Source organism: Seriola dumerili, unplaced genomic scaffold (genome assembly GCF_002260705.1).
Source record: "Seriola dumerili isolate Sdu_G_001 unplaced genomic scaffold, Sdu_1.0 BDQW01000044.1, whole genome shotgun sequence".
In the NCBI taxonomy this organism is placed as follows: domain Eukaryota; kingdom Metazoa; phylum Chordata; class Actinopteri; order Carangiformes; family Carangidae; genus Seriola; species Seriola dumerili.
Genome location: NW_019174299.1, coordinates 145,434 through 289,612, shown reverse-complemented (window position 1 = coordinate 289,612; position 144,179 = coordinate 145,434). Strand labels below are relative to the sequence as shown.

General features: G+C 41.9%; 5 protein-coding genes across 8 annotated transcripts; 4 read left to right on the top strand and 1 right to left on the bottom strand.

Moving 5' to 3' along the window:
- Positions 1-261: 261 nt before the first annotated feature.
- Positions 262-15,244, top strand: LOC111217700 (potassium voltage-gated channel subfamily H member 4-like). The gene is made up of 16 exons (XM_022739683.1): positions 262-337; positions 5,661-5,894; positions 7,178-7,309; positions 7,482-7,606; positions 8,243-8,495; positions 9,708-9,865; positions 10,347-10,554; positions 10,946-11,140; positions 11,229-11,428; positions 12,109-12,358; positions 12,456-12,659; positions 13,631-14,033; positions 14,126-14,205; positions 14,302-14,378; positions 14,766-14,912; positions 15,110-15,244. Exons 1-16 carry the CDS (start codon positions 262-264, stop codon positions 15,242-15,244), a joined length of 2,877 nt encoding a protein of 958 aa, XP_022595404.1.
- A 5,709-nt stretch (positions 15,245-20,953) lies between these two features.
- LOC111217499 (angiopoietin-related protein 2-like) lies at positions 20,954-24,392 on the top strand. The gene is made up of 6 exons (XM_022739396.1): positions 20,954-21,424; positions 21,539-21,679; positions 21,776-21,983; positions 22,968-23,161; positions 23,843-24,113; positions 24,208-24,392. Exons 1-6 carry the CDS (start codon positions 20,954-20,956, stop codon positions 24,390-24,392), a joined length of 1,470 nt encoding a protein of 489 aa, XP_022595117.1.
- A 1,275-nt stretch (positions 24,393-25,667) lies between these two features.
- LOC111217474 (hemicentin-1-like) lies at positions 25,668-30,624 on the top strand. Of its 2 annotated transcripts, none has more exons than XM_022739362.1 (10): positions 25,668-25,937; positions 26,830-27,102; positions 27,201-27,524; positions 27,661-27,966; positions 28,119-28,367; positions 28,606-28,932; positions 29,029-29,265; positions 29,362-29,583; positions 29,723-29,986; positions 30,128-30,624. In XM_022739362.1, exons 1-10 carry the CDS (start codon positions 25,886-25,888, stop codon positions 30,310-30,312), a joined length of 2,439 nt encoding a protein of 812 aa, XP_022595083.1. In that variant the 5' UTR covers positions 25,668-25,885; the 3' UTR covers positions 30,313-30,624. The 2 variants fall into 2 exon arrangements, with proteins under 2 accessions (XP_022595083.1, XP_022595082.1); XM_022739361.1 differs by having other exon boundaries at positions 26,827-27,102.
- A 99-nt stretch (positions 30,625-30,723) lies between these two features.
- On the top strand, positions 30,724-49,364 carry LOC111217475 (cdc42-interacting protein 4 homolog). Of its 2 annotated transcripts, XM_022739364.1 has the most exons (15): positions 30,724-31,625; positions 36,976-37,091; positions 37,659-37,715; positions 39,491-39,638; positions 40,500-40,562; positions 41,045-41,149; positions 41,327-41,455; positions 42,092-42,238; positions 42,363-42,551; positions 45,105-45,269; positions 46,219-46,328; positions 46,594-46,726; positions 47,317-47,405; positions 47,495-47,628; positions 47,788-49,364. In XM_022739364.1, the coding sequence occupies exons 1-15, from the start codon at positions 31,602-31,604 to the stop codon at positions 47,937-47,939; spliced, it is 1,761 nt and encodes a 586-aa protein (XP_022595085.1). In that variant the 5' UTR covers positions 30,724-31,601; the 3' UTR covers positions 47,940-49,364. The 2 variants fall into 2 exon arrangements, with proteins under 2 accessions (XP_022595085.1, XP_022595084.1); XM_022739363.1 differs by lacking the exon at positions 45,105-45,269.
- Positions 49,365-90,054: 40,690 nt separating this feature from the next.
- Positions 90,055-131,978, bottom strand: LOC111217556 (noelin-2-like). Of its 2 annotated transcripts, none has more exons than XM_022739483.1 (6): positions 131,574-131,978; positions 101,072-101,221; positions 95,781-95,936; positions 93,720-93,939; positions 92,518-92,624; positions 90,055-90,771 (listed from the first exon to the last, which is right to left on the bottom strand). In XM_022739483.1, exons 1-6 carry the CDS (start codon positions 131,628-131,630, stop codon positions 90,097-90,099), a joined length of 1,365 nt encoding a protein of 454 aa, XP_022595204.1. In that variant the 5' UTR covers positions 131,631-131,978; the 3' UTR covers positions 90,055-90,096. The 2 variants fall into 2 exon arrangements, with proteins under 2 accessions (XP_022595204.1, XP_022595203.1); XM_022739482.1 differs by lacking the exon at positions 131,574-131,978 and adding an exon at positions 110,813-111,093.
- Positions 131,979-144,179: the final 12,201 nt, after the last annotated feature.

Here is a 144,179-nt window from a genome sequence, read left to right as displayed (position 1 = left end):
GAGAGAAGCTTGAGAGAACTACAACACCTTCGAGCTCTTTTCTCAAGATATAAATTTCTGCATGATGTAAGTCAGTGGTTTCCTCTCAACGACACAGAATAGAAACAACACACACACTCACACTCTGATAGAAGCTTGTAGAGGAGTTACAAACGAGCCCAAGGAGAGGCACAGCGGTTTTCTTTCAGGTTCTCTTTGGGGAATAGTGAGGAACTACTGGAAACTGCTGTCTGAGAGTCTGTAGCCTTCTCTGAGTACAAGATGCCTGTGATGAAGGGCCTCCTAGCGCCACAAAACACCTTCCTGGATACCATTGCAAACCACTTTGATGGCACTCGTGAGTATATTTTTGAGAAATGATTTCTATTGTACTCTATAGTCGGTGTTTTTAACTAAAACAAAAAAAAAAAGCCTGCACAACTTGATTAGATAAACTTCACTAACAATGCTTCTTATTAGTTTGAACAGTGCATTGTTTATGTCATGTACATTCTTGGACTGTGTGTGCGCACTGTGACATCTGTGAAATCAGTGTGAGTCAAACTTTTCTCAAGGGACGTGTTATAAAATGAAAATTGTGTTGCGTGCAAATGGTTTTCTCTCAGTTTTAAGGACGCAACTCCACCAGCTACGCCTAGCTTTTAGGATTTCAGCCTGTGGCGTTTTTGTAACCCAGTTTAGGATTGTGACTGGCACTGACAACCACTGCTGTCGACAAATGTATCCAACTGTGGTGAGATCCAATTATAAGACTGCACGTTATGACAGTAAAGCAGAACTAGAGATGGAGGCGGACAGTGCAGCCTATAGAATGATAAATTGGAACTAAAGAGCCACTTGTTGAGCCGTTGTGTCGCTTGTTAGGATATTTCACTTTTGAGATTCATGCATTATTCAGTCACGGTGCATCTTTAAAACAAGCAAACATAAACATATCAAGGCTGCATAACTAATGCTTGTCATCTTTCCTCTCATTTGAAATCTGCCAAACAAATACCACTGAATCCACACATTTTCCACGGATTATCTCTGTTAATTCTTATCGATATAAAGCTTTAAAACATTCAGGGCTCTATTCTCATGGCAGGGCAGATTACTGCAAGATATATTGGTATTTTTCGGACCTTGATATTTGCTTTGCACATCCTTTTGGTCATCTGGGCCAAGCATTGGTCGAATGGTGTACAGGTGGCAGAAGAGAGAAAGAGAAAATGGGAGCTCCATGCAAATGAGGCAAAAGAGGTGTTAATGTTTTGGTGAAAATTTGCCAATTGACGCTGCTGAAAATAGATGTCAGTCAGGACCAGATCTGTTTCTGCACAGTGTCTTTCATTTAATAATTATCTACCAACAAGTTCATTAAAAAAAAAATACTTGATGCAAATTTGCATCAGCTACACAATTATGCTAATTACTATTCGCCTAAAAGCAATCAGTAGAAACATTATCGCAGAGGAAATATCATTGTACTGAAAAACTGTGGTTGCTTTTTTTCTCTACTTTTTATTATCTTATAATTTAATTCTTTTACAGTTATTGAGTTTGAAATTAAATGTTGAATTGAATCGAAAACATGGCATGATGTGACTTTCAATGTTTTCACAAATGTGAATCCACATTTGCATATTAGTAACGCTCACCTCTGCCACCACTCTGAAACTCCCAGACAGCAACATTATTTTCCTGTTTGGAGAAGCTAGTCTCATTGTGAGCTATTTTTACCTTTCACCACTTTAGTTGGAACAATGAGAACAGTAATGTGACTCGCTAGGGCTGATTTATATGGTATTTCACACTGCAGCTGGATTGACATGAATGAAGTATAGCAGATGCACCTGGATACACCGTCACAAACCTAACTCACATTCAATTTGTTGGTCTTTGCTTATTGCATTATTGAAACATAGCCCTAACAGTCAGACTGTGGGTTTATTTTAATGCTAAGACAATGCAGTTCATCCGCTGTTCATCCATTTGAACTTTTTGTTTTGTTGGTTTTGTGCTTTTGTTCCTGCCTGACTAGTCCCTACCTTAAAATCCATACACATAGAAACTCAGCAGGCGGTAGATAGCTCGTTCCAGAACATAATTAATGGTGTGACTGAGTGTGTATGGGTCAGACTGTCCATCACAACTTCACAACATAACAAATTCTCAATTTCAGTGCGATGACACTATCTCCGTCTGTATCTCCCTATTACACACATGCACACACAAATCTTTGCGTCATCTTGCCCTTGCATTCCGCACACTTAGACTTGCACGTGAAGGCTACACACATCGGCGGAGCACATCTTATAGCCTACCTCTGGTATGTGAAGTGGGAGGATTGACCAAGTAGCTGAGTGGGTGGTGAAGGGCCTCACTGACAAGAGGTGGCTTCAGAGCACAATTCAGTCTGGGAACTGCTTTTGAATCTGTCTCGGCTGAATCGAAAGCTGTTTTGTGTGGAGATGTCTCTTTGAAGACAAGAGGATAACTGCGGAGCTGAAAGTCTATTTGAAGTCATGTCTCTTTGCAGACAAAATAATAAATGACACAAAGCTCCCCAGTGTGAATGTGAACTGAGGCTGCGGGCTCAGGGGAGTGGAGGTGGTATTCACATGAGCCTGATATGTGAGCAGGAAAATGAATTAAAATAAATTATGCAGAGGGCAAGAGCCAATCACATATCAGTGGAGGTCTTGCTCAGTCATCCTCTTGGGAAGCTGAGAAAAATTACTTAAATTATTCATGTAATCAATGACCGCATCCAAATAAAACTAATTAATATCAGCTTTAAAAAATTAATTTGATGGTTCAGCACGTATAATTTCTTGTATAATATTTGTACTTTGTACTGAATTTCAGGGTCAAGAGTATCATGTATCTAGGTATTAAATTGCTTTAGTGATATAATTGCACGGTACCAAGCACGGAAAGCTGTAGCTGCTTTATGTCCCTCATTGTCAACAGTCTCTTCTGCTAATTGTCACGAGTAGGTGTTTGAATTGCATCTTTCTACTCCTCACAAGTGCTGTCATCGATAATTAGTGATAACAATCCTTGCTTTTGAGTGATTGCAATATTAACTGGAAGGAAGCAAATGCATTAAGTGACTGCTCATAAAGTGGTTCATGACTAAGAAATTCAAAAATCTTTTTGTAATGATTCACAATACACACTCATTTTCTGAGCTAAGACTTTGAGCATTTACTGACAAGAGACCGCTGTGAGTAAGTTTCACAGCCAGTCAGACATTTATGACAGTCAGTGTGAACCACAGTGTTCTCTTGAATAACATGAAGCCATAGAAACAGACCGAGGGAGATGAAAGATGTAGAGCAAAGTGGAAGAGTTTGATTTTGAGCCCGAACCAAATAACTGTGGCAAGAGATTCAAGATTTAACATTGTTCATGAAGATTACGGTTGGGTCAGGAATCTGAGACTGAATTGCATTATGAAACTGGTGAAAAAGAAATCAACACAAGGGGCTCAAAGGGCTTCAGTTTTAGCTGAGGAGCTCAGTCTTTACTAAGTCCTCATTCAGACTCAATCAGAGTCATTCAAATCAGTTAAGAATGAATCAGACTGAGGCTAATGTTGCCAGTGCTTTATTGGCTACATCTGTGTTTTCAGAGGGCACAGTTCCTTGGTAACCTCGGAGATGATAACTGCAGCATTGCCATATGTTTTACTTTTTTGCTGCACAAATTGCTATGGCAACTCGTGCGTGGAAAGATCTTAATTTAGTTTCTTGTGAGATTTACTGCACACATTTGAGGAAGAATATCCACACGTTGTTAATTGCACCTCTGGAACAGACACTTTGTTCACACCCCCTCTATTCTGCCCGCTTTTTTTTTTTTTTTGTTTAAATATGATATAAAATACAGACAGTGAATCTATTGCAGCACGCATCAGAATAAACCATGGCATTATCAGTCTGTTTATCTTCCGAGCTCTAGAGGGAACACAAAGCACCATTCATTAAAACTTGCTGCAGAACAGGTGTTCAACATTGTCCCCTCAGCTATATCATCACTCTTGTGTTTTGCAGCATCGTCAAACAAGAGTGTTTGCTGGAAATTAAATTTGCCTTCATTCAAACAGCAACTCAGTGAATTACTGAAAGAAGACACCGTTCAGCGGACTTGGTCTATCTGTCTAAATAGTGAAGGGTCATTTAGCATTATATGTGGATATGAATGAAAGGAGACCTGCATTAGTCAGTGCATAATGGTGACGTCTGGCTGTTATGTCTCTTTACAATAGACCTTGGAGTGCATGATCCTATATCAGTTTTTACAAGTCATTCTGCAGTTTATGAGTGGGTTAAAATGGGAGTGAAGGAAGGCTACTTTATTTTGTTGGTTGGGGTTAGGGTTTTTTTTCATTTTGAAAGTGACTTTTTAAGAGGATACTGTTATTTACAAAACTCACGTATAGTTTTTAAATAGTTTACATGGAAAGAAGACGTACATGAATCTGTCTTTGGTTTGAGTACATTAACCACAGTGTCTTTCTTGACTCACTTTTCTCTGAGATAAGTTCTTCCAATCCGCATGGTCTCTCACAGCCTTCCTAGAGTGAAGAAAGTCTTCTATTTGAGAGAATAGTGTTTTACTGCAAGAAACAACATGTCACAGATTGAATTTAGGGATTTGTTCAAATTCAGTATTCATTATGTTCTTCTGCTTCACCACCTACACTTCCTGCTCTAAAATGACTCTTCATTGTTCCAGCAGTTAGAAATAATTTCACTTGTATTTTTCTCCTCCAACAAGGCTTTCATTAACAACTGTGTGCGATAATTGATTTCACACACAAGATCTTCATCTCCCCCATTTTTTCTCTAGCAGCATTCTCTAGACACAGAGGTATTTGCTTCCTTACGAACATAACATGAAAGCTTTAGTTAAAATATGCTTGTTAGAAAGAAAAATGTTTTCTGCTCCATGTGATTTTTTTAAATTTATTTTTAATTTTTTTTATGGTGGCTGTTGTGTAATTAAGCAATCTTCTGTGTAAGTAACAGCTGCCTAAACCAAATTTCAAGATAAAGGTAGATAGAAAAAGAAAAACTGAACATTATAATATATAAGAGGATTTATTGCAGGGCTGTTGTATTGGACTGCGTCAGTTGTAGCTAGGTGCGCTAGGTTGCAATAAACTGACACCTGAGTTAAGTAATCACCCCCTTATTTATTGCAAATGGAAATAAATTGTCAGGGTGGTGTGTGTGTGTGTGTGTGTGTGTGTGTGTGTGTGTGTGTGTGTGTGTGTGCATGCTAATTAAGGGCTAAAGCCTCACTGAGGAACTGGTCCCCCATGGAGCCAACTGTGGCCCTGCATATACCCTTTAGACTTCATACACGCCATCGGCATACTTCAAAGCCTTCTCTGATGTACACTGGACTATTTCAGGTATCTGAGCTGAAGGCAGAGAGAATGTCTCAGGTAGAGAAAAAGAGAAGTTGTTTTTTTGTTGTTGGTGCATCAACAAGGTGAAGTTCATTGGAAAGGAGAGAGTCTGAATGTGATGCTCACAGAGCTAAAATTACTTTCTCAAGCCGCATCACAGCTGTGCAGTTAAAGACACACAAAATATTGCCTGTTGTTCAATCACACACAGAAGCTTTATACCTCCAACCTTGGTCTTCTTTTATTTTCCTTGCAGACAGTAACTTCCTGCTGGGAAATGCACTGGGTCGCTATGGCTACCCCATCGTGTACTGCTCTGACGGGTTTTGCGAGCTTACCGGTTTTGTTCGGACTGAAGTGATGCAGAAAACTTGTACCTGCAGCTTTCTCCACGGGGCCGAGACCCATGACAGTGTGACCCAACAGGTTGACAAAGCTCTGGAGGGACAGCAGGAGTACCAGGGAGAAGTCTGCTTCTATAGGAAAAATGGTGAGGATTTATCTGTTCACCCACATGTTGAGTTTGCCATGCATTCTGAAACACAACACCGATTTTATGTCTCAAGCCTAAAAAGTATTTTTTTAAATTCTCAAGCCAAAAAATATTTTTAGTCTTCAGAATTTGTTAAAGGCTAATGTTCTGAACCCCAACAGCAGGGCCAGCCCTGTAATGGTGAATGTCACTGACTGACTGACATATGATATTTGTCCACTATTGGTCAGCCAAATGCCACATGACTTGACCATGTATGGGTGCCAACCATGGGCTTAGGGCTACACCTCTTGCTACAGGAAGTCACCCAACAGTTCTGGTTCCTGGCTGCTCTGAAGCTGCAGGGAAGTAAAGTGATGCTTCCAGTTCACCAAGTTCGCCTCCATTATGGCAAATAAACTACTTTAATTACATGTATCATTATTACTAAATGAGGCAGAGGAATAACTAAACATAAGACACAAGACAAAAAGAGTTGGATGGAGAGAGAGTAGCCTTTGGTAACTGCTATGCTAAAGAAACTAGCAAATCTGAATAGCATGTAAACAACGGAAACACCAGCAACTGGAAATGAGACATTACACTTAACGCAGCACAGCAATAAAAGTCCTGTTAAGAAAAAAAGGCTTTCTGTCCACTGAAGCGCTAGGGGGCTTTTAATTTGAATCGATTACAGGAAGTGTTGAGTTTGTATTAACATGGAATGCAGTAACCTTAATGCGACAGATGGGAGCGACTCAAAAGGAGGCTTCCTACTAAAATATGTATATGACCAATTATACATGTCAAAGAGGGGGAATTAGAAATAAAGACCTGCCTCTACTAAAAGTCTGGTTCGATCTGGAGTTGAGGAAAATATAGTCCCCAGTCACTTTTTGAGGGAAAACAGTAGTTGAAAACTATTTTGGATCTCAGACAGAGAGGCTGTGCGTTGTATGAGAGACAAACTAAGAAAGATATTCTGTTGCTTCTAACTTTCTCTCTGAGTGATCATTTTATAAGTAAATATAGCCGAATGACAGCACAGGCTTTGTCTTTAACTTGTGTGTTTGGTGATTTTGTCAGATGAGGTTTTGACCCAGTTTTGTTTAAGGAAAGCAACTCCAGAACACATGCCATGCAGACATACAGCAGACAGTCAGGTGAGGTTAGCTGGAATAAAAACACATTCCTATCCAAGCGTTAATAGAATTCCAATCATAATTTTGCGGTAAAAATTGTCTAGCAGTATATTTGGGTTATCTCTAGTCTCTAGTAATAACTTTTCTTAATATCCTCAGGAAATGCATTTTGGTGCCTCCTGGATATCGTGCCAATAAAAAACGAGAAAGGTGAGGTGGTGATGTTCCTGTTATCCTTTAAAGATATCAGTGAATCTTATGGGAAGAGCCACCACTACGCCCAAGGAGATGGTGAGGCCTGGCTTCATGCTGTTAACAGTCTGAATTTAATTTAGACTTCCTCACCTTCAAAATGTCATGCTGCCACATTTGTTCATATAATTTAAAGCTAAATGGAATATTAATTTACAATACTTTACATTTATTCAGTGGGGTACTTTGATTTTGCCCACAGGTATGTCAGAGGCTGCTCATCAGAGCAGGAAAAGCAACCGATCGCACTTTTCCCAAGCTCGACAGAGGGGGAGGACTATTCTGCACCACCTGACCAACCTGTTCACCAAGAGGGGCAAGAAGAAGCTGACCAATGTGAGTACAGTACAGTATATATATGAGTCTTAATATTTCACTATCCATTTTTACTGAGTCATGTTTGGTTGCTTTTCTCAAAATAAAAGCCTTTGCTCTGGTTTCAAGTACCAGTCTCAAGCATTATTGTTTGGTCTGCTGGTCTTTGACACCAAGGATTAGAAAATGAACCTTACTTCTTATGTACATTTGTGACCATCTTCAAATCACTGCTGTCCATTCAACAAGCCTGAGGGCATAAATTATTTATTCAAGTGTATTGAAAATGTTATGATGATGATGATGATGATGGATGATCACTGGCAGGTTTACTAGCTACTCTGTGTTTCATGCTGAGTTAATTACTGTATGCAAACACTGCATCAGTAGGCACTGAAGAAGAAAAATCCGGCCTTTCTCATTTTCAAATTTGGTTTCATTTATCCAAAGGATTCATTATTTCTCGGGGTTTAAGGTGGCCATAAATATAATACAAGCACTTCAGTTCCTTAAGCCTGAGTAAGTTCATTAAACAAGCTTCCGCTCTCCAACTGTGTCAACTCTTCTCCCACAACACCGGGCTGTCAGAAGGGAGAACACCACCAATTTAAATCCCATGACTTCCAGATATTTCTTGTTTTCTTGTGATGCTTTCAGAGTGTGTTCCAGAAACCGTCTCTACCTGAGTACAAGGTTGCAGCTGTGAAGAAGTCACGATTCATCCTGCTGCACTACAGCATCTCCAAGGCCTTGTGGGACTGGCTAATCCTACTGGCAACCTTCTACGTTGCTGTCACGGTGCCTTATGATGTCTGCTTTGTCAGTCATGATGAGGGCAGTGACCATCACTCGCTTTTCAGTCGCAGCACCATAGGCAGTGACATAGCAGTGGAGATGCTCTTCATACTTGGTATGATGCATTTACATTTGATTAAACCATTGTAATCACGGGTATGTTTGCGGTCATGTAATTTTAGGTTTTAAATTTTATTTATTTAAAATACTTTTCTAAGAAATTTGAACAACTTCTAAGCAACTTCAGCTATAAACATCTTTCTCCTGGTAGTCTAACCTCTTTCAGTAAGATGATTTGTAGCTTGGACCACTATAATTTAAAAGTAATATCTCATACAGTGATTGCATGCTGTGCACCAGCTGACCTATATTTTGAAGCATCTTTAGCAGCATTATGAAGAGACAACAATGTTCTGCTCAAATTAAGAACAACTATATTTCCGAGTGCAGCTGCAGCGGTTTCCCTGGCGATGGCTAACACATCACTAAACCTCCTACCTCTCCCCACCCACTCAGGGTGTCTCTGTTGCCCCAGGTTACGAATCATAATTAGATTTCTCTCACTTTGTCCCACTTTTCCTCCAAAGGAAGTGTGATAGCACATCTGTCATGAGGCTCTCTGACTCCCCCTCTCTCTCTCTCAACAGGTTTGTCTGGGGACCAACTGATATTTGTGCTCAAATATGCTCTCACATGCTCACACTCCATGTTTTTGCTTTTCTGAAAGAAAATCATTTTTTATGGCCTCACTTAAAGACATTTAGTGTCGAGTACTACTGAATGCTTTTCCCTGAGCCATTTTCATGTAATTCATAAACACTGTCCATTCAGCCTTTTCTCAGCATTAATGTAGATTTGGGAATGGCAAAAAAGCAATTCTTTGTGGTGTCCATAGTTTCTTAAAAAATATATCATTTCAATTCCATACAAATAATGAATGATTTATACTGCAGTTCTGAAACTGACTGATATTAATATTATCAGTTACTTTTATTTTGCCTCTAATATCCAAGGAATGATCTAAAAGGTGTGAAATGCCCTCCTATATTCATTTTCGGACTACACCCTACTATACTATACCTATGAACTTTTATTTTAGGTTTGCCTAAATTATGTTAGTTGTATTACAGTCTAAACACTTGATTTGTTAGTGAACTTTAAACAAATCATTTATTTTATATTTTTGCTCATAAATTATTTTTCTATGTACCTGAGCTATAGTCCCAGTAAACTTCCAAACTGCCCATCTTAGACCTAAAATGTTTTATGCAATCATGATTTTTTTTTATGTACAATTATGTGGTTCTGTTTTCCTGCTCCTTTTCAGATATTATCCTGAATTTCCGTACCACTTATGTGAGTCAGTCAGGTCAGGTAGTGTATGACGCCCGATCCATCTACCTCCATTACTGCACCACCTGGTTCTTTGTGGATCTGATCGCAGCTTTGCCCTTCGACCTTCTCTACGCTTTCAACATCACAGTCGTAAGATTGTCATTTTATATAACTGGAAGTACAGTATGCCCCCAGGTTTTACACTTTCCTGTCTCTTTAAAAACACTAACTTTAAGACTGGCCACTAATGTTTTAGTAGTGTTATTCCCTCAGAGCACTGGACTGGAGATGATTATCCCTCTACATTCACCCACTTCACTGAGCACTCACGATTGTCTGCCCGCTTTAGTTTTATCCTCAAGATAAACACTGGTACTTCTTGTGGATTAGTCTTACTTTGCCACAGGCCTCAGCTGACACACACAGACATCTCTCTGACTCTGGTTAAAACACTTTCCTGCTAATAGTAACATTGAATTCAGTGTTTCACAATAGAGACTATTAAAAGACACTGAATCTCAAGGTTAGATGAGACAGGAGGATGTGTCACAGGTTAAAATCAATAAATCTTACCTAACAGAACAGAGTTACAAAAATGATAGCTGATTTTGCTCTCCCTCTCTTTGTCTAGACCTCGCTGGTGCACTTGTTGAAGACAGTTCGTCTTCTGCGTCTGCTGCGCCTGTTACAGAAACTGGATCGCTACTCCCAGTACAGCGCTGTGGTCCTGACCCTGCTCATGTCTGTGTTCGCCCTGCTGGCTCACTGGATGGCTTGTGTCTGGTACGTCATCGGACGCAAGGAGATAGAAAGCAGTGACCCCGTTACCTGGGACATAGGTGAGCTCATTGTATGTGTATGTTTGACAGCTCCCACTCCACTAAATCAAGAGTGTAATGTTCTTAGTGTCTCTCCTGGCAACCGCATCGGGCCAGCTCAGCACATCTCTAGTCATGCTTGAATGACTGAATGCCGCAGCATCATTTCAGCATCTAGCTTGTCTTCTCAGTCCAGAGGAAGTGCAGGTCACAGAGTTTTCCATTTCATTATATCACCAATAATTCATTATATCATTTCCCATTATATCACCTGCCACGCATTATATCACCTACCAAAGGAGAGAGGGTCATCCATTGAAGCAGACTATAAAAAACATTTTTTCACAATTAGTTTAGCCCCCCCCCCCCCCCGCATGAGTTCATCCAGCCATCTACTGACTTCATCCACCAGGGTGGCTTCAGGAGTTGGGAAAGCGTCTGGAGACGCCATACATCAACAGCACCATGGGTGGTCCATCCATGCCTAGCGCCTACATCGCCTCTCTCTACTTCACCCTCAGCAGCCTCACCAGTGTTGGTTTTGGCAATGTGTGTGCCAACACAGATGCCGAGAAAATCTTCTCCATCTGCATTATGCTCATGGGCGGTGAGTTTACTGGTAATCACAGAAAATTCCCAGAACTATGTCAAATGATCTGAGAACATCATAATGTCACTCCCTCTCCCACCTCCAGCCCTGATGCATGCTGTGGTCTTTGGCAACGTGACGGCCATCATCCAGCGCATGTACTCACGGCGCTCACTGTATCACACCCGAATGAAGGATCTTAAGGACTTCATCCGTGTGCATCGGCTACCTCAACAGCTGAAGCAGAGGATGCTGGAGTACTTTCAGGCCACCTGGTCAGTCAACAATGGTATCAATGCCAATGAGGTGGGTGAAATATGACAAACTAGGAGTGTTTGTGTGGTTCTATTTGCCTGTGGTATCTTCAAAAAAATATCTCTCTCGTAAAGTTAGTCACTTTTTAATAAGTAACTGAACTGTATATGAACCATTGACTGTGTGGGCTGTTGTAATGTCTTTTTTTTTTTTTCATGAAGAAAAAGTACATTTTGTGTGGGTGCTAGATTCCAGATTCAGAAATGCCATCCTTAATATGTGGGTCACCTCACATTCTCTGGAGTGTTATTCCATTTCCTTAAGTAGATAGCACTTTGTTACAAATAGAAAGTCAGAAACAATGCCAGAACCGATCTAGGAGAAGTTCTCTGTAATTACAAGGGTAGGAGTTGAAATAGAGAGAATACTCATTAACACCCTCACCATCGCCATCTGTAGATAATTAATTCACTGTTGAAGGTAACAGACACAGGCCCTGGTTTCTGAGAACATGCTGGCTTTAACACCTCATGTCTGTTTTCGCTTAGCAGCTTGACACATCATATGAGCGCATCTACCTTCAAAACCACAATGTGTGCCTTTTTTTTTTTTGTTCTTGTGTTTTACAGTGGTGGAGGAAGTATTCAAGTATTTGTCAGACCTGTTGGACGAAATGAAATGCATAGCAATAGTCAATAAATGCTTAGATTTTTCCCGGTCTTCTGTTTTAGTTGCTGCATGACTTCCCAGATGAACTGCGAGCTGACATTGCCATGCATCTGAACAAAGACATCCTGCAGCTGCCTGTATTTGAGCGAGCCAGCAGAGGGTGTCTGCGCTCCCTCTCCCTGCACATCAAGACCTCCTTCTGTGCACCAGGAGAATACCTTATCCGCCACGGAGATGCCCTACAAGCCAACTATTTCGTCTGTTCCGGTTCCCTGGAGGTTCTGAAAGATGGCATGGTCCTAGCCATCCTGGGTCAGCATGCACCAAGTGTGAAACATTTCCCCTCTTACTCATGTTTGCCTCTTTGCATCTTGTCGTAACCCTTCTGTTTAACTCACAATCCCTACAGGCAAAGGTGACCTTATTGGAGCCGATCTCCCAGAACATGACCAGGTGATCAAGACCAATGCAGATGTGAAGGCACTTACCTACTGTGACTTGCAGTACATCAGCGTGAGGGCTTTGAGGGAGGTCCTCGGGTTGTACCCAGAGTACGGCAGTCGGTTTAGCTCTGACATCCACCACAACCTCACCTACAACTTGAGAGAGGGCAGTGAAGCTGATGTAAGACATTTGCCATCACTTCACAGGCAGTGGAAAACACTTCAGACAGAGGCAGAAATTTCAGTGTACAAGTGTTTAATTTCTTTGTTCCTGCTCATTAATTGAAACATACCTATACTTTGTCACCAAATATAGAATGTGTGTGTAATCGCTTGTTCATTTTGACTTCAATATCTCTAGGGAGTAACAAGGTTTCCATGGACTCCCAGGTCTTCTCAGGTATGTGTGCCTCACTAAGGTACACGCTACAGTACAGTCTGTGTTCACATCTCAAGGCATTACTCTGCTTCTCTGAAATCTTACAATTGTCATAGTAAATATGGAAAACAACACATTGACTGTGTTAATTCATACACATAGATGAGATACAGAAAGCGAAAATGACAGAAACAGCATATATTTGCAAATGGGCCACACAGGCAAGAGATAAAACTTTAAGCTACAAACAAGTGCACAAGCTAACGAAGAGAAGCCTAAAATAACCTATACGTCACAGTCAAAATTAATAAGAGTAATAGGAGTCAGAGAAGGCTTTGCTACATTAATTATTTCAGGTTTGTGTGCACACTTCAATATGCACAAGCCATGAGAAAATTTACTGCAGGCCCCAGAACAATTGTTTTCAGCAACTGGCTAGCTTGCATGCTCACATAAGGAAAGTTGAAATGACAAGAATATCCAAAGTTGACTTACTAATGTATCTAGACTGTAGCTGTTTGTTTTCTATTTTCGGTGTCTGGTCTGTTGCAGGCAAGAAAAAAACTTTTAGATTCTGCTCATAAATTTTTATTCAGCACACTGTACATACAAATATCTGCTATTTTACACCAGAAATCAATTTGTCTTCTTACACTAAATGTGCTGCCACTTTGAGCTAAACCCTAATGCTACAGTGATATGATGGGTATATTACACACACAAAAATAATCATAAATCATTTCCACAATTCAAAGAAAAAAGAAAACACACTGACTTCCCAACCATCTTCTCCTCAGGGTCATGTTTCTATGGACCATAAACTCCCCTTCATCATTGAGGCAGATGATGCAGAACATGGAGAAGACATGAAACACTCTCAGCAGAGGAGAGTGCCTCTGCTACAGAGAATGGGCAGCCCTGTTCATCAGCCCTGCCTCAGCACCCTGTTAGGGGAGGAGCTCCGCCACATCAACGCACTCCGCCTCTGTCGGTCACCTGTTCAAGGTAATAGAGGCCACAGCCCCTCTCCTCAGGTATTCACCGGGGAGGAGCTCTCTTTGTCTCCTTTGCCCTGTCTCACCAGTGACCCGGACTTGAACCATCGGCCTGCCAAGCTACTCATGCCGTCTCTGCCTTGTGTTAGTCCACTGAACCTTAGCCCCAGGTAAGCTATTCATCCTGCTTTACCTGAATATGAATCAGTAATCAGTTTGCATCGATTAAAAATGATGTAACACTGATTTTTGTCTCTGCTAGGGTTGTAGATGGAATTGAGGACAATGGTCACACATTTCAATTCAATGTAGAGCAGAGCGAAGCAGAGACTAACGTCACAGGTAAAGTCTCTGCAAGATGCACAGTGGACAGCAAGTGAACTGATCTCACATTATATGTCCATACTCAGCATTTCTCTATTCTTCATCCTTTTTCAGAGCAGTTACAAGTGAGCGCTAATCTGCTTTTGGAAACGGAGGAAGTGAGACAAAACATAAGCAAACTGAACAAAGAGGTATGGTCAACATTAGAAAAACATAATGACATGAAAATAGAAAGAATTTTATTACCTTGATATATATACATTTTTACACACATGTTTCTGTTACTCTTTCACATTGTCAGTATTTTGCTGCTCCTGAACAGCTGAGCATGTGCATCATGAATATGCCCTGGTTGTTTGACATGTATTTAATGCTAAATGACTTCTTTTTTTTTTTTTACTACACTGTTAAAATGCCCATTAAGAAGTGAATGTACTCCAATTTTAACAATATCTTTTAAACAACTAGACTTTTATCCCTCCAGGTGTATCTGTTTTTGGGTTTTTTTTTTTTAAATCATTGAGGAGTTCTATGAAAATTATAAAAAATATATCGGGTATATTTCTTTTTCTTTTTAGGTGAACAACTTGAACCAAGATGTATCCAACCTTGCCAAGGAGCTCCATGACATAATGCATTACCTGCAGTCTCATATGGCCATGCTCCATTATAACTCTCCTGTTTCCTCGTATTCCTATGGCATACAGATGGTCCCCAGTCCTAATGTGACTGCTTCCAGTGACTGGCAGTCTCATGTCCCTCTAAATATAGCCACTGGGCTGCACCTCCATCATGAAGCGATTAGCCACCCTGCTAGAAATGGGTGGGGCTGCACTGGGATGCCCTCCCAGGGCAGAAGTCCCACGTTGCTGCACTCTTCAAGCCCTATGTCATCCTGTTTACACTTGTGCTGCTCTGACAGAGAAGGGCCCACAGCTCACAGGCTACAGAGCCAGTGTGGCCCCTTCCAAACTACCAGAACAACTCCAAACTCTTCTTACATGACCCACTCTCATGGAGGTCCATCTCTCTTGGGCCTCAGTCCTGCCTTCAGTAGCTTGCCTGTGATTTGTCAGGCCCCACAGGGGATCTACAGTGCCTCTATTCCTACAATGAGCAACTCTCACTCCCTATGTTCCCCAGTAAATTCTGGCTACACCCATCCCTCTCTGAGTGTTCAAACCAACTCTGATCCCACACATAATCATACCAGGTCCCAGACACCCATCCATACATCCGTCACTCCCACTAGCCAGCCACAGTATCACACTGCCTTCAGTTCTCTCAAACCCTTAGGAGTTCACACATCCATATGCACAGGGCACATCCCAGGCCAACAGAGCTCTATCAATAGTCCCACACAAAATGACCCAGTAGGATCCAGCTCTGTGCACCACACACAGGACTTTGCATTTTCTCTGCTGGACCAGGTAACAGACAGAGACACTAGAGCTTCACTGTATCAAGAGAGGACAGACAATATTGAATCTCAGGGAACGGGCAGCAGTACTCCAACCATAGAGGTTGAACCCCCTCTCTTGGACATTGAGGGAATACAAAACCCACAATGATGACATGCAGTATCTTGTTGTGTTACTGTCTGAATATGATGACTTTACTGTACCTTTTAGTGTAAAGTTTCCATTTAATAAAACGCATGAACAACTGTTGAAACCTAACTGTCGCAACTGAATCAAATTTTTTTTAAGGATTGTGTTCATGGTTTTATATGATAATAACATTATTTGTGAATTTTGGTTGAGATTGCTTACTGGTCTACAGGGATCATGACAGGGACTACGCATTAACAGACTCTCCATAGGTGTGCAAACCATGCTCTCTGTCTCAAGCATTGAATCAGGTATCAGGTACACCACAAGACATTATTACAGGATTGATTTGCTGTTGATATTCACCTCAAATCACATAAATTATAGCAGCAAAGTGCACATACACTTGACATTCAAGCTACAAGCTATGGGTATGCAGCACAACTCAGTTGTGACAGGTGGTTACAGCAACAAAATACAAGGCTTAACATTTCATCACACTGAGCAAACCTGACTACCCTGTAGATCTTCTCCACTTACATCTTGATTCAAAATGAGAAACAACTGGACCTGCTCAGCATTTTTATACCTATACCACAGACCACAACTGGATGTTAGCTGCAAAAGTAAAACCTGTTTCAATGTCCAAATGGACACCTGACTATTGTTTTAAGACAGAGTGTAAAAATTGTGTACCTATTTTTTAGGGAACCTTATGAATGATATAAAATGAACCCCTGTAACATGTAATGGAGTGATTGAGTCACATTTATTTCACAGTTTTGTCTATATTTAATAGCCTACAGTAAAATATGTTGTGCAAAGTAAAATATGTGTTTAATAATTCATAATATAAGTCAATAAGACAACCAAGGGTTTACTCAATGTTACATGGTATATCTCTATCTATCTATCTATCTATCTATCTATCTATCTATCTATCTATCTATCTATCTATCTATCTATCTATCTATCTATCTATCTATCTATCTATCTATCTACACACAAAATTGTGATTATGATTATTGCAGTTCCTGATCATGACCAGTAGAGGACAGCAAGCGCACATGATTCAAATTAGACTCTGGTAAGTCTTCATCTCTAACTAGTGTCCAGGAAGGCACAATATAGTACAGACAATTCATGTACCTCACTGTCAGTGAATATGAACTAAAGGCTCAGATAGTACAGGCTCAAATTAGGGTCAAAAAGATTTTCAGCGTGTAAAGTGATGTTCGCAGATAATTCCAAAGAAAATGAACCTTTGTAACCTTTAAAATAAATCTGCATGCAAGATTCAAATTTGTGCATGTGTAGAAGACAGTTCTGACTCTTTGCTCTTGCTCTTCCATCTCGCTCCAGATGACTACATTGATACAGGCTCAAATTTGGGTCAAAATGATTTTCAGCTTGTAAAGTGATAAATAATCCCAAAGTAAGGCATACACCAACATCAAAAGTAAACTATGGAATTATAGAGAGACTCCTTGGTAAAAATACAATAATATATGTTAATTATTGTGAAGATAATTACCTTGGTCATGGGTCTCAAACACTTTAAAACATCTAAAAGCAATCTAATCAAATGGGGGTCTGTGGCTTATTTGTGTCACTTTAGGGGTTCTTAAAGTGAAAAAGTTTGAGAACATACGACAAAACTCCACTGCTGGAATCAAACCATGGATGTTTTGCCTTTATGAGACATGTTAGCCCCCAAAGCACACCATTAATTTTTATTTCAAATATTTACACCACTTAACTATGTCAGTGTCAGTTGTCACTCTGCCACTGTTCAGATGTCACGGAAAAGTGAAAAACAAACAAGTTTGTAAATAAAAACCTGAAAACAACATGTAGTCGACTCTTTCTTTCATACGTTTCTTTTTCATTCACTAAGTGGATTACTAAACTTATGTTTGCTCAATTATGTTAAAACCTGCGTTTGCACAATTATGTTAACATACCACAGTGTGACTCTTGCAATAATAACACAGAGGATTATTAAAGAGAGTATTTTTGTTCCTTTATATTTCAAAATGTGTCAAATCTGCTGCGGCCGAAAAGTCTTTTTTTGTTTAGGAATGTTCCTAACTGAGTGAAATGACCTGGATGTAATTCAGTGTCAGTTTGACGGCCCCATGTCCTGGGTGTGTGTTGTATTGTTGCTGTGTTGTGTTTTGTGTTCACGCAAGTTTCTGGATGGGTTGAGCTGGAGGCCATCAACGAAGTGGAGGCAGCTGGCCATTGTCCTCAACCTAGATTATATAAAACTTCCCCATCCTGTCACCACATCATCTTCTGTTGGAGTTCTGATTTTGCAATTTTGTTATCTTTGTTAAAACACTAATTTCTGTTGCAAAAAAATTCCTTTGTTTTAGTTACATCCGTGTGTGCCTTCCCTTATTTGCTATGGTCTCAGAGCCGGGCCATAACATGAGCCATGTTAAGAGCTGGTCGAATTCTCTAAATGATAAGACAGGAAGCACTGAAGCTCCTTTCCTTATCTCATTTAGCACAGGAAACACTGCACCTTCCTTTACAAAAGGAAAGGAGAAATACTAACCCACAATTCCTTGCCTCAACAACATCTAAAGTGACTTAACATTTCACCACAGCAGACTCATGTAAATGTAGACGCAACAGAGCACCTGTTTTATGTTTATGACACAATCCTTATGTAAATACTTGTATGATTGACCGCACCCCAAATCCATCAATATAGATTTCTTCTCTTTTAAATCTGTCCAGTTAGGAGTCATCATGAAGAACAAGCATATTGAATCTCATCATAATAACAAAATACTACAACTTACATATAAATGTTCCACTAATTCCCCTCCCATTATGGAATGCACTAAAAATGAATTTTCTCTTCGTAAGTCCTTCACATCTTTCCTTGAGCTCATGACGTTTTCCATCGAGGTCAAGGAAAAGTAGTTAGAAAAGGAGATTATTTTGACTTTTTGACTGCAGCCTTGAAAGCAGTTGCTTGGTGCCACAGGCTGCCAGTGCCCTCACCTTTAACTTCTGCTTTCAGTATGATGGTCTGCTAGAGGCATACAAACTCGACCACACACTCAAGTGGAAACATAAATACATTCTGACACACTCATATACCCTCATACTCAAACGAGTTAGTCTTGCATGTACTGTACTATATATAATATAGGCTATATGTATGCATGTATGTACGTGCATGTATGTATAGGAACTGAATGTATATATACTGTATGTATATGCATGACAGTATATATACATGTGCAAGTGAGGTATTCAATATTGGCTACAACTCAGTCACCTTCTGTGAAACCACAAAAAAGGAGTGGTCTGTGAAAAGTGGCACTTCCACCTCATCACGGACGGGCCTTTGACTGGTGTTTACCTCCATCAGTAGCAGATAGGACAACCACTGCAGTACCACAGATAGCCTACTCAGGCACAATGGTATTTGGGTGTGACCATCAGTGCGGCAAAACTCAATTTTTCAACCCACAGCAGTTCATGCACAATTTCTTGTAAGAGCCAGATTGCAATAGTGTCACATGCAGCAGAAAAGCCCTTGCAGCACATTCTGTGGGGTGAAAGGAAAGTACTCTGTGTTTGATCATTCCATGAGTAGTAAAACTAAGGCCTGGTGTCATACTGAAGTTATACTGAAGCTGCAACTTTTGAATTTGCTGCAGACATATGAATTTGAACTACAGTTTTGATTCACGTCCTTTACGTATTTTACTTCTACTTCACTACATTTGAGAGGCAAATATATTTCCTACTCCTTTACAAATTTTACAAATAAAAACAGATTTTTACATGTGAAACACATCAGCTTACAAAATATGATGGATCATTATGGAATAAAGTAGCACGCAGTATATAAAATAATTAAAATTAGCTTCTCCTCAGTCGCATTATTGTATCAATATTAATATTGCAATATCATTTAATACAAAATTCTGAAAGTGGCAGTCCTGCCCAGTGAGTACTTCTGCTTTTGATACTTTTTGGTGATAATGCTTTCACTTCCATTAAAATTTTGATTGCAGTATTTGCAACAGAGAATGTATGAATTATGAATACTACTATTTCAACCACTGCTTTAGTCAGATAAAGCTCTGTAAATGTGATAAAAGGCTGTGGCAGGAGAGCAGGTTGATAGCAGAGGGAGTAGACATCCTGGGACTCCTGCAATGAGCACCCAGATAAACAAGTACTGGGAGGCGGTGCCATTTGGATGGTTTGTAATTAGTGTGTCCTTCTTTAAAGATCCTGGGACAGAATTCCAGGAGAAGAGTAGGTTGTCTAGCTATTGACTAAACTTTGATGTTACTCAGTTTTTTCCTTTTTTTTTTCTTAAAATTAATTTGTGACCCCAATTTCTCTGCCTGCAGCTTCGCTTAAACATTTACAGAACACCACAGACGACTTTTTATTTTTATGTAACTGTGAATGATCTATGAACATGTGATTTTTAAAATGCGTTAGCATTGACTTTACATCTGTGGGTCCTGGAGGCTGCCGCTACACTTTGGAACAGAGCAAAGACGTTCAAAACACCTTTCAGCTGCCACAGTAAGTAGTGAATGGTCTTTTTCAGAAATCTCTACTTTTAGGTAGAGTTAAATGTACTTGCACTGGTTATGGCATCCAAGTTAAATCATTATAATACATATTGTTAATTATTCCTTTTCCTGCAAATAGTAACAGAGCAATTCTGGTTTGTTTAAAGAAAATTTGACATGGATTTCTACTGTTGGTCCTCGTGATGTTTTTCAGTGAGAAAGTTATACAGGAGATTTTTGTGTAAAATGTCAATATTGACTTATTTAGGTTAATACGTTTATGGTGTTGACCATGGTTGTTGTGGTAGGATGTAGCGCTGACCCGTCTGTTGACCGTGAGATAGAGATGTGTTGATTCTGGCTGGTTTGTGTTGACTGTTGTCCCATCAGTGTTGACCTGCTAATAAATTCCAACCAGGGGGGACTGTGTGTACTTTCAATTTGCAAGGAAACATCTGGCGAAAAGTCAAAACCCACAACACACTTTTCCTTGAATACAAAGTGTATGTCTTTGTGTCAACATGTCAGAAATGCTTCTGAATGATTACTTTTAAGTCCAGGATTATCAGGTGATATATACATGTTTTTTTTGCTGTGGTAATTCTAATTATGTCCTCTCCTCCACTACCAGCGTGTCCTCAGAAGTAGAACAAATTCATGGAGAAGAGACTGACAATAGGTCTGACTCTGTTCCTAACACTCTGCCTGGACATACCAGAAGTTGGAGGGCGGAAGGATGGAGCCAATGGAGAAAACACTCAGAAACGTTCATCACGATCTTCAGATACAAAAGGAGGTCGTTGCTCCTACACCTTCATTGTTCCACAGCAAAAACTGACAGGGGCGCTGTGTTTGAACACGCAGTCTGCTAGTACCAACCACTCTGAGGTGGCAGTGCTGCGGGCGGAGCTCAGACGACAGCAGGAACAGCTGGAGAAGCTCCGGGGCCAGATGGATCAGGAGGGGGCCCTTGCCTTGGAGGTAAGAGCCCTGCGCAAAGAGAGTAATAGCATGAATTCTCGCATTGCCCAGCTCTATGCCCAGCTGCTACATGAAGTCATACACAAAAAAGACCAGGCTTTGGAGCAGCGAAGACTGGAGAACCTCCTGCTAAATGCTACGACACAGGTGAGCAGAGAACAGTCCTTGTTGATGTTTGATTCATGTCACCGCAAAGCTACATCTTATCCTAATCATCATCAAATTCATCCTATGTCTGCTATGGGTGGTGGAACATCTCAGGCACTGCAGGTGTCCAGTAATTACAGGGAGCTGGAGAAGAAATATGGAGCCCTTACCTCCATGATGAGCTCCCAGAATCAGTTTATTGCTCGTCTGGAGAAGCAGTGCCAGTGCAGGGACTCCACCCACCAGTCCTCTGCGGTAGGGAACAAACTGCGGTCTGCATGTTACAAATTTATGCTGGATTTGTACAAAGGAACTGAGAATAGTGTGTTATTTTTGTGTTGGTCTGGACAGGTGATGACTGAACCAGCAAAAAGCCACTCTAACGTGCATCCTAATTACAGCTCTGAAGCCAACGAAATGACCAATGACGTTCAAAGGGACCAAAGTGTTCCTCTACAACAGCAGGAAAAAACAGGGGGAGTTCATTCCCTCCCCACCACTACAGCTAACACTCCTACAGAGCCTCCTTTCATTAGTTACCCTGTCACAAAGACTCCAGGTACATCTATGTCAGACATGTCTTTTAGCAGAAGTGCTTGTTTAGACTCAAACCTGTGTGTATAAGTGTGCCAATCTTCTGTCAGGGCTATTTAATTGCTTAGATAAGCAGCAGAAGCTGAGGGAGTCAGTGACCTGATGGTGGGAGCTCTATCTCTCTGGGAATGCCTAAACAATGTCAAAAACAGCTAACAGCTCTTATCAGAACAGAGAGGGCTTTATAATGAAGACACACTTGTAAGCACAGACATATGAACTACAACATTTGTTGAAGCTTTAAATGTCACTGCGGCTGTAAACCTACACAACTGGAATGTCTCAAGTGACAAAATAGAGAATTTGAGCAGTCCTTCCAACAAGTCAGCAGAACCAGAGTGTGTGACTCAACACTTCCCAAAACATCTGATGAAAGACTGCATTGCGTGGTATTCGCACAGTTGCTACATCTAGTTGATGTGAGCGGGGACAACCAGGCATTGTCACTTGATATTTTCCTCTATGTATACATTTTCTATGTGCACATTCCTGTGGTCAGCTTATCACTGTGACATGAGACACTGAACATGTGTTGGGAAAAAATGCTCCAGCTCTAAACAGATAAGCCGCAGTGATGATGAGATCTTCCTGACGCTAAAACAAACAGAATTCCAAAACCCTGTGGCACTTTTTTTTTGTGTCCAATTATCACCACTAAGATAAAGTCTGTGCAGAAGCATACGTTTTACACAAAATAAATTGTCAAGTGCTGGTAACTTAATTTCAAATGTTTACAAGAAAAGAAATATGACAGTTTGCGAAGATCCAGTCTGTCTCAATTTGACTTGGTCAGAACTACAACAGACATTAGCAGCAATGGCTGTTCAATACTACATGATGCATAATAATATGACTTGATAGTAAAATTGTTATATATAATATTACATTTGTGCATATTGATTTTCTTATTATGTCTCTCTTACCCTCACTTGATTGCATATTTTCTCAGGGCCATGGCGGGACTGCCAGCATGTGCTGGAATCAGGTGAGACCACCAGCGGGATCTACCTGCTCCGCCCGCAGAGTGCCAACCGCCTAATGCAGGCTTGGTGTGATCAGAGTCAGGCTCAAGGAGGGTGGACAGTCATCCAGCGAAGACAGGATGGGTCGGTCAACTTCTTCAGGACTTGGGAGCAGTATAAGGTGATTTCATGTACCTTTAAATCTGCAGAACACACTAGTGTTCATTAATTTTTTTATGGTAGAAACAAGACTAAGAGTCTGCAACTGGGCTTCAGCATCTTAGTTTAGCATGTTAGCATGCTAACATTTGCTAATTTGCACTAAACCCAAAGTACAGCTGAGGCTGATGGGAATGTCATAAGTTTTGCACATATTGAAAAGTTGGGGGATCACCAAGGTGATTACAGTTCATCCTGATAGTGCCATGAATGTTTTTACCAAATTTCCTGGCAATCCATACAATAATTGTCAAGACATTTCATGTCAACCGTGAGGAAGAATCAGAGAATCACTTAACATTCAACAAAATTTTGTGCCAATCCATCCAATTGATGTTGATCACTTAAGTAAAGTAACAACAACAACTTAAGTAACAACTTTGACCTGCTGGTTGTGCCAGAGGAAAAGACAGGGAATCACCAACATTGGGATAAATCCTACAGGGACCATGAATGTCAGTACAAAATTTCATGGCAGTCCATCCAGTAGATGTTGAGATATTTCAATCTGGGACAAAGTGCTTCATTGACATTACCAACCTTATAGCCAAACCATCAATATAAAATAGAGACATTGATGCAAATGAGCAACACCAAATAAATAATTTTCCTCAGATTAAACTTGTGTGTTGGTGTCTTACAGCAAGGCTTCGGGAACCTAGATGGGGAGTATTGGCTTGGCTTGGAACATCTCTATTGGCTGACTAAACAGGCCCAATATAAGCTACGGGTTGCTCTGGAGGACTGGCAGGGCCGGCAGGTGTTTGCTGAGTATGATAGCTTCCACCTGGAACCGGAGACTGACTGGTACCGACTGCGGTTAGGACAATACCTAGGCAATGCAGGGGACTCCCTCTCATGGCACAACAACAAGGCCTTCACCACTCTGGATCGAGACAAGGATAGCTATACAGGTTTGCTCTCTCCCCACTCCTGTGTGTCAGCTCTCTGTTGGAATGATGACTCTTTCTGTTTGTAACTTTTACTGTTCTTCTGTTGTGTTATCAGGTAATTGTGCTCATTACCAGAAAGGAGGCTGGTGGTACCACATGTGTGCCCACTCCAATCTGAATGGTGTGTGGTATCGGGGTGGACACTATCGCAGCCGCTACCAGGATGGGGTCTACTGGGCAGAGTTCCATGGAGGGTCCTACTCCCTCAAACGAGTTTCAATGATGATCAAACCTAGATAACATTTGGGTTGAGGAGATGTGAGAAAGAAACATTATGTGAATGATATTAGGATATTAAACAATGTGAAAGTGTCTGTTTAAGAAAATGTGTCTCTACATAGGCTATGTAACTGAGTTTGTATAGCATGTGATTGCACTTGCTATAAATAAACAAACAGTTATGTACTGCAACTCAAGAGAACACATACAAATACACAAACGCGCTGCAAATTCAGAGATTATCTGCATCAGTTTGAAAACACATGCCCTGCAAATTCACTCAACACAACGATAGTGATTCAAGGGGCCACTAAAAAGTGATGAACCTGGCTGGGATTTGTTGTTCAAAGCCCATTTGTGACTTTTGAAGTTTAAACCATTGAATTACAAGTGCATCTTAGCCATGTTCGTCACTTTTTTTCTTTTTGATTTATTTTTTGCCCTAATTCCAGTAAGTCGGGGGGGGGGGGGGGGGTGTTGGAGTCGAACCCGGGGTGCTGCGGTTAGGATTCCGCCTTCATGGGTACCTCTTAATTTGCAGTGCGCTGATCTCACAGGGCCACCGTACATACAGATAACTGCCACTGCCGGCTTTGAGACATTGGCAGTTCATGAGGGATGTGCCGGTGGGGACTTGCTGAGTGTGTTTGTATGTACACGGTATAAACATATATGTACACTGTGATATGTGTAAATGTTAATGAGAAGAGTAGTGGGTCGCTGTACTTTTTAGGTGCTGAAATGTCGAAATAATGGCATATGACCCTCTCTAAGATAGCTAGTTAGCATCTGTGCTAAAAAATAACTTGCGAGAGAGAGAGAGAGACAAAGAGAGACACCTGCAGCGAGCCAGCTGTTTGACTGGCCAGTACATGTTCTTTTCCTGTTCAGACAATAAACGGCAGCATACAAAGATAAGCAAGCCTCCTGCCCCTCATTCTCCACACACAACGCAGAATCCAGGGATTGCCCTGAGCCCGCCGTTACACTGAAGTGCAGACTCACTGTAAACACATGTTTATTACAGGTAATTCAGTAACGTGTATAGACTGGGAATCACTGGATGATGGCTAACAGGAATGAAATTCACTTTCTGTTGTTGGCCTGTTACAATTTCGTGCCAAATTTAGATAATTTCCAATTTGCAACATGCTTTTCAGCAAAATTCTGCCAAATGAGTTCCTGTGTGAAAACTGAGAGACAAAGGCAAACAAATGGGAGGATGTCAACGGTTTCTGCATAAAACGTTGTGGTTGTGGCGTTTCCGTTTTATGCAGCTTCCTGTAAATTAAGGCGTTGAACTTCCCCCTTAGATTCCACACCACACTTTTTCGCTGTCAGCCTCTGCAATTGTAAGTAGTAGGCTAATTCATCATCATCATCATCTTCATTTTCATCAGGGCAAGCTCTGAGCCAGAACTGATCCAAGACCTGGAGCAGGGCATCCTCTGGACCATCCTGAAACACACTTGCCCTCCACCATCCACATCCTTCCTCCCGTATGCTGATCTAGCATGATGCCTCTCAGCATGTTGGGCTTCCTCATGCTCATGCCCTTACTGTGTGGTGAGTGATAATGATGCGCTACAATAATTGTATGTGTGTCTTAAATTTTATATGTAACTTTAGGGAGAGATTAAAACATATTTAAGAGATTAATCATGTTCAATTATTGGGGTAGTTTCTTGCTTGCTAAAGTTTCAGTAGCTCCATGTGTTAACAGTGATGGCGACAACTAAAAATGAACTGAAAAATGTACACTAGATGATTGTACTTAAAAAATAATAATTTCCTTGTGAGGTGCTGTAATTTTTAGGAAATTCGAATTTTTTTGTAGCCTTCGACATTTTAACAGAATAGAAAGAAAGTAACGTTTTTGAATAAAACTTGATCTTCTAACTAGGAGACGTAGGTGTGATAATGTTTGTGGTAAAAAAACATCCGTTGTATCTGTGAGAGTTGAGTAAACTCTAACTGCTAACTGCACAGCGAAATGTGGTGGATAAACGTCTTTCCGTAGCCTCTCTCTTCTTTCAGTGTGTCATTTTGTGTTAAATAACTTTTCCTTTTGGTCAGGTATCCTAAAAAGAGATGTTATTGCAACAGACTATCCCACTACATTCAATATTACAAATGTTTGTCATATCTTTTTTTTAATCATTACTATTATATAGGAGGATTGTATTTATTTTTTAAATTTATTTTATGAAGAACTAGTTGTAAGGACCTACATGTATATTGTGTCAGTATTGATCTTTTCACTGAACTGTGGTGATGTTCACATGGCTAAGACACAGATCTATGATTTAGCACTGTTTTTATAAACATGAAAGCATTCCTTGAGCTACAGAACTCAGCCTTACACAAAGTGATATGCATTGGTGACATGAGCCACCAGAGTGCAGCAAAGTCAACCATTAAAGTTCAAAAAGAGTATTACTGTTTTGTCTATCAGCAGATGCGGACAGCACATGTACAGATGACCTTATCCTGAATCCATCTGAGGTTATAGTAGAATATGGAGGGGAGGTCATAGTAAATTGCACCAACCCAGAAGACAATCATGATGGGATATACTGGACAAATGGGACCACAGATGTTGAGAAAGAGGAATATATGGCTTTTGTCACGTTGACAGTGACACCGTCAGACTGGGATGCAAGGGCCCAGTGCAAATTAATGCAGAATGGCAATGTTCATTGCACGAAAGACCTTGAAATCACTGTGTACAGTAAGTGTAATTTCAAATAGATATTATGTAGTGGAAAAAATATAAAAAAGAAAGAAAAAACAATATAGTAACTCCATTATCTAATTTTGTTTTGATAGAGAATCCAGACGGGATCGACATGTTTCCTATAAAGCATGAAGAAGCCACAGTGGAAGGGATGCAGTACCAGCTGCAGTGTGATATCTCTGAGGTTGCTCCTGTTCAGAACCTCACTGTGAGGTGGTACAAAGACAATGAAATAATCATGAGAGACTCTTTCACAAATACAACCAAACTACCAGTGAGTGAGTCTTCTATTTTGACAGTCAACATCAGCAGAAAAGACAATGGAGCTGAGTTTCGATGTGAGGCTCAGCTGGACTTTGGGCCATTTGGACCGAAACTTCCTACTTTTCTTGCCACACACAGAGTTGCTGTACGCTGTGAGTTAACATTCCGCTTTTTCCAGATTATTTTTACATTTTTATTTTAAAATTAGACTAGACAAGCCAAAGCTAATATGGTTCTCTATCATGTAAATGTTTGATTGATTTAAAAAGACTACATTTGCCTCTTCAGATGCCCCTGTGTTCACCAAAGACATTCCTGAAGTCCACTTTGTCGAAGAGGATAGCAATGTCACCCTGGACTGTGAAGCTAAGGGTCACCCTCTTCCTCACTTTCAATGGACCCATGATGGGGTGAATATGACGGAGTACACAGACAAGCTCATTATTGCTCGAGTAAACACCAACACAAATTACACCTGCATAGCTGCCAATAATCTGGGAAAAATAACTAAGACAATCCATGTTAATGTGATGAGATATCCCACGACGACACCTGCTGCGGCCAGAAACATGCCTGAGGAATCACCACTAGAGGGTATACTTCTGTCCTTTACATTAGTTTAGATATGGAATATGTATCACTAATATCTTCTCTTTTTTATCAACCTGTGGATATTGTTGACAACTTATTATTTATTGTGCTCCAAAATCAAATGCTAATGGAATATATTTACTTTTGAATGACAGATTGCCCCCTAACATTGACGCCTGCTGAACTTGTGGTTAGATTTGGTGATCCGGCTTCAGCTAATTGCACCACATCAGCCACAAACGCTTTAGGAATGGGCTGGGAGACTGCATTTGGAGGCACAGGGTTTGAAAAACCACCTATTGTCACCTGGGCTGTAGAAGAACTAACATACTGGCATTTTGAAGCATATTGCTACGTTACATTGCAGGCCCAGTGTAACGTGTCACTAGCTGTCACTCTTTATAGTGAGTATGAGTCTACACACTACTATACATTATCTTCTGTCTTTATCCTACAAATATTTTGATGATGTAAAGTAATGATGCCTTGCTTACAGAATCTCTTCATAGTTCATACAGTGCCACTTCAAAAGCAAAGTAAATATGGAAAATATAGCCTGAAATAGCATAGATCCAAATGTTTTAATCTGGAAATGAAATGGGCTCAACCATAAAACAAGCTGATGTTTTATGCAATTTACAGAGACTCCAAACACTGTGTCAGTCTCTGAGTTTCGTCCTGGTCCGATGGAAGAGGGCAAAGAGCACCAGCTAAAGTGTGACATCATCAGTGTGGCTCCTGTGCAGAACCTCACAGTGAAGTGGTACAGAGGCAATGAAAGTGTGATGACAGAAAGATTTAATGACACCACTGTGACCCCAGTTAATGTGTCCTCTACCTTAAGAGTGACTCCTAAGAGAGATTACAATGGAATACATTTCAGCTGCAGCGCTGAGCTGCACCTAGGACCGAATGGACCAGAACCTGTCCCTACTGTAACCTCAGAACCTTACATTGCTGATGTGCGCTGTAAGTTTTCCATTCAACTGTTTATCATATACTTTCAATAACTATTGCTAATAACAATTTTGGTCAATTTTAATCCATGCTGATGTTTATTTGTAGATAAACCACTGATACATGATTGTCCAACCCAATACACTGGTGTGGAGCATAACTTCAGCTTGAACATGTTACCCTGTAAAGTTGATGGGAACCCTCCACCTGATGTTAATTGGCTCTCTCAAGGAAAACGCATCAATGTGTCTCAGTCTCTCACCAGGGGCCAGTCGGGACATTACATAATGGAAGCTGTCAATACACTCGGCAAGAGCAATACCTTTGTTGCTATCACAATCGAATGTGAGTACATCGGACCTGCTTGATTGTATATTTCATTACAACACAGATAAACACACTTTTTGCATTATTTATTCACAAAAGTATTTTGATTCACAGATAAGCCTTCATTTGCCTGTGAAGATAGCTATAAAGTTAAAGAGAATGATGACTCCGCTGGTTGTGAACCAAAGGGAAAACCTTTACCCACCGTCACCTGGTATAAAGATGGAGAAATCATTTCCCAACAACCCTGGACAAAGCGTGATAGTGGAAAATATGTACTTCAAGCTAAAAACAAACATGGAACAGCCAATCACACACTCAGTCTTAATGTTCTGTGTAAGTTTTGATATTTGGAATTACAAAAATACTCTTTGTATGTTGTTTTGTTGCTTGTGAAAATAAGTGGTTTGAGGTTATAAATACAATTTGCAACGTATTATTTCTTCCTCTCAAATCTGACCCCTGTTCTGCACAGTTGCCCCTCAGTTCAAGAGAGCAAATGAATCCAAGGAGGTGACCCTGGGTCAGAATGTGACCGTTGACTGCAGTGCTGAGGGAAACCCTGGCCCTGTGATCCAGTGGAATTACACCCATGCAGTGAATGTGAGGGAGACCACTGGGGGGCGCCAGGCGACTATCGTCATCACAGGAGCCACGTCTACCAATGCTGGTGTTTACATCTGTGTTGCCACGAATGAAGTTGGGAGTGTGTCAAGATATGTCACTCTGGCGATGAAAGGTTATTATTATTGACTGAATGAAGTGGTAACTGATATCGATGTTACAATGCATAGGTTGCAATAAAAAGAAAAACATTTATTCATGGAGAAGTGAGAATTACACTTTCAAATGATGTTGCTTTATCTTGTTTGTCTTATAGGTAAAACCGCTGGCTTTCCGTGGATAGTCATTTTGGTGGTGTGCCTTTTCATAATCTTGACCATCTCAGTCATCATTATATACCTGCATTGGAAAAAACATGGACAATATAGCTTTGTTCCTGACAAAGTCATGGATGGTTCAGAGATCCCTATGACTACAAAGTCTGATGGGGTGAAAGCTTAGGATATTTATTACTTGCTGAATAGGTAAGATTAAATTAGCATAAATCATGTTTTCAAAACATAATCAGATATGCCATTTATCTTACATGGAGAGAATGGAATGCAAATATTTATATTAATCTCTGCTTTTGTATGGTACTGTCCTAACTTTATGCCACTAATACTGTAAAATGCCTCTTGTACAAAAGTCTTATGAGGGAGAGATTTTAATTAGGACCACAGGTGCATTGTAACATTGGTTTTTACCTGTAAGGTTTAACCTACCATTGATCTTTTTCTATTCTCAATAAAGTTACGCTGCACACTGTGTCAACCAACGTGCTGTGTTTCTATTTGGAACCTCTTCTTTGCTTACTGCCTAAACTTTTCAATGAGAGCAAAACCAGTTATTTAATTTATGTCATCTTCATGGTTTCCCTTTTTTGCTTTCACAATGTAGCTTAGATTATTTTAAACGTGTATTAGAGTTTACTTTCTACTCCCCTTAAAATGTTGGGTGTGCAAAACAGACAAAAATAAAACAAAAAAATGAAATTTTGGTCACATTGAAAAGTGACCGCAGGGGTGACTAGGATGAGTATTTTTTTTTATGTTTCCTAATTTCAGATAAATAATTCACGGTTTCAGAAGTCAGTTCACATGGATGTTAAAAAAGAAAAAGAAGAAAAGAAACAGGCTTCATGTCTTAATTATTAGTCATTCATGTCCATGACTTGAATAACTCAGTGTGAATTGGTAAATTTGCCAGCATCAGTCAACTTGTTATATGATCAATTGATCCATGCTGGGGAATTTTAAGATGCTCTGTCAGGGCAGCACAAAAGCTCAGTAGCTTGGTCTAGGGCACTTCAGCGGGGTGACAGTATAAACCAGGATGAATATAAATAACGCTGTTTAAACAAACAAAAATCTAATTTGAAAGAACACGGAGAATCAGCATGTGGCACACTTCTCTGGCCAGTTTCGTGTGTGGTTCAGTGCACTGCCCCTTTAAGATTTAGGATTTGGGAGTGACGCGGATATGAAAGCTAGTTTATCCCTCTTTGCTTCGCTATGAAAAATATTTGGACAAACTAGACTAACGACTGCCAGCCTTGGTTAATTAGTTAATTATGATGCTGGTTTACATTATTTGTTGAATGAAGCAAAACCGGAGTGCGTAGTGGTTACGACTGATTTATCACCTCGGGATTATACTTACCAGGGCCGTCCTCCGAGCTGCTGCTGGGATAACTTTGGAGAAGTTCTTTGTATTCGGGGTGGTCAGGCGGCTTGGCCAACAAGCTGAACATGGACTGGGGCACAGAGCTTTGGGTGAGTCCATCATCTGCTTGCTCTTGCTTCGATACTAATATTGTCAGGATGGCAATAATGCAGTTCCTTGAGCAGTGTTCACGGAAGAAGCGGGCAACGCTTAAATCCTGAATGTGTGGAATAAATGTCCGAAAATTAAGCGGTGAAACTTCGGCTCTGCTCGCCGTGTTTGCAAAACGGTGCATTCACGAACACGGTTCTATTTTCGGACAGTTTTCTTGAGCATGAAGGTGTTCAGACAAAGAGTGGATCAGTAGAAGCCCCTTTAGTAACATGTTGCACTTGTGGAGAGTGGAGCACATACATAGTTAATCTGGGATCCATGTTTGCTAGTTGTTGTTTTTTTTACTGTGTTACTCCACAGTTTTTTTTTGTTTTTGTTTTTTTACAGGAACGATGTAACGTTATGTAGTGGGATGTCTGCAGTGCCCCAGGCAAAGCTGCAAAGTTACTTAAATTAAAATATTATGTTTGTATTGTAAAGAAAGGAGTCATTTCCTACCTGTATTTGCCCACTTTTAAGCATATGTCATCTACTGGGTATAATTTACATATAAGCACTTAATAAAAAGCAACTTGAACAAATCCATGTTGTCATGTGTCAGAATACTATCTATTCTGCAAGCCGCCTTAGGTGTGCTGAGGTGTGCTGTATGGAGTGGGCTGTTTCATTGTTTACGGTCTGGCACACCTTGCTTCCATGGAGATGAAATCAGATGCTGTCATTTGCCTTGACAACAAGTTTCATCACTGGTGAAGTGCGTCCTGTCTCCACCTGAGTGGCAGGAGAATTTGTTCAACAAACAGTGCACAATTTCTTTTAGATACTGATTTTGCAAGTAAGTGTGAAGGAGTTGAGTATTGGATTTAGTGCTTATGTTAGGATCCATGATTTTTATTTCATTAGGCTCAGTTGACCTATATTGTACCATGAAAAAGGAACTACTACAGCTGGTAATTGTTAAATATGGGGGCTGTTTACCAGGTAGAAAATACATCAAGGTGCTGCAGTTTGTTAGAAGTAAACTGCTGGACATGCCAGTAACAGTAGTGACACAGTCCAGAACTGAATCCTGTTGAAAACACCCACCATGTAACATACTGCCTTGATGACTGTCCGTGCACTGTACCACGGAGATAAAGCCACACATTTGCAAACACATGCATATTTTCAGGGAACCTGAATATTTAAAATGGAGCATTGCAAAGATCAGGATAGGGAGGTTGTGACCTCATTACAGTAGCTCCCCCTAGGCCTCTTCCCCTGTCCCTTTTCCATCGTACATGCTGGTGCAACAGCCTAATTAGTTTTGCCCTACTTTGATTGAGTCAGAGAAACATCCGTACCCCAGTATTAATCAGAGGCTCTATCTTAGTATACCAGTCTTTCCTGTTCATCACATGAAGTTGCTTCACTCAAACTCTTCACTTCAAAGCCAGTATTCTGTCTTCAGTCTGTGAAATGTAAATGGAATATAAATATAAATGAAGATGGTTTGTTTTCCTTCTATAGCCTCACCTGTCTGGTTAGACAAAGCCCTGCAGACATAATTGGTTCTGGTAATGTTTGGCCAGAGAGTCATTCTGTGGGCCAAGTCAACTCTGTGGCATCTGTCCCCTGATTGTCGTTAATCCAATGGCTATTTTAAGGCACAAGTTTGCGAGTGGAAGATCAGTGTCTAGGCATTAACTGTGATAGTGAGTGCTACCAGGCCACTCCTGTGAACTACTATGGCAGGTCTGGCCAGGCCAGGCCCTTAATTTTCTTGAAGACAGGGTGACTCAGGGCTGAAACATCCACCTAAGCCTTGTAGGTTGGTGACTTTCAGCGTGACTCCTTTACGAGTTATGTGGCATGCAGTTGATGCCAGTTTTCTCTATGGTGCTTCTAGACTTACAGGAAGATGAAAGGACACTTCGGATCCTTGCTAGGTTTAGATAAGACCTTTCATACCCCAGTTTTGAAGCATGATGTTGAAGTTCTATCATTTCCGTGCTAGACCTACAATATTTAGTGCACCCATCAAAAATGGTGAAATGAATGGAGGAGAGAACAACGCTACTGATACTAACAAATTTTCCTGAGGAACATGTTACAATATGTAAAAATGACCCAAAATGTCTAAACTCCATGTGAAGGCATGGGCGGAGGGCTGAAGCTACAGCTAAATAGCTAGGATGCAAGCCATAATTTTACATGAAACAGGGCATTTGCTGTTGAAATAAAAGCGTGACCATTTTACAGCTGTCAGGAGCAGTTTCATGTACAACCATTTATGATTTATGAAAATCAGTTCAGTACAAACCCAGCCTACAGGGACCTATAAAGATTATTTTGACTGTGGCTTTGGATGGTAATAAATTGCAGCAGTCTGACAGCCACTGGTGTTTGACTAGACACTGACTATGTCCTTGAAAGCTATTTTGATGTATTTTAAGATAGTTTTAATGAGGTTGGATTTTCTAATTGGGGCACTCTTGTTTTGAATCAAGCAGTCACAGTTAATTTATAGGGATTATCAGACGCTACTTTTTGTGTCATTTACAAAAGAGCTCACAGTTGGAGTTCACCCAAGGGCCGTCCTTTTAAACTAATTCTGCACTCAACCTGAAAAACATATGATATGCTCTACCTATATAGAGAGAACAGTCAACATAGCCTACATATAACTTTTTTGTCATAATAAGAAGAAATATACAACCCATAATATTTTTTAAATTTTAAACTTGAATTTAGTACATGATGCAAACTCAGTAGATATTTTGTTTGCCAGTGTTTAATCTGCTGCAACCATTTCTCATAGTTTTAGAGTGTGAGAACTGGTGTTGATGCTTTGGGTAAAAAAATAAGTCTTTTTAAAATTATTATAGAGATGATTTGTGTAATAGATACAGTAAAGTGGAGCCTGATCATCTTATACAACATCTTATAAAATTACTCCAGTACTATGAGATAAGATCATGAATGAATGCTATCTTTTTTTAAAGGGGGGATATAGATAGGATGGCTAGACTGTCTTGAAGCTACTTTCATAATTCATAATCCTGTGAAATATTTTTAAAAAGCTATTTCACTATTGGAACAAAAAGCAATAAGAGAAGAATCCAACACACAACAATATGTGAAACACAGTGTTTTGGTATTACAGTGGGAGTCAACTTCCTCGGCAGTGTAATGCTATGTCGTACTATGATAGATATGTCTATTAAAACTGAAATGAAACGTGCCAGGAAACTGATTCACACTCCCAAAAAGATGTCTTTATTAATTGTAATGAATACATTTGAATGATGACAACCTATCAGAGGACAGCTATGATGCAGGGTATTTAACTGAATGCAGAAGTGTTCAATTGTCAAGCATATCTTACCTGCATCTGTTTTGCAAACATGACCAAGTGTGCATAGTGCAGTTATGTTGTTTAATATGTTAGTGTAAATACTAGATTGCAACACAGTGTTGTCCATTACTTACTGGTAGGTTTCTCTTCGAGTGTGAGACAAAATACTGGTTTGGGGATCCGCTGCCCAACCTACACAGAGACTACACTTAACACCTCCCCATCAATCTCCACTGTAGTTGACCTGTTTTGCACACTGCCACAGACTGACCGGCAGGCCAGAACCTGAATATGCAAATATTAGACTTATCTATGCAAAATGCCTGCATCAAGAGCTGAGAAAATATATAACTTTTCATTTCTGTTATCATAGCCTTTCCATAATAGGATGCATAAACTCCTCGTAGTCATGCAATAATTTACAGTCGACAATCAAGGATAATTGAGATATGTCAGCCTTCCCCATTACCCTGATGCAAGGTTTGACCATTGATCTATAACTCTGGGAGTGAATGTGGCTAAAAGTTGATGGCACTGCACCTCCACATGGCTTACCTTGACTCTCCAGCTGTGCTGTGTAACCGTGGCCACTCTTTTAATGTATCTAAAGTTCCCTCTGTCACGTTCCTCATCCATCGTATGTTACGGTGGATTGTATAAAAGCTCCTGAGTGTTTGAAAACAACACTAGGTTAGGCCTCGACCTGCAGGTCATGTATGCTACCAGCTGTGCTCCTTTATGCTTATACACAGTTACTTATTCTTACTAGCTCCTTACCAGTTCAATTCTATTTAGATTCATGCTGCCTTCAATGTTGGGTTACTTTTTGGGTAAGTGGCAGCACATCAGCTTTTCTCTAGTAGTGAATCCAGTGTGTTTTGTGGCCAGTATAGATAACTGCAGCTTCAGTCTTCTGTTCTGTCTGTGTGGTAAGGTTAAACTGGATGTAGGCAGTTACTGCTTTGGTTTAAGTCGTTCGAGGAAACAAGAAGAAAATATTTTCTTAACACAAGCACCTTAGGAAAATTGGAAAATCTGTAGCTTTAGGTTGGCTGTATTGACTATCGATACTTCTGCTTTGTAATTAATGGAACTGAATTAAAACCCCAATGCTGCCTATTGGTTAGGTGTTATTGTGGTGATGGATTGCAGGCTTCTGTTTTAACCTTTTAACTGTGTTCTGTAATTAGGCTAAACGTTGTCATTCATTTGGCTTTTGTCTCTTTTGTTTTACCTGAAGGGCAGGAGGGGTACAGAAGAACATGGCCCAACTTGTCAAGAATTACCCCACCCCCACCCCCACCCCACCCCCCACACCACCCCACCCTCAGTACTTAAGGCAGCAGAAAAGAAAGCTTGTGGGAATTGTTCTGAGTGTAGAACGAGGGAAGATTGGCGTAGATATCATCTCTCACTATTAGCAGACTTGTCTTAGCTTGTAGGTGTCATCATAAAGTGCCTGACCAGAGACGGAGCAAAAGAGGAAGAGAAACATAATATACCTCCTTCACACTGAAAAACGTGAAAAGGAAAAGTCAGCAAATTCAGTTGTACATGAAACAGACATGAAATAGGTCAAACTTCTACACTAATGAGGGCTCTGTAAAGCTCCCTTGAAGTAATTTAATACTTGACACAGTACAATGTATCAGAAGAGCACCACCGTCTTCCTGCCTGAGAATTTTGACCCCTGTTGTGACCCTGTGTCCTTCCACTGTCCTCTGTCTCGGACAACTCAGGTTTCTCATGAGTTAAAGCTGAGCGGAAGTTTAGAGACTGTTGCCAAGATTTTCTGCACATGTGGAGAGCATTTGTGGAATCCAACATGTAGGAACAAACCTTGACGTGTTTAGTTTATTGCCCTCCATTCATGATTCTTCTAGATGACCTCAAACTCAGACCAGAGGAAACATCCAAGTTATTCCGCAGAAGTTAACACATGTTCCGTATCCCACAGTGTGATGCCTTGATATCTTTTCCTTATTTGTCTCTCATGCTCCTTTCCCTAGGACCAATATGACATCATTGAGAGGCACACACAGTCTGGCCTGGAGCTGGTGGAGAAGTATGTGAAATTTGTGAAGGAGAGGACAGAGATTGAGCAAAACTATGCTAAACAACTGAGGTAGGCCTCGCTCTTGTTGTCGTTCTCCTGCGCTATCTGCCTCAAATGCCTCTGTGCAAGTGTGTTGCTCAAAGCAGCTCGCGTCTGTGTGTTTATGTGTGTGTGTGTTTGCTTGTGTTTGCATGGGTGCATGTTAAAAGGATGTGTATGAAATGTTTGTGGGGTCTTATGACTACTTTGGGACAGAATCTAACTTGTCTCTGAAACACTGGCCTCATTCTCCAGCTGCAGTGTGCTCTCTCTCTCTCTCGCTCGTTCTCTCTTCGTCCACGGTGCTCCCTCTCTCAGTTGTCCTCCCAGTCTACAGGGGCCACATCTGTTGTAGTGCTGAGCTTTGCCGGAGAGGAGAGGAAGTGGGAGCAGACTGGCACATGATAGACAGGATGTGGTCAGAGGGAGAGTGAAAGAAGGAAGAACAGCTATTTTAATATGTTCATAAGTTGACTGTTGTTTTTAATTCTATTGTATAAGAACAAGAACAGTCAGTAGATGCACACTACATGAACAGTTTCATTTAGTATTAAGTATTTGCTGACCAATTGTTTGATGCGCTTTTACTGTCCACAGGAACCTTTCAAAGAAATTTAACATAAAACGAAGCAGCAAAGATGAACCAGAGTGCAGGTGAGCCATCATGGGTTTTTGTGCAAAGGGATACATGACTGAAACCATTTGATTTTCACTTTTATTTTTTTCTTTAAAGTGGCTTTAATCAATCAACAAAATAAAATGACATTGTGAAAAACAAAATGAAAGGGGTCGCTCAAAGTAATGATCTTACATAGAATTACCACCTGAATTTGCATCTCCCCTCGTCTTTATGGTTTCGCTTTATAGCGAGCTTCAGTTCATTGTTTAGCTAACTGGCCCACAATTGTATTGCTTTGGTCCACTCTCATAGAGTAGTTTTCAGCTGAAGCAGGCACTTTTCAAAGAAAAGGCCCTTACCCACAAAATACTACCTCCTCACTATGAAACAGCAATTGGTAGAGACCAAAAATGGAGCTACTAGAAATTTAATATTGGACTTGCTCTCATCAGGTGTACACAAACACAACTCACAAATGAATCACAGTGTTGCTTCGTAATTATATTCACAGGTTCACTATATCAGTGTAAAAGGTGATGATATGTTGTGCCCCGAAAATGATGAAAAAAAATCTGTTATTACAGGTTTAAGGATATACACTGACCAAGCACTTTATCAGGAACACCTCACTAATACTGGATTCCACAAGATGTTGGAATATGCTTTGAGATCCGGGTTCACGTTGAAATGAATGCATCACATGATTTCTGCACATTTGTCAGCTGCACATTCATGCTGCAAATCTCCTGTTCTACCACATCCCAGAGGTGTTCTACTGGATTCAGATCTGGTGACGGGGGAGGCCACTGAAATACACTGAACTCATTGTCATGTTCATGAAACCAATTTGAGACGACTTTTACTCTGTGATATGCTGGACTTAGCCATTAGAGGATGATAAATTGTGGCCATAAAGGGATGCACATGGTCGGAACAACACTCGGATAGGCTGGAGCATTCAAATGATGTTTGATTGGAGTTGCCAATAAAACATTCCCCACACCATTACACTACCACCACCAGCCTGGACTGTTGACACAAGGCAGGTTGGGTCCATGGATTCAGGCTGTTGATGCCAGGACCCGATGTGGTCTTCTGCTGTTGTAGGCCATCCACCTCAGTGTCTTGTAAAGAGTGGTTATCTGAGTAACCATAGCCTTTCTATCAGCTTGAACCAATTCGGCCATTGTCATCTGACTTGTGATCTGTGCTGCAGAGATCACAGAATATCAGAAAATCTCAAACCAGCCCACCTGGCACCAACAATTATGCCACAGTAAAAGTCACTTAATCACATTTCTTTGTGATGTTTTGAGGTGAACATTAACTGAAGCTCCTGACCTGTATCTGCATGGGTTTTATGTGTTGCACTGCTGCCACATGATTGGCTGATTGGATAATTGCATGGAAAGGCAGTTGTAGTGGTGTTCCTAATAAAGTGCTTGATCAATATACATTGAGCCGCAAAGCAATGTCAGGTAAAATTGTAAAAACATGGTCCATTTGGATTACCACCTATCCCTAATAGTTTGTGAAGCACTCACTGAGGGAACTAACAAAACTCAGAGCTACAAATAATATCATGCTTCAAACAGATAGGTATCGTTGTGTCATTAGTGTGGTCCATGCTGTGGTGTGGTGTTGCTGTTGGAGCCATTTAAATGGCCCTAGAAGGAAGCAGGAATCAAACAGCTTCTTATCTTGACTTGGCCCAGTGTTGACATCTTTTGGAGCCTGTGTATTTATCACCTTATCAGTGCCCCAATCACTTATCTCTCCACCCTTTCCTCTCTCCTCCTCTGGATGGCAGATTTTCCAGCTACCAGTCTTTTTTGGACATCCTGAATGAGATGAACGACTACGCCGGGCAGAGGGAGCTAATTGCTGAGAACATGATGATGAACATTTGCATTGATCTCACCAAGTACCTGCAGGAGCTCAAGCAGGAACGAAAGACGGTGAGTTTGATTTGGAGAAGACCAGGAGTGTACTGGGTTAAGCTGGTTAAGGTCCATCTCTGCAGCAACCAGTACACTCCAATTGAATTGAATTTGGTGCGTTTCAACATGTATAGTGGTGTTTAAGACTAAATATTTAGTGTCATACAATGTTCAGGCTCCTTAGAGGAAGTTTTCCCACAGCCTCGTTGTTCGCCCTTTAATGCAGCTTCAACTGTATGTTGTTAACTATGTTGTATTGTAGAGTTTGGGCCATTTTTGCTTTATTTTAATATGTTTGGTTTTTACTAGTTTCATTGTTTACTTCTTGATTTTGAGCCATGTCTGATCTCATTGCAAGCTCCTTTACCTGGTGTGGACAAAACAATTAGATCAGACAGAGTGTACACACTAATACACTGGTATGTGCCTGCGGCATCGTATTCAACAGCAGCCTGAGAACAAGCCAGATGGGATTTTCATTTGGAGTATACGGCACAAACTGCTGAGCTGGAGTGTAAAGGGTGGGAGGAGAAAAGTGGGAGATTTAAAGGAGGAGTGGAGATCTCACTGTTGTGGCAGGAAGGAAGCCTTACTTAGAATCTCCTGAGGGAAGCATGGTTCGAGCGTTGGTGTGCCATTTCTCTATGAAGAATGCCTTGGCTCTGTCCCACTGGATTGCAGAACACTGCAGCCATGTACAGGCTTGTGCTGCAGACGTGATGTCTCAAACAGACACACTGGTATTTGTTTTCTTGTCTATTATGTTGTGTGACTTTAGGAGGTCATTGTTTATTCGTTGTCTGGCCCTACACATGGCTGTCACCCTCTCTGACATCTGAGCCTCCTCTCACTCTGTCTGTTTTTTATGAATGTCTGCAGTATCTCATGGAGGCCAAGAAGGCCCAGCAGAGTTTGGAGAGCACCTACAAGCAGCTTGACAGTGTAAGTCCAGAGTTAGGATTTTAAACGAATGAAAGACCTTGAAATTTCTGAAATACATTTTTCATGAAGAGGCATCCAATATGCTTGATGTACCACAACAACATTTTATATTATAATAAGCAAGACTATATTTCTTGGGTTAATTAGAGAAGTAGTATTCTTTGAAAGAGAATGACTGCACACTCAGTGTGGTCAGTCAGATGGCTATATTTGTCTATAGTAAAAACAGTTGGACAGAATGGAAAGCAGGTCTCAATTTTGGACCCGTATCATCAATCCAAGACCTATTTAGTGACAGAAATCTTATGGTCCCTAAGCCTAAAACCTCCCCTATCCATCTTTTTTAGAAAGGCAGTAAAAATAAATCTTTTGCTCAAAATAGTAGAACCTCCTCATATTTCATTCAGGCAATGGCCTCACTTAGCTGGATGAAATGAACATGGTCTCTCTATTTTTCTCTTTCATTTCTTTCTCCACACCAGAGTAAAAAGCGCTTTGAGCGGGAGTGGAGAGAAGCGGAGCGTGCAGCACAGTATGCAGAGAAGACCGATCAAGACATCAATGCCACCAAAGCAGATGTTGAAAAAGTAACAAGGAGGGGGGGATAAATCTACATGATAAGGACCATTTCACACAATCAAAGTAGAATCAGATGCAACTGGCCAACCTGTGTGTGTGTGTGTGTGTGTGTGTGTGTGTGTGTGTGTGTGTGTGTGTGTGTGTGTGTGTGTGTGTGTGTGTGTGTGTGTGTTGGTTGGCTGTAGGCCAAACAGCAGGCTCATATGAGAGCACATGTAGCAGAGGAGTGTAAGAACGACTACGCTGCTCAGCTTCAGAAGTACAACAAGGAGCAGAACCAGTTCTATTTTAATGATATGCCACTCATCTTCAACGTAAGTGAGCTGAACACTGCAACATGACAATATTCCCGCCCCCTTAACATTATGGTACAGTGCTAACTAACTTTTAGTTGAAAAATTGTTGTAAAATTGTTAAAACTGACTTTTCATGTATGATAAATGACTTGTAAGGCATATTGCAAATTAATTAATGATGTTACTAACATTTTGAGATTGAATCCGAATCATATTTAGTACTTTTCATTTGAAATGCACATTGTAAAATTGAAAGTCAACAATTTTCGCTGACATTTGAGTTTTTGTTCACTTTTTGTACCAGTACTTTTATTACTGGTACAAAAAGTGAACAAAAACTCACTCACTGAGTAAACATCAGAGAAGAATCTTTAGTTCAGTCAGACACTTTTGTTTCACATATTCACATGCTTAAGTTTTGGCTTTGGAGTTTTCATCAGCGTTTCAGATTTTATTTGTATTAACAAATATATTTTATAATCATAAATAACTAAACTTCTTCAGTTACTGTGTGTTGTATTTTGCCCCAGAGGAGGTGCTGTACCATAGAAATGTCATATTACGAACTTAATATTGAGATACACATTGTATTATGGGCTATGTGTAAACCTAATAATGACAGTGTCTGAGCAACTGTTGTTGTGTGTTTACTAGAAATTGCAGGATCTGGATGAAAGGCGAGTACGGAAGTTGGCGCAAGGCTACGTCTTGTTCTCAGACACAGAGAAGCATGTGATGCCTATCATTGGCAAGTGCCTGGAAGGCATTACTAAAGCTGGCACTAATGTTAATGAGAGGAATGTAAGTCGGTCTCAACAAATGCTAAATGGATTTTAATGTGCAACATGGCTTTATGCAGCCCATTTGTTTTATTTGTTTGATAATAACTCTTGATTGCTCTTATCCATAATTGCATCTAATGCAGGACTCCATGGTTGTAATAGAGCAGAACAAGTCAGGCTTTGAGCGTCCTGGAGATGTGGAGTTTGAGGACTACAGTCAGGGTATCAACCGTGCCTCATCCGACAGCAGCCTGGGTACACCCAAAGGCCCCATGGACCTTCTGGGAAAGAACAAGGGCAAAAACTTTTGGCTTTTCAGCAAAAGGAGTAAGGTAGGACATTTCACGCTAGCAGAACACATTAGGCCAATTTAGCCTAATGACATGGCCTCACATTTTGCATTGTGGAAATTGTGAAATGAATGAGTTGGCATCAATGACCAACGACGGCAGCCAGTCAGATTAGTGGGACTCCTTGCACGGCAGTGTTACTGTTTGAGCCACAGAACCAGGAGGCAGAGTCAGGAAATCCCCTCTACAGAGAGCACTCATGATCGACCTGTGGTTGTTGCTACACACACATGCAATGCACAAACACACATACACAACCCCTCTCATCTCTAAAGTTCAGATAATAATGCATGAACCTCTTTTATTATGTTACACATGAACTGACACACACCCCAACACTTCTAGAAAAGGCCCTTTGCATGACTCTGTCCCTGGCTGTGAGTGAATAAACCTTGCCCCCCTACACCCTCCCTCTCTGTGCAACGTGGTTTCCAATAGGTCAACTGGCAGTCAGCATTCTGCTGTGCTTGTGCTTTCATCAGCACAGGGCCCAAACAATATTGAATTTTCCTCTACAGGGATCCACAAACACACTGCTTCCATTATACTGCCCAGAACCTAGCATTATGTCTCTCATCACAATAAAATCTTTGTACCAACACTGGGATGACACCAGGTTTGCCAGGTCAGAAAAACTAGATCAGGGCCAACCACACATCCGCGCTAAAAATGTCAACATTGACATTTTTGTATTAAGCTCTTGAGTATCTACTTGGGTCAAGAAGCGCTTCTCTACAGTGTAAATCGTGGAGCACTCTTGCTGAGGTCCAAAATTAAAGTGGTGATATGAGAGGCTGACCACTAACCAGCTAATGGTCCCCCCTCCTCCAGTCCCAGCACTAAACGATCCCTTCTTCCCTCCCTGCAGTGTTTGCTTGTTCAGCGCCTCTCTTCTCTCTGCATGTCTTACTGGCTGTGCTCTGCTGTGCACTCTTCCTGTTCTGTGTATGTGTGTGGCACACTGCTCTGTGTCATCAGTCATGCTCTCCCAATTAGGCCTGTAGCAGTATGAATAGGAGGCTGACTATATTGGCTTGAGTGAGCTTTTGGTTTATGTCTGGTCCCGAAACATTTCCATTCTTAACTGCTCTCCTGTATTTAGATCCCCATAACTCTCAAGAAAACTAGCACCTACCCAGTAGATGTTCACATAATAATAGTGTTGTACTTGCAGCTCTCAGTGTTTACACAGGGGACCTTGGTGTAGGGCTGTTTTAGATATATACTGTTGGAGAATACAAGGTATCGGCCTCCTATGTAATTTAACTAATAGAGCCCACCCCCACCTTTCCACATAAACATGTAGCAGAAACAAGAGATTTTACTGTAGTTCACTCCCAGCATGTTTTCAAGTTAACCTCTTTCTAAGAGGTCATAAAGGGTATTCATCAAGCCCCAAATATCTCTAAGCACTATTCTACTATGTTAATTAAGCAGGCTATTAATAACAACTGTACTGATATATAAATTAATATTTCATCTATAATGATCAAACTGGGAGATAGCACAGATTTCAAACTGAATCCTAATGATTAACTTAGCAAATTGGCTTAGGGAAAGTTTTTTCTTTTATAATGTGGGTGTAATTTCCACAGTTTGATTCATTATACATGTCATTTATAATACTGACCATGTTCACTGTAAACCCCTCGAGACTGTTACAGCTGAAAATCTGAGAATTTTTTGCAGATATTTTTATTACAAACTTGCAGTCAGATTGAAAGAAGACCACTTTTACCCATTTTCCTTGGGCCACTTATTTGGGAGTGAAATACAGATCAATCTATCCAAACACTCCATTCATCAATTGCTGTGTGTGCATTCTGGCTTGGTCAAACTTGAACCAAGAAGCAGCTCATAAATACAGTTTATGTTTACAGTACATAATTTGGGAAACACTTCACTTTAATATCCATTTCCACTTCCAAGTAAGTTGTGAAGTCCTATTCAATCAGTTGTGAAGTTGTGTTTTTACAGTGTCCCTGCAATGAGGCTGGGGAGTACAATATGACCTATGATGGGTAAACCTATGTGAAAGAACCAGGCTGTAAAAATACAATTTTTCTCAAACCATTTGAAGTTCAAATTTAGTTTAGTCTCATTGGCCTGCCCCAGTTCCTCATTGTGGCTCACTCTACCCTTCAACCTGGAGTGAGTGTGACTGCAGGTGTTGGGCTGCTGTGCCGCTGGTTGGGAGCTGTGGTTGGATGCTTGCAGTGTGTTTTTTGTGATTTTTATTTATTTATTTTTTTTGTTTTAACGTGCGTGTCAACGAGAGCCAAAGAGACAGATGTGTGTTTGGGCTTCCGTGCTCTCTGGGCTCGTGTGCTGGGTTTGCTCCAGTGTTGTCTTCCTGGCTTTGTGGTGTGCTTTAAGGTGTTGACGGTGTCTTTTTCTTTCCCTTGTCACCTTGTTTGTTTTTGTCTTCCCTCTTTTTTTCCATCCTTCCATCCCCTTCTCCCCCATCCCATACACCACCCTCCGCCTGCATATCTCATGCTCGGGTGCCGGTACTTTGGTCTCGCCCCACCCCAGCTCTCTCCCTCCACGCTCCCACCTTTCTCCACACCCCCCGCCCCCTCACCTTCTAACGGACCCCCTTCCCCCAAGTTTGGCCGGGACCCCCTGTCGTACTGTTTGAAGGAGATCAATAAGACAGTCAAACCCAGAATCTCTTCGTTCCGGACGCTCAGGAGATCGGTGAGTCACCAGAGGAGAAGGTTGGAGTGCCAGGAGACATCCGCCCATCAGGGCTCGCTCATCATCCTGTGCTCCTGCCTCTGCGACAGTCGCTGAATTCCTCAGACTATTCACATTTTTCAGACTTACACATGTGGCATAGCTCTTACTGCTCACAATGACTCTACCACTATTTAAATATTTGTGTGTGTTATGTAGTGAACACCTATTTGGGGTTGAGAATCACTTTTAAGGATATTGTGAATTTTTCTGTACACATACTGTTTCTTTTTGTCCTCAGAAATTTACTCCAGAGAGGATCACGGTAATATTGACAACAAAGCTGGTGTGGGGGGGGGGTCTCAGCTGTGTGACACATAAAAAAAAAAAAGGCCACCTTTCCATTACAACAACTCACCTCATTGTACTAATTCTCCTCTCACAAAACTCTGCTGAGGTTTAGATGACTAAACGTCCGGCATCATGTAATGTGGCAAAATGCTTGTTTGTTTTGAAGAGGTGGCCACCTGGTGGTGGAGCAAGGGAGGAATGCTTGGTAGCACGATGATGAAACTGAACAATTCATAACCCGAATTGTAAAATGGCTCTAGTTGTTTCCGCACTCTCCTGTGTCATCTTGTCCAACCAAGACTTTATTTCTTGGATATGGTATAAAACATAGGAAAATGTAGAGTTATAAGAGTGTGCTACATTTGTTGTGTCCATGGGTGGTGGTTTTGGGTTCAGCTCACTGTTGTTCGTCACTGGCTTTACATTCATTTGAAGCCCAAGCATGTCTAACCAAGAGATCTGAACATCAGTTAAAACGTTGTGCTTTGAGCTGAACCCAAACCGCACGCTTGAGTTCCTGAAATGTTTCTGTTATCGTGGTTTCTGTTGCTATGAAACTGCTGCTTTTGCTGTAAGGTTGAGATCAGTGTTAATCCACCCTTCCTGTGACCTTCTGCAGCCTACAGTGACGGAGGACTTCGCACATCTCCCTCCAGAGCAGCGCAGAAAGAGGTTGCAACAGAAACTAGAGGAAATTTGCAAGGAATTGCAAAAGGAAGTAGATCAGAGGTGTGTGTGTGTGTGTGTTTGTGTGTATATGTGGGTATCCTTCTGCGTATTAATAACCATCTCTGTTAGAACCTCTCTGGTGGGCGGAAGTTGGTGGATATAACATTCATACAGTGCACATCAGTGTGTATAACTCTGTGGTGCCTCTGTGAGCGTTTGAATTGTTTACCCAGCCCTGAGCTCTGCAGGGAACCGATTTCTACTGAAAGTCACTTTCCCACTTCCTCTCTTGTTCTTCTCTTCTCGCTCTCTCCCCGCTCTTCAGTGAGGCCCTGGGGAAGATGAAAGATGTTTATGAGAAAAATCCTCAAATGGGAGACCCTGCTAGTCTGGCTTCCCAAATCAGCCAGACTTCCCAGAATATAGAGCGGCTCAGAGGAGAGGTGAACAAGTATGAGGTAATCATGACGTCTATTAGGAGGTCATTTACCATTATAAGGCATTATATTATGAGGTCATAAGACTCTCTGCAGTTTATTTTTACTTATTATAAAAGTCATTAGGTGTTGTTTATGTAAAATATTAAGACCACATTCCTTGCTGTTAAGTACAGCATATTATGACATCATAACGGCCTCGGTTGCTCAATATTATGCAGTAATCAGGCGCTTCGCTATTAATTCAAAGTAATCTGTAGTTAATTAGAAGTCCTGATCCAACTTAATATTACATGTTTAAATATAAATTTTTTTGTAACTTCCTTGTTCCTTAGACCCAGTCTTTCAAGAAAATGTTAGGCAGAGGTTAGGCAAAGACGGTACATGACGTGAAAGGGACAGATGAATGCTGCTGTTCTAAAAACAAGAGGAGGCAATTAAAGGACTTAAACTCTCAGTACCCAATTATTGCATTATCCGTAAACAATAGTATTCCTCCTCATAACATGACCTGGTATATCGATCAGTAAATGCATTATCTCACAGTAATCGGTATTATTGGGGTTTTCTGTTCTGCCTCCTCGTCATTGTGGCTCTCTTCTCTCGTGTAGACTTGGCTGGCTGAAGCAGGAGGTCGAGGGGACACATTGCGCTATAAAAGTCACACATTCAACAATAACGGAGCTCATGATGCACAAAGGTAACACTCAGCTCTACTAATAGACATTATGTTTGACACACTGAGGTGTTATTTTTCGCTGTACACTTTTCTTCTCTCTCTCTCTCTAGTCCTGATGGAGCTCACTCTGATGAAAGCACTCCTGATCCCTCCCAAGCCATCTACGCAGAGTTTGATGATGACTTTGAGGATGACGAACTAGCTGCTCCTATTGGGAAATGCACTGCCATGTACAACTTCCCTGGTATGTAAGCCACATGAGAATCAAGGTTACAACAGTTCATGGGCAGAAATCATGAGTCAAAGTTTTCCGTGGGCTTACTCAATAAGGCTTGTGTAGTCTTGTATCCATATACAAGCACGGGGATATTTGCTACCATCGAGTCTGTCCTTTTCTTTTCAGGTGCCAGTGAAGGCACCATCTCTATGCAGGAGGGGGAGGTGCTGGCTGTGGTAGAGGAGGACAAGGGCGATGGCTGGACCCGTGTCCGTAGGAACAATGGAGATGAAGGCTACATACCTACATCTTATGTCACTATCACCCTAAACAAATGACAGTCAAACACTCGAGGAACAGCAGAGGAAGAGATTAACACTTCAGAAAACTGTGTGCAGTTCTTCTCCTGGGACCGATCATAAAGAAGCCACGGCACTCTGGGCGAGACCACCGGTGTATCCAGGAAGTGATCCAAATAAGGTGCTTTGATTTCTTGAGATAGGTGCCCCATATTAGAAGAGGAACGGTGCTAACAGTATGTTTCTCATCACTCACATTACATTATTGTAATCCTCAGTTACCTAAGCCACCTAAACCACAAGGTTATTTTCATTTTGATTGCATGTCACAATAATTTTTTTGGGTTTTGGTTAATTAGTGTTGCATGGATCTTAGGCACCATCATTGTACAAGTGCTTGCCTCGTTCCACAGCCTAATAAAGGCTTAGCTTCTGGATGTGAGAGGAAGAAGTCGAGAAGGGGGAGGACGATGAGTGCTGCTGCCATCTTTACACTGTCTTTATACCAGGAATACTTAGGAGGGAGTTACCTCACCTGATTACCTATTCCAGATAAAAAATTACCTGCTCTGGCCCATGATAGTCCACTCCGCCGCTTAACGTAGAGTAGAGTATAATCTGTTGCAGTTTTTTTTTTTTTTTTTCTCTCAAGTGTGCCACTTTCTAGCTTTAATAGCACTTGCGGAGATGTACGGCATCGTCACTTTGCTCATGGTTGGACTCGAGATCTTGAGGTTTTGCGTGCGGGGGGGGGGGGCGGACTATGTCACTCTTGGTTTTCAGCCATTTGTGAGATCAAAGGTGTGGATAGCTCTCCTGTCATGGTAAATCACATGCACACAACAGTACAAACACTTCTAACTTTCAGACAATCACAGCCATATCATCATTTAACTTCGGTCTATAGCAGTAACAAGGATAAACAGTAGCTGTTGTTTTCTAATAGTTACAACCTGAAAATTGTTCTAAAAATTATTTATTACAAATGTGTATGTTCTATAAATAATATTTTGTTGTTGTACTTTGTATTAAGGAGGTTCTCACATTTTTCTTATCCCCTTGCACACATAGTGGACACTTTGTAGCCACAAAAGGGAGTAAATAATGCACACATAAAATGTGCTACATTAAGACTATTGTATTTATGTAATAAATAATATATATTTTAGCTATCACAACACCACTATTGTCTTATTAGCTTTTTAACCATTCAAATAAAGATAGTTACATCGTGAGAGAAAACTAAAAGTCTCTTGTTGCTGATGATGTTTTGTTTGGATTTACTTCACATCTTTTCAAGTTGATCCACGTCCTGTTTTTATGTTGTTATTGAGCCAGCAAGAAGCAGTAACTGCTCATGTGTCTTTGGTGCCTTTCTGGTTAAAAGCATTGTGTATATACCATTTTTGCATATAAGATATTTCTTTTTTTTTTTTTTCAAGACTTAATAAATGCAAAGCACATTTCAAAGTTAGAAGTGGTTATGTCATTTCTGGCCTTGGAAAATAAATATTTGAAACAAACATAGTGTGTGCTCATTCTTTTTGTGAATTTGAGCACTGACACCCGAGTTTCTGTCCCCTTGAACAACTGAGTCAATACATTTCCTGCTCCCCAGGACAGTTTAGTCAATACCTGTGAACATGCATCACTTTAAACTGAAGCAGGAAACTGGAGAGCTTGAATTTATGGTTTCACACTAAATGATAAATATCGCCCCATATACTATAAAATGAATGAGGCAGTGGACGGATGCAAGATTTGAGGATTTGCAGGAAAAACACAAGGTTTACTGAAGATCCTACCTTCATACTGCCGCGTCCATGTGACATCTGATATTTATTGGATTTCTAGTTTCATGACACAGCCATGCAGGTTTACAACCACTGACTTAGCGGTTGTGTGCACAGAAATAACAAAAATTCTAAGACCTCCACAGTTTTGATTCAGTTTAAATGCTTTCAACACACAGGAAACCATATTATATCTCTTATCATGAGACAATCCATTCACATCCACCCAATCCTGTAGCACTATAGTTTACATTTTAATTAACACATTTTGTTTAATGGCAAAACCTATCTACATTTCTTCATATAAGACTTTTAGGATTTAAGCCCCACAACTCTCAACCCAATTTTTATTTTAATACATTTTTTTGTTTAATAAAAAGAGGAAAAGGGCATAATTATTTCAGGGAAACTAGAATTCATTGCTACGCCTCCAGCCATCTACTGATCAAAGTGCATGCAGCTCATTCTCAGTAGGTGGCACTGTTGCATCATTTCTTAGGGAAGTGGCATAGCTCTGCCATCTACTCTTCCCTCTGCATAATTATGTTTTTAATATAGGCCATGCATTTGCATACCTGATTAAACTGTACTGGCTTCAAAACCATACTGTTTATAATGACTAATTAAATAACCCCAAATTGGCATGCGCCCCACTTTCGTAGTCACCTTATTCACAACAGCAGACAAAGACAAAGATGATGAACGTGAACTTGGTCAAAAACAAGGTTTGAACTAAATTATTTTGTCATATTTGTGAAAATTAAAAATCACTGTGGGGAGAAATGATGGAGGTCTGTTCAGCTAATGGAGCATCCAGCAGTGGCTTGCTGTGGCATTGACTGACTGGTCCGATGACTGAGGAATTGGATCATCATTTGTATGCAAAGCCTTTCGTCTCAAGATGCTTTAAAGGTCAGCTTTTCAATAAGGCTACTGGATCCAGCCAACATCCTGCGCCTGCCTACAGCTGGGAGACAACACTGCATCCTGGCACCTCAGCCCAGCCTGGTGGGGACAATAAAGAGTAAATTCACACTAAATTGCATATAGCAGAGAATGAAACACCTGCTGTGCTACCTGCTATGTTCATGCATTAACCATGTTGCATTCCTGGCCACTCCCCAATCATCTGCCACTACACCTGCAGTAATGTCTCTGACAGAATATGGAAAAGCAACATGGTTCGAGGTTTGCACCCACACAGAGAGGTGCAACGGCAGTTTTTTGTCCCTTGTGAATCATTAAAGAGTTATCCTTTTAAAACAGACAACAGAGACAGGCCAATTTCACCTTGGCAGTCACTGTTTACCATAACTGTTGACAACATCTACTATCTCTCACCCAATGACAGGGATTAGACTGGAGCTGCTCCAGTGGTTTGGAACGTACATCCTGCAGAAAGATCAGGGGAGATGCTTTGGCAAGAAGATATAGCTACCGTAGTTGGTCAAGATAACATTTACAAGATAACATCTCTCTTACTGTATCTCATACAATTTCTCCGCCTCTTACATAGGATAAAGATGTTAAACATGGCCAGAGTGTTAGTAATCTGGGTTTCACTAATCCATTTGACTCATCCATTTAAAATATTTATTTAACTTCCTTCTACTGTGTAAGAAAAAGATAAAGAATGTACATTTATGGTATTGTGCCTTTGTGTAATTAGCATGAAAACTCATTATGAGGATAGTGGGGTGAAGAAAGCTGCTCTGCTTTAACTCAAAAGTCAAACTTTCTACATATTTAGTAATGTATACTGTAATGGATATATGATAAGGATTTTCAGTCTATGTAAATTAAAGCATTATCTGTCACTTTGCATCAAAAGGTTACATGGCATACCAACTACAGAGTCTGAGTTTTTTCCAGTGGAGAACTAATGGTGCTCACCTCCCACTTCATTGATCTAATTTATAGGCTCTTCAACTTGTCATTATGGCTGTTTTAATAATGAGCAACAACCTGATGATCATTAGGAATCCTTTTAGATCAACTGAATGTTATGGTAAAACCAACAAAGCCGTGCTGTAAACAATCATTTTCTGATAAAAACTCAGCATCTGTATTCTGTGTCAGTTCCCATAAGAGTGTGAGTGATGTATCATATCCTCTTTTATTATAGTGGGTGCTGTTACAAAATAAGCAATTATTTCTCTGCCTACTGCACCACAGGTGATTAAAGATTTAAGAATTCGATCTTCCAGCAGTTTCTGCGGGAAAGCAGACAGAGATGGAGGGAAACCTTTAAGCTTCTCAGCAGCTCCATGCGGTCTATAGCGTATTATCTCACTATACCAGTAAGCCATTCGAAAAGACAGTTTACAAGATTAGAAGGACAATCACTGAATAATAAATATTTCAAGTTCAGAGTTTGTGTAGCACCTACTCAACTGCTTTGTGGTATCTATAACGAAGATCATGAATAAACAACTAACTTTTGCAGTTGCTCTGTGAAGGCTTTTATTGTAACTCTACTGTAGATTTATAAATAAAAGTCCCTCAGATTAATCACTGCTTCATGTTCATTCCTGCGGCACAGCTTAAGGCCAATTTTCTCTCTGTTTACTACTTCTGTCTTCTCACAGCCATGTTGCTGGAGCCTGTTCTTGCCACATTCCGCATATGTGACTCCAAAGAGCCTGTAATAAGCTCCACCACCACTCAAAAAGTATTTTAATACTACAATCAAGCCTGTATTCAGCACCAGTGGAGCCAGGAGTAATGCAGCATTTCCACAGACTCAGTATCATGTTCATCACTCAGACATAAATCATTAGCATGAGAGTATATCCTATATAACCACTAAATAATGATCAGTGTATTGAGTCATCTAATACACAAAACCACAAACTGAATCAAATTTTCATATTAAAGTCAAATCTACAAAATCCAAGAAGAGGCAAGTAGATAACATTTTAAGCATTAAATTCACAACAGTGTGCTGCAAGCCTTCACAGTGACGATCCCCTTCTCGGTTGATACTGGCTTCGCAGGCAAGATATAAAAATAAAAAGTCCTATTTTCTTTCTTCTCCTTTGTCAAACATAAAATTGCAAGAAAACAACATGTTTCTTTTCAAATCAGTGTTTTCAGATATTCTTTTAGAAAGTGGATGTTGACATAGTGCCCAAAAATCTGTTTAATATTAGGAAAGTGTAAGGAGAAGTAAACAGAAGCACTGGTTTTAGGCACACATTTAAAAGTGGTATTCTTATTTTCATGTAGGCCAACAAACAAAGGAATCAAACATGTTTGTCTTGTTAAACAAAAAAGCCAGAATGATAAAACTGACAGAATATTTTTATTTTGTTACTTACATGAACAAAAACATATATATTCTCTTTTTTTTTTTTTACTTTTTTTTTACACATAAATCATTTTGCACAGTAAAGTTCAAATATTCATCACAGTGCCGTCAGGGCAAGCAAGGCTAGCAGTGCTTGACCAGTTAAAGCAGAAATTAGACATCAATTAGAAAGATGCTGATGTAGAAGTGATAGACATCTGATCTCAGAACAGTTTTCTGTCCCAAAAGTGTCTGATACCTGTTTGCTTTCATCATGTAATTTACTGCTCACTTGTGGTGGCAGCAGGGTATTGCCTCTGGAAACTAGCTTGACTACCGGCCAGCGTACCTGTCCTGTCTGTCATTTTTGTGGGCATGGACGTGTCCATTGATAAAGGCCAGAGCTTGGCAAGCAGAGAGGAGAGCAGCCTTTCTGGGATCATTTATGATATTGTATGTATTATACACGTGTTCATGGAGCTTTAAGAGGCAAGAGTAGCAAGTAAACGAGGCAATTATAGATTTATCATCTCTGTGCAAGATCTCCAGTAAGTTTGAGAAGTTTGAGAGAGAATATTGGTACAGGAGTAGCACAGCGCCTTTCACAAATAGATCAGTACACAGTTTGTGTGTGTAGCAGGCGAGAGAGAGAGAGAGAGCGAGAGAGAGAGCATACAATTTTTTGGAGGGGTATCATGGCCAGAGGGAGGTAGACGTGGCCGCCATGAAATTCCTACCCTTATGGTGGCCTATTATGCTCATTTTCAGCTCTATATTTTTATTCTGGGACTGCATTTGAGTGGCTTGCATGATTCACACTGCCCCTCAGTTGAGCCTTGGACTGACCGCGTTCCCATCCTCTCCCTATTCCCTTACTCCCTGCTCAGGGAATATCAGTTAAGGGAACTTCCCTCGACAAAATTCCTTCATTCTGAACACCCTGCAACGTCACCAACGCAGACATCCTCCTTCCCCTGTGCATTACCCTGGTAAACACCTCGGATAAGTGTTGCTGCTACTATGGACAATTTAGACTATTGAAATAAAATATTCAATATTGAATATATATTGAAACAAAAACTGATACCATTACAAAACTTATTCTATTTAAATGTATGTAACTTGTGAATAAATGCAATTTGATTGATTTACAATATGTTGTCCATTGTGCACGAGCGAGGCACAATGACTGATGGGTAATCTTCTTGTTCTTCTTGTTCAGTTCTTCTCTGCTCAGTTCACAGTTTCCGTTGAACTGAGCAGCTTTTGCTCCCTACGGTTTTCAATCTTACTTAACATGGCTGACTACCCTGTGCACTCCACTTCGCAGGGAGCGACTGGGCGATCGGAACGCACCTAACTCAATATAAGCTCAGGCTGCTTTAAGATGCCGCCTTAAAGACCCCTTTACTTCTGATTGGCCGAACATCCGGAAGTCTGCCGACGGGCAGCGTGCTAATCGTTTATCTTCTTACAGGTGTAGAGGTTCTGAAAGTATACTGTAAAACTAAGTAATATATCATTGATCGGAAATGTCACCTTCTCAAACCCATTCGTACATATTCGAGCCTGAATCCGATCTGGAAGATGAGAATGGACAGCACGAACATGCGCAGCAACGAAGATTACAGCTAGACATCGCTGATAGGTAAATATTACACCCATTACCTGCTTTTTGTGTGACATAATGGTGGATTTAATCTTTCAATCACAATCCCTATATAAAAAAAACACGTTATTCTGCCATAGCCACATGACAGGTATATATATTTAAAGCAAACTGAGGCCTGAGCTTCTGTCTCACAGGGATTACTTTTGGATTACTTTTACATACCTTTATCTCATTATTTGAAACTTGGGCCACAATATGGCCAACCCTAGACTATAACATTACTAACATGACAGAAAGTAACGAAAAGCATAGATCACGTAATAACTATGGATCCTGATCACAGCATTTGCTTTAATTTTAAAATTCCATGTACCAACATTAAACTATGGAATTTTTAAGTCTTTGGAAACAGCTTACATAGAAAAATTATGTTGATTGCTGAATAAATACAAATGTTGTCAAAATATGAAAGCTTTCAAAAGAGGTTGTTATGCACTTGCACAAATTCTGAGAACTTTCCATTTAAGCTGAAACAGAAAAGCTGAATTTCAAACAAGTAAATAGATATTTTGTTTTTCAAAGGTCAAATTTGAGTGGCAACTTTAAATTATAAGTATTGTGAATTCTGACCAAATAATTACAATTCAGCCATTCTGTGGAAAACAAATCCCCACCCATGCTAGTTCATCATAAGACTAGAGCTGTGTTAAAGATTAATCCTAAACTGGATGCATTTCATTAATACTATGATGCTACACAGCTCTGGCAGTATTTTTCAACAGCACCAATTATCTCTCAAAGCTAGAAACTAGTGAGTACTGCAAAATTTAATTAATGGCTGACAATGCACTTTTTCCCAGATGCTTTGCTGACGAAAAAAGCAGAACTCAAAACAGGCATTATTGTCAGGAGCTTTATATCTTCTCCTTGAGCACTATGGTACTCAGCATTATAAAATGAAGGACATTCAGCCATTGCTGTCATCATTTCTTAGAAATCGAGTTGAGTATCTCTTCAGTTTGAAGAAGCTTTTGATTTCAAGAAGCTCTTAATTATTGTTTCAGTAACAGTAAATCAAGTCAGGTGATTTACTCTTCTTTATTGAGGTACAGGACAAACAAAGGGGGTCGTCCGATTTCACATATTTGTAATGGAGGTGATTTAGTTTAATAGTTCCTCAGTCAAATTACAAGGTACGTCATAGATTAGAAGTTCAGATTTTACATGCAAATAGGAGGGATTCATTGAGGGAGACACTTTGGCTGTGAGGACATTTGGACCAAAAACATTCGAACATTTGTACTTATTTGTAAATGGAATAGACCAAAAGTAAAAGTGGCAGACAATTTCAAAAGCATCATTTAGGTCATTTTTTATTTGGCTTTGTTTCACCACTGTTTATCATCATGAAAAGTGGTTGTGTTTTCTCTGAGTATTGCACTGTGAAATATCATAAGACGAATTCAGCACTCGCAACCAAAATTTACTGAAAATAGTGAAGCTGCATTCACATGAACGTTTTCTCTGTGCGAAAAACCTGGAGCCCCTTCTCATTCATTTAATTTGGGGAAGTGTATTTATGCAGGGGGGTGGCACCATGGGGCGTGGGCTGCATTGTGCTGGAAAAAAGTTGAAAGCTGGTTCAACTTTTTCTGCAGTGTCATGGACGTCATCGGAGAAGGCGCTGCGTTCACCAATCATCTTGATTTCCAGGAAGGAGCTTGTTCATTGGTGCATCGTTTGTGCTTGTGTATTGCTCTGATCGTGCCTGCATTTTGCCCTGTTTCCTCTATTTCACATAGGATCTGTAAAGATGGCGGACAGTACTCCTCGTCAGCTCAAGACCGAACATCGACAAGCTCCTGCTAGCTACACACCAGGTTTGTCATTATAAGACATTACGGTTATGGGTTGGGCAGGGTTAGGGTATAGGCAAAAAGCCAATGCTCTTTTAAATTATATCACTGGTATTGATCATTTTTGCAGCACAGTAAAGTGAAAAACTCATTATCCATTATGAAAATGAACAATATATTGTTTTAAAACCAACACAACATCTTTAGTAGTGAACTACCTATCTATTTTCAGAGGACAAGGAAATACGACTCTACTGTGTACAACAGGTACGAACATCCCTTTCCTTCTGACACTACATTTTCTCAACCGTTGAATTTCCGTATTCTTACACATAAACACACTTATGCCGCGCACTGTTTACACAGCAGATCAGCTGTTTGAGTCAGACAGGGCTCTTTCGTGGTTTTGACTGAGATATAGCAGTGAAAATATTCAAAATATAGCATACACTTGAAATGATATTGGTTTTTTAGGTTGGCTTTTTTTTTTTTTTTTAAGATGCTAAAACATATTTTTTCTTTGTCCCAATTTCACAGCAGTACATTGCTCAGCTTCTGGACCGTTACTCCTGGCTGCTTCTCTTCTCTCTTCTTCTTCTGGGAGTGCGCCGACCTGAATCTACTACAGGTAACACACTGGCTATATGGCTCATACAACCCCAAATAACCTGGACTTTCACTTTAACATGTTCTCACTGTGGTACATGGCCACAACCATTGCTCATTGTTGCATTCTGCTGTTTATCAAGAAACTGTGAAACTGTTGCCGTAATGACCTTTCCAGAGTTGTACTTCGTTGCCGTCAAGAAGTACAAAGAAGTACGTTCTGTCAGTCTTTTAAGTTGGAATTTGTGGTTGGTATTGTGGTGGTTGCGTGGTTAGCAGCATGGCTAATTAAAACATTATGGAGACTTCTTTGTACTCACACTCAAATTTGTCAATGTGCAGTACAGATGTTACCCATGTGGCATGCCGACACAGACCCCTGGGTGATTTGCTGCACTGCATGTGTTTTTTTTTTTTTTTCAGTGTGAAGATAAAGTTAAAGGGAAGAAACATTTTCATTTAGAGCCGATGTTTCTTTGCTGAATCGATCCCCTGAGGTAACATGTCTCCAGGCCAGGCAGCCCCCCCCCCCCCCCCCCGAAAAGTTCACCTAATTAACTAGTTTTATTTGACATAGGTTGGAAAAGGCCCATGTTGTGTCCATGTTAGGGTTTGGATGTCCCAATCCTGGAAAAGGAGGTGGGATTTGTATTCAGCATGAGAGGAAACTCTGTCTGGGAGGCTCAATTGAGGGCAAGAGAAGCTAATGAGCTCTTTTCACAAGGAGAAAATGCAGGCTGCCAAAATGTGTTCCCTCCCTCTATGTTCCAGAAAAATTTGACTATGATGAAATGCCTTTGTGGGCTCGGGGAAACAGATTCTGAGAGAGATACAATATTTTGCATGACACCAGCCGGTGTCTGTACATGGAAGGGGTCATACGTTCGGCTTTACTTTGGTCCTGGTTACTTTATGTTCCATTTGCGCAGTGAGCTGAAAATAATGCATGAACCACATGTGAGTCAACCTAACAAGTGAACAGTATAGAATTTTGAGTTGAGAACACGTGAATAATATAAACAAGTGGATAAATGTACACGTCGGCATTTTCAGTCAGCAGGGAATTTTTTTAGCAACAGATGATGGTGGTGGTGTATTCCTTACATCATGAATAGAAGTGATAACACTGCAAGTAAAAATCTGTATTATACTCCATTCTTAATATATAATAGGTTTTTATATAGGTGAATATAATAGAAAAAATAATAACAAGACATTCCTTTACATGTAAATCACAAACTACCTGTTTGCTTGCCAGTATATATCAGGAAAGGATGTTAATAACTTATTTAACTTTCTTGTTTTATCTTAATGTCAAGGCTACAGGTCGGCTATTTACAAGCATACAAATAGTTTATTTCACATGTATTTGTGTCATGAAACATCAAATAAATGACAGAAAATATATAGGACAAAGAAAGTGTATATTCTTTGCCAGTCAGGTGCAGTTATTCTTCATGTTATGATTGTGTTATAATTGTGACAGCTGTTTACCATAGCTGTGGAGAGAAAGTAGCAATGCCAAAGGGCAGCTTAGAGAAAAGGTAAATCAGAGCAAAGATGAGAAGTTTATCTTCTCCCTCGTCAGCGTGCTTCCCGCCATCGGGGATGAATGGGCTTCTTTAAATAGCTCTGATTAATTAGAGGTTTTAATTGGAAGGGTGTTGGTGGCAGCCGCTGTCTCTCTCTCTTCTCAACCAGTCATTTAGGGGAGTGGTGCCCATGTCAAAAGGACACCTGGCACTGGCTGACTCAATGCCATCAGCCGCTGTGCTCAGCCTCTGCTACATCGACGTGACAAAAGCCTGAGCCACCGCTTCCCCTCTTTGTGTGGATGTCAGCGACATGCAGCAGTGTTTGCTGTGAGTGCCTGCACGCCGTCTCTCAAACACTAGCTTTGCTTTTCTTCCCTTTTCTCCCCCTTTTTTTTTCTTCCTTTTGCTCTTTCTCCTCTGTTGCATCACCGCCCCTTTCTTCTATAGAGTGAGTGATTAACGCCCCCCCCCCCCATATTCTCAACTCCCTTGGGCTCTGTCTTATTGTTTCTTGCATTGTTTTGCGTCACTGTGGGCGCCGCGTACAGTACCTCCATTCACACAATTTATCAAGGATTTCTTGTTCCCCCATTAATAATATTGTCATGTGACGATGTGCGATTTGCAAACGACTTGTATATTTGAGTACTCTTTCTGGGGAACTGTAAGAGATGACAATTTGCTTCTGTGAGAACGTCGGTCTTGTTTTCAGCCAAGGCAAACACACAGCTGTGCGTCCTACCTGAGCCAACATGCACTCTCTGTCGCAACCCTCTTGTCTGTTAGCCATGATTGCAGTCTTGCTGCTTCTGCTCATTACTGATACAAATGAGCAAAATGAATAATAAGCATTCCGTAATTAACAATGATTTGTTTCTGAACATACTTGAAAACAGCTCATAAGATCTCAATGAATTTTCCACGAATCCAAGTGTCGTGTGTATGTGCCTAGATATACTAGATGCTAGTATAGATGCTATACTAGATACTCAAGTAGGAAGTAATAAGGGTTTTTTGAAATTTTTATTCAATTTCAGATTCATGTATTTATTTCTTAAATTAAGTAATGTTATATTGTTTTTTCACTTAGTGGTTTAAATGTTTTGGTTTTTTTTGTAACTCTGAAAGTACACACTCGGCCAAGTGAGTGACATTGCTTGGCCTTTCCCACCTTCTGTAGCCTGCTTAGGTATTCACAGTAGCCCCTGGTGATTGATGAGTGGGCAAGGGGAGAGGGAATCTATCCCCAGGTTACAGCGTGGACCCGGTGATGGATGGCCCCTTAGAGGTCTTACCAGAACTGATGGGTCATGGGCCACAGAGAGCCCAGAGCTGGGAGTAAGGAGACTGATCAGGGAGGGAGAAGGAGGATGCAGAGACATAGGTGGAAGTATGGGGGGGGGTGAAAAGCAAAATGTATTTGTGTGTGAATGCAGTGATTTGTTGAGCAATTTTCTTCCTTCTCCTTAAGATGAGATGTATGAGAATCGTTAACGGGTTCATGGCCTGCTCCACATGCAGTAGCAACACATGCCAGAAATAGCTGTTTCTTATGCTCAGGTAGCTTAATTTCTTCAAGTTGAGTCTTCTGGAAGAAACTTTCTCTTAAGCTTTATTCAAATATTCCAACTCTACAAGGATTAGCTGAACATAACCCCTAACCACGTTCAACTTTATCCATTCATAACCTTCGTTGGTGGAGACTCAGTGGATGCAGTTCACTGATTGAGAAGGAGTCTCAACTCTGGGCACAGATATTGCTTGAAATATCTAACATAAAAATATTACATTGAAACTTGAATGTTGACCTCTTCCGTATGGAGGAGAACCAAGTCACATGTTGCCGTGTGATGGTGCCAAACTGTAGATGAGTACTGCTCAAATGCTGGCAGATAGGTTGGCTCCCACTTTTATTCCCCCTCACTGTTTTTGCATTCCCTCCAGGTACCCTCACATCATTGAGAATAAAGTCAATGTGCTTTTTTCACTGCGTGACAGCTTGAATGTCAACATCACCCTAAACAAGGTTTTGTATGGGAGACAGACTGCTGCTCTTGTAATCTGTTGGTGTACCACCTTCCTGGGACACATATTTGATCATCCTCCTGCAGTGAATTAACTGGAAATCAATCAAGATGATGCACAGGGAGTGCGGAGAAACTGACAGAAAATAATATAATCTGTGTTTTTTATTATCACAGGAGATGCGGGAGACACTCCTGAGGGCTGGCGGTGATTTGGGGAAAATATCATGTCTGACAGGTTTAGCCCTGTGAACGTGGAAGCTAAGCTCATATTAGGCTTGGTTTCCTGATGTGGACGTCTTTCATAAACAAGTAATAAATACTTCTACATTGGCCTTGTGCATTTAAAGCAAAAGTGATCATCAACTATTCTCTCAATGCAGCAAATATGGTAATGAATCTCTCAAGAAACTTTGTAATGCTCTTTTGCTCCCTAGGCTGTTGAAGAGATTCATTACTATATCGCTGCACAACAGCAAACTTGGCCAGCTTCCATGCAGCCATAAAAGGTGCAAACAATGGCTTCCTTTATGACTATCCCCTATTTTTTTTTTATTCAAATATGAACAAGGCCATCTCACAACCCTATGCTACACATTCAGCCTGTCACATACACACACACACACACACACACACACACACACACACACACATACACACAAAAACACATACACACACGAAGAAGTAAAAGAAAATTTAAAAAAAAGCACCTGTCATTTGCTCTATGTATGTGCCAGAGGTCCACACTGAGGCAATATGCCACCCAGTAGTATCCACTAGGGTGGGCTGCAGTAAATTGGCATGGATTAAATGTCAACTTTAGAGCAGATTCATCCTCACTGGAGCTAAAGTCGCTTTGTATGAGGACAAGTCAGATAGCTCAGCACATAATCTTTATGTATGTGAAGACAATTGGACAGATATGAAGGAACACAGATGGACACTAAAGGTAAGACTTGATTAATGCAGTAGGTCTATCAGTTGAAAACAGTTCTGCTGCTGGTGTTTTGGACCATTCCAGGCAGTTGCAGTGTGCACTGAGTATTGGGGGAAATATCACCGCCTAATGAGACCCCTAAAATAGACACATCAAAATAGTACTGAGATGGTAAACTTGCCGTTTACTAGCACAATCCCAGTTGGGAATTTGCCTTTTTCAGCACTGTGAGACATGAAGTATATAACAGTCTGCACTCAAGCACAGCAGTGTGGTAAATACAATTTAGACCTCTGCTGTCAGCCGCCTGTTTTCACTTAATCGAAGCCTGCTCTTGGACTTCATTCTGCAGATGCAGTGGCCCAGATCTTTGCCTTTTGGCTAAATGTATTTTTCACATCATGTCCAATGCAGCCACCTCTCTCAGCTCTCATAATATCTCCATCATGTCCTCAGACTAGCAGGGACTGCAGTGCAGTAGTGGCATTCAGCACATAAAGGCACAATTAGATTAAACACTGTTTGGATTACAGGAATGCGTTTCCTCCCGGGCTGTGTTTCAACCAAATCAGAAAGCAGAGCGAATGGCTCACCAGCAGGAGAGCATGAGGGTGTGTGTGTGTGTGTGTGTGTGTGTGTGTGTGTGTGTGTGTGTGTGTGTGTGTGTGTGTGTGTGTGTGTGTGTGTGTGTGTGTGTGTGTGTGTGTGTGTGTGTGTGCGTTCTTGGGTGTGCATGTGTGCAGAATTTTGAGAATGCTGTTCCTGTTCGTTCGTGCGCCCAAGGGCTGAGTGATTTTCCCATGTGAACAGCAATTAAACAAGTCTCTAGTGAAGGAATCAGATGAAACCCCACAATGTGAGAACCTGAATCATGCTGTATCTTTATAACCCTAGGCTGGCACTGTAGGTGTCTCTTGAGGAAGACTTGGTATTCCTCTTCTTTTAAAAAGCTTTGTAAATGTTGCTTTGTACCTTCTCTTCTGTGATTGCTTAAAGTGGCTACGATATGATTTACAAGCACACTGGCCCCCTTTTGGAAAGTTTGCTTTTGTATTTTAATTCAACAGAGACCTTTGCGCCGTGCCGGTTCAACAAGCAACTGCTGAAATAGCTAATTGGCTTTTCTGTTAGTATATACTGTGCTCTCCCACCTCTAGTCAGACCCCCAGACACGCTGCTGTTCCATTATCATGCTCATACATGGGTATGCAGGGACGCATGATACATACAGAAAGCACAAGATGTGTGGCTGCCCAGAGGCCCGAAGAACCATTACTGCCCTGTTCAAAAAACATTAAAACCAACTTAGCATAAACATGTGAGCAGTGAGCCATCAATCATTTACCTCCCTACGCAGTTCCTACTGCCTCGTGCATTACAGATTTTTAATATCTTCAACCTCTCTTGTTTTTTGCCGAGCTTGGACTCCATCAAAGGTTGTGGCAGTGGCAAAAATGTCCTGATGCAGATTTGGGTTGCAGTTGTGATGACATGGGTGCAGATTTTTTTTTTTTTTTTTTTTTCTTTTTTAATCGCACGCATGGACAGAGCAGCATGTGTCTTGGGATTGCTGGTTTGCCTGGCAGGCAACCAGGCAAGTGATGGGGGCTTGGGATGAAGCAAGCTGGACAAAATGGTTGTACTTGTGCCCCCCCCCCCCACCTCTCTGTGCTTGGACGCTGATGGACGACTGCCCAGAACTAAGTTGTTTGCTGGGAATGGGGGGTTTGGAGTAAGAGCACGACACTTGTTCAAAGCAAGGGGGATGGTGGGGCTGTTTTCTTTTTTTTTTTTTGTAATGAACACAGAGAGCAATCATAAAACACAAACTGCTTGGCAAGCTGGGCGCTGAAATGCTTCAAAACCTAATCATTACTTTTAGAAGGCAGAATGTGAAATCACTGAGCTGTGTCACACTCTGGTTCACAGACTTTTGTCAACTTTCTCTCTCGCCACTTGAGATGCCACCGGCACCTGTCAGCAGCCACTTAGTTCCTCTGGATGGGCAGCAGATTTATAATACACCTGCCTTCGCCGGCTTCACTTCTATGATGTGAACTACGCGCTGCACTCATTTGGCAGTAAACCAGAAAAGGTACTGCAGTGGCAGAGATGTTCCATTGAGGTGGCTGGTAATTGATGTATGGCTTCAGCCATGTTAGGGCTGTGTAGCGGAGAAGAGGGAAGCAATTTGTGGCTCGGCTAGGGGCCCTCTCAGCAGCTTCAGCAAGCACTCCAATTTCCCTTTCATTCTGCCCAGGCTTTTGTCTGAGGATAAACGGCAAGCTGTGAATTTCCACTGATCACATGGGCTCTCTGTTACTCACACACACTCATGGATGGATAGGGCTTTTTGGCCTCTTCAAAAGGTTGTTTTCAAGGCAGAGTGGAATCCTTACTCGTGATGCGCGAGCAGGACGTACCATGCACACACAGCAGAGGGAGAAAAAGGGTGTGTTTGGGGTTTTTGTTTTTAGCGGCCAATTTGATTGAGGGGATGTTTGGGCTGACAGAAGAAGGGAGGAGAATGAGTTGGTTGCATTTTTGGCTTTCAGCTGCATACTGAAGTGTTCCCATGTGTACTTCTATATAAATATTCATCTTTCTCAGTGTTGTGCATCAGCGGCTGAAACACTTTCATCTATCTACATTTGCAGTTTCAGAAAATAGATCACTGTTGGGTTGTGAGCAGCGTAACAGTGTTAGCAGAAGAATTAACTTCGTTAGGATCAACTGTGAGGTGGTTATTATTTATAGAGTAGTTAGACACATGCCACTATTTATTGTAAGAAAATCCAGGGAGGCGTACAAAATGGATGGCAAGTTATATCTATTTGATTTAATCAGATATGTCTTTGCTGTACAATGTTTACCAGCCATAAACATTCTTCCATATCACTGAACAGGCTATGGAAGTGACGTTTTCCAAGTGAAAATGCAGTTTTGCTTCCCATATATGTGCACAGTCGTATAGCAGCATTAAAATTAGAATTACAATTTAATTTTTATTTTCATTAAATATATTTAAAAATGCAGCCAATCTTAGTGCTTGCAGCTGTTTATTTTGCACCCAGGGCCTCTGCTGGAGGTTAATGCAACAAGACCTGTTTTGCCTTGAGGTGACAAATTAGTGCGGTGCGGATGGCGGAGGAATACTTTAAAGCCTCCCTGCAGGAGTGTGGCTTTTTAACGTATTGGTACACACATGTTCGAATAGTGCGCAGCGGTAAGCGACCGGCTTGGCAGTACATGTCAAAAATGAACAGATCAAGATAAACATGTAAAACTGGAAACGTAATGCGTTTTCATTTATAGACTTCAGCATTATATAATCATGTGATGAAAGTAAAGAAGTTGTTAAGTTATGTATTGGCATTCCGCTTCATTTTTAAATACATACAAACACAAAAGCCAATTCAGTTTTAATTTTGGTAGAAATGACCATTTCTTTTCAAACTGCAAATTGAAATAATGGATTACATTTCATTTTGATTTACTTCCATCCATTTTGCACTAATATGGTGAAGTGCATCCTATGCATTTGAATATATACAGTAGTTGCTTTTTTTCCTACACTGCATACAGTATAGGGTAATGATTTTGCTGCATCGGATGCTTCATCATAAGCACTTACTACTGATGAAAAGCCTTGTCGGTGTTTATCTTGCCTACTACCTTCACTTTTCAGTTATTGCAAGGAAATTAAACATGCCTGTCAGATTCTGTTTCCAATGAGGTCCATCATGTTATAACAAACAGGGTTGGACATTTTTCTCTCCCATGCTATTTATCTCGCACACACAAACACCCACAACCCTACACACACACACACACACACACGCATGCATTCTAGTTTCTGCTGTTTCTGCCTCACTGCAATTCTTCTTTGTCTTCCTCTCTACATAGACTATATCATTTGCCTCCAGACTATTCCTTGTGATAACTGTAACAATGATAAAAGTGATGATAAAAGAAAAAAAAGTTACACTGACTGAAATACTCAAAATACTCCTCAAAGCTTTACTTCCTGCAATTTCTTGTATTTTTAGTCTACTGCTGTTTTGCATAATTATTTAGTTTCCTGCTCCTGTGGTAATACTTGCCCCTCCCAGCTGACTGTGGTTTCCGTGGTGATACTGCTCATGCCAGTGCTTACTCAGAAATATACCAGCTAATGTTGAGTTTACTAAAAAAAGAAGAAAAATAAAATGGAGCCCTGAAGCCCTGGGTACTGGGACTGCTGTCTAAATAGTCCAGCTGAAATTAGGTGAATTATTGTGGCACTTCTGGAAAACCTCTTGACATTAATTAAACAACCCTCTGTTGAAAGTAACTCCTGATTATCCTGTAAATTAATCCATAAACCCATATGCAAATTTGTCTTGTCTTGTCTTGTCGTACCTTCATTTTCTTAACTGGCGCTGCTTTTTCCGATGGTTTGGAGAGCCAGTCGCCCTCCTCTACATCATTCATTCATAATTCATGAGCCGGATCATATCGGTTAGTGATCAAAATTCCTATTTTTCTGCTCTCTTCCTTCAAAGTCCAGATTTTCCTCTATTATTCTCATATATTCTCCCAATGGACACACACACGCACACACAGATTAAATATAGCATATGTTTTTAAATTTTTTAGTGCAGGAAGTTATCAGCAATTTTGTCAGTGCGAGTGCCCTTTTCATACTGTGCTATTGTGCCAATCTTCTATTAGATAAGATGTGCACTGACAGGATAGGCACTATGACGGTGAAAAGCAGTCACAGTTTAAATATAGAAACCATACAAGTGTTTTTCTTTAAAAGCGTCAAGGTTGCTATTAGAACAATTTTTCCGAGCCAGGGATTAAATGTTTATGTCTAGAAACAACTAATTAATATTCAAGGTTTGCAATAGTAAATGGATGTTACTGTAATTATGTCGGAGGAATGTGCTCGTGCACTCAATTTAAATATTATCTCAATTAATTCAGTCAAATCTGATGTAATATCCCATAAGCAAGTGACGAGTTAAGATAAAGCCTACGTCGCAGGATATTATGTGCAGGCTTCAAATCAGTCTTGTATCTCTTGATAGAAATAAATGAAGACAAGGCGGTGGTTAAGATGGATTACTTATCTCAAGCAAGGCTCGTGTCTCTGCAGTGTGTTTTGACATCACGGTTAAATGAATGGAGACCAATGGCTGTCTGGAAGGAGGATAAAACATAGGCCTACGGAAAAATTGATTGATTGTGATGTCCCCTGAAGACTGACCGGCAGTGATGGACAAAACACTGACAGACGAAACACTGGTGTTGTCCTTTTATTTATATATATATATATATTATATATATATATATATATATATATTTTTTTTATGATGTGACTCAGTTAACAGAGACTCTGAACAACAGTCTTCACCATGTCTTGAGTTCAGGAGTCACTGCGTTGTGAGTAGGTGTTCATGACAGATTTTCCCACCCGCTGTCTGACTGCTCTTGGCCCTCCTTCATTATGGGTCTTCTGAATATGCAGGGGCTGTTAAGAAGACTTGTACCTCTTGTAACCACACAGCCCAAGAGCTGCTCAGGGAGTCATAAAGGACCGAGCGAGAGGAGACGCTGAATAGCAATGGATGAGCAAGTGCAGCAAAGGGACCTCTGAGCTAGTGAATATGTGTGCGTGTGTGTGTGGACTACTGTGATGTGAATAATAACTCTTTTTCGTTCACCAGTGGCCCTGAGTGTCGGAGAAGTCACCGCAAATCCTCATTTTTGCAGACAAAGCACAATGCCAAGGGGGGAAGAAATGAGTTTTCTTTTAAAGCTTTGTCTCATTCAACAGATTACATTCCTCTCCATCTTAGGTGACTGCACACAGCTTGGCTATCTAGCCGCACTGACAATATGTGGAGACCGTCTCCCAGTTTTTACAGCATGACTTATAATGCAGCGTTGTTACGGTGGCAGTTTTTACACCAACTCAGAGTTTGCGCTCAGGGTTATTGTGTACACATCGTCTGGACCAAAGTGGGTCTATATTATATCCACATTTTTATCCAGTCAACCCTAAACTTTGAAATAGCATTTCCTCAATACTGTCTCTTACTTTGAGAACACATAATCCCACTATATTTACTTCATGTTCTCTTCTAAAAGCCAGTTGTGTGGTGTTGCTTTGAGCTGTCGCTAATTGAGATTTAAAACAATTTCAAACATGTCAGCAATTTGTGTATTTATTTAGACACATACAGTTATAGTAGCATTATGGAAGGCAACCTGAAATGCATGCATTTCCACTCGGTCTGAACTGTGATTTCTCCTGCTGTTTCTTCCTGGAGAATATCTCAGTCTCTCCTTTTCTGCAGTAAATGAATTCTCTCACATCTCAGCACTGGTCTCTAAATTAATTGATTTTTATAAGAGGCAAGGAGGTTTCAGGATGAAATAAGACAAGGGCACGAATCCAAGAAAACGTTCAGGGGAAAAATAACAGGTCAGTACAAACAACTGCTTAGTTTGAAATGGTAAGAATTAAACTTTACAGAACAACGTGTTGGTCCCTCTGTACCCGCGATGGTCGCTTTAGGAACGAGGACATCAAGCATCCTCTTAAAAAAAAAACAAAAAACAAATTGCTGTGAAAAGTCTCAACCGCAGCTCAATCACAAGGCTTTCCGCGGGTGTAATTTGGTGGCGAACATGAGTCAGCAATTTAACTGACTCTCACACTGTCAACAATGTACAGTAATTCTTGTCTGCTGGCCCTCTCTTTCTCCCTCTCCTCTCACCCCTCTTTCTTCATGCACATATATGAACACCAATATGTGCACCTATACGAACACATACCTACTAACAAATGCACACTCACACGCACGGACACATACAGTACGGTCAGAAAGTATTCACACCCCGTCACTGTTTTCACATGTTGCAGCCTCATGCTAAAATCGTTTCAATTCATTTGTTTTCCCCTCATCAATCCACACTCAACACTTTATAATGACAAAAAATGAAAACATAATTTTAGAAATTTTAGCAAATTTATTAAAAAGGACAAAGTGAAATATCACATTAACATAAGCATTCAGACCCTGTGCTGTGACATTTGAAATTCAAGCTCAGGTGCCTCCATTTTCTCTTGATCGTCTTTGAGATGTTTCTAAACCTCGATTGGAGTCCACCTGTGGTAGATTCAATTGATTGGACATGATTTAGAAAGGCACACACCTGTGTATATAAGGTCTCACAGCTGACGGTGCATGTCGGAGCTAAAACCAGGCCATGAGGTGAAGGAACTGCTGCGGAGCTCAGAGACAGGATTGTGTCGAGGCACAGATCTGGGGAAGGGCTACAGGAAAAAAAAATTCTGTTGAATTGAAGGTTCCCAAGAGCACAGTGGCCTCCATCAATCTGAAATAGAAGAAATTTAGAACAATCAGGACCCTTCCTAGAGGTGGCTGCCCCTCCAAACTGAGCAATGAGAGGGGCCTTGGTAAGAGAGGTGACCAAGAACCCAATGATCACTCTGGTTGAGCTCCAGAGATCCTATGTGGAGATGGGAGAATCTTCCTGCAGCACTCCACCGATCTGGGCTAAAGGACTCTCAGACTGTGATAAACAAGATTCTCTGGTCTGATGAAAGCAAGATTGAACAGTTTGGCCTCAATTCTGAGTGTCGTCATGTCTGGAGGAAACCAGGCACACAGGCAAGACAACGGCTTAGGAACACTTCTGAATGTTCGTGAGTGGCCTCAGCCAGAGCCCTGACTTGAACCCGATCGAACATCTCTGGAGAGACCTGAAAATGTCTGTCCACTGACGATCCTCATCCAACCTGACAGAGCCCGAGAGGATCTGCAGAGACGAAAATCCCCAAATCCAGGTGTGAAAAGCTTGTTGCATCATACCCAAGAAGACTGGAGGCTGTAATCGCTGCTGAAGGTGCTTCAAATAAGCACTGAGTAAAGAGACTGAATACTTAGGTGATATTCCAGGTTTTCCTTTTTAATATATTTGCAAAGAAATTCAAAAAGTCTGTTTTTGCTTTGTCATTGTGGAGTATAGAGTGTAGATTGATGAGGGAAAGATTTTAGCATAAGGCTACGACATAACAGAACATGAAAAAGGTGAAGGGGTCTGAATACTGTCTGAATGCACTGTATGTGTAATTCATTCTCACACACACACACACACACACACAAACCCACCTAGCACAGACTTACAACACCCTTATAACACTGCACATATCCATTGTTCTCTCTGTCGCCAGCCTCCATAACGGCGTGACTCACTTCTGTGGAGAAATAAATAAACCCTCCCTTTTCTCCTCATCCTCTAGGACAAACCTTGTAGCAGCAGAGCTTTGCCAGCTCCAGGGAGCCCAAATCCTTTTTGTTCCTTTTTCATCCTGTGTTTACCTGATATTTGTTCACATTATGCTCACTACAGACTGAAAGGACAGAAGCTGATTTTTCAGGCTTTGAATAACTTCGACAGACCCTGTGCAAAAACCCAAAATGACTTGGTTAGTGCCTTTTATTTATTTATTTATTTTTGACATGACCGCTTGTCACGCGCTGCCATTTGAGTGCTACATGGTCAGTGACGCAATCGTGGCTGGTGCGACACAGTTGAGCTGTCAGGGGCTACGATAACATCACAGCAGTGTCTTTCTTGGTTGCTTACTTTTGTATGAAAGCGGTTAGTTGGATTTCACCATAATGTAAACACGTATGGTGCACGGGCTTTCAGCTTAAGAGCTGAGCTGTTGTAACACAGTGCATATGAGGTGGTAGACTGTTCATCTTTTAGTCTCGCATTATAAGGATTGGTACAGGATAAGCATTTCTCCTTTTCTTGCAGAGGTTTCTTGGAGGAACACTTTATTTAGTGTTTGCTCTCCTGACGTGATGTAAAGCGAAATGAATCGATACTTGCTCTGCTTCAGAGCAAACAGTTAGAGAATAATTGAATGAGTGCCCCTCAGACTGAGACAAATGACTCTCATCTATGAGTGATTGGACTTGTTGCTGCCTTGCCCTGCGCTACCATACATCCCCCCCTCCCCTCTCTTATCTTCTTATTGCCTTCCTCCACGCCAAATTGAAATTCAAATGAGCCTCAGTAGCCCGACAACAAGCAATATTTGTTTGCCAAATCATGTTGTAGGCACTTCTGGAACAAACATTCCAAAAGTTAAGATGAGATAAAAATGAAAGTTTAACACTACATATCCATATTGGTTGCCGGGGGTTCCACGTTTGAACATTCAGGTGTATTTCTGCTTCATTATAAGTCTATTCCCTCATTGGCATCACAGCTGATGCCGGCACAAATTGCTGCAGTGAGAGTCTGGCAGTCCAGTATTTTTGAACTGACAGAGAATGGATTCAGAGCCCAATTATAGATATAGATGTCTGGTTTTATTTTTAACAATATACCTTGAAAACTGGATAAGTGGTCTTTGCTCTACTTCATTGCCGAGGATATCCCGTATAGTTGTCATTTTGTACTTGCAGAAACAGAACACCTTTATTTCTGTCTTATCCATGTGTGGTCTATGGTTTCATGGCCCGGAGGGAGGAACAGTCACGCAAGAGGAGCAATAGCTGGTTCTTCAGCCCCGTTTCACTATTCACCATTATTTGTGTTAATTTCAGCGTCATCGCACAAAAGCAGAATTTCAGTAGTTCTGTTTAGTCTATTATGCATGACTACATTTAATTAAAATGCACCTGAGTGTTTTTGTAATGGTATGACCTTGTACCTTTTATCTCTAATTACTGGTGGCTCTTCTCTCTGTTTTTGTTTTATTTTTAATGTGTATTTGTGGTATTCTTCTGCTTTTATTATTTAAGGTGCACACTTGTTTGGATTTATGACAAAGAAAACCAAATGAGATGAAATGGTTTATGAAAATGATAAGTGATATTATCATACCAAAGTCATATAATTTCTCTTGTTGTGCTTCCATGCAAAATGTTTGGATGGATCTGATGTGCATGAGGGAAGCAAAGGCATCTGGGAGGGTAATTAAATCTATGGAGTGCTATGGGGCACAGATGTGCAGATCAGATTTACAGTAGCGCCTGCTGTCGACTTCTCTAAACCCTTCCTCATCTGGATGTGTGTGTTTCTGCATACTTGCATAAGAAACTGTATATTACATGTACAGAAAGTGGGACAAAAGCTATTTAAAGAGGCCATGTTAATCAAAAGCAGGGTTTATAATTAGAGATCAGAGTTTACAGTGTAAGTAGCTTCTGGTGGATGGTGTTGTGGATTGTTATGCGAGTGGTGGAGCGCAGCTTTCAGCACCGTGCGCGGAACGTAAATTAAATAAATCACTGCAAAAATCAAAGGGAAAAGGTGCGTGTTCACTTCAACCTTTTTTTTTACTGTTCAAAATGAGTTGGCAAGCTGTGACTCTGAAAAGTTGGAGAAGAAATAATTCACAGCCACGGCCACGTTACTGGCTCGGTCTGTCCAGTTTTTCCGAGCTGCGGAAATAGGATTGAAATCGTAGCAACATGCAATTTGTCAGCAACCGTCCTCCATTAATGTTGAATGATGATATTCAGAGATCAAAAACAGAGATTTTTTTTTTTTTTTTTTTTTTTTCCCGCCTCATCGTGCTTCATGGGATTATTCAAGAGGGTCTTTCTTTTCAGTGATGTCTGTCCCAATAATGTCACCTCTTTTTAAACATGTGTGGGAGACAGGCTGGTGATTAAATAGCGAGCTTCACTTTATGAAGTGGCAGCCTTTGGAAAGACCTCTTCCATCACTAACAAAGATCAGGATGCAGGATGACCTCAATCTCTCACTCATTATGGGAGCTTCCCATTCACTTTCCTCATCACTCAGATGTACCGCTCGCGCACCATATGTGATGCATTCTGCCATATACGTAAAGCAGGGCAGATGTAAAACTTTGATAGCTCTCACGTCTCTCATGATTTTCTTAACATGCGCACGTACAAACAAGCAGTCGCAGGGTGAACCGGCGTGCCGGTTTTGAAACGTTGTCAAACAAAACTTAATGCAAATTGCGTCTTAATGACAGCAGCGTTTTAATTATGCATCGCATTTGCGGGCCGCTATAGTCACGTCAGAAGCCGTAAACACTATTTCATGCATGGATGTGCAGATGCAAGACATATGCGCCCGAGAACATGTGCCGTGCGCCCCTCTGCACTGCCTCCTGCTGTAGAACCTGTCAGCTGCTGTCAGGTACTGGGTTTTAGTGCGATGGAAGATTGTAAAAGAGTGGGGAACCCGCTGTGGTTGTGTATGAGTATTCTCCTACTGGCTGTCTCTCTTTTTCTCTTTGTGAAGACCTCAGAATGGCAGGTCTTCTGTGAGACTCGCATCTCGTCTCCCCCTCCTCTGCCCCAACGTTCCCTCTGTCTCTCCGTCTTTCCCTCCTGTTGGGCATGAAAGAGCCCCCGTTTCTTTCTCTACATCCCATTTTGACTTTCTTCCTCCCTTCTGTCAGGCACTGAGACACGAATTCAGCCTCAAAAGCAGTGACCCACAGAAGGGTTGCTGCATTCTGGATAACACTGGAGAGCAAATAAGGCAGTCAGTCAGAATGCTGGCCGAGCAGGGGTGAGGGAGGGTGTCAGGAGTCACCTATATGGGAGAGGAGAAGATGACAGGGAGGGCAGGGAGGATGAGGGTGCGGGGTGAAAAGGGAGGCAGACGAGAAAAACCTGTACAGCATGTTTGCTTCCACACAGTTGAGTCGCTGCTGTTGATAATAAAACTCCAGAGATTCTTTTCAGAGTGACACCGTTAGAGTTTGTTGGCTGTCTCGCATCTTCCTCATCTGTCTCTCCCTCTCTGTTTTTTTCTTTTTTTCTCCTCTAGCAAGAACTAGGAACACACTGCGCTGCATACTCATTATCATTTGGTGTCCTACATACTTCAGAGTGGTGTTACTAGTGAGCGGGAGGATCTGTAGGCCAATGGGAAGTATGAGAAAAAGCCAAACTTTGACCCTTGTGTGTCTGCGCTTGTCATCTTTGTCACATTATCTGTGTAGCATCTCTGTGGTAACAGCGGGCCCTGAGCTCCCCTCTGCTCTCTCCCTGACATTGGTGTTGGATGTTGCATAAACATTCAACCAGCCAAAAATGTTGTTTTTGAAATGGAGAGAAGGACTCAGAATGTGAAACCACGGATGAATGGAAAATGTTCAGAGAAATGTCCTCACAGATTTCTGCCATTAAAGGCTGAGTTTTTCAATCAATGTAAATAAGCAGGCATATACTGTATGATTGCATTTGGTTCCATGGCCTTTGATTATGAGCCCATATCTTGGCTTTCTCCTCTTCTAAACACTCTAATCATTTCATCAGCTGCTCTTCTTTTTGCTCAGCTGCTCATCACAACCTCTTCATCCCCTCTCATCTCTGGCTCCGCATTTTCAGGGTTGATGAATTTGCCACTGCAACAAAGGACTTGTTTGCACTTCGCTCAGCATCTGGTTCCTTCATTCCAACTTTCATTTCAGCCACCCACTTGCGTGAACTTCTTGTCTGCACCGTCTGAGAAAATCCCACAGACTATTGATTTACCAAGCACAGAATTAGCTATAAGTGCATGACTTATGAAATGACAAATGGCCAGGGGAGCATCCGCTCAGGGGAATCCAATTTATTTGCATTTTCAGTTCATTTTGTTTGTGTGTTATAAGCAATAACTCTCATTTTGATATTTACCTGTAGATTGTTGATCAAATTTTATTTCACCACACGTCCTGTTCCTGCCCTTTCTCATTCACACACAAATACACACAACCCAAAATCACACATATATATATTCTTTTTTCTTCTACTGTTGTGAATATGTGTTGCTTCGATGCAAATACAATGTTTTATAACATATATTTACCAAAAAAAAAAACCCACATATAGTAAGCCTTCAGGAAGTACATGGAGGCACATTATGAAATGGATCTTTTACTGACACAGTTACATGGACCATTTTTGTGTTTATTTTTCTTGTGCTGCTTTTTGCTGTTAAGGGTGGAGCACTCATATTGAATGTGGGCTTTAGTATGTGGTTTGCTGCTTGTAGGGAACTTTGAAGTGGTGTTTAACAATTTATGTTTGTGCTTTAATCTGCCTGTTGTATCATGTGACAATTACCTCTTTTAGGCATAATATTAAAAACAGTGTGGGGCGAGTCCAGTCTTTTTTATTTAATTCTTTTTTATTATAGTCTCTTTAATTTTACTGCATTGTAAATAAAACTTTTACTGTGGTGGAGCAGCGTCTGGTTTCAGTTAATTCGGAGTCTTGTGTAATTGCGTATCCCGTGGTAATCCATGCACACACATGTAAACAAAAAGCTGAGAATGAGGCAGTGAAAAGAAATCTCCACACTTTTCCCTTTTTCCCTATCCAAAATAATGACAATGCATTCATCACGCGGAATACCAACTGTGTCGCATCATTTCTGTGCCATCTGTGGTAAACATGAAAAAGTTTGACCGGTTTCATAACCTCTTCTGTGAAACGCGATGGGTCAGGCAAGGAATAGTTTGAGTGACACTTTCTTTGTTCACAATAAATCTACATTGATAAATGTGCTTGGCTAAATTACAGTTTCTCACAGAGCGTCAAGGTCCATTCTGCGAGATCAGGGCCTACATTGTTTGCTCAATCAGCGCCTGTGTAACATCATAGACTGAACAACTGGAGGTTTTCAACAGTTTAATCATGTTACTCTCACTTTGCGCGGCTGCTGCTAAAGCTTTGACTTAATTGAGTCATAATAGCAGCCCCGATAATAATCTCATCTGAAGGATCATTAGAGGGATCGAATCAATGCGAAATGGTTGAACTTTGTGTGACCATCTGCTGGCATTAAGAATTCAAGTGAAGTTAGTCTAAAATTAGGAGTTGCGAAAACAAGGCCGCATATGACTGTGTTGCTTTGAGCCGGCAAAGGATGCAAACTTTAAATCTTTTATTTTCTTCCAGGTCTGTGGGTGTCCACAGGCGGCCGAAAGTCTCCAGTCAATATTGGATTGCGGCTTTTGTGTACTCCGTCCTTCCCTGAGCTCCTCCTCTTCATCTTCAGCTCTTTCTTTTTTCTCCATCAGAGGGTGGTTCGGTGACTTTGTCGCTAGATCCTCTGTTGCAGTCGCCGTGGTGTTTGATCCACTGGGTGGCCTGTATGTGTACTGCTCCGCTCTCTTCTCAAAGTCAAGCACACACTGATATGAATAATTAAAGCGCTGGGGAGAGGCTGATTCTTCTCTTTTACAGAGCCCGACATCCCGACAGTGTTAGCCTGTTTGTCTGAGTGCTAAAGCTTTACTGAATCTGTTTGTGAATGTGTTCTCTGATGTTCCTCCCCTCGTTTCCTCTTGAGATCAGCTGGAGCTTAATCACTGGTTACAATAACACTGCGAGGAAATTAAGATTTTCTAGGCCGTTGCAGTAACCTCCAAAGTTCCTACCCCCGCCTTTTAACTATTGCCTGACTCTCCCTCTTTTTTTTTTTCCTTCCCTTCTTTCACTCCCTCCTTTACCTTTCTCAGATGAGATTGGGAAAAGGGCAAGAGGAGCCCGGCCGAGATATGAAATGTTCTGATTGCGGTTTGGACTCCTGTGTCCTTAAGGAAATTGAATTGACCGGCGGTTATGTCTCAATACAGTGCGCTCAGTGACCTCCACCACCTCGCTCTTATCAGCCGAGCCCCAGACTCAGCCTGGCCATGTCGCCAGGCCATTGTCACCGCTCACATCTGCCAGTGTGGGCAGCTACAGTGGGTACACGGAGCCATTTGAAATTTATGCCTCAGAGGACCGAAGTGCTGTATTAGAAATACAAGTTTATCACCGTGGCAGAAAATGCAATCTCCGGAGACTTGAGAGGAGCTATCGGCTATTTTGTTCCTCCACTTTTCCCCACTAGTGTTCACTCAATTACACTTTCAAGTCCACTTCTCCGCCATTGAAATCCCTCTTCTTTCCTGCTCTCCTCTTGTCCTCTCACAAACTTGACTTTCGACACGCTCATCTGCCGCCTTTGCCGATATCCCAACCTGCTCTTTCTTTGTCTGCTCTCCTCATCCTGCACTCTCGCTCCACTTTCTCACACTTGCCTAAAGCTCAATATTTTCGATGTCTGCTCCGCTTCATCTTTTTACCCATCACTCTCCTATGCAGGATTGTAAAGGCAAAGCACATAATTGCTCCCTGTGGCCCCACGATTTCCTGGTAATTGCTATAACGATGCTTGCTGGTTTGCTAATGTCGCCCTGATCTAGTCTTTGCCTAAGGTCACTTTGGATACAAATAAAAGAAGGCAAGTAAAACAAACAATCCAATTGCTCCCAAACAGCACCCAGGCAGAAACCTTCATTTTGCCTCTTCTCTTCGACTCTTTTTCTTTCACCGTTGGAAGTCAGTTTTTTTTTTTTTTCTTATTGAGGAAAGTTGATTTAATGGTTGACCGTGTGTGTGTGTGTGTGTGTGTGTGTGTGTGTGTGTGTGTGTGTTTTGGGGGATGTGTGCATTTGTCACAAAAAACAGCAATGTATAACAATAGCCTGACGTTTTCATTTTCTTTTGCAAAGTGTCTTTGCCCCAGTGGGACTTCTTTTTATTGTGTGTGTCAGTGTCCATTCACATACTGTGTTGATGAAAACCTCCACTGCATGTGTGTGTGTGTGTGTGTGTGTGTGTGTGTGTGTGTGTGTGTGTGTGTACAATTCACCCTGACTTGCAGTGTGCTCCTCTCGCCAGCGAATTCAGTGGTTTGACAGTGCTGCTCCTCAGAGACTGCAGCATTTTGGCAGCTGTGTGACATCACCTGTTGCTGTCACTGCAACAACTTGATCATGCCATCCCGGCGCGTAGCTGTGCTTGCAGCTGTGCTTGCAGCACCAGGCCGAGAAGAGAGAGGGCAGCAAGATGAGACGGAGGCCCTGCTCCCTCTGCGTCCCTGGGTTGCTCCGGTGATGGACGACCCTGTGAATGGCTGTGACTGCAGAGCGGGGTGGCCCACAGGGGTGGCGGTTCCAGCGTGCTCTGTCCCCTCCATCTCCCCACTGTGATGAATGTAAAATTGATAAAGGCTCATTAATATGCGTGGATAGATTTTGGCATTGACTACCTCAGCAGCTCCTGCTGCTTGTTTTGGGGAAATTAATTTAATAACTGGATCAGTAAAGCGCCGTGATCACAGCCCTAGCTTCAATTTGCATATTAATGTAGCATAGTGTGTGCAGCCTGCAATGTTTATGGACGGGTGGGGCTGAAGTGACTGTTTTTAATTACCTTTACTTTGTGTTACTCTGGAGGTGACAGGGGTGGGGTCCTGTTGCATCGCAGCGGAGGCAAGAAAAGGCAGTATTTCCCCAGTGGAAACTTCCTAATGCTTCTGCATATTTATTAAAAAGGTATTTTGGTGTCCCTGCTCACCCAGAAGACCAGTGGTGGGATTTTTCTTCCTAATGCAAGTTGAAGAAAAATAATCACACCAATATGAATCCACCCTCATGGATTTCTTTCTTCAGTGATTTCACTTTGAGCCTTTTGTGCGTCCCCACATAAATGAATACCTAAACTCTTATTAAATGTCAAGCCTCAATATGTTTTAATGCTTGTGTGAGGTGTGGTGAAATCATTTTATGAATGTGTGGGCTTGATGAAGATTTATGCGATGTTTAAAACGGAATATATATTCTATAGGCATGAATTATACAGCAGCATTATGGGAGAAATGTGAACTCGCATGTCTCAACCCGGAGCAAAAATCAGCACACATTAGAGAGAGAGAGCAAGAGAGAGAAAGTAGTTGAAGCTTCCTGAAACAGTACTTGAGCTTAAGTTTGGGGGCGGGGGCGGGGGCGGGAGGGGGGGGGGTTCATAAGATGTTAAAATTAATTTACCATATATTTCATTAAGAGTAACACTTCTACTACTACACCGGTGAAGTGAGATAGAAAAAAAATTTAATCAAACTCCTGCCCACATCTCTATTTTGAGCTTAGCAACAATGATATTACAAACAAGCAGATGCATACTGCATAAACAGCTACCACAGCAGATGGACCTCAGACATGCAGAAGCGCTGAATAATTTTAAAAAAAGGAACAGAAAATAATATTGTTATTGAGCAAAAATATGCACAAAAGACAAAGTGCATATAGTCACTCTGGACAGCCTGTACACCCACACACACAATAACATGTCAGGACAGAGGTCCGTTCTAGCTTATAGGCTGAAACTTAATCCTGATTTATGGAGTGAAATGAAAAGTGCAAACTCTGAAATGTAACTAAAGTGTCCATGTTTTAGGCCATGAGCTTATGTAAAACAAACAAACAAACAAACAATTGGTTTACATTACGTTTGTTGTGTTTACCACATTTTTCCATACTAGTGACCATGCTGGCTGACTCAATAAGGTCAAAATGTCAAGGGATGAACTCACCCATATTTCTAAGCTTTAATTGTGGCCATTGAAGATCGGTGTGCTAGTTTTCCTATAAATCCATGTGCATGCAGGCTCACGTTATCCCCTGACAATAATGCATACTGAATAGGCCAGGGTGTGTTTTTATGTATAATCATTATATTGTACAGTTTCATTCTCTGCCTGTGTGTAATTACTGTGTTACTGCGCTGCTGTTCTGACGGGAAGCCATCCGTAATCATCTGGTGAGGCAGGTGTGAATTACCGACAGCGGGTTCTGTTGACAGTTCGTATCACCTCACAGTATGCGAGTGCGCTCACGGTTTCCATTGTAGAGCAGCTGTCGTCTACCTCTGGATGTGATAGCCCTCGTGAATGTCTGATAAGCTGTGATGTGTAAGAAGTACGCCATGAGTCAGTTTTGATGCGACTATCCACAGTACAAAGTCTGTGCAGTCCATCCCAACAGAGCAAGCCTGTAATTTGAACATTGTAGAGGTGTCCTTGGAGATTTGGCCTTTTGATCTTGGTGCAATTAGTTCTGTGTTTTAGTCACATAGTAGTTCAGGTCTGTGAAACGGCTTCCCTCCTGTTGCCATTGGTCAGTGCCCCTGGTGTATTCTGACAGAGCACTTTTTTTCCTCTTCTGAAAAGAGGAACGACCTCATTTGTCGCAGAATAGAGGGAGGACAGAGGAAGAGGAAGGAGTTCTCTCTCTCTCTCTCGCTCTTTTCAGAGAGCCCCCCTCATCTCTTTTGATCTTTTGGAGGAGAGAACAGTATCTTGTCTCACTGACGTACAGTGGAGAAGGTCTGTGATCTGACAGCCTTCTCACCTAACCTGGATTTCACTTTGTCTGTTTCGCTCTGCCTCTCTCCCTCACAACCCCTAAATTCTCTTGTCTGAACTTTCTCATGTAGAGTTCCTCATGATAATGCTTATATTCCTTTGCTGCTCATGAGCCGCCCAGCATTTCTAGTGCTGGGTGTGTTCAGTTTCATGCACCCTGCCTGAAAACAAACTCCTTTGAGTGAAGTTTTTTTGAAGTTTGAATTTTAGCCTGAAATCTATGAGAAACATTAATAACATGCATTGAACATGTTTGATAGTCGGATATGTTCTGGCTAAAACTTCATTGTACTTTGTCCATGATAATGAATACTGCCTACACTTTATTTGAAGCCATTATGTGTTACGCTCAAGTTATAGTCACAATCTGGGAGGCTTCTCCATTTTAGCAGGCTAAGTGGTGCTTAACCTCTGTTAAATGAGAAAAATATATAAAATATGTAAGTGATTCACCTGTTTCTGATAGTTAGTCTTTGATAATAGCTTTTGGTCTGTGCTGGTGCCTTGTGAAACAGATATATATATATATTTTTTTTTTTGCTATTTGTGCAATCAGTTAAAGATGTCCTGTGGGGTTTTTGACCTCCGGAGGCCCTTTAGAGCAATTCTGACCCCATACACTGTTTGCATATAGTTTTATTTATTTGTTTTTTCTATAGATTTAATTCACAAACCCCACCTCCAGCATCTACATGTAGACTCTGGGGAGTTAATTATAATCACTCCCCAATCTCTGCTATGTTAAGTGTGGTCTACAATTGGGGAGTGACGGAGCCGAGATGTCAAAAATCAACTCTGTATAGACTAATGATGATCCATAACAATAACCCATTCCATGCAAATTGCCTGACTAAGCTGTTTAAGGTGGGTGTTATCTGAAATGAAATATAATTTTGCACAAAGTATCCCGACTACAAACCAGTTCCACAGTGAGTCCATGCGCACGCTGCAGGCGCCGATGTGTGCATGCTGTTGTGAGACCAGTGTGAGAGCTGTGATAGGCCGAGGGGAAAACATACAGTGCGTCGCAGTCTACAGTAAGTCCAGGAGCGTAGACACGCAGTCAGTTTGGCCAAAGAATTAAGGTCGTAATACTTCCATTGCATTCTGTGAGAAGGGCAGCTGTGGATTTCGGCGCACCAGACTTGATGCACAGTACATAACACTGCGGATTTGCTCTACACGGAACATAGAAGCTCTCTCTGAGCCCGGCTTTAGGCCTTCAGGCTTTTGTTGCTTAAAAATCAACCCCACTAGGAAATCTGGATGCAAAGCCAGTCCGTGGTGTCAAAGTCCTGTGCTTTGTACTACCTTCCACCTTAAGCACTGCAGTGCTGTACATAAATGTAGCGCCACATTCACACACACACACACACACACACACACACACACACACACACACACACACACACACACTCAAAAAAAATGTTGCCCAGAGCTCAGCTGTTCCTTTGGAAGTCAACAGAAAGCTGTGCTATTGGCTGGCACTGTCAATTTCTGCCTAAAATTCATCAAATTTAAACTCAACACAGCAGTGTCACTCGGATTTGCTTGCTGCCACGAGCAAATTCACTGTTTGTAATGATTCTATTCAGATAGTTTGATCTGCTGTCATAAACACAACAACCTCGAACGCAGAGCTGATTCTCATAAGTCTTGTCTTCTGCCGTGAGAAGTATGAACTTTTGATTGTCCCCATCGTCGTATCTGGCTTGTATTATCACTTGAAGGGGAACGCAAATGCCTCATGCAATCTGTGGCACATGGTATATTTTCCTTGAAAAATACACTTTCAAGGGGAATGACAAGCCGGCTGTTGTCACACATTACAATCACAGCAAATCTCATACAGTGCAAATTGTCCATCGCAGATGATCAACCCTATTCTTGCTAAGGCAAGCGGCTGCTGCTCATCACTCCCCTCAGGTCAGTTCAGCCTGTACAGGGTTCTGATTTGAAGGTTTCAGTAGATGTTCCACATATTTACAGCTCTTGCTTGTACTTGCACGGAGCTTCTGGAACATAGAAATACCTTTAAACATAACTGCATAGTGTGACTCTAAAGAAAGTGGTCCTGTTGCTGAAATACAATAAGAACAAAGACAAAGGACAAATCATTAAAGAAATGAATGCATTTACCTTTCAAAAAGCTGTGTGTTGCAACTGCTGCCTATGAAAGAGAAGGACGTCTCCTATTATATGTTGCAGCATTTTTTTTTAACAAGACCGACTGACCATGTTAAATGCCGATTTCTGCTGAGCCTTCAAATACTGTTAAAAGGTTCCCTCACTTAATTAACTAATGTGAAAAAAATTTGTTGTACTCCATTGGTCTGACAGTGTGCTGTAATAATTTACTTTGCATTTTGGTCCATAACCCCTGAATAGAAAGCTGATGGAACCGGTTTATCACGCATCTATGGTTTTATCTGCATGGGCACTCCCCATTTTCATTACTCTATTTTTTTTTTTTTTTTTTTAACTTGTTAGATTTTCTTTTTCCAGAACCATGAAATCTTGTACAGAGCAAGGCTGAACTGGCCCTAAAACATTTTCTTCAAATTCAAAACTATTAAAGATTGAAAGAAAAACTGCCACACCTCATAAATGCACTGTGTGAAGATATTAACATTCACCGCCAAATGGAAATCAAATTATTATTTTTTTGTTCTAAAATGAAAAACAGGTCCATGACATAAATGTATTTTTTTGTTGAAATTTAGCCAAAAAATGATTTTTACTGAGGTTCTGCCACAAAACATGTCTGTTTTACACCAGATTTGTTCCACAAAACATCTGGATTTAATTTAAAAAAAAAATCCCTGTTTCACATTCAGTACTAATTGGCTGAAAAAAATAAAATGCAGTACACAAAATTGCTGTTTTATAAACCAGTGTGGTGGACTTGACAGGTAAGCCCCCTCTTGCCTTTTGGCTGCATTTAGCCACACAGGTGCAGGTGGTAGAATCTATTGTCCAGTTTTGGTTTTTATTGATGAGAATGGTTTATAACAACCCAATTTCTCATTCAAGCCTCCATTCTATATAGGTTAGTTATCTCAGTAAAGCCTTATCTACTTCCAAGGCATTTGTTGCTACATATTTCTACCATCTTGCAGCAGTGTATGAGCTGAAAGGCGTTTTTTTTTTTTCTCCTCCTCAATATTCTTTTTCTAAAAGTCATTTTCAGTGATATTGACTTATTGCACTTATTCTTCTCATATTGCTCATATCTGCTTGTGGCTATATTGTGATGTTTGTATTTATATATCCCGACCCCTTTGGCACACCAGAACTAAACCATTATGTCTTTTCTCCAGCTGCATTGTACTGTAATTACAGTAAGAGAGCAAGGATCGAGGAGACGCTGCAGTTCAGTCTTTCATGGAGAATCTTTTACTGCCTCACTGAAGTGTACAATGTCAGGACATAGGGCTTATAAAACTGAATCACCCATGGTTGCAGGCCAGAATGATTCCACTTTAACGTCCTCCACAAAATAGAACCTAATGAGATTAGGGATGTGAGTGCTGAATCAATGAAAGCTCAAAACACAATTAAAGAGCCAATTAATGAGCAAGGTTCTCTGAGGAGTTAAGTGGAGTAGGAGTACCTCCTCTCTCACTAACCCGTCGTTCCATCTCCACGCTCCAGCACCTTCACATTCTTTTTTTTTTAGCTCAAACATGAATATGAAATGTTGGGGTGGGGTGGGGGGGGGGGGGGGGTAAGGAAAAAACTGAGCGCAAGTTATGTTTAATCATGAGGAAACAAACGTTCAAAGCTCCGCTCAGAGTGCTTGTGTGTCACCTCGAGGGGTGGGGAGTTGAGGAAAAGTTTGTTTATTGTGAATGTGGAGGAGAGGAAGTGTTGTTCCAAGTGCAGCTGAGGGTACAGTTAATGAGGAAGCTGGCGAAGAACGGCGCAGCGAAAGAGAGTGTGAATTCGCAGACATGGGGAACAAGCGCATAACCGTGTGTTAGTCTTGCTGTGAGAGGATAAATGGACTTGTATGGACTGTATGAACTGCAGCGACAGAAAGCAAATGTAGTCGACATGCACGCTACAATTTAATCAAAGAGGAGTATCTCCAGAGCAGCTGCACACACACACACATACACACACACACATACATACATACACACACACACAGGTGATTGTTTCCATCAAAATAAAGCCTTCTTCCCAAGCACAGCAGCACTATTAAAATGGGAACTAGGTTTGCTTCTTAATTCTCGAATTGCAGTCTGTATCTCCGCTCCTGCATATGAAGCTCACCCCTGTGCACTCTATTAAACCAGCTGTATCGCTGCCATTCCTGCGCTCAATCAGCTCGAGTGCATGTGAGAATGCATGCTTACAGCCACTTTAAGTAACTCATAGTGTCTGTGTTTGTCACAGGTTTTGAGTTTCAGTCTGCTCATCCATCCTTTCATTCATTCAGTCCAGTTGTTTGTGCATCTAATTCTGCAGTCTGTATAATTCTGCCAATAGAATCACCCGACCTCCTGCTCCTCATCCTCCTCCCCACTCACCTGCTCCATCCCCTCATCAGCTCCCCAGTAACTATACCAGTCCGTTTCCAGTTGCTCTCAGCCAGATTGAGTTTGTGCTATGTGCCGTAGCTTTTCCAGCGCTCTTTCTGCCTGTGTGTGTTTTTGATCCCGATCGTGTTTTTTAACCCCCCCTGTGTTTTTTGACTTTTGCCTCAGCCTGACCCTTTGTACTTTGTTTCCCTTTCTTGGATTTTCATATCCTTGTTTTTTCTTTTCAAAGTAAAGACTCTTTGCTTTTTTTCATCTGCCTCCTGAGTTGTGCTCTTGGGTCCCTTTACTGAGAAGCTTGACAGTGGTGGTCTGCGGTCTATTGTTGCTTTTGAATTTCTGCTCTGCATTAATGCAGGCGGCTCACACAGAGTGATTTGTGAAGGTTAATGCATCGTCTAAATAAAAGTTTGGTTATTTATTATTCAGGCTGACTTTAATTTTAAAGTTGGTTCTTTTGTTTTCCCCCCAGAGCCCTGTGCAATACGGAAATTTTCTGGCAAAGTCAATGTTGACCCCCACACCAGTGAAGAATTTAACTGAAGAAATGGCTGAGGGTCTTTAAAGGTTAACTAGATGCAGTTTCTTCCACCTTTTGGCCATGCATGACAAACAGCTTGGCTCCAAACTTTTTCTCTACTATTTTACACAGAACTATGTCATGTAGTACACCATGCTGTTTCACAGTTTACCAACAATAGATATTTATTATCAACTATTTTCTGCATTTGTGGGTAACTAAGTAAAAAAGATTACTGCTGTCTTGGCAACAGGAGCTTAGATACGCATGGACTGAATTTTTAATTACACAATCAAAGTTACCTGCTTTACAGTACTGTGTGTGTGTTTGACTGTGCGCCTGCCTCCAGATGCCACATTCATTACGATATTCTCCTTTGCATCAAAGACAGTAATTGTTCTCCTCCATTCTCTCACAAAATGAACCTGCTTATAACCTGAGATATGAATATTTGTCTTTCTGCACCACTGAGGGCTCTCTAATTTTGTATTTAAATTATCCACCCACCCTTTTTTTTTTCTCTTCAAAAGCATCGTTTTATGGATCCATATACATCAGTTACTGTCTGGCAGCCAGCTCATGTGTAAACGCTTGATTCACTTCGCTCCTGCAAGATTCCTGTAAAATTTGCCTAGAATACCTCATTTTCCTCCTGCTGTTATGATTGTATCTTGAAATAGTTTGTGTCACTCGAATCTCAAGAATCTTAGCTTTCCAATGATATGTTGCATTAGTACACACACACACACACACACACACACACACACACACACAGGATTTGTTTACACAGTTGTGTACTTTGCAGTTGGAGATTGTTCATTTATTACTGAAGCTGAGTGATGACATCATCATGTAAAACTTCAAGTCCCACATTCAGGTCCAGACTTTCCTACTTTACTTTCTCCTCTTCAGAATTGTCCCAGTGGGTTTGAACATAAATCAGGTGCTAGGTGACATAAAACCAATAACTAATCATTGCTATCTTATATTAGCAACTTTTTTGTGCTTCAACTGTTGCTTCATATTGAGTTTTACGTCACATTTTTCATTCATCCACTCAGACTGCTGACTCATACTAATTGGCTCCAGTAGTAGTTTTTTCATTGTATATACACAAATTTGTGAATTGTCAATGTCTCCATCACTGAAATTTGTACAGATTAATTAAAACTAAATGCTATATGTTATTATTTAAGAATTAACATTTTTATGTCCTTGCATCCATAAAATCTTATCCCTAAGGAGCTTTCTACTGAAAATGGTTTAATTTAGATAAAATAGAAGAAATAGAAGGAAACTCTAAACCTTGCACACGTTACAGCTTGAAAAACATCACAGCAAGAGCTGTGATGAATAGACAAGCTTGAAGTCTGCTGTACTTCAGGCTTCACAGATAAATCCTCACTCTACGTGAATCTTGGCTTTGAGAGATTTACACTCTGTGTGACTCGGCTTAGTGGTTTTTTTAGGCCCTTGAATCACAACCTTCACCATTTTCCATTCACTTTTCCCTTACCCTCAAGATGATCCTGAACAAAGAAGACACATAAGTGCCGATGCGCCACAGCAAGGGTCGTGTACTGACAAGTAGACCTTAACTGGAGATGATCTGTCCTGGCACAGATACGATGACACAATACTGAAATGGGGCCACCCATAATGACTTGATTCTGTTGGCCATGCCCCTGATGTTTATCATTATTATCAGTACATTTACTGGCCCTTGGTTCTGAGCATTACTTAGCACAACTGCACTCACTGGTGCTTATGGAGCTGATGTTTGCCTCACAAGTGCTGGAGGCAGTGCTTATACTGACTGCTGGCAGCAAACACTCACAGTAATTGATTTTTTGATGAAAAAAGTTGTCTACAAAACTTTTTTTTTTTTTTTTTGTGCTGCACTTCTTGGTAATAGTATACTTTTTTTCATTTCCCTCGCAGCAACACATGAATTTGGAAGAAAAAAATGATTAAAAGTGAAGAGAAATTTGACTGAGTGGGAGAGTGGCAATAACTTATTTCTTTTTATTGTAACTAAATGCAATGAGGGTTTTTTTTCATTCGTTTCTATTGTGGAGCCCATTTAGCTGCAGGTCTTACATGAGTAGAATATAGACATGAATGGATAGATGGTCCTTTCACATTTCTTATGAGTGGCTCTTTCCCGTCTGCTGACTTTATTTTTCAGTTTGTTTGATCATAGAGATTGCATTATCTGTGTGCACTCATTATGTCCTTCCCTGCTCTCTGTTAAGGGGAAAAGTTTGTTGGCTGGAAAGTGTAGGCGTATTTTAACCAGCCATGCCTAACATTAAATACCTTTGTGTATTGGTGAAACTGTCAGCAGCACACATTACTAAAAGATGATCTGTGAAACACTTCTATTTACAATGAGTAACCTTCTGCCCTGTTTTATAATTGCCTGCACATTCAGGACGAGCTTTGCTTTTTTTTTTTTTTCTCTGCAGCTGACTGTGCAGTGGAGTCACCTTTTCTTTTTTTTGTTTAGACAGTGAGAGAGGAGAGAAAGGATGCTGTGATGACACTGAATTCAGGACAGTACGACCCAGTCTTCCACTTGCCTCAGCTGGATATGCACAGTACTGATTAATGTTCCCTTCAGCCTTTGTTAACCATTTAAAGGTTATTAACCAATTACATCAATATCTACATTTTTAGCTGGAGTCCTTAACGTGAATGTCTGTGACTGACTGAGTGAGTGATAGAGTTGAGTAAGTGATGGAGTTACACCATTGGTCAGCTGAATGTCACATGACTGAGTGATAAGGTTACACCATTGGTCGGCAGGCCGAGTGTTGGAGTTTCCTCATTGCTCGTTGCTCATTTGAAATAATTTAGCACGAACAAGCAGTGTTGCAGTTCTGATTTCATACAGGAGATATGAAGAGGAAAGAAGGACCATGGTAACGGGGCTAGAGAGTCAAGGCCGAGTGGAGACCAGGATTAAAGATGTGCTTGAGTGTGGGGACACAGTAGAGGCAACCGGACCAATTGCAAGATTATAATTGATAATTAAAACCAGAAGGAGGCAGCAGTGCAACATAATGGATGCCAATTGCTGTAAAACAGGCTTTCCCTCCACAGACATACCTCTCTGTGCTGACTGCATGGCATTTGATGTGAATGACTTTCTAATTTTCTCTCAGAGTGATCATTTCACAAACAAATTTAGCCGAAATCACAGCAGTACCATTGACTTTATATGGTGTATGGTGATTTTGTCAGTTGACGTCACAGTTATAATAGTGCTGAACAGCGGCTTGGAAATGGCTCGGAGGTGAACATGTAGTATTAATGGGTGTTTCAGTCACTATTTCACACTTTTTCACTGTCTAACAACAGAAACAGAAAAAACATGTAAATGAGAACAGCTTTATGGGGAATTCAGTATATATATCTATATGTATGTATATATATATATATATATATATATATATATATATATATATACTGTATATACTATACTATAGTTGACCTAGTGTTGTTGTAGATATCACTCTATAACATTTATTTTCCCTCACACAGTGTAGTCCATAGTCTATTTTTAGCTGAGGCTGTATGATGCTCTGTATTGTTGTCTATTACATTGTGCGTTAAATGTCAGCCAGTGTATGAACTCATCAGGGTTCTCTTCAGCACAGCACTTTATTGATAGAAAGGTCATCCAGGATGAATAAGATCACCATGGTTACGCAGGAAAAGAAAAGTGGAAGCTCCTATTTTATTTTATGTCTTCTTTGTCCACCACAGTCTCTGCAAAGACTGGATGCAGCCTCACAAGCCTTGTAAATGAAAGGAATAAAATGACAACACAGTGGGTTGTTTTCTTTTTTGCCAAAGTGTCCTCTAGACAGCAGAGGATGCCAGTGTGGCTTCAGGATTATTTTCAGTAGAAAAATAATAATAAAAAGAAAAAAGAAAAAAAGATGCAATGAAAGGTCTGCAGTTTGAGACTTTGATGTGAGCGGCGTCCCACTGTGTGCCTTGTGCTTGAACATTTCTCTGCAGAAAGCACCTGAGAAGAGCTGTGTGACTAACAAGATTAAAGCAGATTGGAGCTTGACAAGCAACAATAAATGTACAGGCTGATTTCTCTACTCAGATGTAAGTGCCCTTTGAATTCCCTTTACATCTAGTCTCCTCTTCCCTGGTTGTGCGTCCCGACCCTTCGCACTGCCACCTGCTCCTTTTACCAGATGCTTTGCTTTCACCTTCAGTTCACCTTTGAAAAACAAAATATAAGCCATGTATATATATATATATATGTGTGTGTGTATGTATGGAAGCATGCTGTGTCATCATACAGAGCTCTGTGCCCTGTCTTTTTTAGATGGAACGAATTTGATGTAATGTTTTCCAAGATATGGTTTAATGCAGCCGTAGAGATTGCCTTGTCAGTATTCACACGCTGTCACCTCATTATTTTATGTTTCCGCTGTGGTGGTAATAGCCACTCAGTATCAGCAAGCTAGATACAGTTATTCCAGGACTTTAATTAATTTGAAATTGTGCCATTCAGCACATTTTCAAATTTGAAGAATTAAAAATTTCATGCTGAAAAACAGCTTCAGTCTTATTCTAAACACGTTTCCTACATTTGTGCCTACCTCAGAAAGGTTTCAGTTAACAAGAAGGAATAAATACTTATGCGTTCCCTTTATTCAAGAGGAAATAAAAGGAACATTAATCATAGCTATAAAAAAGAAATGGTGCAACTTTTTTCCTTTTAAGAAGCACTCAACTATGTTTGAAGCCATATTTTGAAACACAGGAGTTTCTCCTTTTTTTTTTTTTTCACCCCCTCAAAATGCAGTGAAGGTCTACTTGAAATGAAAGTGACAAGTAAATACAAAGTCATAAATGGTAAAGATTGATATTTATTTCTCATCACAAATAAAAAGAACCATGCTTACTCATCACAGAAAGAAAAAAAAAAAAAGAGAAGCGCTCAGTCCTTGTATCTTTACCGACCTTGCTGCCGGAGTGTTTTTTGAGAATGTGAATAATAGCACTCTATGAAGATTGAAATTCTTTAAAAAATCCAAGCCTAAGCCCGTAACACTGAAGCTCCCAACCCACACCTCATACACCCTGTACCCAGCGCCCCCCACCCCACCCCTCCCACAGCTCCTGTGCCCCTCCCCGAACAATGATCACAGCATTATTTGAGTGGTTCAGTCCAAGGGCGCTCAGTCCCCAGAAGTCTTAATAACCTGGAACAGTGTGACATTATAGAGCACCTGGTGTCCGTTGTTCCAGGTGTACAGGACCCTCTCTCTGGGGTTGTAGTCCATCATGGAGATGTGGGAATATTGATTGTGGAAGGGGATGTCTGTGTACTCGTAGCTCGATGTGTTGGTGTAGTAGGCAAAGTAGATCTTGGCACCAGCTAGGTGGGAGTTGGTGACGTAAAGTGTACCGCAGATCATGAACGACTCTCCAGCGCTGCGCTTGGGAAAACCCGTGTCCCATGTCTGCAGCACCTCCAGACTCTGGGGCTCCAGGCGGCTGATGACAATGTTCCCCGCGTTGGGGATGGTGGTATAAACGGCCCACAGGCCATTTTCATCTGCCATGAGGTCGATGTCAGAGGAGCCACCCCAGGAGTAGGGAAAGGTGTTGTTGTAGCCGGCCCCGCTCAGGCTGCGCTGCACCAGCACACTTCGAGAGCGGAAGTGGTACTTGATGATGATGTTGCTCTGGTACTTGTTGTAGTACAGTGAGCCGTTGTAAACCACGTGGCCAGTGCCTGCCCAGGGGTGCGGCAGCAAGTGCTGCACAAAGTTCTGGCCCTTCATGAAATCATTCATGGTGCGGTATTCCAGGACACGACGTCCCTTGAAGTAACCATCCATAGACCACACCTGTGAAGAGAAGACAGAATGAATCCCATTGGGAAGAAGGGACAAACTGAAGGAGTTAATTAGAAGATCTAAAGGTTATAGGAGAATATTGTTGCGCTGTACATGACACACCTCTCTGCAAGAACACCGAGCAATATTTCACTGTAGCCCGCAGCAATGCCCTGAGCAAAGTTAGGGGTAAACCTCTACTTGTTTGAGTGCGAGTGTATGTCTTCATGCAGCTGTGCGTACTGTGTGTGCAGAACTCCCGATGTGTCCTGCGTTGTCCTGTGTGTGAGTGAAGATGTTGCCTGTGCTTTGCAGTCAACCACTGCTTGTGCTCCCTGCCCTTTCCAGTCCACATTTACAGAAAATCAATCCATTTAGCAGCTCTGTCTTTTTCCTCAAGCACTCTCAGCGGATCTCTCCACTGACACGGCCCCTCTCTGGCTGCAGCTCCCATCTCATTCTGTCAAGGCCTCCGTCGGAGCACAGTTCAGCTTTTAATTGATTCAATTAAACTGCAGTTGGCGTGGATATTTGTTTTCTTCTTAACGTATCAAGAAGAACTTTGCAGCGATGTAGCCGTCAGTCTTTTGATGTTCTACCCACAGTTATTTCTCTCTTTTCCTGCTCTTGCCTTTGTCTCAGGTGGAGGATAGGTACTTTTCTTCAATAATAGTTCCACCGGGGTGTGGGGTGGGGGTATGGGAGGAGTAGGGGGTGGTGAGGTACAGCAGCTGAATTATGGAGAAGAGGAGATTATGGAGCATTAAGCATTGTTTCTCCTCTGCCTGCTAAATGAGTCCCTAGAGCTGAGAAGGAAGGAGGCAGGAGCTGAGCCAGGCCAAAGCCATAGCACATTTAGAGCACTTTTTTTTTCTTTTCTTTTTTTTTTTCTTTCATCTGTTTTGCTCCTCAGCGACAATGACGTTTCCCCAAATATGATTATCATGATTGGTGCGGGTGTTGATATGATATTGCTGATGTATCATGGCTATTAATACAATCAGTGATTGATCTAAAGAGTCTAATGTGATCTCAGCAAGTCAAGTGATTAAAGACAAAGATCAGAGCATTCAATCACAGAAATTGACCTTTTCTGCCAGAGATATCTATTTAGCCTGTTATGATTCAGGGTGGAGATGAAAAAGGCCACCCTCATCCCTCCTCTTGAACTTCATCAGTTTCCATTCTCCCCTGCAGATGGATAACACTCCACTCTCCTCTTTCTTTTCTTCCCCCCCTCCGTGTCTTTTTCCTTGTGTTCCATACCATGTCCCCACCCATACAGAACCACATGCCATTTCTAATCAGCTGGAGCACTCACTATATCATTCGGGTCCAGAGCATCTCAGCACACTTTTGGTAATTACCTGGGTGATTTAAAAAACTTAAGCACAAACAACTCATTCATTTCTCCCCTGATGACGTAGTGATTAATCAGCTGGAGCTGCCATGATGGAGGAAGACAGGGAGGAGGGAAAGGGGATGCTATCCATCAGTGACTCAGCTTTGCATCCCCATTTCTCTCTCTGTCTCTCCTCCTCCGGAGCGCACCAGAAGTCCTACTCAGGCAAAACAGTCAATCAGCCACTAAAGTATCATGACAGCATTGCTGTGAGGGATATTTTTTCCATTGAGCAGCTGATAGAGTTCGGCCTGTTTTTCATAATGACTTTTTATGCTCTGTGTCTGTTGAACTATAAAGTCGACAGTAGGTATTAAAAAGGTAAGAGTTGAGAGGTGTGAATAGAAACGACTCACTCTGTTGTCTGAGCTGGGGATCATGGTGTCTGTCATCCAGGAGCCGAACCTTGACCCTGATGCACGTACTGTGATGGGATTACTGACCCCAGTGAGCTTCCCACAGCCTGGAGGTCAAGGAGGGGGAAGAGGAAAGATGGGTATACAGTTGTATGTATGTCTATATAGAGAGCAGATAAACATGTGCACATTGTGGCACTGTTTACGCAAGAGACTCTTCACTTTTTTGCAGATGACACTCATATGTATATAAATGCAGGTATATACTATAGATGGATGGATGGATGGATTGATACATTTTTTTTTGACTCAGCAATAAATATTGCATTTACAATGGATGGATATGATCATTTGCAGTTTACCTGGAATGTTAAATTCCAATCCCTGAAATGTCAGTGGGATATAAAACAGGGTTGGGGTTTAAGTAGCATTGAATCTGAATCTTTTTAAATCGCAATCCAAACTACTCAGGTTTAGCTTTCAACAGTTTTAAGAACCAAAACATGAATAACCTCATGATTAAGAATGAAAATTTATATTTCAAGAGCTGCTGTTACATATCTGCTATTTAGACAAATAGGTGAGCATTTTGTACAATGGTCTGTTGTTTCCATTTTCAATTGAATCTTCAACTGTAGCTTCACTTAGCACATTGTGTTGCGTTTTAATATCAATTAATTGATTTATTTGTTGACTGCAATTTTTTACTGAGGGACTTTTAAAATGGTTTCTGTTATCATCTTAGTTTCTTTTTCTCTTCATAAAAATGATGTAGGAATGAATATGTTCAAGCGTAACAAGTAGTTATTGTTTCTAATTATTATCTCTCTGTGTGAAGTCACATCCTTTATGCAAAAGCTTAAACCCAATGGAAGACAATAAGAAAACACTAATGACCTGAAGGCTAAACTCTTTAACTGCAGTCTTTTTCTGTTAAATCGTTAGTTTATATATGTGGGATTTTGTAAAATCATCAGTTTAAGATAACACATTACATGAGAATATTATCAATTATTCATTCAGGCTTTCTAGGCCAGCTTTTCTTAATTTATGCAGGTAATTCAAACTCTTAGCGGAAATGATGACAATGTGCGACAGAGTTTTGACCAATGATGATATTGAATTATTAGCCATTAGGTCCCCTCTGGCATTCAGTGCTTACACAGCCACCTACCCACACCCATTTGCATAATATTTTATACCTAGTTTCTGCATGCAGGAGTGGAGCCTGGTCTCCAGCAGCAGGACTCTCTGGCGCAGCTCCTCATAATCGTAGGCCCCCATCTCCTCTTGGATGGCCATCAGCACCAAGGACAGATTTCTCACCTCCTCCCGAAGACGCAGGATCATCTTGGCATCAGCCTTGTACTGTTCCAGCACTGGCAGCAGGGGGAGCAGCTGGGTCACCTTGTCTTTCAGCTCCTGAGATAGTCATCACAGAGAGGGAGGACATGGAAAAGCAAAAAAAGGGGTGGGGGAGGCGGTGGGGTGGGGTGGGGGAGCAGGAGGATTAAACCCTGTGAGAATAAAGAGGACGGGGGGGGGGGAGGTCGACCATGCTACTACTGTGCAGGGGGATTGTGTGCAGAGGGAGCTATAGCCTTTCAATCTTCAGTTGTTGCTTCTGGTTCAGAGCTCATCTCTCAATCAGGAACTCGTATAGTAGCTGGTTGTGGGTTCATCTGTTTCTCCCTTTAGCACCGAGATTTATCACTCATAGCAGAACTGCACCAAGGTATAATTTACTGTATCATTTCCGTGTATCCCTGATATTTTGGGAAATGGCTATATCCTAGATCGCAGTCTTCTTCTCCCAATATTTATGTCCCTTAAATTGAACAATATGTTCTCATTTGCCTGCTTGTTTTGCTACTGTAATGATCAAGCTTCCACCCACTTCGTTAACTTGTGTAGGCTTCTTTGTATGATCTGTAAGTACAGATTTATCTCCATTTACAATCCTTTTGTACGGACTGAAAAGCCACTTAACTTACACGGGCTCGGTCTGATACAATTTTCACCTACAGCAAGTAAAACGGTGCTGCTGGGAATAAACTTAGTCTGTGACTCATCATATGTTTAGAGGTGCAAAGAACAATGTGTCCTTAGGTAGGAGTGCAGGAAGCAGCAGGAGAGCCGGGCTGCCTGCGTGGAAGGTAGAGGGCTCAAGAGAGAAATAAGTGTATCCGTAAAGTGTGGCCGCCACAGGAGGGGCTGTTTCCTCCTTGTTAAGGTTTATCGTAAATCTGGTGATGGAGCAGCTCTCAGCCCTGTGGCGCCACATCATAAATCTCATTTTCCCCTTTTCAAGCCGTGAAAATTCGCTCTCGTTAATCTCCCACGCTCTGCCATAGGCAACTTTGAGCTGCATGCATTCATCAGCCAACCTGCTCTGGTCAAATCCTGCTCTTGTTTTTTTTTTTTTGTTTGTTTTGAATACTTTTTTTTTATTTATTGGATTGCGGATTTGCATTCAGACATCTCCTGGAATATAATTCTCACCATTCTGCATATTTTAGTCATCTCAGACCTTCACTGATGAATTGGCTTATTTCATAAACATCCTCATTACAGCCATTGGAATAGTTTTCATAAAACACACTGAAAGCACAACGCTGCCGTTCATGCTCGTCCCTGTGCTGGAGCAGGGTCCTGGCAGTAAAGCACACTTCATCATGCATTTATCAGAGCATCTTTTAATCAAACTATTTTATGGTCTATCTAATATCTGTAAGAGTTTGAGAAATATGGAGAGAGCCTGGGCAAGACAGCCCGCTGACAGGAAGACAAAAAGGGCCCGCTGATAATGGCAGCTGAGTCTTAGCTTGTAGAGAGATAAGGTAGAGATAAATGTGAATATATGTGCTCGCTATCTAAGAGCAGACACCAGAATGTTAAGTATATAGAGTGAGGAGAGAGAGGGAAGGATGTAAGGGGAGAAATACAGAAAAAAACACTCTTCTTCTAGGTCCAGGGGTTTAATAATTCAGATGCAAGTGAATTTGCTCAAATTTCCTCTGCGCGTGACTCAATGACTCAGAGATAGTTGCGGAATTGAATTTGTGTACCAGTGCTTATGTCTGCAGTCTGTCGAGAGTCATACTAAATTTTATCGTGTGTGAAGAGCGATGGAGATTGCAGTGCATCTGGCAAAGTTGGCGTGCACGTGGAGCGCAGCGGCTCCACGTCCCACAGTATCTGCATTCGCTTGTTAATACACGCACGCACCAGCACTGTACAGGAGGTGACAGACAGTCAATTACCTGAAAGCCCTTCGGATTGAGACTGCGGGGATTTTCAGAGGCCACCTTCAGCTTTCCATCCACCACTTTCATTAGACTCTCGGTGTTCCTTACATACTGTAGATCTCTGTATGTCCGCAGGTCTAGCACCTCCATCGACTGGCTGATGTTCTGAACCTGAGCACGCACGCATGCACACACACCACCACCACCACCACCACCAGAGGACACACACACACACACATACACACATGTCTTATGTTAATAACAATTTTTTAGCATTGATCTAAATCTAAAAGAAAAAGTCATTCCATTCCTCAGCAGACATTAGAGCTGAAACAATTTGTTGATTCATCGATTTGCTGATCATCAGAAAGTTATTGTGAATATTTTCTGGTTTTCTTTGTCTTCTGTGACAGCAAACTCAATATCTTGGGGGACAAAACAAGATATCACCTTGGACTTGAAACTAGGATGGACAAATTTGCTATTTGCTGATGGTGTACAGAAGAAATCATACATTGACAAAATAATCAATAAATTAATTGATAAGGAAAACCATTGCAGTGCTAGCTTGCCGTCTACAGTTCTGTGCTACAATCAGGGACAACTCAAATCTTCAAATTTTAGTCACTCCACATGGATCATTCAAATATAACCTGATGCTTTTCAGTCTCTCGTGCTCTCACTTCAACACTGACCTCATGACGAGGTTCAAGTTTGACTGAAGCCTCCTACACTCCAGTGTTTACATGGATCTTGCTCACATGCAGGTCAGATGAATTGAAAACTCTGAAATGCTCACAGGTGTGAATGTCTTGATCAGGCCGTAGGTTTGCCCTTCAACAAACTGCATGCTGGGATGGCTTGCAGCTCCCCAGGGATAAGCGTATATGGAAAAATGACTTTCCCCGAAGGCATCCATCTTTTGCAGTCCCTCATTTTTATATTTCAATTCATATATATATATATATATATATATATATCCTTATACATTTAAAAAAAATATCTACTTGAATTTTGTTAAAGTAGACTAGGTTCACATCATGTTCAACATCACATTAGCTTTAGCGTAATGTTGCTCCAAGTTTGCATTGAACTCTGAGGTAAAAGCTTCACACCTAGTATAATGATGGGCAATGGGAGTGTGGCAACAAAAATGTCACTACAGTGTGTCAATACTATAGTACATGAGCACTGAGCTTAGTCTGAGCCATTAAAACACCTAAAAGTACATAATATGTACAAAAACAGAATGAACAGGTAACAAACTGAGCAAAAAAAAAAAAAAAAAAAAGAAAAAAAAAAAAAAAAAAAAAAGGAAACAAAAAAGCAAGAATGAAAGGTGAGGAGGTCGAGAAAGCAGCACAGCTGTCAGAATATATCAGGAAAATACATAAAAAAGCACAACACATTCAACACAACATTCATACATTATGCAATAAAGGCCCAGAGCATCATTACGACAGTGTACACAAGTTAATAGATAGATATAATGTAATGCAAACGGTAAATCTTGTGGAGGAGCAAACATGTTGTCAAGTAGGTGTTTGTTGAATCTCAGTTCTGTTTTGTACTATATTTAATTTTTACTAAGTACTCAGCTTGCTCACTCTCTGACAGCCCACTCTGTTGCTGCATAACCAGCCTACTGTTTCATACACCCCCTCATCTCCTGCTTGCTGCACTGAGCTGAACTGGCCAGAAATCATCTGAACATTGACAAATGTTCATATAGGGGGCTCACATGTAGATATGCCCAATAACCCACACAAAGAGACATGCACAACTGAAACTCCCAAGCACACAGAAGATATTTATTCACATCACTCCCAACAAAAGCAAAAAAACGTCCCAACTCTCAAAGGTCACAGTTTGGCATAAAGTCTGTTTTTGCACCAAATGCCTTGTTTGCCTACTCTTTGACAGCCCACTCAATTACTCTGCGTCCAGCCTACTGTTTTCTATCCCCAACTCAGCTCCCACATGCTTCATGAACTAGCCAGGGAACATTTGATCAGAAAATATTTTCTTCACCAATTAAAAACTTTTCTGACAGACGTACAGATAGAGCAGTTGGAGGACATGTAAGAGTAAAATGTTCCACCAGCCTGGAGTCTAAACAAATGCAGTGACACCAGCCTTCGAGGTCGTGGTGGTACTTGGGATCGCTTCATCCTCTGAGCTGTGGTAACTGATCTGCACACACACACACATACAAACACACACATATACACACACACTGTGCATTTCACGCTTTTTTCTGGTCACATAAGATGCCCCCTCACCCTCACACTCCCCAGGACCCAATCAGTCTTGATCGTGTATCTGCCTCATGTCCAGTGTAATAACTCACCCTGTACCAAATCCTAAAGTGTGTTTGTGTGCATGCATGCCTGCCTGTGCCCTCCTATCTCATTTTATCTCATCCCAATCTAGTCAGTCAGAGAGAGAGAGAGAGAGAGAGAGAGAGAGAGGGCAGGGTGGGATGAGGTGTTCAAAAGTCTGCACCGTGAGCGTTCTCACACCACCACCGTCCTTCAGGGTCAGCTCTGCTTTGGATGGCATTTTGTCCGGCTTTGCAGAAAGCTGAATAGAATCTTTTGCACGCTACTTTACATTCTTTGAACAGAGGGCAGATTTGACATTGTTAGCGTATCCTTGGCTTTCTGTGTCAGGCAGAGCCTTTGTGGATCTGGTCTTCCCAAATAATTCCCTCCACATGCTCTGAGTTCAAATGAGGATGTCTTAGTGAGCATGGTGCTATTATGTAGACATACACTCAGACTCACACAGTCTTTTCAACTTGTGGCTTTCACTTGTGTGCAACTCAAATAGGGCCAACCCCAGGTGTCCTCATTAGGCTGGGCTGTGGACTGTATTAGACGGGGGAGCCTTTGGCTCTAATAACCAGTGGTCTTACAAGCAATGTGCATGTGCTGAAGGTAGACACACTAATATAAACACCCACACAGTCCAAGTCAACAATAATATATTTGCATTGATTATAGTGCTCAGTTTTTGTTGAGTTGGAGGGGCGGTGATTTCTGAAGTCTTATTTGTGTGTTGTGTAACATTGTAAGGGATGATATGTAGGACAATGCAGCAACACAAACTCTGCCCTCAAAAATGAGTCAATATTTACACCTTAACAAACAAATAACGTAGACTTCACAAGGGTTGTATTTATGGCATGGTTTCTCAACATGATATTTATACTTAAAGATCATCACTGTAAGGTTTGACTGATTTTCACTGAGAAATAGGCACTATTTTTTTCTTAAAAGAGCAGATAGGTTTAACCTGATATTCGGCTGTTTTATGTCTTCACCCAACCCAAAGGTTTGGTCTCTCTCTCTGCAAGAAGACACTGTTCGCCGAAGTTACATTAAGTACAAGATCAACATGTAATGTCGACAGCTCAGAAAATCTTTCTGGTGGCGGATACCTGTGAGTAAATACCAGTGAACAGCAGCAACTTACATCCCCCAAAATAAGTAAAACAAAAAAAGTTTTCATGCTGGAAATTGTTTTATTCAAAATCTGATTTTCATGTGAATTTTTGTGCTATGATTTTTTTATTAGTTACAAATTTTTAACAATCAAAATAAACACCCATAAAGTAGATGATTTCCTCGTTTCCTCCTCAATAATTGGACAGGTGTTAATTTATTCACCTGAGAATGAAGAAAACCATATGTGTGTAGATGCAATACATGCACGTACATGTTACAAGCACTGTGCCGTGCTGTCCTGCACTCTATAGACTTGCTGGAAAGTCAGCCTACATTTAATCTACAAATTCACCTGCCATGAGCTGTATGAGCAGCACCAACAATGTACATAACATTCTGGATTTCCTATATTTTTGATGCTGCAGAAACAGTATTTACACATTTACACACAGTATATAACAATTCCTATAAAGAAATACAGTGTATGCACAGCTGAGCACAATCGCTTTCTCTGAATAATTTTATCATGTTTGACTGTGTCTCTCCCAGAATATTCTTCCTGTGTTGGAATGTGCTGCTTTTAAAGTGTGAACTAGTGTGGATTTTGTTGGTGGGAACGTGTTCTTGAAACAGAAGCAGACGGAGACCGTCAGGGGAAAAGGCAAACTTCACTGAGAATGAATGCAATATGTGAATTCAGGTGTCTCATTGATCCATCAGGGCCTCAGAGCCTATTCAGCATCTCAATTTACCACCGACTCTCCTCACAAGACCACATCAATGTCAGCCCCTCCTGTCTTTACCCGCTTTCTTCTCATTCTCTGCTCCGTGGATCAAGTGTCTCGTTCGCCAATTTGCTGGTTTTAAATGTCCACCAAAAAAAAAAAAAAAAAAAAACTAAACAGTTTGCACGATGTGAATGAGCTGTGAGACGTGAGAACAGCAGCCCTGCGGCTCAGCTATTGGAAGCTATTAAAGATTAATTCTCAGGTTTTTATTGTTTAGTTTGGGAACGACAGGTGGGTAGGGATTGGACGGACGCTAATGTAGTATCTGCAAACCGCCAATCAATGCAGTTGCAGATCAGGAGAGACAACAAGTGGTTGTGAGCAGAGGTCCTCTCCTGGCCGCTCACCCTTGATCTGTGTGTGTGTTTATGCACTAGACACTAGCAGGAAAAATTACATTTGCATACACCGCAACAACACTCTACTCCATGTAAATAATACATAGAGTTATTGTCTGGTTGCCGTAACAGTGTGACATGCTGGAGGGTTTTGTGCGTCTACATGTTTTTGTTGTGTGACATTAAATGTATTTGCTGGTTTTACATGACACAAGTATGCACAAAAAATACTAATATTTTTCACAAAGGGAAAGAAAGAATGAGTAAGTATTCAGTGCAAGTGTGTCTGCAGCGTTTAGCGTGTAACTATGCAAACAAAGCTTTTGATATCGCCACTGATTTGTGAAACAGTTAATTTTCTTAATTTTTAGCAAATGGATTTATATTTATAAAAGAAACATTATAAGTCTAAGGCTCAATGAATCCAATTTCATGGGTAAATTCAAGACATTCCTCTTATTAAGGCAATGCATGCTTCATTCACTTTAAGCAACTCAGGAGAAAATAGTTCGCCCCACAATGGCAACAGTCTTCCGACTGCCTCCATGTTTATCTGCATGACTGATCAACTGTTGGCTAAAGGAAGTTTTAAAAAACGGTCACTTCAGCAGTCTGTATGTGAGACACCGCGCCAGACACGATCTCAGTGCGGTGCGGCAGCTTTGTGTTTGTGTGTCTGCGTGGGTATAACAGTCGTGTCTCAGAGTGAGTGTTTCATTGACAGCTGTCACCTTCTCCATGAGCTGGCGAAGCTGCCTGCTGCGTGGGTCGCGGTTACACATGTTCTGGGCCGGTGCGACCACGGTACAGATACACTTCCCATCTGCGTCCTGCGCCGAGCTGTAGATCTGCCAGCCCTCCTCTGGGCTCGGGTACAGAGCCTACAGAAACACACAGACATGTATATCTTAGACCAACAGAAGAGAGTGGTAGCTTCTGTCTGCTGTTGTTTATCTACACCGCTTCTAAGCAGGCTTTTCAAAATGCATGAGGGCAGACAAGATATTTTATTCTGCCATCATGTATCAACAGTAATCTGAAAAGTGTTCCACCCTTATAAAACATTTCTGAACTAATACATTTATCTAACACTTGAAAGTGTAGAAGAAAGTGTTTGGAGGGAAAAGAGACTCTTTAATGCATTCCATATCATGATTAGTTGTGCCCATTCTGTCACCATAAGTTAGCTGCACAGTCATAATTTCTCCATGGCATTCCCTTTCTCTCTTGCAACGCTGTCAAAAGTTACTCTTCCCCGAAGGCAATTAATGGCAATTGATCCCCCCAACTAATAAAACTCACTTGCAGTCTAATTTTAGTATTAACTGGGGAGCAACAGACAGAGAGAAAGATAAGCCAGAGATTGACTGAGGTAGCGTTCAGAGCAGTAAAGACACTGGACGACAGAGAGCAGGGATGGAAGAGTCCGATAGAAGATGGAAGAGAGGGAGAGAATAAGCAGAAATGGCCACAGATTAAGATAAGACAAGAACATTAGTGGAAAATACACAAAGGGATGAAAAACGCAACAGCACGACAGAGATAGAGTACGGGCTCGACGTTGAACGTAGAAAGACAAAGACAAATGGGAGGAAAATGGGGGGAATTCAAAGAAAAGGGGAAGGAGGAGGGATCAGGCCAGGCTGTGTGAAAGCAGAGCATCTAATAAGTTTGGACGTAGAGAGGAAATGGAGCTGTTTGGGATCGATAATGCTGCCCGTGATCAGGTGGAGGAGGGGCGAGGCTGAAAGGATGGATGTCTCTCTCTCTCTCTCTGACTAATCCAATCAAAAGTAGTGCTGTGTGCACCCGCAGGCACGTGCACACACATGTACACACACAGTTCACGTGAAAAAAGGCCCCGGCAGGGACGAGCCGTCCATTCACACTGCATCTACACACGCTCGGCAAATAAAGCAAAATGTAATGAGAGACAGAGCGGCCATTTTAGTGATGAAATTAAAGACCCATCCACATAAGTGGAAGGAAAAGGGCTGGAAATAAAATCTCGTGGCTCGGCTCTGTGCCGCTCCCCTGCTTTCCTCGGAGCACTGTTGTGCTGTGCTCTCGTCTCCTTGGGTCGGGGGGGATCAGATTAAAATGTCTTGGGGGACGCGGGGACTGTGTGATTGGAGTGTAAAGTAGCAACCACCCTGCGAGCCAATGTGCTCACTGTCACATCTTGTCACTCCTGCCAATCCCTTGGTACGCCACCCCCCCCCAACCCCCACCCCCTCTCTTTTCCTCTCCTGCACTTACTGCTGCCCCCCCTCTTTTCCTCTTCTGCACTCCCCTCCCCCCCCCCCCCCCCCCCCCCCAACTCTCAGAATGAGTGGATTTGAAATACGACTTAGTCAAATGAATTGTGGCAATCTGACTATAGCTACATGAGCAACTTAAATATGCTGTAATGTCAACCATAAGAATGGCTCATACAATTTTAAAATTAATACATCCAAATTTAATTAAACTAAGTAAGAGGTAATATTCTATTCTTATTTTCTATTCATGCGGTATTATACACATACATTAGTTACATTTCTGTATGACTGAATGCCTGCTGTGCACATGAATGACTCACAGTGGATCTTATTGGCTAAATTATTATGCCATTATTCTTAATATGGATGCATATTTTTTTATATTTTTGAGTTAGTGTGCTGCAGTGACTCGTGCAGTTTTTTTTTTTCTGTCAGTCAGCACCTTTCTTATCATTAATCCTCCTTCTTTAAGGCAACCCAGCTTCAGAAGCCTGTTAGGTGGAGAGATGACAGACGCCTACAGAGGCCAGTGCTGGAGTTAAGACAAAACAAAAAGAGGAAGCCTCCACAGTGAAACCTCCTCCAGTTTGTTTCAACTGCATCTGACTGTCTGCTTGATTCTGCCATTGCCTTGAGGGTGGGGGGGGGCTCTTTTCCTCTGTCTGCCTCCCTGCCTGCGTCTCACTCACTGTCAAGTCTTTGGATGTATTTTGTGTGTTTGAGTGCTCATGTGTGTTAAAGCCTTTCTATAAGTACGTCTGTACGTATCTGCTGATGTACATGCGACAGCAGCCCGCATGTGTGTGTGTGCTTGTACATACAGTATTTACACGGGTTTAATAATGCATGCATTTTGAAATGCATTTAAAACTTCATCTACCCTCAAGAGGGGAAAATCCCTGCATCTGTAGGGCATGATTACCGCAGATCTGTGGAGCATATGGCTGCTCCAGTGCTGTGTGAGGTATGTAAGACAGTGGATGGTGAGGCCACAGCGGGGCACACCAGCTTCTCATTACAGCTCATATCCTGCGGTGCTAACAGGTGGAGGTTAGCTTGTCTCAAACTGCAGAATCCACTTAAGTTACTCACTCGGAAGGTATATGCAGCCTCCTGCCTTCAATAAAATTACCTTATATCCTTACATGTGGGGCTAGTCTGCCTACGCACCAGATATTCACTTATTCTTTAGAAAGATTCTTGCGAACGAATGCAGAAGTGTGCATCAATTTTTCATACTGCTATCAGCTTGAAAGGGAGCCACAGTTGGTGTCTCACTTTTTTTTTTTTTTTAAATGATATATTACATAGTGGGCAGTTATAAGCAATATGTTCAAAATTCAACAAAGTAATTTTGGAGGTATGTCAGCTGCTTTATCATAATACTTTTCTTTCTTTCTTTTTTCTCCCCCCCCCTCTAACATGTTTAAGCTCATGCTGTGCTCCTGGTGAGCTTTTTCCCAAGCCGAGGAGTTTTCACAGCAACACATCCTCTCTTCTCTTCATTAATGTTTCATAAATGCTGGGCTGAAATTAAGAGCTTATTTGAATCAGTTCCAATTTCATTACCACCCACCTATCCATCCTGCACTAACCTCCCCATTCTCCTCGCAGTGGCAGTTTAGAAGGCAGGAAGGGGAGAGGTAATTCTTAAATGCAAATGTGTGTTGTCCCTATATGCTTGCAGGGAGATCTATGTGTCAGTGCTCGTGAGCAACTGATCACTCGGGGTTCAAGCGGTAAACTTGCGTATGTTTTGGAAGAGTGGCTTATTTATGTAAATATGATTAAAACCTCTCTCTGCAGTGAAGAATAGGTCATTGACATTGGTTCATTTAACTTGGTGTTGAAACCATGCAGCCGATCAGATATCTCATTAGTGTAGGAAAAACAACTTCCCCCGATATCTAATGTTATCTAGAATTATATTCAGATTATGCGGAGTGAAATGGAAAACGTGTAATGTTTGCATACCGCAGGCAGGTCAGGCCTCAGAGTGTTGCGTTTGAGTACTTTTGATAACATAACCTGTGCTATCATCATCATCGTGCTATCAGTGGTGGCTAGCTGGGAGCACTTCAGGTCTCGGGGATTATCCTCTCCTCCCAGACACAGACGACGGTGGTTTCAGGAGAGAGGAGGTGTTCACTTCACGGTCCCAGAAATTCATCCATTAGATGTGTGGGATGAAAGAGAATATGTAAGTGCCAGATTTGTAGCTGTCGCAGTCATGGCTGCCATGCAAAAGCCCATTAAGGAAGAAGACAGCAGCAATGAAAACAACAGGAAACCGCAGCAAGATGAGAAATCAATTGGGCTTGTTCGCTATAGAGAAAATTACTCTTTAAGGTTTCTGGTTTGCCCCTTTTGCACAACCTCCCTCTGTTTCCATGACATCACATCTGACAGCCCCACCGTCATGTGGTGGCATGTCCTTCAACCACAACATCCACCCCCACACCCCCCCCTAATAGAAAACCGATTAAAATGGGAGTTACTGATGCAGTGATAGGCAGAAAAAGGAATAGTTGTGGTTTAAAAAAAAAAGGCTGACAGGGAGGAGAGAGATGGCTCTAATTTCCTCTAGCTTAGTTCAAATGCTGCCCAGTTACAATGCTGAATGACAACTTCAGTAGAATCCCTGCTGAGAGAGGGGAAGAAGAGATGAGATGAGAGGGCGCGGTCATTACTAAGCTAAAAAGTAAAAATCAAATGCAAACCCAACATTTCTCCTCCGGTCTCCTCTACACTGCAGACAGAAGAGATTCCCCCGAATACATCACCCGCATCAGTCACTCACATGATAAGTGTATTTGTAGCTTAGTAGCAATCCTAATGAAAACTAACCAACTTGTGCCTTTTACCAAAACGATTCTCTCTGGTGCAAAGCAGCTCAGACCCGTTGTTATGTTAATGTTTAACAAAGTTCAGAGGGATTATCCAATTAGACATTTGAGCTGGTGGTATCACTGTCGAGAGTTGCAGGATGGACTTCCTCTGGCGTTTCATTAGCCCGACCCTGGAGCAGGCTGCTGTAAAGCCAGAGCTAAATGAGATCATAAATCTACAGCTCCCTACTTTATGAGCATGACGGGAAGTATATTATAACTTTCATAAGCGGCAGGCAAAGGGGGGAAAAACAGGCAGAAGTAGGCTCTGGAGAAGTCCTGAGATAAGGGGGGGGGTCTGACCGTTACACTGTCACGTCTGAGAAACTGCCACACTACAGGGGATGGACAGGGTAAGAGCAGGGCCGAGATAAAGTTGTATACAGAAAAAGAAAGAAGCATTTTGAGCAGGCATCAAAGTAAAACAGTCTGAGAGTCACAATAACAATCTAAGGTACTACCAGTGTAATCCATCTCTTTCCTCTGTTTCCATCCTGCAGTGCCAACTTTGTTTACCTAAGTTGTACAGCTTCACTTTCTTGTACTCTCTCTCTGCACAGTGGTGTTTTATGTCTGCCAATAACTTCTCTGAATGTTTGTCCCCGGCAAAGTAGAAACATCTGTCCCTGCCACACAGAGCTCACTTCTATCTACACTATGGCCAGAGAATCAGATCTCATTTTTGTTCAAATTTGCTGGGTATCACTGTAATTGGCCACACGCAGATAAACATGCAAATACACCCCCCTGCTCCTGAAATGAGCAATCAGTCAACCCTCAATGCACAGGACAGCTGCTGGCCTTTAAAATAAAACTCGATGAAGACTCCAAGTGAAGTCCCTGGTCTCGCCTGCTCCCGAGGAAAACCGATTACCACAATCAGCACAGCATGGTTGCCAGTCAATAATATGACTCATAAACTCATCATGCCTCTCTCCCTGCTGCCTCCTTTTTCCTCCCTGCTGCCTCGCACTTGCTCCCACTCCATCACTCCCATGACTGCCACTCCTCCTGCGTGGTGTCCTGCTCACTTTCCATCTGCGGCTCGCACTCATTCCAATCCGGATCGCACTTGAATGATGGTGGGGGTGGGCAGATGTGTCAAGTGTTTTTTTTTTTTTTTTTTTTGAAGTGGGGGCGTTCAGCGGGAGAACTCTTGGGAGAAGTGAGACACTCAACAGTGCTCGAAACTTACAAGCAAGCAGCTACGGCTTCATAATTTTTTTGGAGCGGGCTGCTAGCGCCATGCCAGGTGCCCCTGGTGAAAAGCATTTGGTTTCCACTCTGCTGTTAGACGGGTACAAAATAGCTCTATCACGGCTGGTGCTAAATAGAGGAGGGAGGCGAGAGTGGCAGGGTGGCTAGTGTGAGAAAACACTGTATAAACTGTTAGAACACAGTCATTGCTTCATTGGAGGAAAATATGGATTGCATAAGTGTGTAAACTATGAGATCACCAAACTGGCAAATCAACCATGTCAAAAGCCTGATTACTTGTACAACTATAGAGCCTGCGATCAATACTGCTTGGTACACAGGCTATCACACAATTAGTTAATGTATCGAAGCAATTTACAGTTATATTACAAGACTGGCTTTCCCTTAGACTCTCAGACCCTGGCTGTGCACACTGCTTCCCAATGACCTGGCAGTAGAGGACACCTGTCAGGATCTGAACTCCAAATAAATTTTGGTTGAAGGCAACACAATAAACATAAAAGCAAAGTGCTCAAATAAAAATCTGCAGCAGTATTTAATCTTTAATCCACAGCCAAGAATCGATCTTTACAATCTGCTTTATTGGATTGCACATTGGATGCTATAAAGTTTTACAGTCCCACATCCTGACATCCAGAGACTGGGTGACCCCAATCATATCCTGAGCCCCCGGCTCTTTGTATGCTGCCATTTGTTGTTCCATGCTGCCTTTTGATGGTGAGAATGTTTTCTTCACTCTTCTGCTGCACAGCTTTCTTATTTTAGATATCAAAGGGAGAGTCACCACACACACACACACACCTCTGTACTGCCTTTCCATTCAGTATTTTGAGCATACACACTATGGTTACAATTTATGATTCATGATAATCCTTGTTTTAAACACTGTGTCCACTAAACCTGTAATCCAGACTGAGAGTGTCAGTGGGCAGGTACTGTGCTTAAGTGGTTTATGTCTTATTATTACTGTAAAGCAGACATTTTCTATCTCAGTAGACTTCCCACTTTGACTTTAACTTGTAGAGCTCAACAGGGCTCTATTCTGGGACCACTCTAGTTTTTATTGAATATCTCACCCCATACTTTGCAAGTATGATGTCTTTTTTCACTTTTATGCTAAACGCAGCTCAATTTCTCATTCTCAATTTAGTAGCCTGACCATACTGCCCTAAATTACATTACAGATATTCAACAACTGATGGCTAAGGATTTCTTCCAGCAGCATCATGTTAAAAGACAATACAGGTTTGTTTCTTTTCCCTTAAGATCACTAAAATCAGACCCTGTCACCTGGAGAGAATTATTCACGCTCTTCTAATGCCCTGTTTAGACTACTTACCTGTGTGAAATGTGTTTAACTATAATTGTCGACAATTATTTCAGAACTCTGCAGGACTGTTATTGACTTATAGGTACAAATTAACTTCTTTTTCGTTTTTCTTTTTTTTTTTTTTTTGCTTTGACATTTTAACACCTCCTGCTTATCCAGATTGCAAAGTAAAACTCCAGAGAATATTTCAGAACTTTTAAAACCATATGCTACCTTGCAGCCCCTCAGGTCATCTACGGGTTAAAAGCTTTCCTGTCAGTCAGTGTATCCACGCCCGTATATAAACCTGACTGACTTTTGCAATGCTGTACTTATAGAAATACTGTTTATAGTTTAATAATGAATTTCTTATTATACAATTATAAATATGTGTGTGTGTGTGTGTGTGTGTGTATATGTGTGTGTGTGTGTGTGTGTGTGTGCGCAGCCTGGCAGCTCTGCACATTATCTTGGCTTGACCATATTGTATAGCCACACCAGTTCCATGTTAGTGTTAGAGTTGCAGGGCCTCTTTCGCTCATTAAGAAACATGGTTTTGCACTATCCAGATGTGTACAAGCATCCAGGCAGTGTTATGCTCAGTGCCATCGCAGTAAGGCCCTTAAAAACTCAGTCAGCTGTGTTCTTGGATCAGCTGGTACAGAAAGACAGGCACAGAAAGCAATTGAAGCAGACTGCTCTGAGCTGAGCTCTGAGCTGGGAGAATATGGGAGGCAGCATGCATGGGTGCCAGGGTGGGGGAGCAGCCATGCTATGGCCACTGGCACACTAGCACCAGAGTGTCACTAGACCGCAGCTAGATTGTCTTTGATTAGAGCTCTAAACATTGTGTGAGTCATGACTGCTTCTGAGATCATCACAGGCAAATGTCTCATTAATAGTGATGGGACTTTGAGGCGAAGTTTTACATTAAAGTTTTATTCGCTGTCATTGTTTATGAGGGAAGATTATTCCTGTCTCAAAGCGAAGACATTTCCCATCACAACAGACTGTTATACTGTAATAATTCTTGGCACCATCAAACTGGCTCATCAGGTTTGATGAAACTTTGATGAAATGAATTTCAGTAGCAGCATTTTTCCTTCATTGGTTGTGAATGAAGGTTGCCGTGAAGAAAATATCCAATATTGTATTGTATCCAGTCATTTGAAATGCAAATGATGCTTCCAGTCCTGAGTCTTGATAAGAATTACTCTTTACTGGAAAGAAACCTGGAAACATTTTTATTCCCCTTGACCCTGAACATGATAAGCAGGTATAGAAAATAATGGACGGTATATCCGTGCAGGCATTGCCCCCCCCCCACCCAAGGGAAAGGTGGGTGTTCAATAGGATTACAGGGTTTAGCGGTGTAAATAATTCAAATATGAGTTGTACCCTGACATTGTTACACAGATTAGATTATGATTTTATTTTGAACTTGTACTCGGGGTTCCCTGCTGGCATATATACAAGTTGTAGGAAAGATAAAAAAAAGAAAAAAACAATGTGGGGCAAAATTCTCTCAGCTAGGTGCCTGGCATTTTCACAAAGGTAACGCTGAGCTCAGACGCCTTTTTTCTCCAAAGGGAAAAGTCACTACCTCACTGCATGATTCAGATGACACAAAGTGGTGGATTGATGTTTCTAACGAAGTGTTATAAATTATAAAAACTCTTCTTCAAACAGATGGACCTTCACCCCTGAGACAGGAATGCCTAAACATACCCGGAGCACATTATTCGAACACACAGACACACGCACACACGCACACAAGCACACATCCAGATGGTCGCCGATCTCTTGGGACATTCAATTTCATTCAATCATTTCAGCAGACCAGGGCATTTGCTTAATGGGTAAGGTGCCATAAAAACACGCTCAGGATAGAGGCAGAGGCAATCATTAACCACTGATGAGCCTGGAAATGTCAAATTCATACCTCTGTCTGATATTTCTCAGTCTGTCTGTCCTCCCGTTAGCACACTAAAACAGAAAGACAGATGCCGCGCAGAACTTTTATGTTTGTAAGTGTACAAATAGTTCTTGAATATAAAACCTTAAAAAAAAAACTGCACCAGAGCTGTGTTTCTTTCTATACCTGTGTATGTACACTATGAGGCCAGTGTGTTTTAGTGTAAGAGAGGAAGATAGAGATGATTTAGAGACGAACAGAGTAAAGGAGAAATATGACATGCTCAAAACTCTAACATTGTCTCAACCTCCCTGTCTTCCCCATCACCTCTGAATCTGAGCACCATCCTTCCAGCCCTGGAGGTGACTGACAGATGGGATCAGCCTGAGCATCACTCAGAATGGCTCTCTACCTCCCGTCACCCAGGCAAAAACATATGATTTACCACGGCCATCCACACTGCATCCTTTCACCATCACTCACAAGCCCCACGATTCAGCATCATTATACTTAATGTGACTCTCACACCAACATGTGCATCATTCGCTCTTGGTTGAGTCATTGCTCTCACATGCATGTCTACCTCAATCATCTCTCTCTTATTAATACAACTCATCCCTTGAGACGGACTCTCGCAGTCCCGCTCCCAGCTGTAAACCCCTCTGAAGCCCCTCTGCTGTCTGCCGTTAAACATATATGTACACACGTTAACTCACATGTCACTATCTTCCTATTTCTTCACTTTCCCCCTCTGTCTTCTGCTGTGTCACTCTCTCTCATCTGTCACATTCCCTTTTCCTTTCATGCGTTCACAATGAGAGCATGCACGAACAAATACAGTGCACAGACACTTGCAAAAAATCAGAGGAAGTCATACGCACGCTGACAATCCTCTCCGAGGTGCCCCCTCTGGAGACGGTGGTCCCGTTGAGTCCCACCAGAGAGGGCAGAGTCTGGGACATCCAGTTGGTCACCATGGCCATGGTGCTGAGCACCGCCCCAATCTTTAGCATAGGAACGCTCATGTTTGCTTCCTGTGGGGCCCCGGCGCAAACGGCCCTACAGCCAGCCCTACCCTGCCCTGCCCTGGACCTCGGCTCCAGTCAAGCCCACTCTGCTCCAGACAGCCTAGGCAGGGAACCAGCCAGTCAGTCTGTGTCTCGGTCCGAGTAGCAGCAGAGCTCCCAGAGCTGGTAAAGCAGTTACAAGACTCACACACCACTGGCTCAGTCAAAGGGACAGCCAGAGACCGGTTAGAGGAGAGCAGCTCAAATCCAACAGCATCACGCTGGAATCTTCCCTCTCAGAGTGACTGCCTCAGCCTCACCCCCTCCCTCTCTCTCTCTCTCCTTCCATCCCTCTCACTTCCTCACTCTCCCCTTATCTCTCCCTTTCTCTCTCTCTCTCTCTCTCTCTCTCTCTCTCGCCCCCTCTCTCTCCCCCTTCTCTTCCTCAAGATGCAGAGCTGCGCATTGGCTGCCTCTGTGTCTCATCCCCTCCCAATCAGCCTCTGCTCTGTTCTTGCCAACCCTGTTTTGCATGCATGTATCCATTCTTTCTCTTTCCTCTGTCTTTCTTTGACACTTGGCTGTTCTTTTATTACTCAGATATTGGTGTTTGCAAACACATTTCTGAGGCGTGGAGATCACAGAGGGGCTGATTGCAGAGTGCTGCTCTGTGCTCTGCATTATGTGACATGTGTGTGTGTGCATGCCCAGAGCAGCCGAGGCACAGTAGAGTGTCCTGCAGTCTCATCACATTGTCTGCACTGGATGGAGGGTTGAGAATGTATAGTGGTGGGTAGACAGATTAAAGGTTGGCCGGGGGCTCTTGGGGAGCGACACGGGCAGGTGGTTCAGGAAGGTATTAATGTGGGAGAGAGCCCGGTGCTCTTGCTCACGGCTGCTCGCGACAGCTCATCTGTCATTCTGCCTCATGACATATCCTAAATCAGCCTGTTGCTTGCACTTAGAGAGTATTTTACCATCTCCATTCTGCCTGAGGCACAACCATATCACCATATTCAGTTACAATGTCTTCTTGACACTCGCCATGTAAAAACGATGCTGTTGCTCTAGAGTGCATATTTGGATGACTTGATATACAGTGAATGGTGGAATGGTGGTTTAAGCAATAAATCTAGCTCTGGATTTGCCCTTACCTTGCTGCTTAAATAAGGGGGATTATGTATTATTTTTCCAAGTGGTATAGTTTTACTGCCATAATCCACAAGACTTTAGCTTTCAGCACACAGCAGGTAAGCCAGTGTCAGATATCATACCAATCACTCTGCTGCTTATTTTGGTGTCATTTCACTTCAGGGACTATGCCTTAAGCCTGATTTGATCTTATTTCAGGACAGACTTCAGACGTGTTCTGAAGTTTAGATCAGCCCTTTGGATGTGGACTATGTTTCTTCTTTTTTCTTTTTTTTTTTTTTTCTTTTTTTTTGTCTCCAAATCATAGCAGTCTGAATTTTCTGCTCACCTCTACAGCATTGGGCCGGATGGAGTGAGGCATGAAAGGGGATGGGGATAGGAGGGTGTCTCGAATTTCTCCTTGAAGCTTGAAGCCTCTCCTTGCAACAATTTCCGGCAAGACACCGGGGCCACTGGCGGTGTCGTTTTATGCCCCTAAACAGCCATGCATAATGATGACAGAATGGCCTGCTCAGACAAAGCGGCCGGGTCATCTCCCTTTCTTGCTTGCTTCCTGGTCTGCTGACTTATTCATTTTGTCAGCCATAGATGGACTCCCCTCCCCACCCAGTCACATTGGGTGAGTGATATGGGCTCCTCTGTGTGGGGCGTACTGTGAAGTGATATGAGAAGAGACAGCTTTTTGAGCCCCATCCAAAAAAATGTCAGCCTTCCTCAGCTCACCTGCCGGCTCTCACATCGGTCTCGCCCGTGTTGTCTCCTCTATTTTTGCAGCAACACTGTCCCCGTGTGGTCACCAGCAGAACCACACTCTGAGCACGCAGTCCGAGAGCCACGCAGTTCCCTGTCATTACTGTTGTGCAAGACTGAACCTGGTGACAGGTAGTTGCCACTTTATTGGAATGTGTCAAGGAGATGTAAGAAGGCATGTGGCAGCACTGCTTAGAGTCACACTGTTCAATGTCCTTCACAGGTTTTAGTGAGGGTGGCAAAAAAAAAGGTTCTTTGCAAAGTATATCTGAGGACACACAAACACACTGCTACTGGTTTTTAATGCCAAAGTCCAGGGGCATGCCAGAAACGGATCTAATTTCATTTGACATTTGATCCCTTACTCATATAAATAGCTGCTCTGTGATGTACTTTAAGGCTACAGCTAAACCAGTATATATCTAATTCATCTATATAATGTGTATGTAAATAATTATAATGACATTATGTAGATATATCTAAATGTTAACATTTTTTTTTTCCGCTCACGAGCTTCATGCGGGTGAGGAAAGCTGTGTTTTGTAATGTCACTGCTACTATTCGCTGCTGCTATATTTTTCCTTCAATGCACCAGAGTGCAGTTTTCCTCATATTCACAGGGTGGCAGCAAAGATTTAAACATGGATATGGACATCCTTTACTCTTGTATCTGCATTTAAGCTGCCACTCAAAGAAAGCCAGGTACTGAAGCGGGAGGGCTGAGTGAAAAAGGAATGGATCATTCTAGATGGTGCTCTTTGATGAAACCCCATCTTGGGCCTAGGGTTTAATTAAAGAGACCAGCCACCTCATGTATGACTGTGGTCAGCGTGCAAGAAGTAAAATGGATATTTCACAGCAAGTGGAACAAGAAATCCATCGCTACAGCACATTTATTTCTTCAAATTCCCTCCAGTGGCTCCAATTTGTACAGTTTGACTGCCAAATATGTGTTTAATAATGAATTACACAGAAAATAGTGGGAAAACAGAGAGAATGCAGACAGCAACCACACACACATTATTCTACATTTGTGACGACCTTATTTTGACCTTTATTGACCTTTATTTTTCCCCAGCCCCTACAACTGAAACCTTTATCATCAGATCTACATGCCAAACCTTACATGAACCATAAACTAAACCTGAAACACTTTATTAACCCTGCGGGCTGTGATAACTGAGGAACAGGCAGAATGTCATATTGTTTCCTCAAGTGTCCTCACTCAAAACTCAAATTGGTTCTCGAATTGGTACAAGAACACAGACACAGTTAGAAGCACAGTGGGTGACAGGGAGGTCGAGCGTGCACCTCGGTTCTCTAATGATCACAGAGTAATTATCGTGTGATCTTGAAAATAACAAGTTTTGAGTTCTCATGATTACAGAATAGCTATTTTTCTGATCTCAAAATAACCCAAACTTTCTTGTTGTGATCATTAAATAAAAATCTGTGCAATATACTGATATATTAATAATCATAAATAGACAGCAGATGTAAAGCAGACTCTGCTCATGTCAAAGAGCAGTTTCCACAGCCAACTGATTCCAGTCCCTGTGATTCTAATAGTCAATTTTGACCAAAGACACAAGATACTTTCATTGTCCTGTAATATTACTAAAGGGACTGTGGTCATCTAAAGATAGGGTAGTTTAAAATCTAGTGACTTGAGATAAGACTGACACAAACCTCTGAAAGAGAATTTCTTATGTCTTCAGATAATAGATTTTTACCACATCAAAACCAAACCTTAATGGCAAGAATTATACACTGTGATTTCCCCCATGCCTCTTTATTCTTTAGCTCAACTCAACTCTATTTTCTCTCCACTTGAGAGACAATGTTTCTTTTTTCCATAGCGCACTGACATGATTTTATTCATTTGTAGCAATAACCAAATACTGGGTGCATGCTGTACCTGCTGCATGTATAATAACTGAAGCCACAGAGGCACCAGAAACTCCAACATTATAACTTCCCTCTAAGGGTTTTTAACCTTTGCACCTTTATCTTCTATTTCAGTCTATCTTTCAGTCGGGGAACATTATTAATAACCGACATATTTGCTTTAGATGAATAGAATGGAGTGCTCCTGAAACATTTCCAACTCAAAATTCCTCTCAGGAAGTGAAGGTCAGATGGCATCTTTTGAAAAGTGATGGACCAAATAAAGGATGGGAATAATCAGCACGATGAGGACAATCTGCCATACCTCAAAGAATCCCAGGCACTGCCAATCAACTGTCTAATCATAGAGTCTGTTGGCAGAACAAGCTTTCATTAAATATTAGCAAGAGAGGAAGTCGGCCATTTAACCTGTATTAATTTAATCCTTTTTGATTAATTTTCAAAGCCATTCCTCATAATTTCCACTCTAATAATTGGCCAGCTTCATTTTCCCTGCTCCTCTGCTGTGTCATTATCACCAGTTCTCTGTCTTTCTCTTTTGTTCTCCTCCTCCGTGAGTTTTATTTAGCCTTTAACTCCTCTCCCTCTTCCTGTTGTCTCTCTTAACCCCTCGGGCAATTAGAAGAAAAAAAGCTGAGCTCATACACTTTCACTGGCGATCTTAGTTGTCTTGTTGCATGCTGGGACTCAGATTTGCACTGCATACTGTAGACACAATGTGCATGCATGGCCTTGTGCTTTATACTAAACATCTAAAAAAAAAAAAAAGAAAAAAAGAAGAAATTCTAGCCTGTGGGCATGCTCTATAAAGGGCATTTTTAATCATTTCAAATAGTGCAAATGCCCACCAACTACAGAAATGGCAGCGTTCATGCACACCCATGGATGGCAGTAGAGCGCTACAGAGCCCCAAGGCCATAGGGACAAGCTCAAAGTGAGATAACACTACTGGGGAGCAGAAAAGCTCCAAGCAGTAGCCACATCCTCGCTGAGCACAAACACACAGCCAGCTACAAATTCACAGCTGAAATACAGGACCAAATTACACCTCAGCTAATTACACAGACCTCCTTCATAATGATGCAGAGCTGTTATGACTGAGGCAGCGAGGCCGCACACAAACCGAGCCCACGTCTGAGCTCTGAAAGATGCTGGAGTCATCTGGCTCTGAGAATACTGGCTATTTTTCTGAGTCATAATTCATTAATTAGATGATGGACATGCAGGCCCACTGCCTTCTAAATATATCAAGATCAAATCAGCTTAAACAAAGCGTGACCTCATTACCATAGCAACTATTTAAATGGAATAAATAGGCTGTACCCCAGGGTTCAGGCAGGCAGACACAGTGGTGTGCTTTCAACATGGAGTGTTTAATCTATTAACGGCTCCTGTGGGCCTTTGATTAAGGAAACTCATCTGGGCTTTCACATTTTAGAGTAGCGACTGAGACCACAAGAGGACTGTGATGTACACACACACACACACACACATCGACCTCTGCATGCATTAAATACACAGAATATCCAGTTAAATATGTCTGATTGAAGCAGTGAGCGTTTTCCACAAATGAGGCCGGAACCTCTGTCTCACTCTGACCAAAGAGGCCATTGACAGTATATGAAATGGCATGACATGCTTTACAGTGTGTGGCTTGCATGAGGACTTTTACAAGGGAGTCAGTAAGCCTGCATGTTCAATCCGCATTTGTGTGTATGTATTTTCATACTGCATGCCACACATAGATTTGTTTGTATTTGTTTGTGTGTGTGTGTGTGTGTGTTTGTGTCAGTGCTTCTCCATATTTGCATCCACTTGCATGAGCAACGCTTTCTCTCCACTGAGCTGTGAAATGTCTACAATTCTCTGTAATGGTGGCTGCCACAGTGTCGTGTGAGAGACCTGGTTGAACTGTGACATGCACATAATATATACAGTAGTACTTACTGTGGTCACTACTGTATGAGACAGATGTACAGAAGAAAACGATATCAACCGCCCGAGGCTCATTAAGCAGTAGTGCTTAACTACAATGATTGCTGTTAACAGGTGAGAATCTATCCTTCCAGGGAGAATGCATGAGAAAGAAAATCAATGCAGCAAGTGTGTCTGCCTGGCTGTATTGACTGTAACACACCGACAATACCCTGTCGTGAGTCCATCCACTGTCTTTACAGTATAGCTTGTAGAGCCCATCTAATCAACCCGCAGTGACGACAAGGAGGCACATTCATAATATATCACAAGGCGCTATTGCAAGACTGATACCATGACACCTTCTGTGTTCTTAATTAGTCCCTAATCTATCAGTACCTGTGAAGTGAAATAGGTTTTACAACAGCACTGACATTATATTCTTTGATCTTGTATTAAGAGCAATGTCAACCTGACATTGAGTAAAATATTCAAATCCGAGGCAAAATTTTCTTCTAACGGCACCATTGCGCAAAATGGACATTTGCAGATGTCTTTAGAATAACTGTATATGCGTCTCCCGCTCAGCCTGCCTTTGTAATGACTCACCCAGAGGGACAGGTGCCGTCAAAGAGGCTAAATTGCAGAAATATTTACTCTGCCATGTTTCCTTCGACCAAGCAAACATGGTGTCGGAGAGATTCTAGTTCGGTGTACTTGTTCTCAGAAGCTTCATGAATATATTGCTGGAACATGCATTCAAATTTTATTCATAGAAGGATTGATTGCTTCTGATTGCTCCCTTGATTACAATCTCAACAGTCCGTGGGGGCATACATTATTATTTGTAGGGGTATTTGGTATGAATGAGCCGTATATGGTTGGATATCAGATAGCTCAATCAGGGACAAGCAGGGCGTCACATTATGCTTGAGGCTTGCAAGAGAAAAGCCTTGATCAAAGCAATAGGCAAGAACTTCATGCGGCAATCAGCTGCCATGCATTCTGCAGCACAGCATGGCTCGATCCACTGTTCTGCACCTACTCATGCCAACAGCACCAGCTGAATACGACACAGTGCAGCACTTCCTGTGGCAAATGTGCCCAGTTGAATTGCCCACACACACACAGGGGCTGCACTCACACGCATAATGATACACATTCACACACACACACACACACACACACACACACACATACACATGCACACACAATTACTATGATCGTTTCCTGGCTCCATGACCTGATTACCAATGCCACGCAAAAACCCACTCTTTTCTGGATCCAGGGCAGGCAGAAAGCCACTGCCACATCCTGACCTTTTCTCCCACCAGGCTAATCAAACATTCTCCTCTCTGTTGTGTAGGAAAAAGCTTTTCCTGTAAATGGAGTAATTACTGACAGTAAATTGGGAGTCGTCAGCCCAGCAGAAAGGTAGCTGAGGCTCAAAGAAAGCCTGCTAATTGAGACTGCCCCCCATGGCCACTTGCCTCTTCAAAACGCCCTTCACTGAACTTGTGCTGCTCGCTTTGTCGCTATCTTCCAGAATAATTGAGTTTTTTTTTTTCATCTAGATGATAACTTGTCTCACTCTGGGTGCTGAAAACCTCATTTGTCCTCAAATAGCAGCTCGGTTTTATACATTGCAACTGATAAAGCATGCTAATATTTACAAGTCTGCATTAGGCCTCTGTATAGAATATTGCTGTGTGTGCGCTGCTGTGAGCATTTTAAAATTTGTTTCTGCACTGCTGGAGTTGAGTGCCATACCACTGTCGTATTACTGTACTAGCAAAGTGCTTTGTTTCATTAATGATGTATTCATTTATACCTGCAGAAGAGCTGAGAGCTGATCTTAGATGCCATGTACCTAGTAGCTTCTCAGATGACTAGAAAGACAGCCAGTTTTTTTTTTTTTTTTTCATTTGGTCTCTATCTAACTCAATGTTTACACCCAGTCCCAGGGTGAAGGTATCACCATGATTAGCAAATCACTGTGGTAGGTTACATGAAAGGAAAATAAGCCAAAGAATAACACGAGATAGACAAGAAGGTCATAAAAGAGACTGTGATTGGTTTAGTTGAGGCAGAGAGAGGGAAAGGCAGAGAGAGAGAGAGAGAGAGAGAGAGAAACTAAAAAAGAGACAAAAAGATGGTTGATGCATTTGAAAGTCCCCGAGGTGATGAATTTACATCTTGTCTGTTTTCTGCCACGTCTGCAACAGCGAAACTAACAGGACCAGTGGTGAGATCCTGCCAATTATAGTCTGGTTGACTGAGAGTTTTCAGCAGCCAATTGGGAAAAAATAAAAAATAAAAAAAAAAATAACAAAAAACAAAACAAAACAAAAAATCACACTGCTGTGCTCTCGACATGGTCAGAAGCAAACAATGACCAGAACCCGTCAGCTATGTGCTGTATATCAGTAATGAAGGGACAGAACCAGCCTGCAGTCTTGTGTCCAGCTTCTTTGTCAGAGCTCACACTGAAGCCTCCATTTGTATCCTCTGTCTTCAGGTCATTAATGCTCAGAGAAGCTGTAACATTTAATTAGGGAGACATTATTAGTACAACACAGGCACAGTGTGCAGTGGAGAGAAATCCCCAAACAGCCCCTAACTGAATATTACATTTACAGCCACATGGAGTTATGGGCAAAAATGGTTAGGAGAAACTTGTAGATAAATAAATTAGCTTGTCACTGTGTGCTTTTTATGGAGTTTTGCCTCGCTGGTGGAAAGAGTAGAAAGGATTATTAGTACAAATAAACAGTCTTGTGTTAGCCTGTGTTCTTTGTACCTTCCCCCAACACCCTGCTGATGATCCCAGCCATGTAATCTGCAAAGTCTCTGCTGCATTGTCAGAATGAGGAGCCACTGATCTGTTCAGTGATTACACAAACAAACAGACAGGAAAATATCAACAAACTGGAACAAAAAAATGAGTATACAGAGCGGGAATGAGGGGGCTGCACGTTGAATATTATAAAGGGGTAATATTCTGTGGAGTTAGCCAAGTGTGAGATGAGAAGTATTGTGAGTGGGAAGGTGTTGGTGGGAGGAAGGTGGAGAGGCCCCTGATAGTAAAGAGTGGCCGCAGAGTCTGGTGCTTCACCACAGGGGGCTGCATTGGATCATCAGGCTGGATCTCTCAGCAACAGATGCAGCGAACAAGGCAATAAACTGCACAGTGAATGCGGTGACATGTCCTGCATTAATATCTCAGCTCAGCTCTCCTCCCAAAATGTGAATTGCACCATACGTGGGATGTGTGTGTGTGCGTGTGTTTGCGTTTGCGTGTGTGTGTGTGTGCTGGGGAATATGTGCGTTAATATGTGCTGTACACAGCGTTTCTATAAACAGTACTTCTGTGTCTTCTTTGTCTGCAGGATTCCGGTTGATGCAGGATGTTATGTAGCGTTTTCTTCACTCTGAGCACGATGCAGATCTAGGGTGCTTAATGATGATATTTGTGAGTGCAGTGTGGGAGATATGATATCAGAAAGGCCATCCCTTGCATTAATATTCCATGCAGCACAAGGAGAGAATAGGAGATGATTTTTTTTTTCCCCTTAAGGAGGCTCTTCCTTTGCTAATCTTTAACACAAATATTTTCATTTGCTGTCTTTAGGACACGGCTGTCTGCAACTGCACCGCTCATTCCTCCAGGGACATCTCATTGTTGACTGATAGCCTCGGGTATAAAAAAAAGAATGCATGCAAAATGCAAGCCAACCTCTCCCCATGGGAGATTAAAATGACAGAAACACACTTTAATAATGAGCATGAGAGGGTAACACATTCGGTGGACATTTCTGCCACCTGCAAATTAAATCACTAATTTAAATTTTAATGACACCCATGCGCAGGATCACCTCTGCACAACAACTGTGCATTCATGTTAATTTGAAAAGCAAAGACTTATGTATGAGGTAGGCACTGTTGTCCCCCTGCAGTCTATAATAACCTGACAATTTTCTCGTTTCATCACCGATGCTTGTGGCACTTTCCTGAATCAACAGATTATCCCGATACACTTGTTTCACAGTGTAAATGCCCTCCAGAGTATCTAATATTATGCACAGGTACATTTCTGTTTCAGTTTCAGGTAGATCAACACGGATATAAGCATTTCAGCTGCACACATCGATCCAGAACACACCAAGTAGAAAAGTGTGCCTGACAAGTGAGAAGTGCTCTTCTCTGAAGATCCCTGCACAGGCTCACTGCATGCTGTTACTCTCAGTGAGAGGAGTAAAAGATGAGAACTGGGCCTGAGAGGACCAAGTAGCCTGAGGCGCTAAGGCTTAAAGAGAGAGACCTCTCCTGAATACCTATTCATCACATCGCCATTAGTGTGGCTGCAGCACTCAACTCTGCTGCTCGAAAATATAACAAGGATTACTGAATTACATCCCACAGTATAGTCTAACATGATAGGACTATCACTGCTGCCTGATGTATGGCCGAGCTGAGGCTACGACTTCTCACCTTGTGATGCAGCAAGATGCAGACATATATATCACATCCGCAAGCACACAACCTCCATAACAGATAAACAAGTTCAGACTCTAATCATCATGAGAGCAGGTTTTTATCAGAGCATGACGTTAGTTTCTTCTTTTTTTTTTCCCCTCCCACTGAAATGCCACTCTACATCATTTTCTTCTCTCATCTTGTCTGTCAACACTTCATCCTTTCTTCCTGCTGCTTCCTGTGTCTCTCTCGCCCGAGCGACAGCATGCACATGTCATTGTTTTGTCACGGTCGTGGCCGTATTGATTAAGCGATGTGGAGCTAATTAAAGACAATCTGCAAGGAGTGTGTGCCAGTGAGGGGAATAAAATCATGGTGACGGAGCAATAGACCTCTAATTATTATTCTCCTTTTGGTTTGGATGGGAGCGATAATAACCCTGCAGGCACAGTCAGAAGGCAGTCTCTCCATCTATTTCTCCCTCTATCCCTGCTCGCAATCTACAGTTTTCATTTCCAGCAACTCCACTGTCTTTTCCACCCTCTCTCTCTCTCTCTCTCTCTCTCTCCCTCTCCCTCTCTCTCTTTCTGTCTCTCACTTCCTGGCCATGCTGCTGCCCGGCTCAGCTACTCCACTGGGCACTAATTCAAACTCAGTCCACATCCTCTCACTTTGTACTCTGACACTGCCCACCAACCCTGATCACCACAGCATCTTCAGTTCATAGCATCTGTCCGCAGTCTGTGACTGTGTCTCTGTGTGTGTGTTACTCAATGCACATTACATATGAACAGTGTCTGCTGGTGTTTATTTGTAATGTGCACAAAGGAGAACACTTGTCTTAGTTGTACTTAAAGCTCCACAGTAACTTAAACATGATTTAGATGCACATTTGCATACTTTTTTTGGGATGAGTATTACTAAGGGATTAGTGGGGCAAAATACTGCTTATATGGAAGAAATCCATATTGTTCTTTGTACAGGCTGCCTCTGTGTGCCTGAGGCTGCAGATTATTGAGAAGAGAAGGTAAAATATTTTGTAAACTGAGAACTCAAGGCTAACTCAGTGCCACAGTTTCAAAAGCAAATTTTGTTTGTATACTCAGTAAATAGTCAAAAGGCTATAATGAGCAATGGATTCATGGTGTGTCTGGATACACGGGACTTGCTTAAAGAAAAGTTCCTTTTGACTAATACGCTTATCTAAATCACAGCCTTCTGATCTACAAAAAATGAATGCAGGAGTCAGCCTGTTACATCATTTTCCTCCAATTTTGTGTAATCCATCAAAGCTGGATCCAATTTCTTTCAGTAAATGTCTTCAATGCTAGAGTTACCATCCCATTTGACTTTTCCTCTAATATGATACATACTGAGTTACCAATTAGCACAACATCTCTAGTTGTGACTCCTACTTCCACATGTGGTGTTTGCATCCAGTATCACACACTACTGTGTGTGTGTGTGTGTGTGTGTGTGTGTGTGTGTGTTTTGTAGACTTGGAGAAATCCCAGGGGTTTAGAATTAGGCAGCATAATGTAATGTAAGCTGGTGTTCCTTCCACTGGAGCATCTTGTTATCTCCCCTCTCCTACATGCAGTGTCTCTATCAAAGGACCTTGCTACCTCTGTGCTCACTGTGGGGCTGCAGAGAGCAGCTCTCCCTGCCTGCTTGATATGCAGCAGGGTCCGGTGGCTGCTGGGCTCAAACGCCTCCCCTGACTGGAACCTTTAAGCCTTGGCGCAGTCAGAGAGAGCTCCCCTCATCAATGGCCCTACTGAGTGGCTGTGACAGTGCCACGCGGAAACCACATCGATTAAATGGTTCCTCTTGCCACACGCTTCTGCCACGCCGCATAGCTCTCATCCTTCATTCCCCAAAATGAAAGCCCTGCAATTGAGTTAGCTTTCAACATGGGAGGCAATGCTGTCACTCTCACACATGGCGGTGAGGATGGGACTCTCTGGACTAAAGGTAGCAAGGTACAGTCTGAGGAGCTCGAACAAGATTTACGTTTTTATCACCTCTCATTCACCGTCAACCGCTGCTACAGCTCTCAACTCCATAACACTAGTGTGAGCAACGTGTAATTATAAACTATAGCTTATAAAGAGAAACCTATGCAGCACAAAATCTCTGACTGAGAATTTGATGTAAGAAAAACAACAACCTTTTGTAAAGAAAACTAAGATTTCCCAGGAGTGCAGCGTGTTGTCCAGCCATGTGAACGAGCAGGTGGAGGGAGAATCTACGTCTGGTGTTTGAGAATGCATAACACCCTCTGATATGGGATGTGTGTCTTCCGATAAAAGCGGAGAGATGTGAAGAGCACCGTTCAAGTAGCAGCTTGCCCAATCTGCTCAGTCTTATGAAAGCTTTTGTATCAGAAGGGGGAAGACGAGCTCTAGGCGCAACAGCCATATTTATATTCCAATCTTCTACACAGAAACCCACATTGCCAGGCTCATAAAAGATTCATCGAGCAGGGGAAAGCAAGGTCGTACAGAAAACTGGTCAGGAGGTGCCTACTGCAATGCAAAAAAGAGCAGATGAATGCAAAAAAAAAAAAAAAAATCACTGGGTGAGTCCCATGGTGGCAGTTACCAGGGTAACGTGTGTTGTTACCCTTATTAACGGTGGTGGTGTATCCAGCACTGACCAGGCGATCAAGCATGTCCGGGCTCTAATTGGCAGCTGTCACTCATGCTGTACTACACGACAGGCTTAATGGCCTCGGCCATGTTGTGTTGGTATCGATTCCATGCGTTTGCTTTGCTCTTTGTCTGTGGTGGATCCCATTGCTGATATGTTTGTGAACTAGAGAGCAAAGGGGAGGGAGAGAAAAGGGAGACAAAGGCAATGTGTGTGACAGAGACAGACTGCGTGTGCGCGTGCATGTGTGTGGCTGTTCTGGGTGTTGTCAGAGAAATGTCACTCTTGCTTAGAGTCACAGACATAAACCTCTGGGAGTCCTGCACCCTCCAGCACAGTCACACAGAAGGAAAGAGAGAAAGTGGGGGGGGGGGGGGGGGGGGGGGGATGATATTCATCCCACCAGTCAAGCTGATCCTTCTGTACACTGTTGACAGTGAGCATAGCAAGCACAAAGAGCATTCTATGCATTACTGTATGTGAGCACACGTTCGTATTTTAAGAGAATATTTGTGCCTCTGTCAGTCATTGAGAAATTGCGTGGAAGAGGAAATGAGGGTCAAAGCGGGACATTACAGGCTCAGAAGAGGACACATGTAAATCTACTTTTCTTTCATCTTGCATGTATAAAAAAGTAATCAGTCCCTGAGTGTACAGCTGGCTGCTGGTTAGCTGCCAGGTTAACCATGTGTGTATAAATGAGAAAGCCCTAACAACAGCATTTAGTACTCAATCCCATAAGACCTTAAAGACCTTTGATTACGAGCTGCTCCAGAGTCAGCCAGCTCAGTCCATGGGACTGCTAATGGTCATTTTAGGACATCAGGCCACTGGGTTTTCAACAAGACAGAAAACAGCAACAGAGGTCATTTAGAGCTCATACAACCCTGGAGCAGTGGTAGTAGTGGTCTGTCTGTGGCTCTGAATGAGTAAGTGGTCATTTAAAACATTGAACTAAATACCAAGGTTACCATACTTTCCTGTCTGACTTTGGCAGAGTCTCCCCTGTCCTGAGATATGTGATATAAAAACACTTAAATGCCAGGGGGTCTCAACAACAAATGTCTCATGACACTTAAATACGTCCAACAATCGTATGATCTGGATTCGTCAATGTCAATGGTGGGTGACAGGCATTGTGACATTTAGTCCACAATGCTGGAAACAGCTGTTATGAAAGTCTTCCAGTAGTATGTTGTAATATGTTGTATACTGTAGCCATTGGTTTGTAGGATGTTAAGATCACAGTTTAGTGTTTGTATCAGGTAGGAAGGTCATGTGTGTTTGCATATGTACACGTTCAGAGGGGCATTCCAGCTGGGAAGGTGACACACCCTCTGTACCTCAGGGGGCCAATCATGAAGAGGACACAGTGTTAGACTGAGCGTCAGGCCACTGACCTCACACGTTTCGCTACCCGGCGTTCCATCTGTTAACCAATTACCACACAAACCGCTGCCTTGCCTTCGTGCATCATCCAAGGCACTGCAGTAGTAAAATCAGTCACCCATTTCACCCCCGGCCGCACCGCAAAAAAAGCTCACCGCCATCATCACACGCTAATATCACCCCTGTGTGAGTCATGAACAGACCACATTTAGAAAACTGACCCAGAAACAGGTACATCAACATCAAAAACCAGCCCCACTCACACAGGCACACAGACCTCCCTGTCCATTAAAAAAAAAAAAAAAAAAAACACACACACACTGTGACCACCCCTTCCCGAATCTACCACACATGCACACACACTGTATTTATGAGTACACTACATGTTTAACACTTATCCTGACTTTAAATGACCTTAACCAAAAGCAAGTCCTAACCTGAAAACAGAGTTCAATGGTCTGAGGATTAATTTTTTAGTTTCCAAATGGGAGGTGAGTCTCCACAATGTCACTGTGTGCGGAGATTATTTGTCCCTATAAACACACACAAACACACACACACACACACACACACACACACACACACACACACACACACACACACACACACACACCTCTGATGATGAAGCAGCGGGCTACATGAAAGCACATCAGACATTAAGAAGAGGGAGTGAACAGCGGACAGCACAAAGGCTCAATAGCTCTCTGTGCTCCAGCCCCCTTTCTTAAGCAGTATCTCTTTCATGAAACAAATCTCTTTACAGTGGTAAGATTCTGAGTCACACAATGTGGTATCATTATCGTGCAGTGATTCGAGCTCTACCCTAATCAGTCATGACACAAGCGCATACTGTTCAATCTCCTCAAGCAGCGCTGAATCAAACATAAAGCAACCTCATTATCTGTGGCTGATTGTGAAGCGGCACCTTTGTATATTAATGGGGACTGCATGAAGGTGGATGCAGCCGTAGTGGCTAATCTAACCCTGTCTGCTCACTTTCTCACCCACATAGTGTGAGACATGATTATTACTGACTGACGGGCAGCATGGAAATTAGGTTATGTGGGTTATCTTACTTACCAGAGCAAGAAACACATGGAAATTACACTAAGCTTACATATTATTAGCAAAATGTGGCTCATGTTCTAGTTCTAGTGCACTTAAGAAATGTGGACATCATTACTTGAGACGATGAATGCTCCATGAACTCGCATCCAGAATATGTAATAGTCTTGTATTGGATTTAAAGTTGTATCTGTGCATTGCAGCTTAAACTTCTAATTACATGAGCTTATGTGGTGAGGACTGTCAGTAAGTCAGACCAGCACCGGACCTGTCATAGCACGGCAAGGTGATTTTTCGTGGTCGAGTGTGTGTCTTTGCCTCTCGCTGGCAGATTTACACCCCTGCTCCTGCAGCTTTTCATTTGTTTAATTCTCTTGGTGGAGGTTATGCTGCTGCTTGGCAGAGCACACTCTGTCCAGCCTGCTACCTAGTGTCCTTTCTCCCGGGAAATGTAGACTCGCATCTCTCTGTTCCTCTTTGACTGTCATCCAGCTGCACAGTTTCATCCCGCAATATTTATAAAAGCTTTTAACAGGCAGGCTCACTGATAATAATGGCAGAGATACTTTTTTTTTTTTTTTTCTTTTTTAGAGGTTTGATGAGAGCCGGTGTTTTGGTATGGTTGCTGTGTAATAAGCTTTTGGCATGGAGACAAGGACAGAAATCTACCACAAGTGGCTCAATCACACTCATGTCTGGGGGGAGGGCTTTTATTGTGATCATGCTGCTTTGCTCTCATTGGACTGGCACCAGGAAAAGAGATTTTTGGCCAAAGGGTCACTGCCAGGTCAGTGGACTGTTTAAAGCCGTCTCAACTGGACATTAGCCAATCCAGCTGTTTGTTCCTGACTGACTGAGCAGAGGTCTGTCCTTGCTGTCCTCACATGTGGAGACATTGCAGAGGAGCATTAGCATTAAGCCAGCTTACTGCTTTACATCACTTTTGGCTGTTTTTATGTGAAATCAGACCTAATGTACAGTACGTCAGGCTGGCATATAACTAAGAAAGTCTTCTCAAACAGCATTATCATAGCTTTGGTTTATTTGTGTCAATAAAACCGTCTAAGTTCAGTGACACTTATATTACAGCACTAAAAGTACTGTATAATTAGCACAACGTAAATAAACTAAATGTTTGTGCCAAATGATGTTTTAAACAGCTTCCTGATTTATAAGTGCTGGTTCCTTTACAGTACTTAGCTTTTATCTATAAATCGACCCCAGCTGGGTATGTTTCTGGTGCAATCATCACACCAATCTAGAGTGAGGAAACACAACTTAACAAGGTCCTAAATGGTAGTCTGTTCAAACTGATTGTTTATCGTGATCCCTGGTGAGAGAGGGGATCAAGTAAATTACTGAAAAATCTAGCCAATTGCTTACACTGGCTTCTGTCTCCCTCTTTGAGAATGACAAGCAATTAGGTTTTCTCCCCCCACTGCACTTGTTGTTTAAACAGAAAAGCACCAAAGCAAGTGTTCATTTCCATCACTCTCAACCATGCTAGTGTTGGGAGTCTTCGAGGCCAGACATCTTAAACCAATAACGGCATTCCCCTGGCACTCCTTTGCTCCAGTGGGACCCGAACAATTTTTTATTTTTTATTTTTTTTGCCTCTAAACCTAAATGTGCGTCTTTCAAGTACCTGAAACAATCTTCATGCCCGACAACTTAATAAGAAATTGAGCAGCTACGGAAAACAGAACAAAGCAATCTTTTGTCCCCTTAAACAATATTACCTCACCTCTCAGTCAGACTCCAGCATGCTTTTTCAATCAGTTTGATGGCTGGACGGGAATATTAGTGGAACATGTGTCTTTGTGATCTGCACTCATTCTTCTGAATACATTTGAGAATGTGACTGATATTATTCAAAGACTTTGTTTTAAACAAATAAGTTTATACTGTCACCAACCACATTCAAAGATACTGCATTTGTGATAAAAGGGATATGTTTAACAACTCCGGAATACCTGATCATCTCATGCTGTGTGATCACATGAATTTTATCCATCACATTAGATTTAAGTCCTCAGTTCTACACACAGTAAATGGACCATATTCTATTTCCTGGATAAATTGGGTTATGTGCCAGAATTTCTGCTGTTGCTCTAAATTTACATTCTGAATAATCAATACTACGCTACTCGTATTAACCAGATTGATGAAAAGATGCTGAGTTTTGCAGAAGATTCATTACAATCCATATTATGCTAACAAACTATAATTTCCAACTCCTGACTGGCGACAGTCAATAAATGCAGTACATGCAATATTTACAATGTTAATGTTCAGAGATAATATACATTAAACAGGGTTTACACTTTGCAGAATGACTATTAGCACAGATTCCTCTGAATGTCTGGGAGCCCACATCTAGGGGAAATGAGTTGCCTGGTCCTTGATAATTTTGACATCTTGAATACATTTTGAAAAAATCTTTTTTTAAAAGTGTTCATTTCAGTGTTCTGAAAAGAACATCTCTCTCTTTACTTTGTGAAAGTGGAATCCAGCAAAGTATAACATAGGCGCAGTGGGCCATACAGTATATGGATGTATAGTAAATGCATTACTTAAAAGTGCACATGGACGCATATGGACTTGTGTCAGTGCATGTCCTGTCATGCATGGTTTGATGTGCATGGCATTTCAAGACATCTGCACCAAGGTCAAGCAGGTGCCCATCTGTATCAGTAGCACTAAGGACCCCTGGGCTTTATGGGTACTTAACAAACACATGCAGTGATCGCACAAGTGCATCTGTCTCATTAAAGCCCTTTCAATATTTCATACAGGCTGGTGCTGAGACTGTGACTGAAAATATGTGGATATCTCATCCCTGCTGGTGGGGAGTGTTATCCTTGTTGCAGTAGATAGGCGAGAAGTCATCAATTCTTTATGTTTGCAGTGCAATCTTTGGGTGACGGGTGGCGTCATATTTTCTTTCAGCCCTGTAAATATTTAATGTGAACACTTACAACAAATTGTCCCCCAAGGCCAATTACAGTACCAACCCTCTGAAGAAAGGGCTGAGAGATGATAGTAAGTCATGAGCTACATTTTCACATTTAACAGTGACATTTATTCTCCACATTCACAGTGCTGTGTTAATACTTATAGGATAAGCATGTTGTGTGGCTTAGAATTAATTATTAGATTTTTTTTTTTAAGTCAGCTAATTTTCAGTTGGTATAATTAGTTATTAAGTATCAGGAAACTTAATAACTCACTTAATTTAAAGGAGGTTAAAGAGGCACATCAGCGCGTTCTCATGGTTTCACTTTGTGGTAACCGTGTGGCTAAGGTTGTGTTCAATGTCACTTAAATCAGAGCACCTAGTTTCATACCACTCCGAATGAAATCAGCTGGTATTCCTCTAATACCATCTGTGCTGGACACAGTACACTTTGAACCCGACACACAGGTGTACGCTTCAGCCCTGAATCCTCCTGCAGACTGAGAACATACTGTAGCTTCTCCGTCTGTTAAAGGTCAACTGCAGAGCCCACTCACCCTGTGGGCACTGATGTATGCTGCAACATATGGCCTTTTACTGTTTCTACATGTTACAGCATTAATGTCAACACTGGTCTGAGAGGCGGGGTGCATCCTGGATAGGTCGCCACTCTATCACACATAAAGACAAACGACCACGCACGCTCACATTTACACATATACTTGATTTGAATATGTTACATGTACTGTAGTGTTATACTTTGCTGTACTGTTGTCATTAGACAGTTAAATGTGATCGGGCAGGCAGTGGTCATGCTCAAAAAGCTCACCAACCCCACAACAAATATCAGCTGTAACAAACTGCATTGTTAAGGGTTCTTACAGATTGAACACCTAGGGGCCCATGGATGTCTCAATCCACAGGAACAGTCACAATTAATAAACACATAGCGTATCTATGTCTCTGTACCCCCCCCCCACCCGCACCCCCCCCAATCCCTGATGTTTTTCATCTCTACCATCACTGTTGTACAGGCTACAATATTAGATGCTGTTTTATGTAAGGCCCTGCATCTGTCTGGTGGCCTTAGCCAAACGGTGATACTCACCAGCGGCGTAGGAGGAGGCGCGGTCTGTGGCGCTCAACTGAGTCAGACTGCTGTTTTTAACTGGAGGTGCGACACGGCGCTGTCCGCGGTCCTGAAAATACTTGCTGCATAAAAGCAAAGGTGCGAGAGGGCGCTGTCCAACATGCAGATCACTGCCTATTTGATGCACTCCTCCACAACAGGCGAACTGTAGCTACTTTATCAGCAGACCTTTTATACTTTGTAAGCTATCGAGGGGTGGGGGGCGGGGGTTATGCTCAACACTGCACTGTTATGCTGACCAGCTGAACCCCTGCAAGTTCAAATGCTCCTGCCTTGACTGAAAGCTTTTCTGGGTCAAATAATTTACCGTCCTTCACTTCAATTTACAACTGTCACATCAGAGCTCATCATTTTTTTTTACCAAACGGACACGGCTTTTTCTCGAGTGTTATGCACTATACACACAGCACGACACACACTCAGACACATCACACATCTCCAGGATCTACAGCCATTTGTTGGCGCCGGTCTGGTAGGCAACACCACTAATTACGCATGGTTTGTATTCACAGCCACAAATCACACATAGAGATCCTGTAAACAAACTGTCAGTGTCGCGCCGTTTCATGCGGCTCATTCAGCTCATTCAGTCACGGTGTTTCTCTGGGGAGCCCTTGGACCTCTGTCAGTGATGCGGAGGTATAGGCAGGACGGTCTGTCAAACGACGACCTCGAGGGCATCAGAGCCCCCCACCCCCCACCCCACCCCTCCACACACACACACACAAATCAATTACACTGGCAAGGTGAAAGGTTACTTGATATATTCTTACTTTTACCCATAAAGGTGATGTCCTCACCATTTATTCCACTCACTGTAATTTATTGCAAGATTGATGTCAGTCTCAGAAACGTGTGAGAGTTCAATTCCTGAAATAAAACGGCAAGTGAACCGACTTCAGGTGGATTCACTGTCAACTGCTGGTCTGCTGGTTGAACTTTCTGCCTGTACTGGCGTTGCTTCTGATCAGGCTTATAACAGGAGACACCTTCAGGACAATACCAATTTGCCTGTTAAATGCTGCACCACGAAGAGCTACAGTCTTGGCACTGACTTAAAAACATCATGTTTTCCCTCCTTCTGATCTGTTAAAGACGCTGGTTCTTAGTTAGATGGTCTGATGTATGTGAGGATGCAGATGGAGGCGATCAGCGCTGCTTTATAGGAACTTTTAAACAATGCTTATTCATAGCGTGTATAGCGTTTGTGCCGGAGTCCTTACCTCACAGGGCATGACAGCTAACATCACAAGTAGGAACATGGCACTGAAGAGATGCATCCTTGTCGAAATGATAGCGTCCCGGCCGACACTAGTTCCCGCTGCTCTTCCCCCCCGTTCTGGTGCCTTTACTGGGGCGGTTTCTTCAGATACAGAGGGATTCCTTTAATACTGTGTCGGCTGCGCGCCACCAGCCTCATCACCAGGACGCGCGGCAGCCCTCTCTGGCTCGGAAAAGCGACCAGCCGCGTGTCTTTTTTCTTTGGAGCATAGACTCTTTTGTGGGTAGCGAAAGCAAACGCTCCCGGTGGCAGTGTGCGAAACTCCCCAGATGCTGCGATCGAAGCGAAGCGGACAGTCGGTGAGTCAGTCAGTCAGTCAGCCAGCCAGCCAGTCAGCCAATCAGTCAGCCAGTCCTCTGTCCGTCCTGCAAAATAACTGCGACTGAGCGCGGAGCGCGGAGGAGAGTCGCAGAGGTTGGAAGGTGACTGCTGTGCTTGCAAGGTGCCGACGCTAGGAGCAGCACGTCAGTGTGCTTGCAGCCCAGTCAAAGAAGTACCACTCTTTGATGCAGCCAAGCTTGGCTGTGCGTGTGCGCGTGCGTATGTGTGTTTGAACGAGAGAGAGAGAGAGAGCCCTGCTTGCACAGACAATATTCTTTTCCCAGTGACTGATGGACAGTCAACTAAGATAGATAGATGGATAGATAGATAGACAGATAGATAGATAGATAGATAGATAGATAGATAGATAGATATTTGCTTGCAGTGACAATGCTTTTTTCCACTACAGTGACAGACACTGCCAAGAAAGAGTTGCCATTTAGTATTGATAATGTCTCCTTGCTCAGAAGCCCAATTGTGAATAAGTGTGTCATTGTAGGAGAGATCGGGGAAGTAGCTGTCAAATCTACATTAATACCATCAATTCAGCTCTGACGCATATCCAATTAGAAGATGCCAAAATAGAGGGATTCTCTGGGGTTTAGGGAAATGATAAAGATTATTCTTGCTCTGATTACAATGAAGATAATGAATGTCGTCAGTGAACAGAGATAATTAAATGATGGTTTGGCATTCTAATAACTATTTTCCAGGCTAGGTGAGGTTGCACATGGGTGTGCAAACAGCCTCTGTGGGCTATGTTTATATTTATATGTATGTGTCCATGTGAGCCGTGTCACAGTGGCCGGATGGCGTGGGCCTATGATTCCCCTGCTTCTAGACAGGCTGTGTTTCTGGCTCCTGGCGATCCTGAATTGGTTATGAAAAACATAACAGCATTCGCTTCCCACTCTGCCCTCGCCCCTTAATAACCGCTTGGTTTACAACAAACCATTTTCACAAGGCAAATGCACAACATTTCACCTGTGGTGTGAATCCCTTTAAAGACTGACCAGTGTCAAGAAAGCTGAATCCACAAAGACAGAACACACAAAAAAACCCCCACTGTTGCTGGGAAGAGTGTGTTCAGCCCTCCCACCCACTCCATTTCCCTTTTTATGTCATTAAGCATCACATACAGAATGTGCCATATTTTCAACAACAGTGACCCGAGTAGATCCTCTGTGTGTGTTTAGTGACAGCTGGTACAGGATGCACCGTTTTCAGTAATTGTTAAAAAATAGCTGAATTTTGGTTTTATATAACATTGTAAAACACTATATTTGTGCAACTCAAAATCAATTTTTACTTGGGCTGCATCTAAAACTCTACAATATCTTAACATATAAACTCCTTTTTGTTTAAATGCCTACTATACATAAAGCAGTGGTAGGGTGAAAGTTTATCTTTATAGAATAAAGCTAATGAGAGAATTGAAGACAGTGACAAATCACTTAGACACTGGGACAAACTGACTGTTTGTGGGGCATTCATACAAGGATTATGATTACTGAAACTGCATGAATAAAATATGTTAATTTATGGTTTTTATTGTGCAAAGCATTAATTACCACCTTTTTATTTTCCACCTTCATTTGGGTTATGTTTTTCTGTCCCATTGTCCTTTTTATTTTTTTTCCATAAAGGTCACCCATTTTTACTGGTAAAAATCAACAAAATGTTGCGCTCAAAACCCAGACCCTGTGGCTCCACTTTGCCGTGGCTTTTAAGACCTACAACAGTTGGACTAGCTCATAACGCATTCAGAAAGAATTTCACATCAGACAGTGTGATGGTTTGTGCCTTCCAGCCCCTGCCCCTGTTTGGTTCAGCAGAGGGCCGACATTCTGCCCCCCTGCTGCTGCCCTCGGTGGCATCGTGCACACCCGTCTATTTTCCCAGCAGGAAAAACTATGAGGAAGTGAAATGCGAGGGGGGGAGGTGGGGGTGGATGGGGGGTTGTGTACAAGAAAAGATGAAGGAAAGAAGAATGCAGGAATTGTTCTAGCCTGGCTGTGCCGTTGTTTTCACCGCAGTTTGCATTTTACTGTATAACCCTGGATTATGCCTCCGCTCAAGACTTGTACAGTAGAGCACGAGGCTGAGAATAATAGAGAAGCCCAAGGCTGCCAGGGTGAGTAAAAGTGATGTTGAGTCATTGCATGGGGTCAGAGTGCCAGTGTGTTTAATGGTCATGCAGAGGAAATGCACTGTACTAACAGACTCCGCCTTCCCTCTCGTGGCTGCTCCCCTCCATCTCCTCCTCTTTCTCCCTCCCTTGTTTCGGAGGTAAATGCAAACAAAGCATGACCCATTTGTCAAAAGATGCAGCATTTTTCTCTTTTTATCCCAGAGTCAGCCCAAGAAGGCCGAGAGAGAGGAGAAAATAGACCTCCGGGGCGTCCGTGTGTTCTCTCAGGCAGGCAGGCATTATTTCCCTCGCTCTCTTCCTGTCACCTCACATGTGACTGCACTGTGCGAGGCAGATGTGGCATTAAAATCACCAATTTTTTAATATTTTTCCGGTCAAGACCTTTTTTCCTGCCTCTGAAGTCATCGTCTCCGTTTCCGTCTCTTTCATGCCTTACCTTCTCATGGTTACCCTCAGTGTTTACATTAGTTATTGACTTACGAATGTTTGTATGTATTTCATTCTTTACAACTTAATCTGGGATTTCTTTCTGTGTGTGTGTGTGTGTGTGTGTGTGTGTGTGTGTGTGTGTGTGTGTGTGTGTGTGTGTGTGTGCGCGCGCATGTTTCTGCGATATTTGAGGCGATGCAACCTATCTACTATTTTGAAGTGGCCTGAAGACTAAATTTAACAACCACCAGCGCTGTGCTTCTGTGGATGTGTGAGTGTTTGTCTCTGACTGCCTACAGGCGCACTGCTTGTCAAAAAATAAGGTTCTTAAGTCTTAAAACACAACTGTTTAGATGGGATTACTCGCACTGAGCCACCGTTGCCAAGCCTGTCATTAAATAGATTTCCAGGGGTTGATTCTCTTCAAATACAGTATACAACAAAACTGAGCACACCCCAGGCTAGTATCACTAAAATGTTAATTACAGAGCTTGTCCATTTAATAATTTGTTTTTAGCAAGAGAAGACAGAAGCCAGTTAACTTTTAAAAACAGAAATGTTTGATATTCATTAATTTTTTAAATATTTTACGTCAGACTTTATTTTTGACTCGACTCTCCTGAGCATGGATGATACCAGTCTTGTAGAAATCTGCGGAGAGATGTTCAACCATTCATCACATGTTGCTGTTCTTTTCTGGAGGGGGTTTTGTTGCTCTACCTGTCTCTTTAAAATAGAAGCCCCATATCAGCACATTCCCACCTCCATGTTTCACAGTGAGCACTGCTCAGTCCTGGCCAGGTCCACGCCAAACACGCTGGACCTCATCTGATCCAGACAAATTTATTTCTGCTTTCATGTGCTGCCAATATTCAACAGGCCTCATTTCATGTTTAATGTTGCAGTTTAGTGAGCAGTTGGTTTCCTCTTGGACATTGTGGCGTCGTTTCTCGTTGAACGGCTACTCCGCCTTCTGTCATTGGTTCTTCCTATACTTCCTAACCGCTGCTGCAGTCTGGTTCTTCACTTATTCCTCACCATGTGGGGCCGTGCTGCATTACCACGTTAAAACTGAGGAAGCTGTGGTCGTTTGCAGGTTATTTTATTACTTTGTTCGTGTAATTACCTTTAACTAGAAACTACAGTGAGCTTGTCCTGTGGGGCCTGAATTTCTAACCTTGCTTGTTTTTAAATATAAAATAATACAGTTATTGCATGACACAGTTCTGAATATTTAACATTGTAGTGATATTGCACAGGGATGTACCCAGTTGTGTTGTATACTGTAATTGGAAAGCGAGAAAGAATTTTAAACATGAACTGTGGTGGAGCAGAGCTAGAGACAGAGAAACTTAGCATTTAGTTGATGGTTGCAGTAAATATTAAACAGGTGCGTAGCCCCTGTGATTGACTAGATTGTAGATCATCACACAAACACACACACACACACACAAACACACAGCTAAATTGGATTTTTTGAAGTTGGATTATGAGTCGCTCTATCCATCCAGCAAACATTGGAGTCTGTCTTATAACGGAGCTTATGGTTGTTATTGATCTTCGTAATGCTGCTGCTGCTGCTGGTGCTGCTGAGTTATTAATAACTGAAAGACCATATGCTTCCTGAAATGATCCAGAATGTTGAATCTACATTAGGTAGTCCAGTGGGCACGCAGGATAATGTTAAGCTTGTGTAGCTCTCAGTCTTTGGTTTAAATGTAATACTCACTGATTAATAGACACACAGACAATCTCCCACATACACAAGCAATTCACGACAACATCAACATGTCAATAAGCACACAGATGGAGAAGTCTTGACACCCTGACACTACTCCAAACATAACACAGATATCTAAGCCAACACAAAAGCCTTATGCAAACATTACGACAGCATGCATCTCTCATTTGACAGCCATGCTTTCTAATGAATGTCTAATCAACTCGGGCCAATGTAAACAGCATGAGACACCTCATTCAGCTGTCTTTGAACAGCCAAATGGACTGCCACAGCTCACACTCTCCCGCCTGCTGAGTTTGTCTTTCCACTTCACTCATGGAAAGTCATTGTAAATCTAGGCACTCATTTTGAAAATAGAGAATTCCTGGATTTCAGACAGAAATTTGCTTTACACGACGTAAAACTCCATTTATGGCAGGACTTATCAAAGGCTAATATTCTTAGAAATAAAAATGTCAATTTTTGATCAGTGTTAAAACAGCTTACTAACCCTGCCCTTCCCTTTAGATGGATGAAGAAAATCCTTATGTATTTTTATCTGGAATAATACAAAACAAGTTAGTGGTGGTGAAGCTCAACGAACCATTGGGTCAGAAGGTTAAGAGTGCTCAGTTGCCATAGCAATGTGCGCCTGAGTGGCCAGAGGGAAAGGTGTGAAACTCTCAATGGCTGCCTGGAGATGGAATTAAACATTGCTTTTCACACCCTCTCTTGTGCTGTCTCACTTTACTACCTGCGCATAACCAAGGCAACCGGGGCAAGGACAGCTCAGGTTCAGCCGAAGTTTCTGAGAAGAGGCCCCGCCATGCTTCATGTCCGCGCCTCGCCATAATTCAGCAAACATCATCAATCATCATCTGGATGAACTGCACGGCAGTCTGCTCTTGTTGCTAAATCAAAACAAAACACCCGGCGAATGGCTGCCCTCCACAGACTCACAGAAACGTGAAGAAATGAGGGGAGGCACAGATTGGCAGATACATAGAGATGGTCTGCCAAGAGGTCCATCTTTTAAGTGAAGCCACTTTGCGTGCGCACGCAAGCGCACACACACGCACACACACACACACACACACACACATTCAGATCTGGACATCGTTTCATCTTGAACCCTTTCTCCCCTTCCACTTCCCCTCCTGCATCTCCCTCTGTTTCCCTCCTTTTTCTGTCCCTCCCACAACGAGCGGTACTAAGATGCTCCCTGAGTTGTAGTCTGTAGCCTGTGTTTGTGTTTAATTGGATGAAAAGATGATGCATAATGCGGGAGGAAAGAAACATGAGGGAACTAAAGTCCATGTCGCCTGCGGCAATAGAAACCAGCAGCTATTTGTTGTTGACATTTTTCTCTACTGTTTTTTCTGCTCCGTTGAAACAGCGGCAGCTCCGTGTTTTTTCATGCATTTAGTGCTCTTTTCCCCCATTGCAGCCCGTCTGTGGTGTTAAGTTCTAGAGCATCACAAGATTTCACTCTCCACTGCCACATTCTCAAGGGTGAGTGTGTGTGTGAGTGTGAGTGTGAGTGTGTGTGTGTGTGTGTGTGTGTGTGTATGTGTGTGCGTGCGTGCGTGCGCGCGCGAGAGAGAGAGTGAGTAACGATGTTTGTGTGTGCAGCATGTAGCGGTGTAGTGTCTCTGAAGTGCTAGAAGGAGGGCTTTGAAGTGCGTCTATTGGAAAAGAGTACAACCACGTTGTCTCCATTAGGGACACGGCGGTGGATGGTGTTTACCTCTATTGTAAATAACCTGCAGCACCCAGTGTGCATCTTCACTCCCATCACACTGGAGCAGGGCCTCAGGTGATAATGCTAGTCCTGTAGTTGTAATTTGGGGGAAATTATGCAAGAGGGAAGTTGTGAACCTGAAATCTAAAATGGATTTGGAAGAGAACAGGAGAAGAAAGGAGGATGCCTCATACAATACCTGCATCTGAGCTGTAATGTCTCTCTCACCAATAATAAGGAGGGCATGGAGAAAGGTAATAATAAGCTCTTCAGAGCTTTGCGCTTATTCTTAAAGTACATGCAGCAAACACACCTCTTCCGTTATATAGTGCCCTTTCTTAACACTCACTTCTGGCTGTACTTTATCTCCCAGCAGCCATTTGGACTGACAATTCACAGCATCCCATACCTGCTGCGTCCTTATGCTCTTATGGTACCAGTTATTTTCAAAAGACGAAACCATGACAGAGACCGAGAGGAAGAGAGGCAGCGATAAAGAGCGAGACACTAGTAGGATAAAAGAATGGTTTTACATAATTAAGCAGATAGAAGTGATTACAGCAGCTTATCCACAGAGCACGAACTGCGCACATTCAGCCTCATTATGAAGTTAAAGACTCCAAACTGTCGCTGATGGCTTAATTACAGTTCCACAGTGGAACAAATGCTTTAGAGCCATTACTGCAATTCACAAACCTTTTCCTGAACACACAAGCAGTCATCAGAGAAGGTGCTTCCTTTCTTCCCTAATGTTTGTTTTCTCTTTGTTTTCATTCGCACTTTCCTCATCCGCGTGCCTCTCCCCTCTGCCCTTGATGATCAAACACTGCTTTTCTCATTTGCCTCTGGATACTGTTGTGACCAATAACGCAGGAAAAGGCAAAGGAGAGACTGGCCTTTTATACTGCTCGTCTTCAACCTGACTCTCCCAAATCCTCACTGAGGCCTCCTCCAGTCTTCTGTACTGTTAGTTATATAGTGGTTGGAGGCTGAAGTTGTCCCTCCAGCTTCCACAGCGCTGCCAACATTGCCGAGCTCCACAGAGGCAGGCCAGCAGGCAGCAGAGTGTGGACTCAGCACTTCTCGGGAGTTAGTGTCCAAGGCCAGGCACTGGGGCTTTTATTCTCCAGTCCGCTTCTGCATTATTGAATCAGGGGACTGCCTTAAACCTGGAGCTGGACACAGCCGAGAGGCAAACATGCAGATTTGATAAATCGATGTATTGCAGTGGAACAGTGTGGAAGAGGAAGGCAAGCGGCAGAGGGACACTGGCAGGACTGGATCAGATAGAGAGAGAGAGCAATGAATATCTTCTTTATGCCTCACCCACTTATCTTTCCATTGCAGATATATACATTGAGACATACATACAGAAGTCCTGAGACACCTACATTGCATCTCACTCCTATATACACACACACACACACACGCACACACACAAAACATATATAGATACAAAACACACACACACACACCCGTGCTCCCTCCCCTGAAGGCCTTCATTAGATAAAAGGAAAACAGCTCTTTCCAGAGCTACAGTGCAATTATTCAGTGTAGTCAAGCATGTCTCTGTGTGACAAAGCAAATTGCTTTTTTCGGTTTGCTGTTCCTGATACAGATAGGGCTTTCAAAATCTGAGGGGAAGCCTCGCGCCACTGCTCCCAACGCTGCAAGAGATAGCGGCAGTTATTTACCCCACTGTGTGAGCTTGTGTTTACAGATGACTTTACGCATGCCTGTGCGCTGTGTATTTGTGTGCAGATAGCAGCATTTTTGCTGTACATAGTGGTGGTGTGTGACAATCAATCACTTTTGTTCCTTATTGCATTTCAGTAAAATCTGGTTTGATTGATAGAGGGGGCCGGTGTGACGTGGTGCGTTATGGTCCGTGTAGAGGAACTTGATGCCCTGTGAGCTACGTGGATAATTATCCAGCGCAGAGTGAAAACAGGCAGGCACCTGCTGAAATGATGCACAGTTGAGGAGACACCAATGCGCCAGGCTTCTGTTAAGTACCTGGAATGTTTGTAGCTGTACTTCATTTTATTCCTGTGTGGATGATGGGATGTTTTACAGCTGGTTTCATTTAAGAACTATACCCGTTACATGAAAATATGACCAGGGTGACAAGCTCTACTGTAAGTGCAAAAGCACTTCTCAAAACATTCCTGGGTCCCACGGATTCCTGGGCTTGTTTGGGGGTTGAGACTTGGGATCCTTGTGGCAAAAGTAATTGGCAAGGTCATTCGTATGAAAGTGGCCTGAGAAATACATGGCCACTTTCTCAGGTCTGGCAGATGATTTCCCTTCCCTTCATGTTAGGGTGAGTAAGGGAGCTGTTCATGGCCACTGACTCCTTATTTATCTTATCCCTGCTCCCTCCAGTAGGGTCCCAATCAATATCCAGGGACTTGAAGCAAGAGAGGGAGACAGAGGACAAGTCATTTGGAGAGAGGCACAGTGAAAGAGAGCGCAAGGACAGAGCAGAGCGTGGAGATTTATTCATGCTGCCTGTCGGTTTGTGGCCACACACAGGGAGACAAATGCTTATGGGAAGCTTCAGGAATCTCCTATGTGATTTTGGACCACTTCAATTGATTTTGTAATGATTTTCATTTCTGTACAATATTGACTGCCTGTATATTAGTCAGAGGTAATCTTAATTTATGATGGCACGACTGACTGGAATTGGAAAACAGAGCAATGAACGGTTGGCAGTTATGGGAAGCTTTATTTCTTATTTTATTTTCAATATGTTACTCACTGTGATGTTATACAGCAAGTAACCTGGACCCTATATAATGCCTAGCACTATGATGCTGGTGGCAGATTGCGTCTGTGAGAGAGGCAGAAGAGCAGGTTTTAACCCCTTCTGGCTCAGAAGGAAATATTGATTGTCATCTGCTGTCCCGCCACCAAGGGACCTGGTGGAGAGCTTGAAGCAACACTACATGTCCAAACACCCAGGAATCTAGCTGCTTGCTAGTCTGTTGCCATAGAGACATGTTGTTGTCATGCCGACAAGCTATCCAGTACGTAATGTGAAAAAAACAAGGGATGAGGCGAGAGGATCCGACCATAGAGAGGCTCCCAACTTCGCTGTGGGGTGGTGGGATGGCAGTGCCTTTGAAAATCAGTCACCTCTCAGGATGTGAGTGCACAGTGATCAGACATGGAGGGGCTGGAAGATGCATTAGTATTAACACAGAGTTGGATCAAGATGAAAGGCACAAAGAAAAAGAGTGGGAAAGCTAGGAGAGGCAGCGGTTGACACTTTATAAAGAAACGTGAGAGAGAGATTTGGCATGAAACTGGAGGTAGAAAGGAGAGATTTCATGTTCTGGTTCCACTGAGCTTTTTTTTTTCCTGCTCACCATACAAGCAGTCTGAAGAACCCTGCATGGGCACTTCAAAATACTGATGATTTATGCCCGTCAGTGCTGTCCATATGTGCCTGGAATATCTGATCAACTCCACTGATGTAGCCCTGCGCCTGCTGCGGGAGGGATAGTGGGATGGAAAGAGGCAGGGAAAGAGGGAGTGAGAGAGGATGATAAAAAAAAAAATAACGAGACATACAGAGTACAAATAAGCAGAGGATGGGATGAAAGAAAGAACAAAGAAAGAGCAAGAGACAGAGAGAAACAGGCACATAGGGGTATATGAATGTAGACTGACAATCGAGTGAGAGATGATATAAAAAAGAAGCTAACGGAGAGAGAGAGAGAGAGGGAAAGAGTGAATGAAGGACAGATAAAGGAGAAGTGTGGCTGAGCTGTGTTGGGCCCCATGGAAGCCACTGACCACTCTAATTATCCTTGATTTTCTTCAAACATGGCTGAGGCATTGTGAGCCGGTCCCCTGGGACACAACCCACTCCTCATTTTCTCTGAGATTCAATTCCACTCCATCCTCCTCTGTCTTTTACATATAAAACACTTTCTTCAATTATTCCTCCAACATTCATATCTGTATTATTCGACGCCTTTGCCTATTCAGAGTGACTGCTCATTTCGCCCCACTCTAATGTGACTAGAATCAATCCCAGGATCATTCCAAGATAGGCAGAGAGAGAGAATGTGTGTGTGTGTGTGTGTGTGTGTGTATGTGTGTGTGTGTGTGTGTGTGTGTGTGTGTGTGTGTGTGTGTGTGTGTATGTGTGTGTGGTTGTTTGTTGAGTATGATTGAAGACAAGACACAGAGTGAGATTGAAGAAAAAGACAGACCAGTAGAGGGAGGGCAATATAATTTAAAGGTGTGTGTGTGTGTGTGTGTGTGTGTGCGTGTGTGTGTGCGTGCTTGTGTGCTTGTGTGTGCTTGTGTGTGCTTGTGTGTGCATGCAAGAGTAAGGCCAAGGAAGTAAGTATACAGGAGTATGTGTTTGGTGTAATGAAGGTGTTTCCAACTTATCCTTGCCCTTCTCTCTCTCTCTCTCCCTCGTATAGGACAGCATGGTTTATTTGAGATCAAATGAGGCTACAATTACACAGTGGATGCCTTTCTCTCTCGATCGATTACAAACAAAAGGAGCATTCCATCAGACTCTTTTAACCGGAGGTGCTGCTGCATGCAATGCTGTCTTACTGGCTCATTGTTCCTTCGCTTTGAATCTCACAAGAAAGGAGAGTTAGCTTTAAGAATAGTGAGAGAGGGATTTTCAAATGGATGCTCTCCGCACAAACAGACGTTTAGCGCTGAATAGAAATTTTGAATGAGCAGTCTTCATGCATTACCATTTCTCCTCCTGAGAAGGTGGTTGCTGCTGCTCAGAAAGTCTTCAGATGATGTTGTATGCTAATTTCCCATACAGAAATGTAATATAGGACATATACAGTATGTCCCCTTATCACGAGTGATGTTGCCATGTATGTCATCTATAAGGGGATATATTTTTGACATCCTCTGAATATATGAAAATATAAGTTTATAACATACACTCACCAGCCAATTTATTAGGTGCACCTGTTCAACTGCTGGTTAACGCAAATATCTAATAGGCCGATCACTTGGCAGCAACCCAATGCATTTAGGCATGTAGACATGGTCAAAACGATCTGCTGAAGTTCAAACCGAGCATCACAATGGGGAAGAAAGGTGATTTAAGTGACTTTGAATGTGGCTTGGTTGCTGGTGCCAGATGGGCTGGTCTGAGTATTTCAGAAACTGCTGATCTACTGGGATTTTCATGCACAGCCACCTCTAGGGTTTACAAAAGATTGGTCTGAGAAAGAGAAGATATCCAGTGAGCGGCAGTTCTCTGGGCGAAAATGCCTTGTTGATGCCAGAGGTCAGAGGAGAATGGCCAGACTTGTTCGAGCTAATAGAAAGGCAACAGTAACTCAAATAACCACTCATTACAACCGAGTAATGCAGAAGAGCATCTCTGAACGCACAACAGCAGATAGGCTACAGCAGCAGGAGGCCACACCGGGTGCCACTCCTGTCAGCTAACAACAGGAAACTGAGGCTACAGTTCACTCGGGCTCATCAAAATTGGACAATAGAAAATTGGAAAAACGTTGCCTGGTCTGATGAGTCTCGATTTCTGCTGCGACATTGGTAGGATCGGAGGGTGGGGCCAGAATTTGGTGTAAACAACATGAAAGCATGGATCCATCCTGCCTTGTATAAGCGGTTCAGGCTGGTGGTGGTGGTGTAATGGTGTGGGAGATATTTTCTTGGCACACTTTGGGCCCCTTAGTACCAATTGAGCATCATTTAAACGCCACAGCCTGAGTATTGTTGCTGACATCCCTTTATGACCCCAGTGTACCCATCTTTCGATGGCTTCTTCCAGCTTGATAACGCACCACGTCACAAAGCTCACATCATCTCAAACTGGTTTCTTGAACATGACAATGAGTTCACTGTACTCAAATGGCCTCCACAGTCACCAGATCTCAATCCAACAGAGCACGTTTGGGATGTGGTGGAACTTGAGATTCGCATCATGGATGTGTAGCCGGCAAATCTGCATCAACCGCCTGATGTCATCATGTCAATATGGACCAAAACCTCTGAGGAATGTTTCCAGCACCTTATTGAATCTATGCCAAGAAGAATTAAGGCAGTTCTGAAGGCAAAAGGGTGTCCAACCCGGTACTAGCAAGGTGTACCTAATAAAATGGCCGATAACTGTATATGACATGCCCATAGTAAAATTTGCATACGTATATATATAAAA

Bases quoted from the DNA above. Each gene is read 5' to 3' on its own strand.
- LOC111217474 (XM_022739361.1), top strand. From the start codon at position 25,886: ATGATGCCTCTCAGCATGTTGGGCTTCCTCATGCTCATGCCCTTACTG. The intron at 28,933-29,028 runs GTAAGTTTTCCA...GTTTATTTGTAG, and splicing joins TTACATTGCTGATGTGCGCT to ATAAACCACTGATACATGAT. The intron at 29,266-29,361 runs GTGAGTACATCG...TTTGATTCACAG, and splicing joins TGTTGCTATCACAATCGAAT to ATAAGCCTTCATTTGCCTGT.
- LOC111217556 (XM_022739482.1), bottom strand. From the start codon at position 110,956: ATGAGCGTTCCTATGCTAAAGATTGGGGCGGTGCTCAGCACCATGGCC. The intron at 93,940-95,780 runs GTAATTGACTGT...TGACTATCTCAG, and splicing joins TCAATCCGAAGGGCTTTCAG to GAGCTGAAAGACAAGGTGAC. The intron at 92,625-93,719 runs GTATAAAATATT...CTTGACCTCCAG, and splicing joins CTCCTGCATGCAGAAACTAG to GCTGTGGGAAGCTCACTGGG.
- LOC111217700 (XM_022739683.1), top strand. From the start codon at position 262: ATGCCTGTGATGAAGGGCCTCCTAGCGCCACAAAACACCTTCCTGGAT. The intron at 7,607-8,242 runs GTGAGTACAGTA...TGATGCTTTCAG, and splicing joins GCAAGAAGAAGCTGACCAAT to AGTGTGTTCCAGAAACCGTC. The intron at 14,034-14,125 runs GTAAGCTATTCA...TGTCTCTGCTAG, and splicing joins CCACTGAACCTTAGCCCCAG to GGTTGTAGATGGAATTGAGG.
- LOC111217475 (XM_022739364.1), top strand. From the start codon at position 31,602: ATGGACTGGGGCACAGAGCTTTGG. The intron at 37,716-39,490 runs GTGAGCCATCAT...TCTGGATGGCAG, and splicing joins AAAGATGAACCAGAGTGCAG to ATTTTCCAGCTACCAGTCTT. The intron at 40,563-41,044 runs GTAAGTCCAGAG...TCTCCACACCAG, and splicing joins CCTACAAGCAGCTTGACAGT to AGTAAAAAGCGCTTTGAGCG.
- LOC111217499 (XM_022739396.1), top strand. From the start codon at position 20,954: ATGGAGAAGAGACTGACAATAGGTCTGACTCTGTTCCTAACACTCTGC. The intron at 21,425-21,538 runs GTGAGCAGAGAA...GGAACATCTCAG, and splicing joins TGCTAAATGCTACGACACAG to GCACTGCAGGTGTCCAGTAA. The intron at 21,984-22,967 runs GTACATCTATGT...ATATTTTCTCAG, and splicing joins CCCTGTCACAAAGACTCCAG to GGCCATGGCGGGACTGCCAG.